Here is a 144,179-nt window from a genome sequence, read left to right on the forward strand (position 1 = left end):
ACATACCACACAGTTACATGTCTGTACACACGCTATAAGTGCATACATACCACCCAGTTACATGTCTGTACACACGCTATAAGTACATACATAACACACAGTTACATGTACGTACACACGCTATAAGTACATACATACCACACAGTTACATGTCTGTACACACCCTATAAGTACATACATACCACACAGTTACATGTCTGTACACACGCTATAAGTGCATACATACCACCCAGTTACATGTCTGTACACACGCTATAAGTACATACATACCACACAGTTACATGTACGTACACACGCTATAAGTACATACATACCACACAGTTACATGTACATACACACGCTATAAGTACATACATACCACACAGTTACATGTCTGTACACACGCTATAAGTACATACATACCACACAGTTACATGTACGTACACATGCTATAAGTACATACATACCACACAGTTACATGTCTGTACACACCCTATAAGTACATACATACCACACAGTTACATGTACGTACACACGCTATAAGTACATACATACCACACAGTTACATGTCTGTACACACGCTATAAGTACATACATACCACACAGTTACATGTACGTACACACGCTATAAGTACATACATACCACACAGTTACATGTCTGTACACACGCTATAAGTACATACATACCACACAGTTACATGTACGTACACACGCTATAAGTACATACATACCACACAGTTACATGTACGTACACACGCTATAAGTACATACATACCACACAGTTACATGTACGTACACATGCTATAAGTACATACATACCACACAGTTACATGTACGTACACACGCTATTAGTACATACATACCACACAGTTACATGTACGTACACACGCTATAAGTACATACATACCACACAGTTATATGTACGTACACACGCTATAAGTACATACATACCACACAGTTACATGTCTGTACACACGCTATAAGTACATACATACCACACAGTTACATGTCTGTACACACGCTATAAGTACATACATACCACACAGATATATGTACGTACACATGCTATAAGTACATACATACCACACAGTTACATGTCTGTACACAAGCTATAAGTACATACATACCACACAGTTACATGTCTGTACACACGCTATAAGTACATACACACCACACAGTTACATGTACATACACACGCTATAAGTACATATACACCACACAGTTACATGTACATACACACGCTATAAGTACATACATACCAGACAGTTATATGTCTGTACACACGCTATAAGTACATACATACCACACAGTTACATGTCTGTACACACGCTATAAGTACATACATATTACACAGTTACATGTCTGTACACACGCTATAAGTACATACACACCACACAGTTACATGTACATACACACGCTATAAGTACATATACACCACACATTTACATGTCTGTACACACGCTATAAGTACATACATACCACACAGTTACATGTATGTACACACGCTATAAGTACATACATACCACACAGTTACATGTCTGTACACACCCTATAAGTACATATATACCACACAGTTACATGTACATACACACGCTATAAGTACATACATACCACACAGTTATGTGTCTGTACATACGCTATTAGTACATACATACCACACAGTTACATGTCTGTACACACGCTATAAGTACATACATACCACACAGTTACATGTACATACACACACGCTATAAGTACATACATACCACACAGTTACATGTACGTACACATGCTATAAGTACATACATACCACACAGTTACATGTCTGTACACACGCTATAAGTACATACATACCACACAGTTACATGTCTGTACACACGCTATAAGTACATACATACCACACAGTTACATGTACGTACACACGCTATAAGTACATACATACCACACAGTTACATGTATGTACACACGCTATAAGTACATACATACCACACAGTTACATGTACGTACACACGCTATAAGTACATACACACCACACAGTTACATGTATGTACACACTCTATAAGTACATACATACCACACAGTTACATGTCTGTACACACGCTATAAGTACATACATACCACACAGTTACATGTACGTACACACGCTATAAGTACATACATACCACACAGTTACATGTCTGTACACACGCTATAAGTACATACACACCACACAGTTACATGTCTGTACACACCCTATAAGTACATACATACCACACAGTTACATGTCTGTACACACGCTATAAGTACATACACACCACACAGTTACATGTACGTACACACGCTATAAGTACATACATACCACACAGTTACATGTCTGTACACACCCTATAAGTACATACATACCACACAGTTACATGTCTGTACACACGCTATAAGTGCATACATACCACCCAGTTACATGTCTGTACACACGCTATAAGTACATACATACCACACAGTTACATGTACGTACACATGCTATAAGTACATACATACCACACAGTTACATGTCTGTACACACCCTATAAGTACATACATACCACACAGTTACATGTACGTACACACGCTATAAGTACATACATACCACACAGTTACATGTACGTACACCCGCTATAAGTACATACATACCACACAGTTACATGTCTGTACACACGCTATAAGTACATACATACCACACAGTTACATGTCTGTACACACGCTATAAGTACATACACACCACACAGTTACATGTACGTACGCATGCTATAAGTACATACACACCACACAGTTACATGTCTGTACACACGCTATAAGTACATACATACCACACAGTTACATGTCTGTACACACGCTATAAGTACATACACACCACACAGTTACATGTACATACACACGCTATAAGTACATACACACCACACAGTTACATGTCTGTACACACGCTATAAGTACATACATACCACCCAGTTACATGTACGTACACACGCTATAAGTACATATATACCACACAGTTACATGTCTGTACACACGCTATAAGTACATACATACCACACAGTTACATGTCTGTACACACCCTATAAGTACATATATACCACACAGTTACATGTACATACACACGCTATAAGTACATACATACCACACAGTTACATGTACGTACACACGCTATAAGTGCATACATACCACACAGTTACATGTACGTACACACCCTATAAGTACATACATACCACACAGTTACATGTCTGTACACACGCTATAAGTACATACATACCACACAGTTACATGTACGTACACATGCTATATGTACATACACACCACACAGTTACATGTCTGTACACACGCTATAAGTACATACATACCACACAGTTACATGTATGTACACACGCTATAAGTACATACATACCACACAGTTACATGTACGTACACACCCTATAAGTACATACATACCACACAGTTACATGTCTGTACACACGCTATAAGTACATACATACCACACAGTTACATGTCTGTACACACGCTATAAGTACATACATACCACACAGTTACATGTCTGTACACACGCTATAAGTACATACATACCACACAGTTACATGTACGTACACACGCTATAAGTACATACATACCACACAGTTACATGTACGTACACACGCTATAATTACATACATACCACACAGTTACATGTACGTACACACGCTATAAGTACATACATACCACACAGTTACATGTCTGTACACACGCTATAAGCACATACATACCACACAGTTACATGTCTGTACACACGCTATAAGTACATACATACCACACAGTTACATGTCTGTACACACGCTATAAGTACATACATACCACACAGTTACATGTCTGTACACACGCTATAAGTACATACATACCACACAGTTACATGTCTGTACACACCCTATAAGTACATACATACCACACAGTTACTTGTCTGTACACACGCTATAAGTACATACATACCACACAGTTACATGTCTGTACACACGCTATAAGTACATACATACCACACAGTTACATGTATGTACACACGCTATAAGTACATACATACCACACAGATATATGTACTTACACATGCTATAAGTACATACATACCACACAGTTACATGTACGTACACACGCTATAAGTACATACATACCACACAGTTACATGTCTGTACACACGCTATAAGTACTTACATACCACACAGTTACATGTCTGTACACACGCTATAAGTACATACATACCACACAGTTATATGTACGTACACACGCTATAAGTACATACATACCACACAGTTACTTGTCTGTACACACGCTATAAGTACATACATACCACACAGTTACATGTACGTACACACACTATAAGTACATACATACCACACAGTTACATGTACGTACACACGCTATAAGTACATACATACCACACAGTTACTTGTCTGTACACACGCTATAAGTACATACATACCACACAGTTACATGTCTGTACACACGCTATAAGTACATACATACCACACAGTTACATGTATGTACACATGCTATAAGTACATACATACCACACAGTTACATGTACGTACACACGCTATAAGTACATACATTCCACACAGTTACATGTACGTACACACGCTATAAGTACATACATACCACACAGTTACATGTACGTACACACCCTATAAGTACATACATTCCACACAGTTACATGTACGTACACACGCTATAAGTACATACATACCACACAGTTACATGTACGTACACACCCTATAAGTACATACATACCACACAGTTACATGTACGTACACACGCTATAAGTACATACATACCACACAGTTACATGTCTGTACACACGCTATAAGTACATACATACCACACAGTTACATGTCTGTACACACGCTATAAGTACATACACACCACACAGTTACATGTCTGTACACACGCTATAAGTACATACACACCACACAGTTACATGTCTGTACACACGCTATAAGTACATACATACCACACAGTTATATGTACGTACACACCCTATAAGTACATATATACCACACAGATATATGTACGTACACATGCTATAAGTACATACATACCACACAGTTACATGTCTGTACACACGCTATAAGTACATACACACCACACAGTTACATGTCTGTACACACGCTATAAGTACATACACACCACACAGTTACATGTCTGTACACACGCTATAAGTACATACATACCACACAGTTATATGTACGTACACACCCTATAAGTACATACATACCACACAGATATATGTCTGTACACACGCTATAAGTACATACATACCACACAGTTACATGTATGTACACACGCTATAAGTACATACATACCACACAGATATATGTACGTACACATGCTATAAGTACATACATACCACACAGTTACATGTACGTACACACGCTATAAGTACATACATACCACACAGTTACATGTACGTACACACGCTATAAGTACATACATACCACACAGTTACATGTACGTACACACCCTATAAGTACATACATACCAAACAGTTACATGTCTGTACACACGCTATAAGTACATACATACCACACAGTTACATGTCTGTACACACGCTATAAGTACATACACACCACACAGTTACATGTCTGTACACACGCTATAAGTACATACATACCACACAGTTACATGTACGTACACATGCTATAAGTACATACATACCACACAGATATATGTACGTACACATGCTATAAGTACATACATACCACACAGTTACATGTACGTACACACGCTATAAGTACATACATACCACACAGTTACATGTACGTACACATGCTATAAGTACATACATACCACACAGTTATATGTACGTACACACGCTATAAGTACATACATACCACACAGTTACATGTACGTACACACGCTATAAGTACATACATACCACACAGTTACATGTCTGTACACACGCTATAAGTACATACATACCACACAGTTACATGTACATACACACACGCTATAAGTACATACACACCACACAGTTACATGTCTGTACACACGCTATAAGTACATACATACCACACAGTTACATGTCTGTACACACGCTATAAGTACATACATACCACACAGTTACATGTACATACACACACGCTATAAGTACATACACACCACACAGTTACATGTACGTACACACACGCTATAAGTACATACATACCACACAGTTACATGTACGTACACACGCTATAAGTACATACATACCACACAGTTACATGTCTGTACACACGCTATAAGTACATACACACCACACAGTTACATGTACATACACACACGCTATAAGTACATACATACCACACAGTTACATGTACGTACACACGCTATAAGTACATACATACCACACAGTTACATGTCTGTACACACGCTATAAGTACATACATACCACACAGTTACATGTACGTACACACGCTATAAGTACATACATACCACACAGTTACATGTACGTACACACGCTATAAGTACATACATACCACACAGTTACATGTCTGTACACACGCCTATAAGTACATACATACCACACAGTTATATGTACGTACACACGCTATAAGTACATACATACCACACAGTTATATGTACGTACACACGCTATAAGTGCATACACACCACACAGTTACATGTATGTACACACGCTATAAGTACATACATACCACACAGTTACATGTACGTACACACGCTATAAGTACATACATACCACACAGTTACATGTCTGTACACACGCCTATAAGTACATACATACCACACAGTTATATGTACGTACACACGCTATAAGTACATACATACCACACAGTTATATGTACGTACACACGCTATAAGTGCATACACACCACACAGTTACATGTACGTACACACGCTATAAGTACATACATATCACACAGTTACATGTACGTACACACGCTATAAGTACATACATACCACACAGTTACATGTATGTACACACGCTATAAGTACATACATACCACACAGATATATGTACTTACACATGCTATAAGTACATACATACCACACAGTTACATGTACGTACACACGCTATAAGTACATACATACCACACAGTTACATGTCTGTACACACGCTATAAGTACTTACATACCACACAGTTACATGTCTGTACACACGCTATAAGTACATACATACCACACAGTTATATGTACGTACACACGCTATAAGTACATACATACCACACAGTTACTTGTCTGTACACACGCTATAAGTACATACATACCACACAGTTACATGTACGTACACACACTATAAGTACATACATACCACACAGTTACATGTACGTACACACGCTATAAGTACATACATACCACACAGTTACTTGTCTGTACACACGCTATAAGTACATACATACCACACAGTTACATGTCTGTACACACGCTATAAGTACATACATACCACACAGTTACATGTATGTACACATGCTATAAGTACATACATACCACACAGTTACATGTACGTACACACGCTATAAGTACATACATTCCACACAGTTACATGTACGTACACACGCTATAAGTACATACATACCACACAGTTACATGTACGTACACACCCTATAAGTACATACATTCCACACAGTTACATGTACGTACACACGCTATAAGTACATACATACCACACAGTTACATGTACGTACACACCCTATAAGTACATACATACCACACAGTTACATGTACGTACACACGCTATAAGTACATACATACCACACAGTTACATGTCTGTACACACGCTATAAGTACATACATACCACACAGTTACATGTCTGTACACACGCTATAAGTACATACACACCACACAGTTACATGTCTGTACACACGCTATAAGTACATACACACCACACAGTTACATGTCTGTACACACGCTATAAGTACATACATACCACACAGTTATATGTACGTACACACCCTATAAGTACATATATACCACACAGATATATGTACGTACACATGCTATAAGTACATACATACCACACAGTTACATGTCTGTACACACGCTATAAGTACATACACACCACACAGTTACATGTCTGTACACACGCTATAAGTACATACACACCACACAGTTACATGTCTGTACACACGCTATAAGTACATACATACCACACAGTTATATGTACGTACACACCCTATAAGTACATACATACCACACAGATATATGTCTGTACACACGCTATAAGTACATACATACCACACAGTTACATGTATGTACACACGCTATAAGTACATACATACCACACAGATATATGTACGTACACATGCTATAAGTACATACATACCACACAGTTACATGTACGTACACACGCTATAAGTACATACATACCACACAGTTACATGTACGTACACACGCTATAAGTACATACATACCACACAGTTACATGTACGTACACACCCTATAAGTACATACATACCAAACAGTTACATGTCTGTACACACGCTATAAGTACATACATACCACACAGTTACATGTCTGTACACACGCTATAAGTACATACACACCACACAGTTACATGTCTGTACACACGCTATAAGTACATACATACCACACAGTTACATGTACGTACACATGCTATAAGTACATACATACCACACAGATATATGTACGTACACATGCTATAAGTACATACATACCACACAGTTACATGTACGTACACACGCTATAAGTACATACATACCACACAGTTACATGTACGTACACATGCTATAAGTACATACATACCACACAGTTATATGTACGTACACACGCTATAAGTACATACATACCACACAGTTACATGTACGTACACACGCTATAAGTACATACATACCACACAGTTACATGTCTGTACACACGCTATAAGTACATACATACCACACAGTTACATGTACATACACACACGCTATAAGTACATACACACCACACAGTTACATGTCTGTACACACGCTATAAGTACATACATACCACACAGTTACATGTCTGTACACACGCTATAAGTACATACATACCACACAGTTACATGTACATACACACACGCTATAAGTACATACACACCACACAGTTACATGTACGTACACACACGCTATAAGTACATACATACCACACAGTTACATGTACGTACACACGCTATAAGTACATACATACCACACAGTTACATGTCTGTACACACGCTATAAGTACATACACACCACACAGTTACATGTACATACACACACGCTATAAGTACATACATACCACACAGTTACATGTACGTACACACGCTATAAGTACATACATACCACACAGTTACATGTCTGTACACACGCTATAAGTACATACATACCACACAGTTACATGTACGTACACACGCTATAAGTACATACATACCACACAGTTACATGTACGTACACACGCTATAAGTACATACATACCACACAGTTACATGTCTGTACACACGCCTATAAGTACATACATACCACACAGTTATATGTACGTACACACGCTATAAGTACATACATACCACACAGTTATATGTACGTACACACGCTATAAGTGCATACACACCACACAGTTACATGTATGTACACACGCTATAAGTACATACATACCACACAGTTACATGTACGTACACACGCTATAAGTACATACATACCACACAGTTACATGTCTGTACACACGCCTATAAGTACATACATACCACACAGTTATATGTACGTACACACGCTATAAGTACATACATACCACACAGTTATATGTACGTACACACGCTATAAGTGCATACACACCACACAGTTACATGTACGTACACACGCTATAAGTACATACATATCACACAGTTACATGTACGTACACACGCTATAAGTACATACATACCACACAGTTACATGTACGTACACACGCTATAAGTACATACATACCACACAGTTACATGTACGTACACACGCTATAAGTACATACATACCACACAGTTACATGTCTGTACACACGCTATAAGTACATACATACCACACAGTTACATGTCTGTACACACGCTATAAGTACATACATACCACACAGTTACATGTATGTACACACGCTATAAGTACATACATACCACACAGTTATATGTACGTACACACGCTATAAGTACATACATACCACACAGTTACATGTCTGTACACACGCTATAAGTACATACATACCACACAGTTACATGTCTGTACACACGCTATAAGTACATACATACCACACAGTTACATGTACGTACACACGCTATAAGTGCATACATACCACACAGTTACATGTACATACACACGCTATAAGTACATACATACCACACAGTTACATGTACGTACACACGCTATAAGTACATACATACCACACAGTTATATGTACGTACACACGCTATAAGTGCATACATACCACACAGTTACATGTACGTACACACGCTATAAGTACATACATACCACACAGTTATATGTACGTACACACGCTATAAGTACATACATACCACACAGTTACATGTCTGTACACACGCTATAAGTACATACATACCACACAGTTACATGTATGTACACACGCTATAAGTACATACATACCACACAGTTATATGTCTGTACACACGCTATAAGTACATACATACCACACAGTTACATGTCTGTACACACGCTATAAGTACATACATACCACACAGTTACATGTCTGTACACACGCTATAAGTACATACATACCACACAGTTACATGTACGTACACACGCTATAAGTACATACATACCACACAGTTATATGTCTGTACACACGCTATAAGTACATACATACCACACAGTTACATGTATGTACACACGCTATAAGTACATACATACCACACAGTTATATGTCTGTACACACGCTATAAGTACATACATACCACACAGTTACATGTCTGTACACACGCTATAAGTACATACATACCACACAGTTACATGTCTGTACACACGCTATAAGTACATACATACCACACAGTTACATGTACGTACACACGCTATAAGTGCATACATACCACACAGTTACATGTACATACACACGCTATAAGTACATACATACCACACAGTTACATGTACGTACACACGCTATAAGTGCATACATACCACACAGTTACATGTACGTACACACGCTATAAGTACATACATACCACACAGTTATATGTACGTACACACGCTATAAGTACATACATACCACACAGTTACATGTCTGTACACACGCTATAAGTACATACATACCACACAGTTACATGTACGTACACACGCTATAAGTACATACATACCACACAGTTATATGTACGTACACACGCTATAAGTGCATACATACCACACAGTTACATGTACGTACACACGCTATAAGTACATACATACCACACAGTTATATGTACGTACACACGCTATAAGTACATACATACCACACAGTTACATGTCTGTACACACGCTATAAGTACATACATACCACACAGTTACATGTCTGTACACACGCTATAAGTACATACATACCACACAGTTACATGTACGTACACACGCTATAAGTACATACATACCACACAGTTACATGTACGTACACACCCTATAAGTACATACATACCACACAGTTACATGTACGTACACACGCTATAAGTACATACATACCACACAGTTACATGTACGTACACACCCTATAAGTACATACATACCACACAGTTACATGTACGTACACACGCTATAAGTACATACATACCACACAGTTACATGTACGTACACACCCTATAAGTACATACATACCACACAGTTACATGTCTGTACACATGCTATAAGTACATACATACCACACAGTTACATGTCTGTACACACGCTATAAGTACATACATACCACACAGTTATATGTCTGTACACACGCTATAAGTACATACATACCACACAGTTATATGTCTGTACACACGCTATAAGTACATACATACCACACAGTTATATGTACGTACACACGCTATAAGTGCATACATACCACACAGTTACATGTACGTACACACGCTATAAGTACATACATACCACACAGTTATATGTACGTACACACGCTATAAGTACATACATACCACACAGTTACATGTCTGTACACACGCTATAAGTACATACATACCACACAGTTACATGTCTGTACACATGCTATAAGTACATACACACCACACAGTTACATGTCTGTACACACGCTATAAGTACATACATACCACACAGTTACATGTACGTACACACGCTATAAGTACATACATACCACACAGTTACATGTCTGTACACACGCTATAAGTACATACATACCACACAGTTACATGTACGTACACACCCTATAAGTACATACATACCACACAGTTACATGTACGTACACACCCTATAAGTACATACATACCACACAGTTACATGTACGTACACACGCTATAAGTACATACATACCACACAGTTACATGTCTGTACACATGCTATAAGTACATACATACCACACAGTTACATGTACGTACACACCCTATAAGTACATACATACCACACAGTTATATGTACGTACACACGATATAAGTACATACATACCACACAGTTATATGTACGTACACACGCTATAAGTGCATACATACCACACAGTTACATGTCTGTACACACGCTATAAGTACATACATACCACACAGTTACATGTATGTACACACGCTCTAAGTACATACATACCACACAGTTACATGTACGTACACACGCTATAAGTACATACATACCACACAGTTATATGTACGTACACACGCTATAAGTGCATACATACCACACAGTTACATGTACGTACACACGCTATAAGTACATACATACCACACAGTTATATGTACGTACACACGCTATAAGTACATACATACCACACAGTTACATGTCTGTACACACGCTATAAGTACATACATACCACACAGTTACATGTCTGTACACACGCTATAAGTACATACATACCACAGTTACATGTACGTACACACCCTATAAGTACATACATACCACACAGTTACATGTACGTACACACGCTATAAGTACATACATACCACACAGTTACATGTCTGTACACATGCTATAAGTACATACATACCACACAGTTACATGTCTGTACACACGCTATAAGTACATACATACCACACAGTTATATGTCTGTACACACGCTATAAGTACATACATACCACACAGTTATATGTACGTACACACGCTATAAGTGCATACATACCACACAGTTACATGTACGTACACACGCTATAAGTACATACATACCACACAGTTATATGTACGTACACACGCTATAAGTACATACATACCACACAGTTACATGTCTGTACACACGCTATAAGTACATACATACCACACAGTTACATGTATGTACACACGCTCTAAGTACATACATACCACACAGTTACATGTACGTACACACGCTATAAGTACATACATACCACACAGTTATATGTACGTACACACGCTATAAGTGCATACATACCACACAGTTACATGTACGTACACACGCTATAAGTACATACATACCACACAGTTATATGTACGTACACACGCTATAAGTACATACATACCACACAGTTACATGTCTGTACACACGCTATAAGTACATACATACCACACAGTTACATGTCTGTACACACGCTATAAGTACATACATACCACAGTTACATGTACGTACACACCCTATAAGTACATACATACCACACAGTTACATGTACGTACACACGCTATAAGTACATACATACCACACAGTTACATGTCTGTACACATGCTATAAGTACATACATACCACACAGTTACATGTCTGTACACACGCTATAAGTACATACATACCACACAGTTATATGTCTGTACACACGCTATAAGTACATACATACCACACAGTTATATGTACGTACACACGCTATAAGTGCATACATACCACACAGTTACATGTACGTACACACGCTATAAGTACATACATACCACACAGTTATATGTACGTACACACGCTATAAGTGCATACATACCACACAGTTACATGTCTGTACACACGCTATAAGTACATACATACCACACAGTTACATGTATGTACACACGCTCTAAGTACATACATACCACACAGTTACATGTACGTACACACGCTATAAGTACATACATACCACACAGTTATATGTACGTACACACGCTATAAGTGCATACATACCACACAGTTACATGTACGTACACACGCTATAAGTACATACATACCACACAGTTATATGTACGTACACACGCTATAAGTACATACATACCACACAGTTACATGTCTGTACACACGCTATAAGTACATACATACCACACAGTTACATGTCTGTACACACGCTATAAGTACATACATACCACAGTTACATGTACGTACACACCCTATAAGTACATACATACCACACAGTTACATGTACGTACACACGCTATAAGTACATACATACCACACAGTTACATGTCTGTACACATGCTATAAGTACATACATACCACACAGTTACATGTCTGTACACACGCTATAAGTACATACATACCACACAGTTATATGTCTGTACACACGCTATAAGTACATACATACCACACAGTTATATGTACGTACACACGCTATAAGTGCATACATACCACACAGTTACATGTACGTACACACGCTATAAGTACATACATACCACACAGTTATATGTACGTACACACGCTATAAGTACATACATACCACACAGTTACATGTCTGTACACATGCTATAAGTACATACACACCACACAGTTACATGTCTGTACACACGCTATAAGTACATACATACCACACAGTTACATGTACGTACACACGCTATAAGTACATACATACCACACAGTTACATGTCTGTACACACGCTATAAGTACATACATACCACACAGTTACATGTACGTACACATGCTATAAGTACATACACACCACACAGTTACATGTACGTACACACCCTATAAGTACATACATACCACACAGTTACATGTACGTACACACCCTATAAGTACATACATACCACACAGTTACATGTACGTACACACGCTATAAGTACATACATACCACACAGTTATATGTCTGTACACACGCTATAAGTACATACATACCACACAGTTATATGTCTGTACACACGCTATAAGTACATACATACCACACAGTTACATGTACGTACACACCCTATAAGTACATACATACCACACAGTTACATGTACGTACACACCCTATAAGTACATACATACCACACAGTTACATGTATGTACACACGCTATAAGTACATACATACCACACAGTTATATGTCTGTACACACGCTATAAGTACATACATACCACACAGTTATATGTCTGTACACACGCTATAAGTACATACATACCACAGTTATATGTCTGTACACACGCTATAAGTACATACATACCACACAGTTATATGTCTGTACACACGCTATAAGTACATACATACCACACAGTTATATGTCTGTACACACGCTATAAGTACATACATACCACACAGTTACATGTACGTACACACGCTATAAGTACATACATACCACACAGTTATATGTACGTACACACGCTATAAGTACATACATACCACACAGTTACATGTCTGTACACACGCTATAAGTACATACATACCACACAGTTACATGTCTGTACACATGCTATAAGTACATACACACCACACAGTTACATGTCTGTACACACGCTATAAGTACATACATACCACACAGTTACATGTCTGTACACATGCTATAAGTACATACATACCACACAGTTACATGTACGTACACACGCTATAAGTACATACATACCACAGTTACATGTCTGTACACATGCTATAAGTACATACATACCACACAGTTACATGTCTGTACACACGCTATTAGTACATACATACCACACAGTTACATGTCTGTACACATGCTATAAGTACATACATACCACACAGTTACATGTACGTACACACGCTATAAGTACATACATACCACACAGTTACATGTCTGTACACACGCTATAAGTACATACATACCACACAGTTACATGTCTGTACACACGCTATAAGTACATACATACCACACAGTTACATGTACGTACACACCCTATAAGTACATACATACCACACAGTTACATGTCTGTACACATGCTATAAGTGCATACATACCACACAGTTACATGTACGTACACACGCTATAAGTACATACATACCACACAGTTACATGTCTGTACACACGCTATAAGTACATACATACCACACAGTTACATGTCTGTACACACGCTATAAGTACATACATACCACACAGTTATATGTCTGTACACACGCTATAAGTACATACATACCACACAGTTACATGTACGTACACACGCTATAAGTACATACATACCACACAGTTACATGTACGTACACACGCTATAAGTACATACATACCACACAGTTACTTGTCTGTACACACGCTATAAGTACATACATACCACACAGTTACATGTCTGTACACACGCTATAAGTACATACATACCACACAGTTACATGTCTGTACACACGCTATAAGTACATACATACCACACAGTTACATGTACGTACACACGCTATAAGTACATACATACCACACAGTTATATGTCTGTACACACGCTATAAGTACATACATACCACACAGTTACATGTACGTACACACGCTATAAGTACATACATACCACACAGTTATATGTCTGTACACACGCTATAAGTACATACATACCACACAGTTACATGTCTGTACACACGCTATAAGTACATACATACCACACAGTTACATGTCTGTACACACGCTATAAGTACATACATACCACACAGTTACATGTCTGTACACACGCTATAAGTACATACATACCACACAGTTACATGTACGTACACACCCTATAAGTACATACATACCACACAGTTACATGTCTGTACACACACTATAAGTACATACATACCACACAGTTACATGTCTGTACACACGCTATAAGTACATACATACCACACAGTTACATGTCTGTACACACCCTATAAGTACATACATACCACACAGTTACATGTACGTACACACACTATAAGTACATACATACCACACAGTTACATGTATGTACACACGCTATAAGTACATACATACCACACAGTTACATGTCTGTACACACGCTATAAGTACATACATACCACACAGTTACATGTACGTACACACGCTATAAGTACATACATACCACACAGTTACATGTACGTACACACGCTATAAGTACATACATACCACACAGTTACATGTCTGTACACACGCTATAAGTACATACATACCACACAGTTACATGTCTGTACACACCCTATAAGTACATACATACCACACAGTTACATGTCTGTACACACACTATAAGTACATACATACCACACAGTTACATGTATGTACACACGCTATAAGTACATACATACCACACAGTTACATGTCTGTACACACGCTATAAGTACATACATACCACACAGTTACATGTCTGTACACACGCTATAAGTACATACATACCACACAGTTACATGTCTGTACACACGCTATAAGTACATACATACCACACAGTTACATGTACGTACACACACTATAAGTACATACATACCACACAGTTACATGTATGTACACACGCTATAAGTACATACATACCACACAGTTACATGTCTGTACACACGCTATAAGTACATACATACCACACAGTTACATGTATGTACACACGCTATAAGTACATACATACCACACAGTTACATGTACGTACACACCCTATAAGTACATACATACCACACAGTTACATGTACGTACACACACTATAAGTACATACATACCACACAGTTACATGTATGTACACACGCTATAAGTACATACATACCCCACAGTTACATGTACGTACACACGCTATAAGTACATACATACCACACAGTTACATGTCTGTACACACGCTATAAGTACATACATACCACACAGTTACATGTCTGTACACACGCTATAAGTACATACATACCACACAGTTACATGTACGTACACACGCTATAAGTACATACATACCACACAGTTACATGTCTGTACACACGCTATAAGTACATACATACCACACAGTTACATGTCTGTACACACGCTATAAGTACATACATACCACACAGTTACATGTATGTACACACGCTATAAGTACATACATACCACACAGTTACATGTCTGTACACACGCTATAAGTACATACATACCACACAGTTACATGTCTGTACACACACTATAAGTACATACATACCACACAGTTACATGTACGTACACACGCTATAAGTACATACACACCACACAGTTACATGTACGTACAGACGCTATAAGTACATACATACCACACAGTTACATGTCTGTACACACGCTATAAGTACATACATACCACACAGTTACATGTACGTACACACGCTATAAGTACATACATACCACACAGTTACATGTCTGTACACACGCTATAAGTACATACATACCACACAGTTACATGTCTGTACACACGCTATAAGTACATACATACCACACAGTTACATGTCTGTACACACGCTATAAGTACATACATACCACACAGTTATATGTACGTACACACCCTATAAGTACATACATACCACACAGTTATATGTACGTACACACCCTATAAGTACATACATACCACACAGTTACATGTCTGTACACACGCTATAAGTACATACATACCACACAGTTACATGTCTGTACACACGCTATAAGTACATACATACCACACAGTTACATGTACGTACACACCCTATAAGTACATACATACCACACAGTTACATGTCTGTACACACGCTATAAGTGCATACACACCACACAGTTACATGTACGTACAGACGCTATAAGTACATACATACCACACAGTTACATGTCTGTACACACGCTATAAGTACATACATACCACACAGTTACATGTACGTACACACGCTATAAGTACATATGCACTTATAGGGTCCGCTCCAAATATGGACCTGTAAAAACCGTCATAAACCCTCCGCCGTATGATCCGCGGCGCGGCCTCTCATTATAAACAAAAAGAGGAGATTTGAGCGCAGATTCCGCACTGAAACCCACTCCCTTCAGGGTCCGCGGGGCGTTATTTACTAAGAGCGGCTTTTTATGCCAACACTCAACTGACAAAAATGGCGTAAAACGGAATGTGTGACTAAATGTCAAAAAAGAAGGTACTTGTAAAAAATTTTTATTAGGACTACAATAGTCGCAAGTCCCTTGACACCCAGCGTGTTCTGAGGAGTCAGCTGAGGGTCAGTCACCCTGTACTGGGCAAAGCTCAGCAATAAACAGCACCATTGCTGTCACTATTCAAAACGCCCAGTGTCCACTAGAGAGCGCTCTGACATACTGGCACCGCACATCTATGTCGCGCTACTTAACTCCGCCCCTAAGTCTCTGCCGGCCCCTTTATGTAAATATCAGAGTTCTCGGCCAGGCGCAACTCCCGCGATGTTTCCGTCTCGTTGCCGTGGTTACATCAAGCTTCCCCGCCGCACTGTGAGGGACGGTGCCGCCGGGTCCGGGGCTCAGGTGAGGGACGGTGCCGGGTCCGGGGCTCAGGTGAGGGACGGTGCCGGGTCCGGGGCTCAGGTGAGGGACGTTGCCGGGTCCGGGGCTCAGGTGAGGGACGGTGCCGGGTCCGGGGCTCAGGTGATGTACGGTGCCGGGTCCGGGGCTCAGGTGAGGGACGGTGCCGGGTCCGGGGCTCAGGTGATGGACGGTGCCGGGTCCGGGGCTCAGGTGAGGGACGGTGCCGGGTCCGGGGCTCAGGTGATGGACGGTGCCGGGTCCGGGGGTCAGGTGAGGGACGGTGCGGGGTCCGGGGCTCAGGTGAGGGACGGTGCGGGGTCCGGGGCTCAGGTGAGGGACGTTGCTGGGGCTCGGGTGAGGGACGTTGCCGGGTCCGGGGCTCGGGTGAGGGACGTTGCCGGGTCCGGGGCTCGGGTGAGGGACGGTGCCGAGTCCGGGGCTCGGGTGAGGGACGGTGCCGGGTCCGGGGCTCGGGTGAGGGACGGTGCGGGGTCCGGGGCTCGGGTGAGGGACGGTGCGGGGTCCGGGGCTCGGGTGAGGGACGGTGCGGGGTCCGGGGCTCGGGTGAGGGACGTTGCCGGGTCCGGGGCTCGGGTGAGGGACGGTGCGGGGTCCGGGGCTCAGGTGAGGGACGGTGCGGGGTCCGGGGCTCAGGTGCGGGGTCCGGGGCTCCGGTGAGGGACGGTGCGGGGTCAGGTGAGGGACGGTGCGGGGTCAGGTGAGGGACGGTGCTGGGTCCGGGGCTCGGGTGAGGGACGGTGCCGGGGCTCGGGTGAAGGACGGTGCCGGGTCCGGGGCTAAGGTGAGGGACGGTGCTGGGTCCGGGGCTCAGGTGAGGGACGGTGCGTGGTCAGGTGAGGGACGGTGCTGGGTCAGGTGAGGGACGGTGCTGGGTCCGGGGCTCGGGTGAGGGACGGTGCCGGGGCTCGGGTGAAGGACGGTGCCGGGTCCGGGGCTAAGGTGAGGGACGGTGCTGGGTCCGGGGCTCGGGTGAGGGACGGTGCCGGGTCCGGGGCTCAGGTGAGGGACGGTGCTGGGTCCGGGGCTAAGGTGAGGGACGGTGCTGGGTCCGGGGCTCAGGTGAGGGACGTTGCCGGGTCCGGGGCTCAGGTGAGGGACGGTGATGGGTCCGGGGCTCGGGTGAGGGACGGTGCCGGGGCTCGAGTGAAGGACGGTGCCGGGTCCGGGGCTAAGGTGAGGGACGGTGCCGAGTCCGGGGCTCAGGTGAGGGACAGTGCGGGGTCCGGGGCTCAGGTAAGGGACAGTGCGGGGTCCGGGGCTCAGATGAGGGGCGGTGCTGGGTCAGGTGAGGGGCGGTGCTTGTTCTCATCCCCCCCACCACCTGTGTTCTGTGGGGGGAGGTGGCCCACTAGTTCCAGTCATCTGTATGTCAGACCAAAAGTCCCATGACACAAATCTCTGTTCCTTCCTGTCTGTTGGGGCAACAGATATTTTCTCAAAATACTGTATGGGGCGGAGCCATAGCTGACAGGTGCATCTGCACTGGGCGGAGCCGTAGCTGACAGTGGCATCTGCACTGGGCGGAGCCGTAGCTGACAGTGGCATCTGCACTGGGCGGAGCCGTAGCTGACAGGGGCATCTGCACTGGGCGGAGCCGTAGCTGACAGGGGCATCTGCACTGGGCGGAGCCGTAGCTGACAGGGGCATCTGCACGGGGCGGAGCCGTAGCTGACAGGGGCATCTGCACTGGGCGGAGCCGTAGCTGACAGGGGCATCTGCACTGGGCGGAGCCGTAGCTGACAGGGGCATCTGCACTGGGCGGAGCCGTAGCTGACAGGGGCATCTGCACTGGGCGGAGCCGTAGCTGACAGGGGCATCTGCACTGGGCGGAGCCGTAGCTGACAGGGGCATCTGCACTGGGCGGAGCCGTAGCTGACAGGGGCATCTGCACTGGGCGGAGCCGTAGCTGACAGGGGCATCTGCACTGGGCGGAGCCGTAGCTGACAGGTGCATCTGCACTGGGCGGAGCCGTAGCTGACAGGGGCATCTGCACTGGGCGGAGCCGTAGCTGACAGGGGCATCTGCACTGGGCGGAGCCGTAGCTGACAGGGGCATCTGCACTGGGCGGAGCCGTAGCTGACAGGGGCATCTGCACTGGGCGGAGCCGTAGCTGACAGGGGCATCTGCACTGGGCGGAGCCGTAGCTGACAGGGGCATCTGCACTGGGCGGAGCCGTAGCTGACAGGGGCATCTGCACTGGGCGGAGCCGTAGCTGACAGGGGCATCTGCACTGGGCGGAGCCGTAGCTGACAGGTGCCTCTGCACTGGGCGGAGCTATAACTGAGAGGTGCATCTGCACTGGGCGGAGCCGTAGCTGACAGGTGCATCTGCACTGGGCGGAGCCGTAGCTGACAGGTGCATCTGCACTGGGCGGAGCTGTAGCTGACAGGTGCATCTGCACTGGGCGGAGCCGTAGCTGACAGGTGCATCTGCACTGGGCGGAGCCGTAGCTGACAGGTGCATCTGCACTGGGCGGAGCCGTAGCTGACAGGTGCATCTGCACTGTGCGGAGCCATAGCTGACAGGTGCATCTGCACTGGGCGGAGCCGTAGCTGACAGGTGCATCTGCACTGGGCGGAGCCATAGCTGACAGGTGCATCTGCACTGGGCGGAGCCGTAGCTGACAGGTGCATCTGCACTGGGCGGAGCCGTAGCTGACAGGTGCATCTGCACTGGGCGGAGCCATAGCTGACAGGTGCATCTGCACTGGGCGTAGCCGTAGCTGACAGGTGCATCTGCACTGGGCGGAGCCGTAGCTGACAGGTGCATCTGCACTGGGCGGAGCCGTAGCTGACAGGTGCATCTGCACTGGGCGGAGCCGTAACTGACAGGTGCATCTGCACTGGGCGGAGCCATAGCTGACAGGTGCATCTGCACTGGGCGGAGCTATAACTGAGAGGCTATTCTGCACTGGGCAGAGCTGTAACTGGGCAGTAAATCTTCCCTGGGTGGTGCTATAGTTGTAGTGAGCAGAGTGCACTGGGCAGAGCCACAGATGTAGCCCATAGGGCAGCAGGGGGCGGAGCTGTAGCTCTCGGGGTTAAACAAGGGGGAGCTAATGCTCATAGGAATGAACTGGATGGAACAGCTGAAGTAAACCCATTAAAATGCACTTTAGAGTAGAGGAGCCGCCACTCACAGGAAACGCACTGGGCGGAGCCAAGGATTGCAAGGAGTCTCTGGGGCGGAGCCAAGGATTACAAGGACTCGCTGGGCGGAGCTAAGGATTACAAGGACTCTCTGGGGCGGAGCCAAGGATTACAATGACTCTCTGGGCGGAGCATTTACAGGGTCTGATCAAAATGCTATGCACCAAGTCAGATCTGAGGTACATAGGGAAGCGATAGTGTTCCGGTGCCCGCAGTTCGGGGTTCGCACTTTCTCCGGTCGCCTTGTATCTTCATCCTAGAAGGACATCTTTATATTGATGAGGTTCTGGGTGAGGAGAGCGTCACTGTCACTGTACTTTGTGTCTTTATATTTCCAAGATGGTGGCAGATGACCGGTGACCCGCTCTGGTGTATATGAGGTGGCGCTATGGCTCTGGTCGGGGCGGTACATGTCGTTCCTAGCGGTAAGGTCTACAGACAGATCTTCGATGCAGAGGTGAGGAGAGTCCCAGCTGGTAACTACTACCCCCACTATAGCTTACATCACCGGTGACTCCCTGGCAGCTACATTTGGCACAGTGTGCATTAGAGGATTTGCTTGTTAACCCTTTGCCCTGATGATACAGGTGCAGCTCGTGCGGTCCCTTGGAGAGTCGCGGGCTCGGGGGGCCCCGCTTGTAGGAGGGTTGGAGAGCGGAAAGATCCCCTTTGTCCGTCATGAGGACACCCGCTCTGCTGGGCTGTTATCCCCTCGCCAGCGCCGGTGGGTGGACAGCATGCCCTACGACGGCTTCACCGAGAATCCGGCTGTGTACCGGTGAGTATGGTGTGCGGTGTGACCTGAGGGTGCGGCGGCTTCACCGAGAATCCGGCTGTGTACTGGTGAGTATGGTGTGCGGTGTGACCTGAGGGTGTCGCGGCTTCACCGAGAATCCGGCTGTGTACCGGTGAGTATGGTGTGCGGTGTGACCTGAGGGTGCGGCGGCTTCACCGAGAATCCGGCTGTGTACCGGTGAGTATGGTGTGCGGTGTGACCTGAGGGTGCGGCGGCTTCACCGAGAATCCGGCTGTGTACCGGTGAGTATGGTGTGCGGTGTGACCTGAGGGTGTCGCGGCTTCACCGAGAATCCGGCTGTGTACCGGTGAGTATGGTGTGCGGTGTGACCTGAGGGTTCGGCGGCTTCACCGAGAATCCGGCTGTGTACCGGTGAGTATGGTGTGCGGTGTGACCTGAGGGTGCGTCGGCTTCACCGAGAATCCGGCTGTGTACCGGTGAGTATGGTGTGCGGTGGGACCTGAGGGTGCGTCGACTTCACCGAGAATCCGGCTGTGTACCGGTGAGTATGGTGTGCGGTGGGACCTGAGGGTGCCGCGGCTTCACCGAGAATCCGGCTGTGTACAGGTGAGTATGGTGTGCGGTGGGACCTGAGGGTGCCGCGGCTTCACCGAGAATCGGGCTGTGTACCGGTGAGTATGGTGTGCGGTGGGACCTGAGGGTGCCGCGGCTTCACCGAGAATCCGGCTGTGTACCGGTGAGTATGGTGTGCGGTGTGACCTGAGGGTGCCGCGGCTTCACCGAGAATCCGGCTGTGTACCGGTGAGTATGGTGTGCGGTGTGTCCTGAGGGTGCCGCGGCTTCACCGAGAATCCGGCTGTGTACCGGTGAGTATGGTGTGCGGTGTGACCTGAGGGTGCCGCGGCTTCACCGAGAATCCGGCTGTGTACCGGTGAGTATGGTGTGCGGTGTGACCTGAGGGTGCCGCGGCTTCACCGAGAATCCGGCTGTGTACAGGTGAGTATGGTGTGCGGTGTGACCTGAGGGTGCCGCGGCTTTGGTGTAAGCTCCTCTTCTCTTCCTTCTCTTTCAGGAATAAAACAGCAGCAGCTCTGAAGAAAACGCAGGAAAGCGAAGAATTGGCCGCAGCTCGGGAAGTGCGCGGCCTGTGTGATGTCATCGGTGAGGGATGTAATAGATTTGTTCTTTCAGTCCGAGAGCCATAACTTCTTCATTTTCCACATTTTGTAAGGGGTTTGTTTTTATTAATTTTGTGCTTTTTTTGGGGGGGGGGGCTTTTTGGATTTGTGAACTTCTTTTTTTTATTTTACATTTTGGAGGACTTAACCCTGCCTCCTTCAAGTGGTTGATGTCCTATCCTCAGAACAGGTCATGGTATCTGATTGGTGGGGTCTGACTCTCTGCACCCCACCAAACTGCAGTGTGAAGAGGCTGCGGTGCTCCAGTGAGTGCTGCGGCCTAGGCATGTGATGGATAACCTCTGGCACCACAGCTGTGGTGAAACTACGACTCCCAGCATGCTCCATTAACTTCTATGGAGTTCTTAGAACAGCCAAGCAAGTGTGCATCATGGGAGTTGTAGTTTTACCACAGCTGGAGTGCGGCGGTTACCCATCACAGGCCTAGGCACAGCTCAGCCCCATTCAAGTGAATGGGCCTGGGCGGTAATACCAAGCACAGCCGCTATACAATGGACTGCACAATGATTGGTAAGCTCTGAGGAGGCCAAAACGGTCACAGGAGCGCTGCATCCCTTCTAAGCAGCTGATTGGTGGCGGTGCAGCGAGTCGGACCCCCGCAGATTTGATATTATTCTCATTAATTGATTCCATATTACATTGTCTCTGGCATATGCAGAGGGCAGACGTGGAGGCCTTCTTTAGGCCGCCAGATACCATGGGAACCCATCGTCACCCTTTTAGTCTTATTTAAGGGGTGACAGAAGGAACTAGCTACTGTATATGATGTGGTTGTGATTGATGGTGGCATTTCAGGGGTTAAATAGTGGGGCTCATTCATTGCAGCAGAATGCCAGCTGTGTACGGTGCTGGTCCAGCTCCTGTGCCTCCACCATCTCCATGCAGTGCATTTACAGGCATGTCACCAAGGGGTTCTAGAAATGGCTATAGCAGAATTCTGCTGCTCTGCCTGTGTAAGTCCTTGTGCACACGCCCATATAAGATTTACAATCCACAAATTCACTCTGTGCGCATCCCGTAATTTTCGCGAGACATCCGTGTGCTATCCGTCTTTTTATATTTTTTTGCAGACCCACAGAAATGAATGGGTCCACAAAATATGCAGGTCAGACACAGACCAAAGGAGGCCTAAGCGTTGGTCGTCTCTTCAGCTATGGCATCTGTATGGGTGTCTCGCTGATGGGGGGGTCTGTGGGGGCTACAGTTCCCTGACTGGAAGGGGGCACACCAACTGCTGAGATTCTTTGGTTGCGTTCTTCACCCTTATGTTCCAGACACATTACAGAAGATTTCTAGCCGCCTTCAGCCTTGTTGTAGACCCTTTTACCGTTGGGCTTCACACCAAGCTTGCAGCCATTAATTGTGCTCTGTTTAGGTTTATGTTTTCGGATATTTTTCAGTTCCCGAGAAGACGGACAGTGACATCCTGCAGCGGATCACCTCCCATAGGCAAGAGCGGCACGATGCAGCCATGGGCGCCCTGCAGAAGGAACTGGCAGACATTAGTAAGGTCAGGCAGAGGCCGCCGCTGGCTCTGGCTATGCCCCAGACAGTCCTGCTTTTTCATCATCTTTCATTTCTTTCCCATCAGGAAATGGAGACCTTGGTCATGGAGGCCGGAAAGAGTCTCCAGGGGAAGATCTGCGAGTCCGATAAAAAGACAGAACTGATATTCCAAAAGTATGAAGACAGGAACGCAGGCTTCACGCTGACCGTAAGTGTCTCACGTCATAGGTCTGATAGGTGATTCGGGGTGGATTAGTGTCCAAGTGATGCTTTAGATTGTCCCTAGTTTACGCTCATGCTGCAGTACAACTGTATATGTCTGATGTATCCAGGGCCCCCCAGAGACCACCTACACCATCGATCTGGTAAGTTGGTTTGCCTTCCATCTACTTGGTGGAACAGCGCAGTCTGCCGCATGATTAGACGCAGAGACATTTCTCAAGGTATACATTATTTAGCTTGATAGCCTATGGGTGACGTATACATTGTCACATGTCAGAAGTATGCATTATGATGTAGATCTCGCATATACACCGCCCATGAGTGAGTTGTACTGTCCAGGATAAATCGGGCATTCAGTCTGTACATAAAACGTAATCAATGTGTAATAGAACATTCTACAGCTTTCTGTTTACAATTTGCATGTATATTTCTCCCCATTTTCAATAGCTCTGTTTGCTGCCAATAGTCTTACATCCAGAGGCTGATAATCCATCCTGATCATTTACATCTGACATACAGTACAGACCAAAAGTTTGGACACACCTTCTCATTCAAAGAGTTTTCTTTATTTTCATGACTATGAAGGCATCAAAACTACGAATTAACATATGTGGAATTATATACATAACAAACAAGTGTGAAACAACTGAAAATATGTCATATTCTAGGTTCTTCAAAGTAGCCACCTTTTGCTTTGATTACTGCTTTGCACACTCTTGGCATTCTCTTGATGAGCTTCAAGAGGTAGTCCCCTGAAATGGTCTTCCAACAGTCTTGAAGGAGTTCCCAGAGATGCTTAGCACTTGTTGGCCCTTTTGCCTTCACTCTGCGGTCCAGCTCACCCCAAACCATCTCGATTGGGTTCAGGTCCAGTGACTGTGGAGGCCAGGTCATCTGGCGCAGCACCCCATCACTCTCCTTCATGGTCAAATAGCCCTTACTTTCAAAATTTTCCCAATTTTTCGGCTGACTGACTGACCTTCATTTCTTAAAGTAATGATGGCCACTCGTTTTTCTTTACTTAGCTGCTTTTTTCTTGCCATAATACAAATTCTAACAGTCTATTCAGTAGGACTATCAGCTGTGTATCCACCTGACTTCTCCTCAACGCCACTGATGGTCCCAACCCCATTTATAGGGCAAGAAATCCCACTTATTAAACCTGACAGGGCACACCTGTGAAGGGAAGACCATTTCAGGGGACTACCTCTTGAAGCTCATCAAGAGAATGCCAAGAGTGTGCAAAGCAGTAATCAAAGCAAAAGGTGGCTACTTTGAAGAACCTAGAATATGACATATTTTCAGTTGTTTCACACTTGTTTGTTATGTATATAATTCCACATGTGTTAATTCATAGTTTTGATGCCTTCATAGTCATGAAAATAAAGAAAACTCTTTGAATGAGAAGGTGTGTCCAAACTTTTGGTCTGTACTGTATGTACAAGGCTTGTTACAGTCAATAGAGTCTGAAGTTGTGTCCGTTGGACGTGATCAAGACGGTTTTGCATCCTCTTGATATTAGGCTACTTTCACACTCACGTTTTTGCTTTCAGTTTCCGAGATCCGTTCAGGGCTCAGCGGTCCAAAGGGATCAGTTCAGCCCCAGTGCATTCTGAATGGATAAGGATCCGTTCAGAATGCATCAGTTTGCCTCCGTTCCGTCTCCATTCCGCTCTGGAGGCCGCTCTCAGCGTTTTGGTGTCCGTCTGACGAAACTGAGCCAAACGTATCCGTTCTGACACACATTGTAAGTCAATGGTGACGTTTTCTAGGACATAATCTGGCACAATAGAAAACGGATCCGTCCTCCATTGACTTTCAATGGTGTTCAAGACGGATCCGTCTTGGCTATGTTAGAGATAATACAAACGGATCCGTTCTGAACAGATGCAGACGGTTGTATGATCTGAACGGATCCGTCTGTGCAGATCCATGACTGATCCGCACCAAACGCGAGTGTGAAAGTAGCCTTAGACGTTTACTGTTCTATTCACTGACAGCTAGCAGACCTATCAAAATAAGTAGTAGTAATCACTGAGAAGCACTTGGTGTTGCTCTGAATTCTTCTCCTCTGGATATAGACTTGTCTTTTTGTCTCTCTGTAGGCTCTGAATGAACTCTGGGCGCAGGTGGTGGAGGAGTCTGGTCACCGGAGACGGCACATAAGAGACACAGAAAGGACTTTGCTGGAAGTGGAGGAAAGACGAACTGATCGGGTAGGTTGAGATCCTTCAGGCCTTGGCAAGATAAGCCTGAAGACCTAAGGAGCCGCGTAGATTTCTCCAGTGACCAATCTGACATTAATAACTTTTACAGACGTGAAAAAGGAACGACCCAAAACTTCTGCCTGGATCATGGCATTTATTCCATTCTTATAGGCCCATACAGTAAGAGCATGTTGACTACCAAAGGGCCCTTTTACCGAGCCCACAAGATGAACAGAACACGATAGATAATAATAGTAAAAAATAAAAATGGTTCCTTTATTGTAGTCTTAGGCCTCTTTCACATGGGCGTCCCGGATTTGCGCCGCGTTCGCATTGCGGGAAACCCGCGCAGGTGCGCAGGCAATTTCAGTCAGTTTTGGCTGCGATTGCGTTGTTCAGTCTTTATCACGCGGGTGCAATGCGTTTTGCATGCACGTGATAAAAAACTGAATGTGGTACCCAGACCCCCGAACCTGGACTTCTTCACTAAAGTTCGGGTTTGGGTTCGGAGTTTTGTAGATTTTATTATTTTCCCTTATAACATGATTATAATAGAAAATAATAGCATTCGTAATACAGACTGCTTACTAAAATGTCGATTGAGGGGTAAAAAATAAAAAAAAATTGCTCTCCTCATCCACTTGATCGCGCAGCCGGCATCGTCTTCTTTCTTCTTCTTCTTCTTTCAGAACCTGCAAAAAGACCTTTGATGTAATCGCGCTCACCACGTGGTGACGTCAGCGCAGGTCCTGCTGAATGATGATAGAAGGATCTTCTTCTGTATTAAGAATGCTGTTATTTTCCCTTATAACCATGTTACAAGGGAAAATAATACAGTGAATTTACTTTAATGGGGTCCGGGGTTGCTCATCCCTATCATCTCCTAACAACCATGCGTGAAAATCGAACCGCATCCGCACTTGCTTGCGATTTTCACGCATCCCCATTCATTTCCACGGGGCCCGCGTTGCTTGAAAAATGCAGAATATAGAGCATGCTGCGATTTTCACGCAAAGCACAAACGATGCATGAAAATCGCCGCTCATCTGCACAGCCCCATTGAAGTGAATGGGGTCCGGATTCAGTGCTGGTGCAATGCGTTCACCTCACGCATTGCACCCGCGCGGAAAACTGGCCCGTGTCTTACAGTGACACATAAAACCAACACTTCAGCTGGAGTCCTAACTGCATCCAGAATAAAGTTACATAGTAAATCAAGTAAAACAAAATCAATCAGCTTAAAAATACCCTTCTAAGGCCGTGTAAATTCCGGCGAAGGAGTTTACCGTATCCGGCATAGCCACCACCGTATCCCTAATCACTTCAGTGGGATCCGGCAGGGATCGGGACACTTTTGGCCAGACAAGAAATGCTGCGTGTAGTATTATATTTTATTCTTTGTCCTGCCAAAAGTTGGCATGCTCGCCGGATACAGTGAATTCCGTCAGTCTTATCCGCCAGATGGGAACCCACACGTGTTCAAAACCACTTCTGTAAAAGTGCATTGTAGATTTGCATTGGAAAAGCTGTCAACCTATGCATCAAACGTATCCATAGGGCCCCGTTCAGGTGACGGTTGTCCTTTTAGTCTCTTTTAGGCCAGTAGATGTCAGTATACCTATTCTTTTCTGCTGTACAGAATATTATAGGCAAAGACCCTATTCTATACAGAGGCATCCTGTAAAAATGACACCCACCATGTGTTACGCAGTAAAGGCCCCTAATGCAGGCGTTTTGAATTGCCACCCACATTTCTGTACTGGTTGTGCCCCCACCCCATTAATGATGTCACTTCTTCTTCTTTGTAGATTGCAGAAGTGCTGAGGAAATTCGCTGTTCAGTTAACAGACATTTGCTTTCTCATGCCATCTGATGTCCATAGATTTATACATAAGGAAGCCATGGTAAGTCGTGCTGAAGCTTTGAGGGGATATTCACGCGCAGCAGATGTATTGCAAAATCTACTACAAAATCGGTTCCATACATGTAAATGGGGTATTTTGGAAGCAAGATCGATCGCAGGAATTTCGTTAACATAACTGTGCCATACCAAAAAAAAAACATACTCGCCCTTCACTGGTCCTCCAGTCCTAGCCCTGTAAATTTCCGGACGGACATGGTCACATGTTCCGCTGCAGCTAATGACAGGTTCTCAGCGGTAATGTATCTCCAAGTGGCTTTTCACTGCTGCGTCGTGTCACCTGAGGACACATAACTGCTGAGGCCAGTGATTGGCTGCAGCGGTGCATGTGACTCTGTCAATCTGGAAGTTTACAGGACGCGGTCCAATAGGTCGCTGAAAGGAACGATGGAATCTGGAACAGAGCGTCAGGGTACAGATTAGTATGATTAAATGCAAAGAGCTGGACAATCCCAGGAACAGCCCGGCCAATGAGGTCTCTAATCTTCTCCCACTTTACATGTTCTCATTCTATGCAGACATTGCTTACATTCACATACCTCACATTTAGCTAAGGCCGAATGCACACGGCCGTGTTCCACAGCCGTGAGCGGTCCGTGGTATCCTGGCCTGGATTCCTGCTGAGAGCAGGAGCGCACGGCGTCATTGGTTGCTATGACGCCGTGCGCTTCATGCCGCCGCTGCGCTACAGTAATACACTCGTATAGATCATACCAGTGTATTACTGTAGTGCAGCGGCGGCATGAAGCGCACGGCGTCATAGCAACCAATGACGCCGTGCGCTCCTGCTCTCAGCAGGAATCCAGACTGGGAAACCACGGACCGCTCACGGCGTGCATTCGGCCTAATAGTTAGGCTACTTGTCCACCCACCCTCCAGTAACTTCCATCACAGCGCATACAGTCCATACATGATTTGTATCCCGCTTCTCCTAGATGATAAATCAGGCCATATTAGCCAACCACCGAGCTGTCTCCAAACTTTCACTTAACCTCATGGAAGCTGAACTGAAAAGGGAAGGATTGCAGCGCCTCCGGTGGCAAGATCTGATAAAGGCCTGGAAAAACCATCAAAAGGAAATGATCGTTCAGGAATTCAGGTGAATTGTGTAGAAACATAGCGTGGAATACGGGCCCTTTATTCCAGATTCCAGGGTGTAACTTTGTATTTCACAGAGAGTTTGTAGAACGTGAAATAGATGACGTTCCAGGAAGAATGAAAACTGAAGCTGATCTTCTAATGGATCTCTGTAAACCGCTCAGTGAGAAGAGACTCCAGCTTCTCTGCTCAGTCAGGTACCAGAGGGGCAATAGCCTAACAGTGCTGGGATGTTGTAGCTTCTGATTGTACGATCATGAGAATAGGGTCCACTGCGCATGCATGACCACCGCTCCATTCACTTCTCAGAGCATGGTACTCAGTGAATGGAGCAGTGGTCACCCATGTGCGCTACCGTGCCATTCACACAGGGGACTCTGGGACCCACATTCATGAGATTGGTTGGCATCCCACTAGTCAGACCCCACAGTGAACATACTTTAATTTGTTTCTACCATCTATACATCAGCTACAGTCGCTGGAGTAGTTATTCTAAGCAAAAATTGATTTTCACAGTGACTTTGGCCCTCCAACTTGCACCAAGTCCGCCGTGACTGAATGGCACAATTCTCTCCTGGCTCTAAACAAGCAGATAGGTAAGTGGCATCATTGTATAATGCAATCGAATGCTCCGTTACATTCACTGACCTGCGATCCCTGTGATAATAATTTATGAAGTAGAAGCACTGTGCGCAGTGAGCCGGCTGCTGCTGCTTCATGAATTATTATCACAGGGATCGCAGGTCAGCGAATGTAACGGAGCATTAGATTGCATAGAAAGGGGGGATATAAATGTAATTTTAACTCCTAAGACTCCTGTGCCCAGCCTTCTGTCTCCCAGGGAAGCACAGCGTCTGCACAGCGCGTCTTTTCTAATCGGAGACGGATGGCCCTTAGCAACGCTCTTTTGAAGAGTGCTGCTAAGGGTCATTTCAGCCCCAGTTTTCTACCAAAAATAAACGTTTTTGCTAAATAAAGTATATTGCAAAATTGTTACCTATCACTTGCCCTACACTTTTTAGCAAAAAAAATAATAATATGTGACAGTTATCCTTTAAAGGTCAGGATTTTAATAAGGTTTATACTAAGGAAATGCATAAACTGCAAGTCTTTATTATCTAAGGGTCGGCTGACAACAGGACTATGTATCCTAAATTACAACACATTTTGTGTTAGATTTACAGAGATTTACCGTTACTGAGATTCACTTCTTTTTATGCAGCGTCATTGAATCCAGTATATTAGGCTACTTTCACAGTAGGGTTTTTGCTGGATCCGGCAGGGTTCAGCAAAAACGCTTCCGTTACTGATAATACAGCCATTTGCATCCGTTCAGAACGGATCCGGTTGTATTATCTTTAACATTGCCAAGACGGATCCGTTTGTATTATCTGTAACATAGCCAAGACGGATCCGTCATGAACTCCATTGAAAGTCAATGGGGGGACGGATCCGTTTTCTATTGTGTCAGAGAAAACTGTCCCCATTGACTTGCATTGTGGGTCATGACGGATTCGTCTTGCTCCGCATCCCAGGATGGAAAGCAAACCGCAGCACGCTGCTCTCCGGTATGAGAATGGAACGGAATGCATTTTGGAGCGCTCCGTTCTGTTCAGTTACGTTTTGTCCCCATTGACAATGAATGGAGACAAAACGGAAGCGTTTATTTCTGGTATTGAGACCCTATGACGGATCTCAATACCGTTAAATATTAACGCTAGTGTGAAAGTAGCCTTACGGCATTTTCTTTATGTGCATATGACAAGTTTACTGATGAATATACAGGACCGCACTGATCTGTATTTTCTTCCTCCATTGTGTTTTTGCAGACTGTTTAGGTTCACAATCCTTAGACAAACTCTGTGACCTTCAGTCAGATGTGATCCAGAGATGTGTAGCAAAGTCGGACATGAGCAAGGTAAGTGGTTCTGTGCGATTTCCGTTTGGATAAGCAGGTGGCAGGTACCTTATAACCCCTCCTCATTTTCCTGGCATAACTGTTAATAGTTATCAAAATGGAAATCTAATGGAGAGAATAGATACATTAAATAAAAAAGGGAAAAAAAAAACATAGTTTCTTTAAAAAATGGAAATCCATCTGCAGAGACATGAGCATAACAGAACGAACATGTATCGGACAGAATTTTCTCCTGAAAGTACTGTATGCGGTGCATCTAGGAGAAAACTTGGTCTAAAATATCTGAACTCCATAAGGAATAGTGAGCTTACTATTTGGACCTGAAATGAATGCCCGTCATTTTGCTTCTAGGTCTAGAATCCTATTATTAATTGCATAATGTATCTGTATAGGAAAGACTTATAAATGATATAATTCTGGTCGCCTGAAGCCACCATTAGAGGTGATTGACTTCATATGCATATTTTTTCACTTTTTATTTAATAACTTTTAGCACCCTTGTTCTGTTCACCCTAACAGAGATCTGTTAGGGTGAATGGGATTCTGACACGCTCCCTGCTGAGCTGTGCCTCATGCACAGTTTAGCAGGGAGGTTGCCGTGCCAGCCCTGAGAAGCCTCAGCAGGCCCCAGGCTGTCATGGTAACCGATCGGAGGCCTGCGATTTCACTGTGGTGGCTCCGATCAGAAGGCAGAGGGAGACGCATCCCTCTACCTTACCTCGCAAATGCTGCAATTGCTTTTGAACGTGTCATCTGAAGGGTGAAATGGTGGGTTTTGGCGCGATTACCGTTTCCCCGTCATTGCAGCCGGGTGACTGCTGCATTATACAGCCGGCACACGCCACATATGGAGCGGGGTCACCCCAGCAGCCCACTCCATCACATGCGCATAATGCCGTACATGTAAGGCGTTATACATTGAAGGGTTAAACCAATACATGAGACCATGTCGGTGAATATGTTTTGTGTTTTGTTCCAGGCTCAGTTAATAAAGATGAACATTTGCAGTAAGGAAGAGGCAGAGATTATTCTGGCCAAGGAACAAGCCCCATTTATTGAACAATTTGAGGTGGAATGTGAGAAAAAACATCAGCTATTCAATGTAAGTCGTCCGACTGTGTAACATCGATGGTTCTGCCTCCTGTTCACTGGTTTAATCATTTTACCAATTACCTTCTGTTTGAATTTCAGGAATCTCTAGGAGCTGCGTCAAAGAAAATGGCCGAACATATTAACAAATTATATAAAGTTGCAAAAAAACCTGTTCACTTGTGGGATGTCCTACAAATCGGACTCGCCCGACAGGAAGAGACGCTGCAAACAAACATGGACGTCTGCCGTCAGAAGCACGATGCAGAAAACCAGGTTCGGACCTCCCCTGTAACACTAGATGCCTCCAATCTGTGCATTTACATAGCAACTTTGCTGCTCTTTGGTTTTGAATTAACGTTTTATTTAGTAGGAAGATTAATTCTGTAATATGCATCAATGGCGTGGATTTTCTTTTTAGAGAAAAGCAGCTGATCTGGACATAATTCTGGACACGCTGCGGCAGGAGAGCACCGAGGATCAGCTACGGCTTCTTATGGGAAAGGCCCAGGCTGCTTTGCTTGATATCCGATCTGGGTAGGTACTGATGTAATGGTCAGTCTTCATGCATGAGAGCAATTAATCGGGGATAGAAACGCGTTGGTGTCCAGTAGGAGATCTGCACATGTGGGGTCTGGGACCTGCATGTATGAGAGCTGCCTGCAGGTTACATTCCAAAACCGAAATCCATGCCACCCAGAGAAGAGATATCTACTGCAGTGCCAATCTAGTATTACATGGAAGCCTTTCAGGTGAACGTTTGTCTTTGTCATGCATGGATCAGCCGTGCCCACCGAAATGGGAGCGAGTCTTGCAGCTATTATTTTTTATTTTTTTTATATTCTTTTTATAAAAATTTTCAATTATTATTCATTATTATTTGATTCATATTATTATTATTATTATTATTATTATTATTATTATTATTATTTTTTATTTTTATTTTTTTTTAATTTTTTTTTACAAGCCTTTTTGGGATGTTGTCTCTTGTTTCTTTGTTGAATACATACATATAAATTAAAGTTCTAACATATTTAAATGATAAAACAAAAATATATTTATAAATGTATAACATTATTTAATATTAAGACACAGAGGTATTAAATGTATTGTTACATTTTTTTTGTGTAATATGGGAATATCTATATTTTATAGAGGTTCTAAATATTTAGTTTCCGTAGGGTGCCTTTCTTGCAGGTCTTTACGTTCTGGTTTATAGAGAGGCGACTTTGCTTTGTTATGTCCATGTGCCCTAGTAGAGAACGTAGATAGCAGTTGTCTTTATGATTTCTCCTCTCTAAAAATTAGGGCTCGTTCACATGACCGTTGGTGTCCAGTTCCTGTGTTGCGGATCCGCAATACATGGGCACCATTCCGTTGTCATTCCTATTCATTTCAATGGGTCCGCAAATCCGGAGATGTGCAACGGAAGCTTGGAACGGAACACTACAGGAGTGCTTTCTAGAGTTCGGTTCCGTGCCTCCGCACTGCAAAAAGATAGAGCAAGTTCTATCTTTTTGCGGAACGGAGGGATGGCTGACCCATTCAAGTGAATGGGTCTGCGATCCCCATGAAAGGTGCCCATGCACTGCGGACCGCAATTTGCGGTTCACAGCACGGGCACGGGACTCCAACGGTCGTGTGAACGAGCTCTTAGTGAAAGATCCCAACAAAAGAAATTGACATATTGGCAGACTAATTATTACTGCCTTAAAGGCTATGTACACCTTCAGGGGCATTTTTTTTATTTTATTGCACGTTACTCATTTTGGGCTAAAAAATAATTTTTTTAATTGGTTTTGTTAAAAATGTTAAATGTTCAGCCATTTCTGAGCTACAAGGGTTAAAAATCAGTCTGTTTGCAAGCAGTGTTTTCTTTGAGTACCTCTTATCTCTGATCTTCTGACTTCTTTAACACGTATTCTTGCTCAATTCTTATCAAACTGATCAGAATATGGCTTAAAGGGGTTGTCTTGATTCAGAGCTGAACCCGGACATACCCTTTTTTTCACCCAGACAGCCCCCCTGAGGCTAGCATCAGAGCATCTCATGCACCGATGCGCTCCCGTGCCCTGCGCTAAATCGCGCAGGGCACTGGCTTTTTTGTTTTCAATAATAGACTGCCGGGCGGTAACTTCCGCCCGGCAGTGTGTTCGGTGACGTCACCGGCTCCGAGGGGCGGGCTTTAGCTCTGCCCTAGCCGTTTTACTGGCTAGGGCAGAGCTAAATCCCGCCCATCAGTGCCGGTGACATCACCGGGGTTCCTGTCAGGCCCATGGAGAGCCCCGGTTCGTCACCGGAACTCCTAAAAATGCCTTTTTTTAGGAGGGCAAAAGAGAGCATCGGAGCATGAACTGCTCCGATGCTCATGTCAGGGGGGCTGCCGGGGTGAAAATGGAGGGATGTCCAGGTTCAGCCCTTTAAATAACTGTTTATGAGGTCAGGAGATCAGAGCTACACACGAGCCGTCAGAAAAAGACCAATTAAACAAATTAGTTTAACCCAAAATGAGTAAAATGCAATCATAAAAAAATAGCCCCAAAGGTGTCAATAGCCTTTAAATGTCAGCTGTTTAAAACTAGACCAGACGGGCAGAAGGTGCACGAAATATCCGTGCGATAGATTGGGCACATCTTGCTAGATATGTTTATTTTATTTTTTTTATCTTTTTATTGTAGTTTTCAATTACAGTACATATAAATAAAAGGTATAAAATATATATTTCTATATAGTTTTTTGTTTTATGACTTGTATTTGCTAGATATGTGAAGACCCTTTTCAGCCACCTCTTGCCCGGCTTACTTAAAGGGGTTATTCGGGAAATAATATTGATGACCTGTCCACACAATAGGTCCTCAATATCACATCAGTGGGGGGGTCAACTTCCCGGGACCCCCTCCGATCAGCTGTTTCTGTAAACTGCGGCAGTCACCATACAGCACAGCCCATGAAATAGTGGCAGTGCTTGGTATTGCAGCTTAGCCCCATTGACTTGGCCGCGTGATCAATGTATTCACATTGACCTTTTTGGTTTATTGCACCTTTCATTACTTCACCTGTGTCAGCCCTGAGGTGGGTGGAGCTACATAGTATGATGTTATTTCTCTTTTGTTTTGTTACTCCTCCCTCTCTCTGTGTATAAAAGAGATGTGATAGGAGTTTATTGTATAGTCTGAAGAAAGCACGTGTTGTGCTGAAACGCGTCACTATATGTCCTTAATATGTGACTGAATAAACGCAACATTCATCATCATCGCGAGTGCCGGTCCTTCCTTCTTTATTGCAAGTATTGGGACGTCTCCCCACTGACTCGTGCACCGCGTCTATTCCAGCAGTGCCGACCCTTTTCTACATACGATGTATGGTGATGTCACGTGCCACCTTTTATCTAAGCCATCCCCCACCCTCCCTCTTTGATGCTGCCTGACACGAGGCAGACACAACAGTTTTTGGTGTAAATTCAACCAGAATTCGTGTGCATTAAGTTTAGTATTTTATATATAGTGCCTACACATCCCACAGAGATGTACATAAAATATAATCACTCACAGAAGCTGCGGAAATCCAATCACAACAGCCGTACCATTATATGTCCAGTATATCTATGTGTAACTTGTATGCTGTCGATAGGAAACCACATGAATCACATAGAAAACTATATTCCTGTTTACTTTACTGGACAGATACCAGAAATCTCATCACGATCAGGTGGGCATCATGGAGTCCTATCCTGCCCTGGTGCGGAGTGAATCCTTGGCTTACAGCACATCATTGAGCAAATTCTTTCGTGTAAAAGAAATCTATGGGCAGGTAAGGCCAAAATATATGAAAACGGTAAGACCTGATAACATGATATTGATTTGATCTTGAAAAGTATTTTATTTTCTTCACAAAGAACATGCCCCCAAATGCAGGAGCGCCTGAAGGTATTCTCGTCATAAGCCCAGTCCCCATGTCCAGTGACCTTGTAGCGACTCCAAAGGAAGGAGCCCCTGTAGAGTCCTCCCATCCCACAGATACTGCTGAGCTCTCCCGGGAGCGCAGTGCAGAGGGTGCAGGCGTCGGTGTTCTCCAGCCTCTTAAAATAGAGGCCACAGAGGACAGCCATGGGGCGAATCCAGTTGCTGAGCATGTTGAGGACTCGTCACAGCTGAGCCGTGAAAATACTGCAGATGAGACTCCAGTATCCGAGCCACCGCATCGGCAGGTTTCTGAAACGGCGACTGCACAGCACGAGGTAGGTCGTGGTTTCATCAATGGAATTTGATGATGTTGATCTTCACACGTCAATGTTCACTCTGTAAAATATCTTTCCTTCGTATTTATGAATAATGACTTGACACAAGATTTAAATTCATCACCTATACACAGGATAGGTGATAAGTGCCTGACCTCTGAGACCCCCCCCCCCCCGTCACCACAGTGGGGGTCCTGTGTCCACGATATGTGAGCATGCACACTGGTGCTCCATTCTGTAGGACTGCTGAAGAGGATTGTCTCCATCAGTCCCACAGTGATGAATGGAGTGGCAGTCTACACAGCGGACCTAGGACCCCCCGCAGTTGGATCTCCATTAATTAGACCATACATACCTATTCTGTAGATAGGTTTAAACGGGTTTTCCAGGCTTTTATTATTGATGACCTATCCTCAGGATAGGTCATCAATATCAGATTGGCAGGTGTCCCACACCCAGCACCCCCAGCGATCAGCTGTATGAAGAGAAAGGCGCGTGCCGTCTCCTGTCTCTCTTCCCTCTCGCTGCTGCTGTGTAGACAGCGGATCGGTGGAAGTGTCGGGTATCGGACCCCCGATCTGATATTGATAACATATCCTTAGGCTATGTCATCAATATCAAAAGCCTGGAAAACCCCTTAAATGTTTGGACACCCCCTTTAAGAGTCCATACAGCTAATGAACAAATAATTCTTTGTGCTTTTTAGCATAGTTCACCCACAGAGGAAACCCCTGTGATAAGTGAAACTTTCACAACCTCCAAACAGCACACCTACACGGTGCTGAAGAAGAAAGACCCGAAGGTCCAGTCATCCATGGAAGATCAGCCCAACAGTGTGTTCTTCACGGAGGCTGCTATAGAGGACCCTTTAAATCTGGACCACATTGTTTTACCAGATGAGATGATTGCAGAAATTAAAAGCAGGTTAGTGCAGGCTATTTCTTACATACCGGACCTTTTTTTTTATTACTCAAATTTTAGCTAACCTCCCACTTTCAGTCTCCGTCTGCGGTTCTATGAGCATCTGGAGGTTTGGTTTGATGAAACGGCGTCCAGTTCGCATAGTATCGTCCTTGCCAAGAAGGAAGAGCTGAAATCGGAGCTGGACCTACGCTGCCATCTGCATCAGCCTCGAAGTCGGCGCATAAAGATGGACATCCACAATGTTAGGGCAGGTACGACATGGCTCACCCTTCCCTGTTTAAAATTCAAAACGTCATCCAAATACGTCCCCCTTTTCTCTGCAGCCTCTGAAACTGCACTTCAGAAAAAGAAGGGTTATAGAATTTGCCCAATTTTACAAACATTAAAAAAAAAAATGCATCTAATATAAGAACAGTAAGAACATTTTCACATCGTTTTAACTATCTCCTAACATTTTGTGTAGACGGCTCATATCTGCTTAGTTGCAGACCCTGTGTGCGGTGGTCCGCTGACTTCCATGTCACAACTTGACCTCCTCGTTCAGTATCATCAGTTGCAAATTGTCATTACGACATGGCAATCTTTAATGTCACGCGGCCACGCAGTTTTAACAAGCAGCCCAATTGCTCCAATTAGACAGAAGAAAACCTCTGCATGGACTTTGTGTGTTCCCCTCTTTCCTCGTATAGCCAGACTCTGGCTTGTCGCCATCTTTCGACACACCAAAAAATGTGCTGATCAGTTAATTGGCCCCAGCGTATGTGTGTGTGACATAGGGAGGCCCACTGGGGACAGTGACGGATGTGTACCTGACGGCAGAACATAGGAAAGAGATGAGAATAATAAATGATGGTGTGGACATCTCCACCCTACTTTACCTTCAGGTCTGTCAATCTTGTATTTTAGCCGAGTTGCGCCTCCACTCAGACCGCGTTGACCGTCACTGCGAGGGAGTAAATGACGCGCTGGACAACCTAAAGCAAGAGAGCATTTTACTGATTGAGAAGATGAAAAAAGAGACCCAAAACTTCCGCAGCAAAATCAGCGGCATGGAAAATACGTTTCTGAATGGCAGGAAATCTGACAAGTGAGCCTTCTGTATTGTAAATGCTATAGAACTCTGCCCGAGGCTGCAAAACTGAGATTATTATAGATTATAATGGACCTTAAAGGGAACCTGTCATCAACTTTATGCCGATCTCACTGAGGGCAGCATAAAATAGGGACTGATGTCAGCGATGTGCCACTCATGAGCTAAAAGTAAGTGGTCGCCGAGAACCAGCATCATAATCCTTGCAGCACGGGCCTTGAAAAGAGTCAAATCTACTTGAGAAGAGTCCTGGTTATTATAATCTCCTGCTCTCCCGTCCATCTGCTGCTGATTGGCAGTTCTCTCCTAGAGAGACAGGGAGACAACTGGGTAGGAGACTGTCAGTCATCAGCAGGAATAACCAGGACTCTTCTCCGGAGGCCGTGACTCTTTCCCAGGCCCAGTCTGCAATGATTGTGATGTTGGTTCTCAGCAACCACTTACTTTTACCTTATAAATGACCGACCGCTGAAATCAACTCACTTGTCTGTCTCTACTTTATGCTGCCGTTAGTATGGGCAGCATAAAGGTGATGACGGGTTCCCTTTAAAGGGGATGAGTTCAGTGAAGAGGTTACCCCACAAATAGTTAACTATCTACAGTATAGATGACAAATGTTGTATTGCTGGGCCCCCAGCAATTCCGAGAATCCGTAAGTCCCCAAGTTTCCTGTCTGAAACCTCTTCATTCACGTCTGTGGGACTGACAGAGACGGCACTCTGTGAGTCCCATAGAAGTGAATGGCACAGTGGACTGACATGCAAACTACCACTCCATACAGACAAGGCACTTGGGGATCGGTGAAGGCCCCAGCAAAATCACCTATTGGAATAAGCCCTTTAAATTAACATTCTGTGGTCGATGGCCTCTGACTTTGCTCTGTGGGTGGAAATTCCCCAACAGAAACGCTCCTTGTATTGTCATTTAGACAAACAAGCGGACACGCCGTGACCCCATCCTGACTGCCTATGGCTGTGATGGCACTACAACTCCTAAGATGTACACTTGCTTGGCTGTTCTCAAAACTCCATGGAAATGAATGGAGCATGCTGGGAGTCGTAGTTTCCCCATAGCTGGAGTGTCGGAGGTTAGTCTTCACTGGCTTATGGGATTACACTTCTTTTGATCACATTGCTGCAGGTGTAATTCTTTTTGTAAGCTTCTGATTTTATGCCTTTATCTACATTTCATAACATGATACTTTAAAGCTGGCATGCTCAACCTGCGGCCCTCCAGCTGTTGTAAAACTACAACTCCCAAAATGCCCTGCTGTGGGCTGATAGCTGTAGGCTGGTCAGGCATGCTGGGAGTTGTAGTTTTGCAACAGCTGGAGGGCCGCAGGTTGAGCATGCCTGCTTTAAAGCGACTACCACTCTCATCTGATTGACACTTAACCTACCATCATCGGCCTAATACAGTTGTCCTTACAGACTCCTCTTCACTGTCCTGGTCCCATGTCTAGATCAGGATGACAGTGGCCGCCATCTGTCCACATTTACCTTTTAACCCTGTATTCTCCTGCAGCAGAGCTCTGCTCTGCACCATGATGTCATACAGTTCAAAAACAAATGGGATTTTTCTTCCATCTTGGTTTTCTGTTATTTATTTTTTTTAACACTTATTTTTTTCTTTCAGACTAGTCACCCTGTGCAACTCCCTCCCATCCATATTGGACAGTCACAATAGCGGCGTGCAGACCGCCATGAGGAACTATCGGCAACACGTGGAGGAGATGCTGGGAAAGTTGTGCGACACCAACTCTGATTTCATCAAGTCATTTCGGTAAATATTCTAACAAGTCTGACATAAAATGACAGTTGCAGGTCAGTTCTTGGGGTGTAAATCTTCCTTTAGGTTGTTTTCAGAAGGAGGAAACTTTTCTCCGGACGAGATTGAGATACTTCGCAAGAGATTGCACAAGGCATCGGCCACCATTGCATCCTTTGAGGGCTCCATCATGGTGGACTTGGAGGGACTGGAATCGCAATGCTTGGAGCAAGTAAGTCAGGATTTGTGTAACATTAGGGAACTCCCAACTTGTTTTATTTGATCTTGTATCAAGAACATGGCCACCATGTATAAAGTCCAGTCGGGACGGCATGGGAAGGAATCTCCTCATGAGGACAGTGGACTGATAACTAGGAGCCCGCTGTACACATTAATGCCATTGGGACTTCTAGTAGAGCTGGCCTGGCCTTGGACAGGGGAGCATAGTATGATTACAGATCCGCTTTAGGCGTTCTCTGTACCTATGCTGTCCTGCATGAATTGTAGTCAATGCAGATCCAGCAGCTTCTAGCATTATCCAGCTATATCAGACACTCTGGAAAGTTGTCCCTTTTCTGGATTTACCAATGCCACTGTGAACGTAACCTAACCTGGCGCCCTGATTTTCATTGTGTTGGTTGCAGATCTGCCAGTTCCCAGGCTCCTCTTCTGCCATCCAAGATGGCTACGCTGCTTCTCAGACTACCTGGCGCATACACTTCCTGTTTCCCTTCATGTGAGCAGCGCTGGCCAATTCAAGAGCAGGCCTCTGCAAGCAGGAACCTGTGCATTGGGTAGTCTAAGCAGCAGTGCGGCCATCTTGGATGAGAATTGGCAATCTGCAGCTGAAAAGGAGGATCACCAGGTAAGTCTTACGTTTGTTCTCTATTAAAGGGAATCTGTCATCAGGTTTGAGCACATTAAGCTGTTACCATTGCAATGTTCAATAAACTACCTTCTTTCCAGCAAGGGTCTTCTTTCTTTTTTTCATGTTGTCATTTAGATAAAAAAAAGCATTTTTTTTTGGTTATGCTAATGAACCTTCAAGGTGCCCAGAGGGGTGTTATTCCTCTCCTCTAGAGCCCAGTAACGCCCCCCCCCTGCAGTGCCCAGCCCGCCTTAATTTCAAGCCCAGCACGCCTCCTCATAAATACATTTCCTCCCACAGCTGAGCTGAACGGCGGCGCCCGCTCTGCTACGTCATTTATTATTATTATTATTCAACATACGAACCTTGCTTCAGTATCGCCGACTGCCTGCGCCTGTCCGTTCCTACGGCTCCTGAGGGCAACAGCCTCAATAGTGTCACTGGGCATGCTCCGAGCCCAGTGACGTAATCGGAGCGCTGTTGCCTCAGGAGCTGTAGGATCAGGCAGTCGGCGATACTGCGGCTGCGTGAGATTTCATGCGCAAGAAAGGATGAAGCAAGGTTCGTATGTTGAATACATTATATGACGTAGCAGAGGGGGCGCCGCCGTTCAGCTTGGCTGTGGGAGGAAATGTATTTATGAGGAGGCGTGCTGGGCTTGAAATTAAGGCGGACTGGGCACTGCAGGGGGGGGGGCGTTACTGGGCACTGCAGGGGGGGGGCGTTACTGGGCACTGCAGGGGGGGGGGGCGTTACTGGGCACTGCAGGGGGGGGGCGTTACTGGGCGCTGCAGGGGGGGGGGGCGTTACTGGGCACTGCAGGGGGGGGGCGTTACTGGGCACTGCAGGGGGGGGCGTTACTGGGCACTGCAGGGGGGGGGGCGTTACTGGGCACTGCAGGGGGGGGCGTTACTGGGCACTGCAGGGGGGGGGGCGTTACTGGGCTCTAGAGGAGAGGAATAACGCCCCTCTGGGCACCTTGAAGGTTCATTAGCATAACCGAAAAATCGCTTTTTTATCTAAATGACAACATGAAAAAAAGAAAAGACCCTTGCTGGAAAGAAGGTAGTTTATTGAACATTGCAATGGTAACGGCTTAATATGCTCAAACCTGATGACAGATTCCCTTCAAATGTGAATTTTGTTTTTTGAAATCTGATACAATCTAGTGCATTGTCCCTTGCTGCTTAGGCCACAGAAGTTGTGAAGAAGTTTGAAGACAAATTCCTTAGCATAACTACAGACATGATTTTCCTCGAAAACATACAAAAACTCCTGACAAACCTGCAGGTGAAGATTAAAGCTCTGGTAAGTGAGGGGTCATCCAGCCCACTGAACTTTATAAATCCTGCCATATTGAAGCGAGGCCCACATCACTAGTTTAATCTACAGTTAGATTAGGAGACTTTTACTCCTTGTCTTGATTGGTTTTTCTTCTTTCCATTGGGAGCTTCTCTTCACTCTTCTCATTATTTGTAGGTCGCGAACAGTAATTCTCAGTCTCAGCAGATCAACTCTTACCTAGAACAGCTGCGGCTGAAGACGGACGCCTGCGCACATCCAAACATTGACAAAGAGGTAGGTTGACTTCAGCTGAGCAGCCGGGTCTCTATGGTTTTATTATTAACCTGGTGCTTGATGGTGAATCCATTCATTCAACACACATGATGGCACAATCCATAGTCGCCTCCATTAGAGCTGACCTGTACTAATATCTAAAACGTACATGGAGTCCGAGTGCCGTTTTTACTCCAAAATAATGAGCAGTGTAGTGATAGTGTGGTGTCCTCATAGACTAATACTAGTGATTGTGATTCCATTTACTAAACAGTTCCCTCAAATTGTCTATTGGGGGCTGAAAAGAAAGCTCTTCCCAGTTCTGTGGCATGCTGCAGGAGGAATAAAGCCTTAACCCCTGCCCAATAGACTAGCTGGAGAAACTTCTAGAAAAAGCGTTCTAAGCCAGGCTCGATTATATTACCATATTTTTGGACTATAAGATGCACTTTTTCCCCTGTGGCAGTGTGTCTTATAGTCCGAATGCTAATGACCACTTCCATTATGGAAGACATCAGCAGCGTGTGGGAAGCGCTGCACTGGCTCTTCTCACCCTCCCTGGTCTTCTTCTGGGCCCCGCTCCGCACTGTGTCTTGATGGCGTACAGTGTCAGGACGTAGTGCACGTAGGTGCGCACTATGACCTGACGCTGTGCAACGGCCCTGAAGAAAGCCACGGAGTGCTATAATTTCCTCTGGGTTGGCCCAAGGAATTCCATTTTCCTCTGTCTTTTTCACAGTCTTTTTCTGCGGGTCCTTGGTCACCTGTGCAAGGAACTGTTCTGTAGCACCTCCAGGTTAGATGGAGACCCGAATGCCGTACACCCACCAATCTTGAAGCGATGGCATATGCTAATGATACGATCATCATTTTACAAAATGGGAATACCCCTTCAATGATGCATGTAGTAATTACCGGTGGCTTAACTTAATTCATATTATTCTGGTTACAGGTAGTAAGCAGTGACTATCTCTATGCATTCATGAAAACCGTAATGGAAGAAGTAACGCAGAGAAGCCGCTATCTGTCATGTCTCCTGGTGAGTGAACCGGTTATGTGGCTAAGATATTACCTTAGGACGTATCTCGCAGGTTACACCTAGTCTGCTGTTTACACTTCTGCCTAAGCTCTTTTTTAACAACTTGCAGGAACCCAACCCAGTTCTACAAGAATCTCCCTTGCAAGGTCCTATTGCCACGGCTTCACGTGGTGATGTCACTTCAAGACAAGAAGGGAAAGTGACGTCTGGGAGCCCCGACAGCCTGCTTAATCCAAGCAGGATTGGAAAACTGGCTCTGGATGATGCGGCAGTGGGTGTCATAAAGAACATCATGAAGTGAGCCTGTTCGCACAATTGCACTTGGCCTAGTAGGATGATACTCTTATTATAACTAGGGATGGGCGATATAAACAATATTATCGCCATAAATTCAGGCAAAGATATAGATTTTAGCTATGTCGCCATATTGCGATAGATGACCACGGAGCGGTAGTAAATTGAAGAAGATTCTCACTCAATGCTCCGTGGCCTCCCAAGTCCCGACTGCACCGCGCTGCAGGGCCTCGCATTCGCACATTGTCAGCGCGCTGGCTGGCGCTGTGTGTGACGTCGGGTACCTCCCAGTGCATGCTGGGAAGAAGACACGGTCCGTCTCCTGTGGACTCAATCAGCCAGTTGTGCACCCTGCAGGAAAGGTAAGTATATTAGCAGGGACCCGAATCTACCGGGGGGTGGGGTGGGGGGTTATTGGCTACGGCATGGGGCTGATGGCGCTGGCTGAGGGATATGATGATGGTGGCAACTGGCAATGGCATGGGGCTGATGGTGCTGGCTGGGGGACATGAATATTTTGGCAATTGCATAGGGGTTGATGGCGCTGGCTGGGGGACATGAATATTATGGCAATGGCATGGGGTTGATGGTGCTGGCTGGGGGACATGATGGTGGCAATGGCATGGGGCTGATGGTGCTGGCTGTGGGACATGATGATGGTGGCAATGGCATGGGGCTGATGGCGCTGGCTGGGGGACATGAATATTATAGCAATGGCATGGGGCTGATGGAGCTGGCTGGGGGACATGGATGATGATGGCAATGGCATGGGGCTGATAACGCTGGCTGTGGGACATGATGATGGTGGCAATGGCATGGGGCTGATGTCGCTGGCTGGGGGACATGGATGATGATGGCAATGGCATGGGGCTGATGGTGCTAGCTGGGGGACATGGATGATGATGGCAATGGCATGGGGCTGATGGCGCTGGCTGGGGGACATGGATGATGATGGCAATGGCATGGGTCTGATGGCGCTGGCTGGGGGACATGGATGATGATGGCAATGGCATGGGGCTGATGGTGCTGGCTGGGGGACATGGATGATGATGGCAATGGCATGGGTCTGATGGCGCTGGCTGGGGGACATGGATGATGATGGCAATGGCATGGGGCTGATGGCGCTGGCTGGGGGACATGGATGATGATGGCAATGGCATGGGGCTGATGGTGCTGGCTGGGGGACATGGATGATGATGGCAATGGCATGGGGCTGATGGTGCTGGCTGGGGGACATGGATGATGATGGCAATGGCATGGGGCTGATGGTGCTGGCTGGGGAACATGGATGATGATGGCAATGGCATGGGGCTGATGGTGCTGGCTGGGGGACATGGATGATGATGGCAATGGCATGGGGCTGATGGCGCTGGCTGGGGGACATGGATGATGATGGCAATGGCATGGGTCTGATGGCGCTAGCTGGGGGACATGGATGATTGCAAATAGCAATGGCATGGGGCTGACATACAGAAGAAAATATCAGATTGCGATATATATCGCACATGCTTCAAATTATATTGCGGTATAGATTTTAGGCCATATCGCCCAGCCCTTATAACCCCCAAATATATCCAGTCCTGCTCGTGAAATACGACTTGTAATGTCTATTCCACTATGTAAGATGTGGTATATGAATAGGAAATTTGAAAAGATATGGACGTCTTGGTTGGAGAGTGACATCGCTGCTGACTAACCTACTGTGATCTTTGGGTTGTCAGGAAAGCAGGATGCATCTGAGTGAATGTGACGTATGTGAGCGAATGGTTCTATATGTGTGTAATACTGAAGTGGCGGCGTGCCTTATGTGCTCCCTTGCTTCAAATTTATGATACAACATATAATAGTAAGATTTTTGTTGGGTTATGTATATTAAATTATACATGAAATCTTAAAAAAAAAAAATATTTCAGAAGGTTCACAGAATCGTGAAATGCACCTTTAACTGTTTTTCATTCTAAATTACAGGACTCAGAGAATATATGGCGAGGCACATCCGGAGCAGGATGAAGGGAATCCATCTCTGTCCTCTGTAGCAGGTATGGTCTATAGCAGTGATGGTGAACCTTCTACAGACCGAGTGCCCAAACTGCAACCCAAAACCCACTTATTTATCGCAATTTACCCTGAATATTACAGTCCTATAGTATATCTTCCATGTACTTTATCATTTAGCTATAATATCCTGCCTACATTCAGTGCGCTGCCTGCGCTGTTCATAGTGCGCCCTGCGCTGATGAATGGCAGGAGAAGTCTAAGGCATATTGGTACACCATAGACTTCTTCCAGGGCGCGGGTGCCCACAGAGAGGGCTCTGAGTGCCGCCTCTGGCATCTGTGCCATAGGGTCGCCACCACTGGTCTGTAGGGTATATTCCCACATGGCAGGAGAAAGCTGCATCACTGCCACAGTCCACTGGCAAAACCTAATATTACTGCAAGTCTTGTGTATCATGGTTTTTGCCACAACTAAGAGCCATTTTACTAAGCCAGAAAACTGGCTTAGTTGCCCATAGCAACCAAACCGATTCCACTTTTTTATTTTTCAGAGCTCTTTTGGAAAATGAAAGGGGGATTCTCATTGGTTGTCATGGGTAAATGTTCCTAAGGACGGAATCTCACAAACCAATGGAAAGGTGGTCTAAAGGCTATGTACACCTTTGGGGACATTTATTTTATGATGGCATTTCAGTCATTTTGGGCTAAAGTCATTTTTTTCAATTGGTCTTTATTAAAAATGTTCAGCCATTTCTGAGATACAAGGGTTAAAAAAAAATCTGTGCGTTTGCAAGCTGTGACTTTCTGTTTTCTTTGAATCCCATCAGCTGACGGCTCGGCTTGCAAACAGACTGATTTAAAAAAAAATTTAACCCTTGTATCTCCGAAACGGCTGAACATTTTTAATAAAGACCAATTGAAACAATGATTTATTTTATTTTATTTTTTGCCCAAATTGAGTAAAATGCAATGCCCCTGAAGGTGTACATAGCTTTTTAGAGGGTTGTCAGAGTTCAGTAAATATTCGGGCAGCCCCTATAAATGTGGTAAAATAACAAATGAACCTATACTTACCCCCTTTTGTCCAGCGCTGCTCTTCAGTCCTCAACTCCTCTGATGTTCTCTTCCAGGCTGCAGCCACAATGTGGCCAATTACTGGCTTCTGCAGTACATGAGAAGTCACTGCTGAGGTCATTGGCTGCAGTGGTGACCTGTGTTCACAGAACGTCACGGCTGCCGTCAGGAAAACAGTCGGCAGTGGGGAGGACCGGAGCACAGCTCTGGAAGCGGCAGTGGAGTTTTTTTTTGTTATTTTAACACCTGTTCGGGGGCTGCCTGAGTTTTTCATTGAACTCTGAGGAACCCCTTTAAATTCTAGAGATGATCTCTGGACCATGCAACATTTCTCTGTGTTCCATATTGTTCCAGTGTCACACCAGAGTCCGCCCCTAGCACCACATCCTCCACTACGACCCAGCAGTGGAAATAAAAAGAAGATTGGCTCAACTGAAGGTGAAAATGTCCCAGCCAAGTATACATCTCCCAGGTATCGTTTTTTTTAATATAATTGTGTATTTATTAAAGATTATCAAAAAGTACAAACTGATTGTGCTGGCACTTAACAGTAAGATTAGGTACCAGCTTTTACACCTAGCCTAAAACTCCCATCATTTCAGTACGTTTTTTTCTTTTGTAGTCTTCGTAAGCTGGTGAAACCAACAAGGTTCGACAAGAAATACCAGATTTTTGGAGAAAAGAAAGAGGAATCGGAGTAAGATGAAAGGAGAATATTCTGTTGCCATGATCTATGTCTATGTATTCTCTTTCGTTTTGTAGCTTCCCATTCAGTGCCCATATATTCAGCAGCGCTGTCCCAGGCTGGTTATCAATCAGTCTCTGTACAGCATGAGGCCCGCAATCGTAAAGGGTCGCTAACTTTCAAAAAACATTTGATATGTCATAGAGACATATGAAAAGTTTAGATTGGTCAGGGTCTGAGCGCCGAGACCCCCAATGATCTCTAGAATGAATAGAGAGAAGGGAGCTTATATCCTCACCGCTAAGGATAAGTTAGAGACGGGCCTATAGACTTCTATGGGTACGATACGAGCGCACTTCTTTCCCCTTGTTCTGTAGATCATGGGGGTCTCGGCGCTCAGACTCCCAAGTTTCTATGACGTATCAAACATTTTTTGAAAAGTTTGTGAACCTTTTAATTTTCTCATCCGTGTCATTGGGGCACACAGGCTTGACCATGGGTATAGCTGCTGCCACTAAGAGGTTAACACCAAGCACAAAGTGCTCCTCCCACCAGCTATACCCTTCCTACAGGGACTAAGTTAAAGTTAAGACTAAGTTAGCTGTGTCCGTAGGGGGCAGGCATCCCTGCTATGCAGGTCTACTGACTGCGCTACAGGCCTGTTTTTCCGACCGGTGAAGGGGAGACTAGTGGGTCCCCAAGTCCGCTGTTCGTTCTCTACCTCCAGAAGGAACAGAGGGTCTCTAATCCTCTGTTTCCTACCATCAATCGGGTCACCTTGACCGTCCCTTCAGGAAGCCACCCCCTGTACCGGAGTAACTACCCTCCCCAAGGGGTAGCACACCGAGGAGGGTGACACTGCTGGATTTTAGGACCTATTTTCTATCCTAGGCACACACATAAACTTATGACATTATTCTAGACAGTTTATCAGTATGTTGCTGTCACGGGACCTCCTGTGACAGAGGTTAGAAGATCTGAGAGCCTGACAGTCTCTTGATTCTCAGTGTTGTTGTTTGGTAATGACCACACCTCTTGTCAGGTGCAGCTTGTGGTCATTACTGCTTCCCTATTTAGATTGGTCTCACACTTCATACCATGCGGTTGATATTCTCTGCTTGGATTTTGAAGAGTTGGTGTGTGGACCTTTCCTGTGTTCCTGCTCATCCATTTTCTATAAGATAAGTTGTACTGCTCCTTGTATTTAGTTGTTTCCTTGTGCTTGTTGTTATTAGGCCTCGGGAGACGCCGGTTCGTTCACCTGGGAAGGAATCAGTTGTCTCATTCCCTGTCACTACCTCGAGGGCATTTCCGGGCTCCTAGGGTCTAGGTTCCAGCGTATGTATTTTCCCACCTTCAGGGTCTTTACATACTGACAGGAGTCAGGGCCAGGTCTTGGGGTTTCCTAGGAGGTGACCGTTCCCCTCTCCCTAGCCTTGAGGTCTAGTTCTTTGTCTTTCCCCTTCCTTTGTTATTCTGGTGTCCCTCTCCTCTCCCCATTATTCGTGACAGTTGCCTTGAATGTAAACTCTTTGTAATTTTTCTTGCAGTAATTTCAAAGGCATCCTGACCTCCATTTTGTGGGAGAGCAATGATCACCTGCTGTATTTGGCTGAGGTAAAGGAGTGAGTAGCATTATACTCCCCTGGTGCCCCTATGGGGGTGTTTCCAATGTCCACCCGCCTGCCTGGCATCCAGTATGATGTGTCAGCCCTATGCGACTGCTGCAGTCTGTACCCACTGGTGGCGGACCATGGATATGTCATGATGGGTGCGACAAGGGTTTGGATTTTTTTTCAGCACAAGGGGAAATTTGCAAAATCTGCAACAAATCAATGAACATTCTGTGACAGGAACTGATATGATTTGGATTTAAAAAATCTGTACCGTGGGTCAATTTCCATAGTCTTGTTAAAATCTCATCCACTTTGCTTTACTGTAATACGCTGCGATTCAAGATGGAACATCCTCAACAATTCCGGGAGGTGTGGGTGTTCTCGAAGGGTACTACATGGGGTGTAAATTACAAAGGAAAAAAATACATTGTGGATTTGCTACAGAATTGCAGCAAAATCTGCAAACCTTTTACACACAGATTTTGCTATGGGTTCTGTAACAGATTTGCCCCACCCTGTGCATTGCTATGCATTTACTTGACATTCTGAGAAAATTAAAGGGTAGCTGTCATTTTTTTAATTGTATTTTTTTATGTGTAGAGCATGTGATTATGATTATCTGTGCAATATGCTTTATTAGTTGATTTTGTACTTTTTATTACAAAACTGGCTCTGTAGTTGTCCCTGATCTGTCTTCAGGACATTGCAGCTACTTTGCTGCTACTGTAGTATCCGTGAGATGTTGGTAATGCCACATTTCCTCCGCTGTGTAAGAGAAATGTATGACCCCCGCAGTTTTTCCGGATCGGTATGAGTATGCGTTTTTGAGGGTGTGCATATCGTATCGATACCTCTAACTCCATAATAGTTTTGCAGATATCATGTTTATCTGCTTGTATAGACTGAAGGACATCAAAGGCGCTAGAATAAATAACTCCATTATTTTGCCCAACGCTGCTTTATTTTACTCTGCCCGATCTGTAGCTAATTTGCTTAATGTGTCACAGGAATTCTACAAGAAGAAGGAGCGCCGCCCTATAGCCCGGCCAGACTTACTGCAGGAAACATTTGAAGACTGTGCTGACACTTTAGTCATCAAGCTTCAGTCCTATGAGAATCAGGCCCTGGAGTATCACAATAACTGCGTCCTTGGTAAAGTCATGCCTGCGTTAATGGTAAGATTGTCTCCCGAGGCGAGGGCAATGAACGCAATTAATTCCTCCTGTAATTACAGAGTTCCGAGAGCAGTTGGAGCAACTTGAGAAGTTGATGAGTCTCATTACACCTCTTAAAATAAGAAGCCTGAGGGAGGAAAACATGAACTTCATGCAAAACTCGATTGCCAGCACCCGCCAGCCCTTTATGAAGGAGATCGAGCAGTGGAACCAGACAAAAGTAATTCTCTTTCGCTTCTGTAGTGTATTTTTGTTTCCACACATCTGGGTAGGGACATGCGCCCACGTGCGGCTAAAACTCCACCAATATTTTGTAGCCAATGGCCACACAATTTTGCAGGTAATTAAAATTGTGTGCCCCTTGGCCACTGCTTGTGTCCCTTTTCTTAATGTAATTTTGAGATTCTTTCAGAAAGTTGTGAGGACATCCCACAGACACAACCCCCCGTCATCATCAGCTAATGTTACGGGAAAAAGCTGCTGATGGCATTACATTCCCCATGCAGGGACTTGGAAGTTCCTACTAAAACCGTCATACACCTGCTGTGCACATGGGAAAGGGGTTGTCTGGTCAGATTGGCGCGGACACTTTGAGGAGGTGAATGGGGAAATAAGCATCGATAAATTGACACTTAGGCACCAAGAACAATGCCTAATGGGAAATCTGTTGCCCCTGTCTGCTGTGTGCTGGCAGGGACATGACCACTGCACAGAGCAATGGTTGCATGAAGTCAAGAACCCTGCCAGGCTGTATATATGCTGCATGATCAGTTAGTCTTATGTTGTCTTCCAGGAAGAAATGAAGACTCTGCTGAGACCGAGCCTGGGACATCCAGATAACGGGCACACTTTAGATCAGCTCTGCAAAGAAGAAGAAAGGAGGCAGAGAGAAGAGAGGGAGGGGATTGATCACAATGCCCAGTGCTTAAAGGTGGGAGATAAATGGAAATACAGCTATCGGTTTCCTATCCATTGTGCCTTTCATCATTGAGTGAGCACCGGCATAGTGCGTGTAGGCTGCTGCTACTAAAATGTGGATTCACACTGCAGTGCATTTAATGTATATGCTGGAAAAACTTCTGTCATATATGGTAAACATATTCATACATTGAATTCACCCGATTGAGGCCAAAAGGGTGTCCTTTTTACATACATCGAGCTGGTAAACCCTCATGTACTTTTTAATTTTGTTGGATAGATGTACCAAAAAATTATACACCGTATTTTTCGGACTATAAAGACGCACCAGACTGTAAGACACACCTAGGATTTAGAGGAGAAAAATAAGAAAAAATATATATTTTTCATTAGACCTCAGACCCCCATCATAACCCCATTCCTCCTCTAGTCCTCAGATCAGACTCCCAAACTCCAGCAGATCTCTGTATCAGACCCCCATTCCTCCTCAGATCAGACCCCCATTTCTCCCAAGACCTCAGGTCAGACCCCCAAAATCCATCAGACCTCTGTGTCAGATTCACATTCCTCCTCAGAACAGACCCCCATTGTATCCCCATTTCTCCCAAGACCTCAGGTCAGACCCCCAAACTCCATCAGACCTCTGTGTCAGACCCCCATTCCTCCTCAGGTCAGACCCCCAAACTCCATCAGACCTCTGTGTCAGATTCACATTCCTCCTCAGAACAGACCCCCAAACTCCATCAGACCTCTGTGTCAGACCACCATTCCTCCTCAGGTCAGACCCCCAAACTCCATCAGACCTCTGTATCAGACCCCCATTCCTCCTCAGATCAGACCCCCATTTCTCCCAAGACCTCAGGTCAGACCCCCAAAATCCATCAGACCTCTGTGTCAGATTCACATTCCTCCTCAGAACAGACCCCCATTGTATCCCCATTTCTCCCAAGACCTCAGGTCAGACCCCCAAACTCCATCAGACCTCTGTGTCAGATTCACATTCCTCCTCAGAACAGACCCCCAAACTCCATCAGACCTCTGTGTCAGACCACCATTTCTCCTCACATCAGACCCCCAAACTCCATCAGACCTCTGTGTCAGACCCCCATTCCTCCTCAGGTCAGACCCCCAAACTCCATCAGACCTCTGTGTCAGATTCACATTCCTCCTCAGAACAGACCCCCAAACTCCATCAGACCTCTGTGTCAGACCCCCATTCCTCCTCAGATCAGACCTCTGTGTCAGACCCCCATTCCTCCTCAGATCAGACCCCCAAACTCCATCAGACTTCTGTGTCAGACCCCCATTCCTCCTCAGATCAGACCCCCCAAACTCCATCAGACCTCTGTGTCAGACCACCATTCCTCCTCAGATCAGACCCCCCAAACTCCATCAGACCTCTGTGTCAGACCACCATTCCTCCTCAGGTCAGACCCCCAAACTCCATCAGACCTCTGTATCAGACCCCCATTCCTCCTCAGATCAGACCCCCATTTCTCCCAAGACCTCAGGTCAGACCCCCAAAATCCATCAGACCTCTGTGTCAGATTCACATTCCTCCTCAGAACAGACCCCCATTGTATCCCCATTTCTCCCAAGACCTCAGGTCAGACCCCCAAACTCCATCAGACCTCTGTGTCAGATTCACATTCCTCCTCAGAACAGACCCCCAAACTCCATCAGACCTCTGTGTCAGACCACCATTTCTCCTCACATCAGACCCCCAAACTCCATCAGACCTCTGTGTCAGACCCCCATTCCTCCTCAGGTCAGACCCCCAAACTCCATCAGACCTCTGTGTCAGATTCACATTCCTCCTCAGAACAGACCCCCAAACTCCATCAGACCTCTGTGTCAGACCCCCATTCCTCCTCAGATCAGACCTCTGTGTCAGACCCCCATTCCTCCTCAGATCAGACCCCCAAACTCCATCAGACTTCTGTGTCAGACCCCCATTCCTCCTCAGATCAGACCCCCCAAACTCCATCAGACCTCTGTGTCAGACCACCATTCCTCCTCAGATCAGACCCCCCAAACTCCATCAGACCTCTGTGTCAGACCCCAATTCCTCCTCAGATCAGACCCTAATTGTATCCCCATTTCTCCCAAGACCACCCAAGATCCCAAAAAATAAAATACCTTACTTACTGCTCTGGACCACGCTGACACTCACCGCTCATTGGTCTTCTACAGACCCGCGCTGCACTGTGACCTGACTTTGCACAGTGTCCGGTCATAGGGCTCACCTACATGCACTACGTCCTGATGCTGTGTGCAGTCAGGACACGTGCATTGAGATGCTCCGAAGAAGACCAGGGAGCAGTGAGTACAGCCAGCGCAGCGCTTTCCTCACAGCTCCCTGCGCCTCCTGCATGCTGATGACCGTGTCCATAATGAAAGCGGGCATTAGCATTCGCTCTGTAAGATGCACTGACGTTCACTCCCCCCACGTGTGTGAACACCCCCTAATATGTGTGAAAGATTTGCTTTAGCTTGCCTCTATTATGAGCTTCATTTACCATGGACCTGGCCCGAGTGATGACGTGTTCTTCGGTCACATGGCCTGGGAACAGCTCAGCCCCATAGAAGTGAATGGGGCTGAGAACATCACCAAGCACAGCCGCTATACAATGTACGACGCTGTGCTTGGCAAGTACGGAGCAGGCCGCGGCACTCACAGGACTGCTGATGCCTTCTCAAACCGCTGATCGCTGGGAGACCCGGCGTCGGACACCCAACGTTCACATAATGATGACCTATGCGGAGGATAGTTCCTCAGTATTAACATCTTGGAAAACCCTTTTAATGATGTTACCTTTCACAGGAACGTGTCTCGCAAAGTATGCAGCATTTTGTCGCATCTCTGGCGTCCCTCACCGAGCACATGCTGCTGGAACTGGATGAAGCACTTACCGTGGATGACGTGTTACCCGCCAGTAAGTGGAAGGGAATCATTGCGTCTTGAGGCCAATAAGTAAATCGATGGCATGTTTTTTCTCCAGACTGTCCAGTACGTCAGGCTGTAGTTTAGACAGAATGCAGGTCGGGCACAGCACTGGTGAAGTCACGCTCCAGATTTGGCACAGACATTTCTGCAACTGAGAATCTGTATGGATTTGTTTCCACACAAACCCCATTCAGATGACTGGGAAAGTCACAAAAGTTTCTGCAACAAATGTTCCGGAGAATATGTAGCGTATTGATATATTGCTATGCCCCCTCCTTAATGATGATGGTCTCAGTTTATCCATTTATCTTAACGTTACTATAAAAAATAAATGAACCGACAAACACATACTTCACACTATGAAACAAAACTGTACCCTCCAGCTGTTGTAAAACTACAACTCCTAGCATGCCCTAATAGCACTAGGCTGCCCAGGCATCCTGGGAGTTGTAGTATTGCAATGGCTGGAGGGCCATAGGTTGGGCATGTATGATTTTATAAAGTCATTTAATGACATGATGTCAGATTCGTAATATGTGGCTTATTCAGCCCAAATCTGTGGGGCTGTATATCCAGCCGGAGCCCCATATTGTTCCACAGTAGAGTTGACTGTGTCTCTAATGACATCTACAGAGAAGGAAGTTCCAAAGGAGAAGCTTTCAACACTGATCAGACGCACGCAAGCTGGCCGACCATTAGAGAACACAAAGTACCAGCCTCTGATCGAGCGCGGCTGCAGGTAACACGAGGGCACGTGGGGGCATAAGGGTAAGAGTTTCCCGCACAACAGATTTACACCTGTCTCATTTATCTGAATGGGGTTTGGAGAAATCCATGAGACTGCTGGCAAAACAACCCCCATTATGATGAACCTAACAAATATGCTACTTGTGAAGCCTCCTTCGAGATTCTGAAGCATCACATCGTACGTCTTATTCTTCTTCATGTCATGTTTCTACTCGCAGGGTGTGGCCCGGTATCTCCCTGTCCTCTGTCCTAACAGAGATTAGAGATGCTGCAGCAACTGCCTCAGTAACCACCGCCAAGACCACCCTAATTCACGTCTCCACAGTGGAAGCTCGGGATGCTGCTTATCTGGTAATATTCCTGTTATAATGTAGTCTTATGGAAATATCAGCGGATGTGACTCCGCCATGTCTGCACTGTCCACAGTCTTAGGGTCCATTCACACGTCCGCAATTTCGTTCCGCATTTTGCGGAACGGAATTGCGGACCCATTCATTTCTATGGGAAATCCGCACTTCCGTGTCCGCAATTCCGATCCCGAAAAAAATAGAACAGGTCCTATTCTTGTCCGCAATTGGAATAGGCATTTTCTATTAAGTGCCGGCAATGTGCGGTCCGCAAAAATGCGGAAACGCACATCGCCGATGTCCGTGTTTTGCGGATCCGTGGATCCGCAAAACACACACGGACGTGTGAATGGACCCTTACTATGCAAGCATCTGTGCATGCCTGAAAGCTCTGAACTTGTGCCGATGCTCATACCGCAAGAAGCCGTGGACAGTGCGGTTACATGAACATGCCACCTTATGTAATGTTAGCGGGTGCCCTGTAGTACATTTATTTTTCAGTCCAGAAGGTTCTAGTTCTCCATGGAGAGATCCAGCTGTTATAGAGAATTTTACAGGGAATCCCCCTGTATGGAAATAGACCTCAGATAAGGCCCAGTTTCTCAACTGCTGCCTATAGGTGACGGAGAGCTAGCGTACGTATCCGAGCCTTGGATTACCAATTAGTTCTCTACATATACTTAACTTTTTTACTTTCAACCGTTGTATCCAAACTGACCACAGCCAACCACAGGAAGCAAAACTTGATCGCACTGTAGAATAAATCAGGCAACTCTTATGACCTAATCCTACCATAATTGCATTGTTAGAAATTTGTACAAGATGTGGAGCTGGCGCTGACCACCATTGACGAGGAGAGGACACAGCAACATCTGGCGGCGCAGCGCTGGGAGGAATGGTGGCGCCAATCCGTCCTGAAGATAAAAGAGCTTTATTCTGCAAACTAAATCATGTCGGGATGTCATCTGCTTTCATCTGTCAGTCCTCAGGACACATGTCCTCTACAGGGACTGCTCCCATCGTGTATGATGAAATCTAAGTATAGTCTAATTCTAGAGGTGCGTTCCTTCACAAGAATAAAAAAGAAATTGGTTGTGATGTTGAACATAACGTTTAAATGTTGTTGTTTTTTTTTCTCTCCAAGAATCTGATATTGATGACCTGTCCTCATCAGTATCAGATCAGTGGGGGTCCAAATCCTGGCACCCCGGCCGATCAGCTGTTTGAAGAGGCCTCTTCCTAGGCCAGTGACCTAGGTGCAGCTGAGACCCATTGAAGTGAAAGGGACTGAGCTGCAATAGCCAGCACAACCACTGTCCAATGGATGGCTCTGTGCTTGGCAGGCCACCAGCACTCACTAGAACCCCGTGGCCTCCTCAAACAGCTGATCCGGAGGATAGGTCATCAATAATATCAGAATATTGGAAGACCCCTTTAAGGCTCACCTACTGCAGCAAGAGGATAAGGTGGTCAAACCAGCAGCAGTAAGTGGCCCTCATATCAAAAGGGTTGTCTGTGAGAAGATGGGCTTATAAAGGTTCTAATGAGACTTGTTGGGTTTTCTAAGTCCAAGCGATGGCAATGCTTTGCTACATTCAGTTAGACCCAGTGCTCCTCCATTATCCCCACATAAAAGAGTTACAGGACAATAGTTGGGCTGTTCCCCTTTTAGGTCCTGAAATTCCCACATGATGCCCCTAAGATGCTACAGGTGAAACTCGAAAAAATTGAATATCGTGCAAAGTTCATTTATTTCTGTAATGCAACTTAAAAGGTGAAACTAACATATGAGACTCATTACAGGCAGCGAGATATTTCAGGCCTTTATTTGGTATAATTTGGATGATTCTGGCTTACAGTTTATGAACACCCCAAAGTCTCAATCTCAGGTCCCCTTTGCTCAGGGGGTATGGATTAATTAGCTGACTAGAGGGTGACACTTTGAGCCTAGAATATTCAACCTTTTCACAATATTCTAATTTTAAGTTGCATTACTGAAATAAATGAACTTTTTCACGATATTCTAATTTTTGGAGTTTCACCTGTACAGCTTGAAGCCTGTGCTCATCACTGCGAGGAGGGATGAAATTCATCTGCCACTCCCGGAGTTTTGGGAGACGAGTCGTAAACCCCTTCACGTATCTCAGTATGACACTACATCAAATTTAGTGTTGTCCTAAACTGAGGGTGCGGAATTAAAAGTGAACGAAAACCATGGTGCAGTTTTCTCTGTAAACACAAGATGGCGATAATAAACAACTATGGGGCACTTTACAGCAAAAAGGCATAATAAGTAGTAATATTGTCCTGGAGTTTTGTCATGAGACACGTGATCATCAGACTTCTTAGCGGGACAACACTGGAGCCCTGGGAGGTGAGTAACCCCAATGGTCCCCTGGTTGAAGGGCTCTACCATTCAGCCTTTCATCAATGTAGACATTCAGATTTTCATTACTAGTGAACTGTTTTAGACATGCGTCTGTTAGCCCCTGGGTCATTTTGGGGTGAATTTCTCCTCTGTAGCGTGTTGCCCGCCCTCGCGCACCTTCGTAGTAGTCATTCACCTCTCACATTAATGGCACGTGGAGCTCCACTTTTCACGTCACTTATTCACAATGGCACCATTTGTCCACTCGCCATACACTTTTACCACAGCAGCACGTAAACAGTTCACAAACTGCGCAGGTTCAGAAATACCGCCACCCTTTTCCCAAAAGCCAATAATCCTCCCTTCCTGCAACTCTGATAAATCACTCCTTTAACACATGACGCTAACGAAGGATATGTGTGCAGACAGCCTATCGCACACCTTATATACCCACCGAGGGATATGTGTGCAGACAGCCTATCGCACACCTTATATACCCACCGAGGGATATGTGTGCAGACAGCCTATCGCACACCTTATATACCCACCGAGGGATATGTGTGCAGACAGCCTATCACACACCTTATATACCCACGAGGGATATGTGTGCAGACAGCCTATCGCACACCTTATATACCCACGAGGGATATGTGTGCAGACAGCCTATCGCACACCTTATATACCCACCGAGGGATATGTGTGCAGACAGCCTATCACACACCTTATATACCCACCAAGGGATATGTGTGCAGACAGCCTATCACACACCTTATATACCCACCAAGGGATATGTGTGCAGACAGCCTATCGCACACCTTATATACCCACTGAGGGATATGTGTGCAGACAGCCTATCGCACACCTTATATACCCACGAGGGATATGTGTGCAGACAGCCTATCACACACCTTATATACCCACCAAGGGATATGTGTGCAGACAGCCTATCGCACACCTTATATACCCACGAGGGATATGTGTGCAGACAGCCTATCGCACACCTTATATACCCACGAGGGATATGTGTGCAGACAGCCTATCACACACCTTATATACCCACCGAGGGATATGTGTGCAGACAGCCTATCGCACACCTTATATACCCACTGAGGGATATGTGTGCAGACAGCCTATCACACCCCTATATATCCACCGAGGGATATGTGTGCAGACAGCCTATCGCACACCTTATATACCCACTGAGGGATATGTGTGCAGACAGCCTATATATTTCCACCAAGCCAGCTCAGCACACAGGACTTCCTTCATGAGCTATGATAGTTTAGACCACCTCCATTTCAAGGCTGACGACATTCTGGTTCTTCCGGACCTCGATCACAGCCTTAGGCTACTTTCACATTAGCGTTTTCAATTCCGTTATTGAGATCCATCATAGGATCTCAATAGCGGAAGAAAACTCTTCAGTTTTGTCTCTATTCATTGCCAATGGGGACAAAACTGAACGAGACGGAATGCACCAAAATGCATTCCGTTCCGTTTGGTTGCGCCACCATCGCGGACAGAAAAACGCTGCAAGCAGCGTTTTTCTGTCTGCGACGTGGTGCGGAGCAAGATGGATCCGTCCTGACACACAATGTAAGTCAATAGGGACGGATCTGTCATGGCTATAGAAGACATAATACAACCGGATCCGTTCATGACGGATGCATGCGGTTGTATTATTGTAACAAGCGTTTTTACAGATCCATGACGGATCTGCAAAAAATGCTAATGTGAAAGTAGCCTTAGGCTGGGTTCAGACCTGAGCGTCTTTGATATGCGCGTTTTTGACGCGCGTTTTTTGCAATAGTAAACGCGCGTTTGTGTGATTGACTGCAGTGTCCTATGGCCACAAACGCGCTGTAAAACGCCCCAAAGAAGCTCAAGAACTTGTTTGAGCGTAGGGCGTTTTTCAGCGCGTTCAAACGCGCTGTAAAACGCTCAAGTGAGAACCAGGGCCATAGGGAAGCATTGGTTTTCATGTGTTGAGCGTTTTACAGCGCGTTTGAACGCGCTGTAAAACGCTCAAGTGTGAACCCAGCCTTAGTCTATGGAACATAATAAAGGATATCGCAGATCTTTTTCACTAGTATCAGAACCACATGGTATGGTAGAGAGAAAACATCCTACAAGAACCTTAAAGGGGTTGTCCGTTTATTTATTTTTTTATTTGGTCCCCAGCCAGTAGTACCTGTGGAGAAACCTATATCCACATGGTCCCCACTGCTCCATTCAGGTTCCCTGGCTTTCTTCACTGGACTTCCGGCCCCATCTGTTAACTCTCTCATGGATGGGGATCACGTGTGCTGCTGCAGCCAACGACCGGCCTCAGCAGTGATGTGAGCCAGCAATGATGCCCCACTTGAGGACCCCCCAGTTATTGGGTACAGCGGCTCATGCGACCTCATCCTTCCAGAAAACCAGTGGAGGGAGCCAGAATGGAGCAGGTGGGTTTGGATTTTTCCACAGGTGCTGCTGGCGGCAAATAAAAAAATAAAATAACATTCTGGACAACCTCTTTAGTAGTAGTCAAAGAGCAAGACAATTAAATAAAATGCCTGTGGTTGGAACTAGTTACTTGTATTTTATTGCTCCTTTTATGCTTTTTGTAGTATAGTCTTAACTATGTTACTTTAATTAGAGCAGATTTTTTGACACCTTTAACCCCTTCCCGACTGCCATACGGCTGCACATGCCCCGTGCAGATAACACCTGTATAAACGTTATAGCAGCTCTTTAATCCAAGCCCTACAAAGCGCGTGGATTAAAGCTTCTGCCACTGCACGGCCGCTGTCACGGACAGTGTAGAGTCCGGTAATGCTGGCAAGGGACCAATCAGAGTTGTCCCTTGCCGGCGATTGATCTGATTGTTTAGTCTGCACAGACTAACCAATCTGATCGCGGCAGTGTAAAAGTCCCGGTTTCAGGCTCTGATCTGCACTCTGAAATCAGGTAGTATGTTGTGTCCTATCTGTGCGCCCTGCCTGCAACCCTTAACTTTGCAGGCCATACGCTCTTCCTGCCGGCATATGTGCCAGTCTGCCCCCATAAACGCCCCTGCCCCTATCGGGGTCCCCTTGTCAGGTCCTCCTGCTGCCCTCCCCTGTGCCCCCTTGTGAGGTCTCCCTGCTGTATGTGATGGCGGCAGCTCCGTTCCTGAGCCGCCGCCATCAGCAGCGAGTGTCAGCTGTATGCTGACACTGCTGTAACCCCTTAGATGCCGCAGTCAGCGGCAACCAAGAGGTTAACAGAGGGAGGGGGCTCCCTCTCTTAACTATTGGCCTGCTGCGCTCCGATGGCAGCGGCCTGGTGGCTGCCATGGCAACCTTGCAAAGGCATCCAGTGTTGACACCGGGCCTGAGCCTTCGACAAGGCATTGTATGTCACAGATACATTTTTTTCACCGCACACATTACACTGCAGATGTGGCCCTGGTAATGTCACTGTCAGAAGCGGACACCATCTACGGATAAAGTACCCTGGATGTCAGATATTTTTTGGATGCGCACCCTTTACACTGGAGATGTGGCGCAGCTAATGTCACTGTCCGCAGCGGTCTAACTATTGCACGCTATTAAAAATGATATTGCTGCCACACACAACAGTCCTTAAAAGGACTTTTGGGTCTGTAAAGTTTTAGCTATTTAGCGCAGGTTGCGCTAAAAATATATATTGCTGCTGCCACACACAATAGTCTTTAAAAGGACTTTTGGGTCTCTGAAATGTTTTTATACTAAAAATATTCGTATATTACTCCCTACACTGTCTGTCCCTCCCTCAGCACAGCTCTCACTGACTAAGACTGAGCCAAACACGCATCATCAGGTGCTATATAGCGCCCGATGACGCGTTCCGGCCAGCCAATCAATGTAATGCTAGTAACCAACATGGCTATGGCATTACAGTGAGGGCAGTACTTACCTGCACGTTTATTGGCCAAGAAACGTGCGGGGAGGAGAATCGAGCATGGCGCTCGAGCGCATTCGGCCGAATACCGCCATGTGCCGAGCATAGAGATGCTGGAGCCGAACTGGTGTTCTGCCGAGCATTCTCGATCAACACTAGTTGTTACTAATTAAACTTCGTGGATTAAAGTGCTGCGATTTCCTAACTCTTTTTTTTCAACAATTTTTATTAAGTTTCATGGTAGATACATCATATCATCATATAAACGATAATGCAGTACCGGGTAAAGAAAACAACAGTGGCCAGTGAAGTACTCATTCAGTACGTCTATAACAGCCTTATAAATATAAGAAGTATACAAAGTTCTATATTGCAGTGCATTATTGAGATTTAAACCATGGGTCCCACAGTGTCAAGGACCTTCCAGGCGGATGGTGAAGGTAGGACAGCGTTCTCTAAAACCTAAATGTGGAGTTAATGTGATGCAGTATATTTCAGAAATTGAGGGGATGGCTATGCTTTTCCAGTTGATAGTGATTGCCAATTTTGTAGCCAAAACACCTCTATATCTGCTAGGTATGTTATCTATTTCCAGATATAGTAATGCCAAGGATGGAGAAGGGGCTATTGGGTATCCCACTAAGTCAGTGGCCATAGAAAAAACCTCTTGCCAAAAGCCAAGCCCGTAAAATATGCCATAAAGGGAGTTTCTGAGGCTGGAAATGGCCCCCCGTATGCCCGGCCCCTCATACTGATTCTACTTACCTGGCTCCCGGATCCTGGTCCTTGCACGGTCGCTTTTCCCCATGCGCGGATAAAAACATCCGATGTCGGGGGGAAGCAACCAATGGCAGGCGATGACGGGGACGAGCCTGCCTAGCATCACCATTGGCTGCTCCCCCATGACAGCGGATGTTCTCAACCGCGCACAGGCAGATGCTGCGGCAGTGCGGGGAGCCAGGTTAGTAGAATCAGTTTGAGGAGCCCGGGTGTATGGGGGGGGGGGGCATTTCCAGCCTCGGATAACCCCTTTAAGGTGTTTCTACCACCACAACTCCTCCAGCATTGATGAGAAACTCCCGGAAACATGTGGCATAAGATGTCAGGTGTATAATACCACCGAAGCCTGGTTTTCATGATTGATTCATAGTGGGTGGTGCATCTTAGAAGTTTAGCAGAGAAGCGTAACGCTGTCGTCCATTGGACATTTGAGAATGTTTTCCTAATTCCCCTTCCCAAGAGAGAAAAGGTGAGGATTTCTAACACTAAGGCCTCATGCACATGACTGTTGTTCTGGTCTGCATCCGAGCCAAAATTTTTGCGGCTCGGGTGTGGACTCACTCACTTCAATGGGGCCGCAAAAGATGCGGACAGCACACGGAGTGCTGTCCGCATCCGTTGCTCCGTTCCGTGGCCCCGCAAAAAAAATATAACATGTCCTATTGTTGTCCATTTTGCGGACAAGAATAGGCATTTCTACAATGGGCCGCCTGTTCCGTTCCGCAAATTGCGGAAGGCACACGTGAGGCTTCCGTGTTTTGCGGATCCACAATTTGCAGACCGCAAAAAACGGAACGGCTGTGTGCATGAGGCCTAATTCTGAGTTCTGATTCTCCAGTAGTAGTATTCTCTTGTAAAAATAAAATATATATATATATATATACCTGTATGCGTGTATATACAATATATATATATACTGCCTGGCCAAAAAAGGTCACCACCTGGATTTAGCTAAGCAGATGGGTAAGAACCTCCCATTAGTTAATTACTGCATGGGTCAGGCATGGCCAACCTGCGGCTTTCCAGCTGTTGTAAGACTACAACTTCCACCATCCCCTGCTGTAGGCTGATATATTTAGGCAGTCTGGGCATGCTGGTAGTTGTAGTTTTGCAACAGCAGGAGAGCCTCAGGTTGGCCATCCCTGGGATGGGCAATACAAGTGGGGAGCTTCTCATTTGTTAAAAACAACCATGTGGAAAGACAATGCATCCTGTAGTCACAGTAAAGATTCAAATCTATTTGAGGGCTCATGCAAACGGATGTATTTTCTTTCCGTGTCCGTTTAGTTTTTTATGCGGAACCATTCATTTCAATGGGTCAGCAAAAAAAACGAAAGTTACTCCATATGTCTGTTCTGCAAAGAAATAGAACATGTCCTATTGTCCGCATTACAGACAAGGATACGACTGTTCTATTAGGGGCCAGCTGTTCCACAAAATACGGAAAGCACACGGACGTAATCCGTATTTTTTGTGGATCCGTGTTTTCCGGACCACAAAATACATACGGTTGTGTGCATGAGCCTTCAGAAGGGTCAAATTATTGCCATGCCTCAAGCAGAGAAAACATCTAAGGAGGTTGCTGGAAGTACTAAAATTGGGCTAAGAACTGTCCAACGCATTAATAAAAAGTGGAAGGACAGTGGGGAAACATCATCTTCGAGGAAGGAATGTGGTCGAAAAATAAATCTTGAATGATCGTGATCGGCGATCACGTTTGGAGCAATGGAAGAAGGTGATGTGGTCTGAGGAGTCCAGATTTACCCTGTTCCAGAGTGATGGGCGCATCCGGGTAAGAAGAGAGGCAGATGAAGTGATGCCCCCATCATGCCTAGTGCCCACTGTACCAGCCTGTGGGGGCAGTGCTATGATCTGGGGTCCTGCAGTTGGTCAGGTCTAGGTTCAGCAACAGTATGTGCTCCAAGAATGAGGTCAGCGACCACCTGAACCTACTGAAGGACCAGGTTATTCCATCAATGGATCTGGTCTTCCCTGATGGTACGGGCATATTCCAAGATGACAATGCCAGGACTCATCGGGCTCAAATTGTGAAAGAGTGGTTCAGGGAGCAGGAGACGTCATTGTCACACATGGATTGGCCACCATAGAGTCGTCCAGACCTGAACCCCATCGAGAATCCTTGGGATGTGCTGGAGAAGACGTTGCACAGTTGTCCAAATCTTCCATCATCAATACAAGATCTTAGGGAAAAATTTATGCAACTCTGGACAGAAATAAATGTTGTGACATTGCAGAAGCTTGTGGAAATGATGCCACAGAGAATGCGTGCCGTAATCAAAGCTAAAGGCGGTCCAACGAAATATTACTGTGTGTGACCTTTTTTTGGCCAGGCAGTGGTGTGTAATATATATATATACACAGTATATGAGCAGTTATCCTAACATAAATACCAAACACCAAAAATTCCATTCGTCTGTCAGTTTTATAAGCATCTGGGAAACCAATAAACCAATATGACTGTCATCATAGCTCATGGAGGAATTTTTACCCAACTTTGTATATTTGATTTATTATACTCTAATAAAACCTCTCCATGTTTTATATCATTTGGGGTTTCGTGGTGCTGCATATCTGCCAACCCTCTATGATTGTCAAGGAGTTTCCCTAAAATGTTCTACCTGCCTGACCCACCAAAGGAAAACATCTCCAGCATCCATCAGGCTGGATGCATTACAGGACTATAATGCATTAGTTCATCTTCGTTAGGGCATCTTAATGAGAAGGGGTCAAAAAACTTCTCATTCTCATTAAAAGCAACCATTTTACTTAAAGGGGCTCTCCAAGACTGAGAACCCCTTTTTTATATTTAAAGGCAGGGTACAGGGCTTAAAAAAGGGACTCCTGGTCATGATGCTTTGGTTCCAGTGTAGACCTCCCTGCTCCTCTGCTGTCTACATGCAGGAGGGAGCTCAGCGCTGGTCCAGGAGGCAGTCCCTGCACCCTCCCTTTAAATATGAATAAAGGTTTCTTATCTCAGAGAACCGCTTTAACATCTTTGCTGTCGATTGTTCGCTATTGGGGACGATACTTCTCCCCCATTATATAGTCATTAGTCAACTTTTACGAGCAGGTTCTTCTCTCCTCAATGCCATTTCCACTGAATGTTGTGCTGCCGTCATCTCACCGTTTTCCTCTCCTCTTTACTTTCACTCTTATCACCCAAATCTTTTATTTTACACTGTTTGGAGCACATTTATTAAGACCAACATTTTAGACACCAGTCTTAATATGGCACTGTGCTGGTGGTGGATCCGCCGAAGTTATGTAGAGGCGTCAGCCTCTTCATAACTTCGGAGGATCCTCCGCTGCTTCTAAATGTAAGACCGCTTCAAGTTCCGAGCTGTCTTACATTTAGACCCTTTTGTACGCCTACTCCACACCATGACCCCTTTTTTAGGCCTGGCGTTAGCGAGGAGAAGTCACAGTTTGTGGCGCAAAGGACCTTTGCACCACAATCTGCGCCAGAAATACACCTATTTTATGGCTATTTCTGTTTAATAAATGACCCCCTTTATATTTGTCAAGATGTCTTTCCTACATATAATTTGCCACAAGGGAATTTCAAGCAAAAGATTAGATTACTGGTGCCACAGGTCACAAAACATCCAATAGATATCCCAAAACCCTTTATTGGATGGCAAATTGCTTCACTTTTGATAATAGCACGACAATCCTCTGGATAGGTCATCAGTATCTGATCGGTGGGGGTCCAAAACCCAAGACCCCCACCAATTCGCATGAACACTTGTTAGCCATCATCTTGCTGTGTAATACTGCAGATAGTGCTGTCTAATAACGATCCACTAGACAGTATGGGGACGAACGATGGCATAACAATCGCTCTTCCCCATGCTGAGGAGGAGATCTCTGCATGTAATAGCAGCTGTCTCCTCCGCTAGCTAGCAAGCGATTGCCGGCAGGGAACGCTTCCTTCCAGACAATCTCTTTTTGATGTTCCTGTGTAGTACAGACTTAAGTTATGATGAAAGATTAAAATAAATAACTTTATTTAGTCTTGAGAAGAGACAACTAAGGGGGAACATGTTTAACCTATACAAATATATAAATGAGCCGTACAGATAATATGGTTAAAAGCTGCTCCATGTAAAATCCCCTCAAAGGACAAGGAGGCACGCCTCAGGACGTGGTCACAGCAGGAACAGTGGACGGTTTTAATAAAAAAAAATTTAAAAAAAGGGCTTATATGAATTCTTAAAATTAACATCAATGTTTATGAAAATGTGTAGAAATCTGAATCTCAGTCCCCTTTTTCAAAAATTCACGTCCCCACCTATCCTTGGTTGAACTTGATGGACTTGTGTCTTTTTTTCAACTGTATTAACTATGTAACCCCATTCACTTCAATGAGCTGTGCCTAGGCCATGTGACCAATGAATGTGACGTCACATGGCCTAGACTAAGCTGAGAGAAGGCTGCAGCGCTGCTGTGAGCACCCATGCTTTCTCAAACAGCTCATTGGTGGGAGTCCCGAGTGTTAGACCTCCACCAGTCAGATACTGATGACCTATCTATAAGATTTCATGCGGCTAAAAAACATTGTTTTAAATCTAGTTTCTATGCTCCTCCCACATGCCACAGATTGGAGCTAGGTGCTTAGCAACACCTGCTACTTCCTCGATTTGCAGAACCTTACAGCTTGTTCTTCTTGGTGCTGCAATTTCAGTGTTGATGACTGTAGATGGAGATTTTTATGAATAACTTACTTCACCAGCCTTTTTACCCCATAGGTCATTTTGTTAAACGTTCTAACTTCTGAATTTTTGAAAATGCCCCAAATAATCATCAACTATGAAATTTTTGTCTTGCTCTTGGATAGTCGTACAAACTTCTTCTGTTCCGGATCGCATTGTGATCTTTTGGAACAGCAACAAATCTTCTCATAAGGAATTCTGGAACCCCAAAACTATTGTCCCATAGATATTCAGGAGACAGAATTTTAGTTGGCTTGTGATAAAGGAAATATTTGTTTAGGTAGCTCTCATCATGCCAGATGGCTTCGATATTGTTCGCCTGGTCCGTCGTCATCTCGTTATGGCAAAATTTGGTCAACTTGTAGACCTCTTCTACCTTTCCCCCAAAATACCCACCAGCATAATAAAAGTCTCCTTCATCAGAAGGAATGTAGGCGGTAGACTCTTTCCGCCGCTCATATGTGAAGTGCTCGCGGGCAGTGCCATAGAAGCTGGGATGTAAGGTGCCAAAAACATCACTGAGGATCTCCACCCCAACCTCATCGCTAAACTTCATGTCCACATCAACGCACACCAAGTAGTCCACTTCATTGATGAATCTTTGCCGGGAATAGTCTCGAATCATTTCCATGCGTCTCATGGACACATCCTGCCATCTTTTGTAGCTGGGTACCTCTAAGATCACCAGTTGCCTTCCCTCAGCAAGTGGGATATTCGGGATGTCTTTAGCGCGGTCTGTGAACACGTAATAGTTGACCATATGTCCCACCATAAAGAACTTTTCAGCAGTTTCAAGAAAAGTCTGCAGAAAAACTGTGTACCTGAAATGGTAAATGATAGCAGTCAGAGTTGGCAAATGCACTTGACTTTTGATGAGGGACTTTGCAAATTTTGCTTGCCCTAGTGGCCAGTGTGAGAACTGTAATATCGCTAATCATAATTAAATGACTCTGCTTGTTCTCTCCCAGTCTATTCTGCAATGCTGACAAAATGAGCTACAGAAAACAGGAAATATCAGCTTATTGAAACTACCCCAGTGGCCAGTGTGAGAAGTGTAATATGTCTAATCATATTGAAATGACTCTGCGTTTCCTCTACCAGTCTATACTACAAAGCTGACAAAATGAGCTACAGAAAACAGAAAATATCAGCTTATTGCATCTCCCCTAGTGGCCACTGTGAAAAGTGTAATATGTCAAGATTTGTGTATGTATTGTTAGATATGTTCTTGAGATATGTCGCTCTCATCTCTCACAAGGAATGGGAAAGGCAACCAAGCGCCACAAGGTAATGCTGAATGGGAGGATGAGGGATGTGGTGACATGAAGCCGCTCCAGGAGGTTGAGTCCAAATTAGATTACTGCTATGTGACCCTTATCTCTTGTCATATTTGTAAAAATTTACTTACTTTTTGATGGCAAACACCGTCACGCCTACGCGAACATGTCTCTTGTGAAATTGTGCATTCAGTATCTCGATATTGTAGGTGCCATTCCATACAATTGGCGCAAACCAAGGAGTCATCATCAGGTAATCGGTTCTCCTTTCAGCAAACAAAATAGAGGTAAGGCTACTTTCACACTAGCGCTGCCTTAACAGTGACCTCCACACTACCCTGCTGCCTTAACAGTGACCTCCACAGTACCCTGCTGCCTTAACAGTGACCTCCACACTACCCTGCTGCCTTAACAGTGACCTCCACAGTACCCTGCTGCCTTAACAGTGACCTCCACAGTACCCTGCTACCTTAACAGTGACCTCCACAGTACCCTGCTGCCTTAACAGTGACCTCCACAGTACCCTGCTGCCTTAACAGTGACCTCCACAGTACCCTGCTGCCTTAACAGTGACCTCCACAGTACCCTGCTACCTTAACAGTGACCTCCACAGTACCCTGCTGCCTTAACAGTGACCTCCACAGTACCTTGCTGCCTTAACAGTGACCTCCACAGTACCCTGCTGCCTTAACAGTGACCTCCACAGTACCCTGCTGCCTTAACATTGACCTCCACAGTACCCTGCTGCCTTAACAGTGACCTCCACAGTACCCTGCTGCCTTAACATTGACCTCCACAGTACCCTGCTGCCTTAGCAGTGACCTCCACAGTACCCTGCTGCCTTAACAGTTACCTCACAGTACCCCGCTGCCTTAACAGTGACCTCCACAGCAGTTGCCCATTTAATAGTGGCCCCTGCCCCCTTAACAGTGACCTCCACAGTGTCCGCCCCTTTAACAGTGACTTCCACAGCGGCCTGCCCCCTTAACAGTAACATCCACAGTGCCCGCCTGTTTAACAGTGACCTCCACAGCACCCTGACCCTTTAATGCTAGGGCTACGCGACGACATGTGTTGCGCGACATTTTGTCTCAACAATTTTGATAATGATAGTCTATGGTGTTGCACTGCGACATGTAACATGCTGCGACACGACAGTTGTAAAAAAAATCCACCCAAGATGGATTTTTCTGCGATTGTCGCAGCATGTCACATGTCGCAGTGCAACACCATAGACTATCATTATAAAAATTGTCATGCAACACATGTAGCAGTGTAGTTGTGCCCTATGTGTCCTGTAGCCCTAGCCTAAAACTGACCTACAGCAGTGAAGAAAAATGGCTGGGTTGTTATGGAAACCTGGAGTAAAACTGTGTGTATGTGGAGACTAAGGGCCTGCGAGCCTCAATTGGCTGTTAAGGGTCACGTGACCGTGTGTATGGCAGTTGGGATATGAAGAGAATGACTTGCAGGCTTGTATTGGCTAATTCAGGTCATTTTTTGGGAATATCTCAGGAACGGTACATCCTAGAGAGCTGAGACCCCCCCCCCCCCCCCCCCCCCCACAAGATTTCTTTCCAGATAGCAAGGGATGTGTATACCAAGTTTCGTTTAGCAATGGGCATATCTAACTGCAAATACCTATTTAATTTTTGAGCTAACCTACATGTACTTGGTATTGTCTTTCATGGGACACCTTAGACCTTTCTTTTGTGCCATTAGATGAAGGATTTAATATTTAGAAAAAAATAATACTGATGGAAAAAATTGTGAAAATTATGAAAAAATGTATATTTTTCCTTAAATTTTTTTTTCCCGATTTAAAAACAATTTAAAGCAGTTTTCTGAGATTTTAATACTGATGGCCTATCTAGTATCTGATCGGTGGGTGAAAGAATATTATCCTTCTCTCTATGCACCGTGATTTCATGTTTAACCCTTCAGTGGGGAAGGCACCAGTGCTCACAGTAGCGCTGTGGCGTTCTCGCAGGTTTCCATAGGCCATGTGATGTCACGTTCATCGGTCATGTGGCCTAAGCACAGCTCAGCCCCATTGAAGTGAATGGGGCTGAACTGCGATACCAAGCACAACCACTATACAATGGTCGGCGCTGTGCTTGGTGAGCAGAGAGAAGACTGTGGTGCTACTGATAGCACCGATGCTTTCCCAGGTGTCGGACCCCTACCAATCAGATACTGATCAACTATCCAGAGGATTGGTCATCAGTAGTAAAGTCTCAGAAAACCCTTTTAAAGACAAAATATTTCTACTATATTTGTACTGTGAAAATGGAAGTTACTTGAGCAGTTTATCTACTGGCTGAGCCAACCGCAAGACTCCAAAGGACTGGAGCGCATTTTGGATTTTTGGGTGCGTATTTTCTACTGCTGGTTCTATGGCACCATACTGCCAGAACAGATGTTATACTGTGCTAAAACATTAGAAACACCTTCCAACTGACTATTTTTGTGTGTGTGCATATATATGTGTATTTTACACACTGTTAGAACTAATAAATATATTTTTATTTTATTTTATTTTTTTATGAAAGAAAAAGGGGAAAAATGTGTGTGCACATAGTCTGGTATACTATTGCTAAAACCAATAAATAAATATATATATATATTTTTTTTTGAAACTTTTTTTTTTCCTTTTTTTTTCTGGAAATTTTTTTATTAACCCCTTTGTGGCACAGTCATGGCAGGAAAGGGTTAGTTCACAGATAGCGAGATCACAGTTAGCTTTACAACCAGCAGGGGTTACTCTCCCATCAGGGATCTTAGCTGAACGCACAGCTTGTCAGTGAGATCATATGCCTCCATGGTCTCCATGATCTTTGCTGTGACCACGGTTGTCTAATGACAGAGCAGTTACAGCAATCTTCGTCACCGGCATATTGTAATGTAACTCGCCACTTTAATACTGGTTTAGGCAGCATGAACCCGATGACAAAACAGGAGCAAGGTTATAAATGTATTATGCATCAGCTTGCTGGATAACAGGCTGAAGTAGATGGACAGATGTCTTTTTTCATCCTTATAAACTATGTTACTGTCTGAGTTACAGTTTTGACATTTTCCAAGCTTACGCTTCCCATAATCCCTTGCGCGTTCAGTTTCTGCACATAAATTGCTGGTGCTTTGCATCATCTGATGTAGAATAAAATAATTGCCCCCTTGAATACTGACTGTAGAATTGTGAATGTATCTCTATCTATTACAGGCTGTAATAGGCTGATCAGCACAATAAACACACTTACGGGGGCTTCTTGAAATTCGGCTTTTCATACAGCATTCTGGGGGACAAAAAGGTAGGAAAATATAAGTATATAAGCAATTATGGTGGAAAACAAATAATGAATAGGAGGTTGTTCCTTGAAACTATCCCAGACTCCTAGTATGAATAGTAATTTCCACTAGGGGGAGCTAATTGCATAGATATACTGTGCATTGTTCCCAATGGGTAGTGAGCTCCCCCTAGTGGTGGCTTCAGGCAGATAGTTTTTTTTATTCTTTTGAATTTTATGACTGCATGAAAGGTTACCTTTCAAGAGAAACGTCTTGTAGGAGGTCCAAGTTCGAGGCATTGACAAGCATTTTGGATCCAGTCCTGTGTGCAGAAATGAGAGTATTAGAGATGGGACCACAAGGGGTGTTTAACTTGTGGCACTTCAGCTGCTGGGAGTTATAGCTTCAAACCAGATGGAGAATGCAGACCCACTACCCCCAGCCTAAACCTCTTTCCATATGATAGGGTGATGGTGTTTAAATCCAGTAGAGATGGGTAGAGAGGGGTCTTTATTAGATGTTAGTACATTTGAAAGTGGGTGCAGAACCATTAGCCATGTACTCACTGAGGATCACAGATGATGGTCACTTCTGAATGCCACCTATGTACCCTCACATTAAACCTGGAATAAAACGAAAATGGAAGAACACTACAGTCAGTCAGAAATGCAGATTACAGCAATAGACTATATTCTCCTGTCCTACAGTCATCCTCTCCCCTGAAATGGCTGATAACAGGGGGCAATAGACTGTATTCTCCTGTCCTACAGTCATCCTCTCCCCTGAAATGGCTGATAACAGGGGGCAATAGACTGTATTCCCCTGTCCTACAGTCATCCTCTCCTCTGAAATGGCTGATAACAGGGGGCAATAGACTGTATTCTCCTGTCCTACAGTCATCCTCTCCCCTGAAATGGCTGATAACAGGGGGCAATAGATTGTATTCTCCTGTCCTACAGTCATCCTCCCCCCTGAAATGGCTGATAACAGGGCAATAGATTGTATTCTCCTGTCCTACAGTCATCCTCTCCCCTGAAATGGCTGATAACAGGGGGCAATAGACTGTATTCTCCTGTCCTACAGTCATCCTCTCCCCTGAAATGGCTGATAACAGGGAGCAATAGACTGTATTCTCCTGTCCTACAGTCATCCTCTCCCCTGAAATGGCTGATAACAGGGGGTAATAGATTGTATTCTCCTGTCCTACAGTCATCCTCTCCACTGAAATGGCTGATAACAGGTGGCAATAGACTGTATTCTCCTGTCCTACAGTCATCCTCTCCCCTGAAATGGCTGATAACAGGGGCAATAGACTGTATTCTCCTGTCCTACAGTCATCCTCTCCCCTGAAATGGCTGATAACAGGGAGCAATAGACTGTATTCTCCTGTCCTACAGTCATCATCTCCTCTGAAATGGCTGATAACAGGGGGCAATAGACTGTATTCTCCTGTCCTACAGTCATCCTCTTCCTGAAATGGCTGATAACAGGGGGCAATAGATTGTATTCTCCTGTCCTACAGTCATCCTCTCCCCTGAAATGGCTGATAACAGGAGGCAATAGACTGTATTCTCCTGTCCTACAGTCATCCTCTCCTCTGAAATGGCCGATAACAGGCGGCAATAGACTGTATTCTCCTGTCCTACAGTCATCCTCTCCCCTGAAATGGCTGATAACAGGGAGCAATAGACTGTATTCTCCTGTCCTACAGTCATCCTCTCCCCTGAAATGGCTGATAACAGGGGGTAATAGACTGTATTCTCCTGTCCTACAGTCATCCTCTCCACTGAAATGGCTGATAACAGGTGGCAATAGACTGTATTCTCCTGTCCTACAGTCATCCTCTCCCCTGAAATGGCTGATAACAGGGGCAATAGACTGTATTCTCCTGTCCTACAGTCATCCTCTCCCCTGAAATGGCTGATAACAGGGAGCAATAGACTGTATTCTCCTGTCCTACAGTCATCCTCTCCTGAAATGGCTGATAACAGGGGGCAATAGACTGTATTCTCCTGTCCTACAGTCATCCTCTCCCCTGAAATGGCTGATAACAGGGAGCAATAGACTGTATTCTCCTGTCCTACAGTCATCCTCTCCCCTGAAATGGCTGATAACAGGGAGCAATAGACTGTATTCTCCTGTCCTACAGTCATCCTCTCCCCTGAAATGGCTGATAACAGGGGGCAATAGACTGTATTCTCCTGTCCTACAGTCATCCTCTCCCCTGAAATGGCTGATAACAGGGGGCAATAGACTGTATTCTCCTGTCCTACAGTCATCCTCTCCCCTGAAATGGCTGATAACAGGGGGCAATAGACTGTATTCTCCTGTCCTACAGTCATCCTCTCCCCTGAAATGGCTGATAACAGAGGGCAATAGACTGTGTTCTCCTGTCCTACAGTCATCCTCTCCCCTGAAATGGCTGATAACAGGGGGCAATAGACTGTATTCTCCTGTCCTACAGTCATCCTCTCCTCTGAAATGGCTGATAACAGGGAGCAATAGATTGTATTCTCCTGTCCTACAGTCATCCTCTCCCCTGAAATGGCTGATAACAGGGGGCAATAGACTGTATTCTCCTGTCCTACAGTCATCCTCTCCCCTGAAATGTCTGATAACAGGGAGCAATAGACTGTATTCTCCTGTCCTACAGTCATCCTCTCCCCTGAAATGGCTGATAACAGGGGGCAATAGACTGTATTCTCCTGTCCTACAGTCATCCTCTCCCCTGAAATGGCTGATAACAGGGAGCAATAGACTGTATTCTCCTGTCCTACAGTCATCCTCCCCCTGAAATGGCTGATAACAGGGTGCAATAGACTGTATTCTCCTGTCCTACAGTCATCCTCTCCCCTGAAATGGCTGATAACAGGGGGCAATAGACTGTATTCTCCTGTCCTACAGTCATCCTCTCCCCTGAAATGTCTGATAACAGGGGGCAATAGACTGTATTCTCCTGTCCTACAGTCATCCTCTCCCCTGAAATGGCTGATAACAGGGGGCAATAGACTGTATTCTCCTGTCCTACAGTCATCCTCTCCCCTGAAATGGCTGATAACAGGGGGCAATAGACTGTATTCTCCTGTCCTACAGTCATCCTCTCCTCTGAAATGGCCGATAACAGGGAGCAATAGACTGTATTCTCCTGTCCTACAGTCATCCTCTCCCCTGAAATGGCTGATAACAGGGAGCAATAGACTGTATTCTCCTGTCCTACAGTCATCCTCTCCCCTGAAATGGCTGATAACAGGGGGTAATAGACTGTATTCTCCTGTCCTACAGTCATCCTCTCCCCTGAAATGGCTGATAACAGGGAGCAATAGACTGTATTCTCCTGTCCTACAGTCATCCTCTCCCCTGAAATGGCTGATAACAGGGAGCAATAGACTGTATTCTCCTGTCCTACAGTCATCCTCTCCCCTGAAATGGCTGATAACAGGGAGCAATAGACTGTATTCTCCTGTCCTACAGTCATCCTCTCCCCTGAAATGGCTGATAACAGGGAGCAATAGACTGTATTCTCCTGTCCTACAGTCATCCTCTCCCTGAAATGGCTGATAACAGGAGGCAATAGACTGTATTCTCCTGTCCTACAGTCATCCTCTCCTCTGAAATGGCTGATAACAGGGAGCAATAGACTGTATTCTCCTGTCCTACAGTCATCCTCTCCCCTGAAATGGCTGATAACAGGGAGCAATAGACTGTATTCTCCTGTCCTACAGTCATCCTCTCCCCTGAAATGGCTGATAACAGGGGACAATAGACTGTATTCTCCTGTCCTACAGTCATCCTCTCCTCTGAAATGTCTGATAACAGGGTGCAATAGACTGTATTCTCCTGTCCTACAGTCATCCTCTCCCCTGAAATGGCTGATAACAGGGGGCAATAGACTGTATTCTCCTGTCCTACAGTCATCCTCTCCCCTGAAATGGCTGATAACAGGGGCAATAGACTGTATTCTCCTGTCCTACAGTCATCCTCTCCCCTGAAATGGCTGATAACAGGGAGCAATAGACTGTATTCTCCTGTCCTACAGTCATCCTCTCCCCTGAAATGGCTGATAACAGGGGGCAATAGACTGTATTCTCCTGTCCTACAGTCATCCTCCCCCTGAAATGGCTGATAACAGGGAGCAATAGACTGTATTCTCCTGTCCTACAGTCATCCTCTCCCCTGAAATGGCTGATAACAGGGGCAATAGACTGTATTCTCCTGTCCTACAGTCATCCTCTCCCCTGAAATGGCTGATAACAGGGGGCAATAGACTGTATTCTCCTGTCCTACAGTCATCCTCTCCCCTGAAATGGCTGATAACAGGGAGCAATAGACTGTATTCTCCTGTCCTACAGTCATCCTCTCCGCTGAAATGGCTGATAACAGGGGACAATAGACTGTATTCTCCTGTCCTACAGTCATCCTCTCCCCTGAAATGGCTGATAACAGGGTGCAATAGACTGTATTCTCCTGTCCTACAGTCATCCTCTCCCCTGAAATGGCTGATAACAGGGGGCAATAGACTGTATTCTCCTGTCCTACAGTCATCCTCTCCCCTGAAATGGCTGATAACAGGGGGCAATAGACTGTATTCTCCTGTCCTACAGTCATCCTCTCCCCTGAAATGGCTGATAACAGGGAGCAATAGACTGTATTCTCCTGTCCTACAGTCATCCTCTCCCCTGAAATGGCTGATAACAGGGTGCAATAGACTGTATTCTCCTGTCCTACAGTCATCCTCTCCCCTGAAATGGCTGATAACAGGGTGCAATAGACTGTATTCTCCTGTCCTACAGTCATCCTCTCCCCTGAAATGGCTGATAACAGGAGGCAATAGACTGTATTCTCCTGTCCTACAGTCATCCTCTCCCCTGAAATGGCTGATAACAGGGGGCAATAGACTGTATTCTCCTGTCCTACAGTCATCCTCTCCCCTGAAATGGCTGATAACAGGGAGCAATAGACTGTATTCTCCTGTCCTACAGTCATCCTCTCCCCTGAAATGGCTGATAACAGGGGGCAATAGATTGTATTCTCCTGTCCTACAGTCATCCTCTCCCCTGAAATGGCTGATAACAGGGGGCAATAGACTGTATTCTCCTGTCCTACAGTCATCCTCTCCCCTGAAATGGCTGATAACAGGGAGCAATAGACTGTATTCTCCTGTCCTACAGTCATCCTCTCCCCTGAAATGGCTGATAACAGGGAGCAATAGACTGTATTCTCCTGTCCTACAGTCATCCTCTCCCCTGAAATGGCTGATAACAGGGGGCAATAGACTGTATTCTCCTGTCCTACAGTCATCCTCTCCCCTGAAATGGCTGATAACAGGGGCAATAGACTGTATTCTCCTGTCCTACAGTCATCCTCTCCCCTGAAATGGCTGATAACAGGGGGCAATAGACTGTATTCTCCTGTCCTACAGTCATCCTCTCCCCTGAAATGGCTGATAACAGGGAGCAATAGACTGTATTCTCCTGTCCTACAGTCATCCTCTCCCCTGAAATGGCTGATAACAGGGGGCAATAGACTGTATTCTCCTGTCCTACAGTCATCCTCTCCCCTGAAATGGCTGATAACAGGGGGCAATAGACTGTATTCTCCTGTCCTACAGTCATCCTCTCCTCTGAAATGGCTGATAACAGGAGCAATAGACTGTATTCTCCTGTCCTACAGTCATCCTCTCCCCTGAAATGGCTGATAACAGGGGGCAATAGACTGTATTCTCCTGTCCTACAGTCATCCTCTCCCCTGAAATGGCTGATAACAGGGGGCAATAGACTGTATTCTCCTGTCCTACAGTCATCCTCTCCCCTGAAATGGCTGATAACAGGGAGCAATAGACTGTATTCTCCTGTCCTACAGTCATCCTCTCCCCTGAAATGGCTGATAACAGGGAGCAATAGTCTGTATTCTCCTGTCCTACAGTCATCCTCTCCCCTGAAATGGCTGATAACAGGGAGCAATAGACTGTATTCTCCTGTCCTACAGTCATCCTCTCCCCTGAAATGGCTGATAACAGGGGGCAATAGATTGTATTCTCCTGTCCTACAGTCATCCTCTCCCTCTCAGTTGTGTCTGGAGCGTTCCTTTAAGGAAATTACTTTCTAGCTATCACAGATCCTCTGTCCCAGGAACTCACCAGCAGACGGACACCAGACACAGAAACACCATATAGATGAGAATATAAAAACACTTCCTGCTGCTTTTTTCATCTGGAAGGAAACAAAAAGACAAGTGAAGATGATGGGAGTAGTGGATAACACCTTCCACCATGTTAACTGCTGCCTATTTTCAAAGGTGTAGTCCGTGAGATTATCATCACTGCCTGGCGCTGTCAATTAAAGCTGGGAAGTGGGGCTGGCCATAATAAGAAGCTGAGTTTTTGGTGCGAAGAGGTACCGTTGTAATGCCCCCGTTGCACCTGGTGACAAGGGAAACACCATGGTTTCTCAGTCAGTCATTTAGTATTTTTATCTTAAAGAAATTAGCAAAGATTTAATTTCTCTTTTAACATGTATTCCAATGTGTTGTGTTCCTGATAGAGGATTGAATCTTCCAGGTAATCCATTGAAACATGTCCTCTGACGGGAGTAGCCATGAGATCATGGAGTCTAAGTGGCGGATTAAGAATCTACTTTATTAGACGCAGAGTCCAACACCCTCTCACCCCCCAGCAATACATTTTACACTGGTCAAAGTACAACTGATATATTGCTTTATCTGAATTTTTGAGACTCGTAATTGTAGGCTTAAGTATGTACACCCTTTACAATGTCCACTGTTTGCTCAGATGACTGTGCAACATGTTTCAGCCTCGATGGCCTTGCCGTTATCACTTCTTGTAGATCTGAGTCAAATAGAAGTATCGACCAATATTAAGATATTATTTAAAGGGGATGTTTTTCATGTATGTCGAATGTGCCAATACATCTTATGGTCTGTTTTATCATATTTATCCTTTATTCCACAAGGACCCAATAAATCTCATCTGTTGGTATTTAGCTGCCGATGGTAGGCCTTTTGAGTGGTTTCCTAGGGTAACACCTTTCTCAGAACTATCTATACCAGGGATGGCCAATCTGCGGCTCTCCAGCTGTTGTAAAACTACAACTCTCACCATGGCCTGCTGTAGGCTGATAGCTGTAGGCAGTGTGGGCATGCTGGGAGTTGTAGTTTTGCATCAGCTGGAGAGCCTTAGGTTGGCCATCCCTGATCTATACCTACTGTCCTGCTCAAAATCGCTGTAATCAGAGCAATGCCTCCAGACCCAGAAGCATTGGCCCACCAGAATTCCCTGTTTTAACGGGTCGCCGTATATTTTAGTTTGAATATTTCTGTACTCGTCAATCCAAATGGTTCAGTCAGGCAAGTTAATTTGGGGCGAAAACTGTCCCCATCGCGGTTCCCCATGAACTGGGAAGTCCTAGAATCTATCGTCCAAACAAGATCCATTTATATAAATGTATGAGTAGAGTGATAACACAGTATAGCCATTTAGGCAGCACAATTGCAGGATTTTACTAAGTTATGACGTAAAGTCATGATTTTATTAAAGACACAGAGGCGAGTATTGCTTTAACCTTCTTTACTGAATCTACCATAGCAGCAAAGAAAAAAAGGTATAACAAGTGGAAACCATGGTAACAACTCCTCCCCTTATCCCAGTATATCAGTCCTTGTCTGCCTGGGATCCTCCTCTTTCTTTGCGCCTCAACCAACGCATATCAAAACCGGAATGCAACGAAAAACCTTTGGAACCTGTCGACTTGGACCGCAACATCCGGACATCCGACTGATCCAGAACTGTGTAACTCAAGTGCCTGAAGACCTTAGTCTCTCAACCTAAGAAAAAAGGATAAAAGAAAACATTCTATGACCATAATCCAGTGCATCAGAAAAGGTAGGATCTACATGTAGAGGATACTACTAATCTCAATAACGTAATCATAGAGCATCAGACATAAAATACTCACCCAGGCCCTAACAAGGGTGGGTCCAGGGAGGGCAATACTCGCCTCCGTGTCTTTAATAAAATCATGACTTTACGTCATAACTTAGTAAAATCCTGCAATTTTATAACAAGACACGGAGGCTCATATTGCTTGTTTAAAGCTGAGCCACTAAAGTATCAAAAGCGTGTGTTGCCGGTCTGAAGTAAAACTCGCGGAATGTGGAAGTCCTGGACCAATCCGCCAATTTCATAACATCTTCCAAGCGTGCCCCTGATGTAGTCATTGAAGTAGCAGCCGCACTGCGAACTGAATGCGCTGTGAAAACAGTCGTATCAATCCCGGAAAGGGAGAGAATCCACTTAACCCAGCGAGATAAGGTAACGCTGGTGACCGGAGCATAAGGACTGCGAAAAGAAATAAATAACTGAGGAAGAGAAGGCGACCGCAAGGGGCGGGTTCTATCTTCATATTCCTGCAAACAAACCACAGGACAAAGTTGTGGAGACGCCGGGAAACGGGGGTAAGAGACCGAATGAATATTGGTCTTAGTGCGTCGAGAAATATTGAAGTGAACCCCCTCCGGGGTGAAGGACCTAGCGTCCCAATCCAAAGCACGCACGTCCGACACTCTTTTACAAGAGATTAGACAGAATAAAGTGACCAATTTGGCCGATAATTGACGTAAGGATAATTGAGCATTAGATGGCCAGTTGATCAAAAAGGTTAGGACACCAGAAACATCCCAGGTTGACGAGAACCGCGGCCGAGGCGGTCGGGCCAACCGTGAACCTTTGAGCAAGCGACAGACCAGGGGATGTTGTCCCGCCGGACGGCCATCGAAACCGTTATGTCTGGAGGAAATTGCTGACCTAAAGACATTGATGGTACGGTAGGCCTTCCCCGCCTCAAATAGTGAAGTCAAAAAGGCTAAGACGGAATTTACAGGAGCCTCAACGGGATCCAAAGACCGGTCGACGCACCAGCGAGACCAAGAGCCCCAGGCGGCTATAAGCTCGTCTCGTACCGGGTGCCCAAGCGCAGTCCAATAGGAATCTAGTTGTCCCTGAAAGGACAGTGCCTTCTCCGGGACTCCCGAGATCTTGCAGGCCAGGAGACGCAAGGATCCGTTCTGCAGAAGTGGATGAAATTCTCCTGCTGGCCCTAGAAGCAGCGACAACTGATTGGGAAGAAGGAGCGGAAAATCCACCAGAAGTTCCAGGATCTGGGGGAACCAGGACTGAGTCCTCCAAAAAGGCACAATCAGAATCAGGTTCGCCAACTGCTGGCGGACTTGAAGGAGTACCCTCGGGATGAGCGCAAAGGGAGGAAACGCGTACATCAGCGCGCCTCCCCAGTGTTGAAGCAGGGCGTCTACCGCTTCCGCCAAAGGATCCGGCCTCCAGCTGAAAAACCTGGGCAGCTGGGTATTCAATCGGGAAGCGAACAGGTCGACTGAAAAAGGACCCCAAAGAGAAGAAATAGCAGAGAAAACCGTCTCGTCTAATCTCCAGTCGCTGGAGTCCGAAATGTAGCGGGAGCTCCAATCCGCTAGGGTATTGTGAAGGCCCGGAAGGTACTCTGCCACCACAGAAATGTTCCTGTCGAGACAGAACTCCCAAAAGTCCTTCGCCAAATAGGTCAGAACAACTGACCGTGTTCCCCCCATGCAGTTGACGTACCTGACCGCAGAGATGTTGTCCATGCGGAGTCTGATGGCCGTACTGACAATCCCATTGGCAAAACTGCGAATGGCAAACGACCCTGCAAGAAGCTCCAGGGCGTTGATGTGAAGACGAGATTCTTCCCGCGACCAAGGACCGCCCGTGGAAACGCCACTGCAATGTGCTCCCCATCCGTGCAGGCTCGCATCGGATTCTATGATGAGATCCGGTTGGGGACCCACAATAGCTCTGCCATTCCAGGACGACAGGTTGTGGATCCACCACCTCAGTTCGTCTTTCGTTTCTGCGTCCAACGTGACCAAATCGGCGTAAGAGGCCCCTGTCCGCAGGTGAGCGATTTTGAGTCGCTGCAACGCCCGATAATGAAGGGGGGCTGGAAAGATAGCTTGGATCGAGGCGGACAGAAGTCCGATTACCCTCGCCAAATGCCGCAACGACATCCGGGGCAGTTGAAGAACATGTCGCAGCTCTTTGCGAATGGCCTTGATTTTGGAGAGAGGAAGACTGAGGGATAGCTCCAATGAATCCACTTGGAATCCCAGGAACTCCATTGACCTGGCAGGGGTCAGACAAGACTTTTCCTGGTTGATGATGAACCCTAAATTGGAAAGGAGGGACACCGCCAGGTGAATATGCTTCAACAGGAGAGATTGAGACTGGGCCATGATCAAGATATCGTCTAAGTAGACGATTAGGCGGACACCTCTGCCGCGGAGCCACGCCACCACTGGGCGCATGATTTTGGTAAAGCACCAGGGGGCGGAGGAGAGGCCAAACGGGAGGCAGGTGAAACGCCAAGTCTGACCGTTCCACAGAAATCGGAGCAGGTCTCTTGAAGAGGGGGACACCGGGACTGTCAGGTATGCGTCTTTGAGATCTACCTTTGCCATCCAGTCGCCTGGAAGGAGCAGATCTCTCAACAGATGGATGCCCTCCATCTTGAAGTGCCGATACTGTACGAAGGCGTTTAAGGCTTTCAAATTGATCACGGGGCGCATCTGGCCCCCTTTCTTTTGCACCAGAAAAATACTGCTGACCACACCCCATCGAGTCACTGGTGCACGCTCGATCGCGCCTTTCTGTAGTAAATCCGACAGCTCCCTCTGAAAGAGGGACCGAGCCGAATTGGACAGGGGTATTGAATGGGGCACCGGGATAAAACTCGGATCGGCAATCAGATCTATTGTGAACCCTTGTACAGTGGAAAGAACCCATTGGTCGGAGGTTATGCCTGGCCACACATGGGAAAAGAAACGGAGTCTGCCTCCAACACATTGGTCTAAAAAAGGTAGAGGACGAAGAACGGGACTTACCAAACGGTCGCCGGGAGTTCGGATTCCCTCTGTAACCGCGTGACCGGAAGGGAGCACCTCGCGATGGGAAAAAGGATGGCTGGTGTCTCTGATCCTGGAGGGATGCTCGGTAGGAAAAGGAGCCTCTGCCGGAACCCCGGGCATGAAAACTGGAACGGCCGGACAGTCGGCCCCTAGAACTGCCGGCCCTGTTGGAAAAACGCCCTTGGAAGACTCGACGCATTGACGTCTGGGCCTTATCAAGCGCCGTAAATGCTCCTACATACTTTCCCAACTCTTTAATAAAAGAGTCGCCGAAGAGCAATCCCTGGGCATCTTTGCCCGCTTCAGTCAAAGCCAGATTGGACAACTTTGGCTCGATTTTCATCAATATGGCCTTACGCCTTTCAATGGCCAGTGAGGCATTGACATTACCAGCCACACAAATGGCTCTCTGGGCCCAACCTCTCAGTTCTTCAGGGTCCACCTGGCTACCAGCCGCCCTAGCGGACTCAGCCATGTCAAAAATTTTGGCTAAGGGACCCGTAATATCCAGTAACTTATCCTGGACTGCTTTTAAAGCAGAGTCCAGCCCTTTGCGGGGATTAAAACCCGTCTTCGCCAAGAATTGGACCATTTTCGGATCCACTGAGGGGGTTTCACACACTTTGTGTGGTATCAAAGGGCGAGGGCATTCGGCCCGTAATTTATTTCGCGATTCCTTGCTAAGAGGATTGCGTATGCGAGCTTCCAAGTATTGTGCCACATGTGTGGCGGGCATCCATTCCGCAGAGCGGGGATGGTGCAGCTCGTCGGGGTTAAACAATGGTACTCCAGCCGGATCCTTTAACAGATCCTCTGCTGACCCCTGAAGTTGTAAAGTGGGCTCCGGACATACGTTAAGTGCCGGGTCCACGGCGACGTCCGCCAAATCATCCTCCATATCAAAAAGTAAATCATCCTCATTATCATGAGCCTCCTCCTCCGACTCTCTATCAGAGTCTGACACTGGCTCAGGTAGAGACCTGGCAGTCTTCCATGCCCGCGTTTTTTCTGCCTGGCGGGTGCAAGCTCTTTTACGCGAGCGAAGCGCGTTATCCTGGGATGGGGATGGCCCATCAATCTGAATTGTTCTGGAGGCAGTAGGTAATGGTTCTGGAGGTGGGACCGTGCTCTGAACAACGGTGCTAGGGCGAGCCATGAGGGCCTGAGAAATAGTCTGGGTTAATGCAGAGGACATTGAACCCATGGCGGCTATAATGGCATTAGAAATGGACTGTTGAAGTGCCAAATCATGAGCATCCGGGTGCAGCACCTCGGACCTTCTATCCTGCGTAGGGGAAACCTGTCCTGCAGGGGGGGGGGGGGGTCATTAGGGGCCACAGAAGCAACAGAATTTTTTCGAACGGACATTGTAGCAGCGAGTGGCAGGAGTTAGTCACCCCAGCCAGGAAGCAGCAGAAAGCACTAGAAGAGAAGAAAGGGACAGTAATGTAACACCATTCAAGAAAATAAGTAGAGGAATGAACAGGAAAACGGTAGTACTCACAGGTCACTGATGGGCACAAGAAACTGCACAGGGCACAGATAATCGCAAGGGATTGCAACGGGTACAAATAGATACTGGGACACGTCCGACAAGCCGAGCGGTACTGTCCGGTGCGTGCAGTAAGTGGAACACACAGGGACACCGAAGTCTCGCGAGATCTCGGTGTCCGCAATAGGCTGAATAGCCGAAGTCCCGCTATCGCGAGACTACGGCCGGAGCAGAGGGGAAAATGGCGCCCGAAATCTCGAATCGCGAGACTTCGAGCGGGAAGGCAAAGAAGACAGCCGGGACGCGCGCGAAATGGCGGCCGCAACCTAAGGTAACAAGGGGAAAACGAAAGTACCGCGAAAGAGCGCGGTACACGCCGGAAGGCAGCGGAGCCGCAAGGGCCCCCAAAGGGGGGAGAAATAACCTTAGGGAGGCAAAGGGGAATAAGACCTGTAAGGAAAAATACATATGACACGAAAAAAAACACCCCACAGGTTAGCAGACCGCAATAAGACAACAAGATGCCATAAGACACCCTTAAAACCCCGAAGGGTTAACTCAATACCGCTAAAATAGAATGTACCAGACCCTGAGCAGAGCTACAGAGCTGGAGTGTACTTATCTGCCTGGTAGCAGCAAAGAAAGAGGAGGATCCCAGGCAGACAAGGACTGATATACTGGGATAAGGGGAGGAGTTGTTACCATGGTTTCCACTTGTTATACCTTTTTTTCTTTGCTGCTATGGTAGATTCAGTAAAGAAGGTTAAAGCAATATGAGCCTCCGTGTCTTGTTATAAAATCCTTGTTTTAATTCACAACAGATAACCCATACACATTTTTCTTATTTTTAGTGGGCAGAAATAAAATAGGATTTTAATAGTCTGATAGTAAAAGGTTGGGTCAATAGAGGGGTCTACCCCCCTCCAACCACACCTTTAAATGTAGATCCCTGGATAAAGTGTTTATAAAAGAGAGATAGGAGGCAGCGCCTCATGTGTGGTGTAGTATAATAATTGGTAAAAAAGGTAAGAGAAAACTCTTACCAGACGATGTTGTGAAGAGTCACAACACCTATATGAAGCTTGTGCTGATTTTCCCGATCAGCGTGCGGGGTGCCTGCGCTGCTGCCTAGGTTCCAGCCCCGTGCCTTGGAAGCATTCGTCGGGGAGAAGTATCGTTGCGGAAGAAGAAAGAAAATGAACCTTTTGGATGGCGCTGTCAGCAGGAGTCAGAAGCAGGTAAATATTGATAACACAATACTTTTTATTTACAGTCAACGCGTTTCAGGGGCAGAGAGTCCCCTTCATCAGGACAATATACCAATATACGTATATTGTCCCGATGAAGGGGGCTCTCCGCCCCTGAAACGCGTTGACTGTAAATAAAAAGTATTGTGTTATCAATACTTACCTGCTTCTGACTCCTGCTGACAGCGCCATCCTAAAGGTTCATTTTCTTTCTTCTTCTGCATAGATAAAGTGCTTACCACTAGCAAGAGACCTGACAAGTCACTGCGAGCATTAGTATATGATGGCAAAGCACGCTCCCCCTCAGAGACCTTGCCACAGCTCTGCTACCCCACTCCCAGGTTCCAGTGGTTCGGACCTACCGGCCTCTCTCTTCTTCTCACCCACCAGAGTAGCTCTGCTTGTTTCCTCCACGAAAGCCGTGGCCTGCTTCTTGCTGGCCTTGCCTCTCACTGCCTGTAGGACGTGTGCGCTCCTTCTTGTTCTTAAAGGGCCAGTACACGTACACTCTAATCTTCCCAAGCCAATGGCTGACTACCCTGGGGTACTTAAGGCACCTTTCCTTTGTGGGAAGGTGCCTGAGCAGGATGTTCTAGTTCATTAGGCTCTACATTAATCTGCCTGTGTACCAACTTCTGCCTGTTTCCTGGATCTGACCTTTCACTGCCTGACCTGATCTCTGCCATTGTGATATCAGCTGATATAGGTGTTGTGACTGTTGTACTGGACAGGTCTGTCTACATCATAGAATTCTGTCAGATCAGGATCACTATTGGGGGGCGCAGCCGAGAGAACGCACGTTGCTCTGAGCTCCGGCTACCTCAGCCAACTACCGCTCTGTAAAACTACCCTTCGTCTCCAAAATTCACCCAGACCACCCCATCAGCCCTCTTACCAGCCCAGGAGAACGGGAGACTACGAGAACAAAGAAAACACCAGGTCCTCCGACCAAACTCACCTTCTTTCTTCACGGCGGCACCGATCCAAGATGGCGCCCGCTCTCCTCATGAAGCAACACAAGACATGCCGAGCTCCTACTCCAAGCGCGCCACAAGGCAGCAAAACCTCACAGGAGCAGCAGGACAAACAACCCCGGCAAGTGCATCAAGTAATTCAAGCGGGGGGGTCAGCACAAAGTTCTCCTTTGGGAGCAAATTCTGTCAGTACTGCAAGACCTGAGCGGGAGGATATCATTACTTTGACCGCTATGCAGGACTTAATGGCAGATTTAAAAAGCTCCATCCAACTAGATATACAGTCAGCCCTAAATACCATAAGAGCTGATATTATAGCTATTGGGGAGCGCACTGCTCATTTTGAAGATAAAATGGAAGAATTTAAGGAGGCACACAACTTTATGGTAGACTCTACTAATGAAACACAGGGTGATGTAGCTGCTATGAAGCTGAAATTAGCAGATCTTGAAGATCTCTCTAGGAGAAACAACATTAGACTCAGGAATATCCCTGAAAGCGTCTCAAATGACTCTGTCCAAGAGTTCCTGATAGACCTCTTCGCGTCAGTTCTTCCAGACACCCCTGAAAGGGATCTCCTCGTAGATAGAGCACACCGGGTTCCTAAGCCAAGATCTATGCCTGAAAGCATGCCGAGAGACGTGTTAGTACGCTTACACTTTTTTCATTTTAAAAACAACCTGCTTAGAGAAGCTTGGCGCAAGAAAGACATACCCGAAAGGTTCCAACAGATCTCATCCTATGCTGACCTCTCTCCCGCAACTCTGGAGAATTCGCTAACTACACTGATATATTGAGAGGAAATAATATCCCCTATCGCTGGGGGTTTCCAATGAAATTAATTGTTAGCAGGAATGGCACTAACTCTGTTTTACTGTCCCCACCACAAGCTGCGGAAATGGTCCCTTCATCCACCACAAGAGGGAGAAAGATCCCCGGGAAAGCAGAAACCGCCAACCTTGACGCAAAAATGGACTTCAGTGAAAGCTACAAAAGATATGGACTCTATATCAGTAATGTGAAGTACTCTTTTCTAGTCCTCCTACTCAGGGACGCTTGCTTATTCTCACTATTTTTTACTAGGTTTTTTCATACTTTTTTATAATCCGATTTACGGGTTATTCTAACCATTTTATTTGAAGCTATGGCTGTTGGTTAGCCGGAGCTAGCCAAGTTGAAAATACCTCTTTATTTTTACGCTACTCCTCTCACTGATTTGAGGATTTGTTTTATATTTACCACTGAGGAAGGAATCCGTTTGGACTCCGAAACGCGTATGGTGAAATACCACCGCTAGTAAAGGGCACTATACATCAATAGGAAGCGCTTCCCTACAACTATACCAGCCCGCATATCCACGACAGCCTATCCCAATATGTATTATTGCACTGTGGACATATAAAAAGTACACCACTATAATTATACTTTCAGTGGATTATCCTTGTCTGCACAGCCAAACAACTGATCAGCTCACAATTTCAATATCTATAGACTATAGTGGCTGACAACTAACCCAAGGACAACCATCCTACTGATGAACTGAGATTTTCAACTTTTAACTCCTGTAAATTACTGAGAAATAGTGACTTTACCCTAGGAGGGACGATTTTGAACACGGTATTACCGTCAGTGATATAGCTTTTTACCTATATTTCCATTTTACATATCCTGGCGGATCACCAACATTTTTTAATTTTTTTATTTTTATTATTTTATCCTTTTTCATTTTTTATCTATACTTTTTTTTTGCACATTTTATTTGTATATTTTAACCATAAGAGGGAAAATAAATGTATCTTTATTAAATACATCCTGTCTGCTCCCTACTTGTTTCCAGATACAGTGTGCCAGTCTATCAACCACACCTTGTTTTATATTTAGTTACACTAGTATTGTTACCTTGATCACTTACCCCTTCCTCCAAAGTGATTCTCCCCCCCCCCCCCCCCAACCCTACACATGGCAGTTGTGATTGAGACTGGTGACTTTTTGGGATCTTTTAGACTCCTAAAATTTTTTGGTTTTTTTATGTTATTTACTTTACCTGTTACCTGCGATATGTCTGTTTTGAGTGCTGGAGGCATGATACACACAATATTTTCAGGTCTTATTCTTCGAAATATCGGACAATCTGGTTGAACATAAGCATTTCTCTAGGTCTCCACTTTGGCATTAAAAATATCATCTTTGAATGTTAAAAGGGTTAAATAGCCCATTTAAAAGATCTAGTTTACGGAGAGAGCCACTTAAACTAAAATGCATTATTATCTGCACACATCACATATCTGATGATAGCAATTAAAGATACGGTCTCTTTTAATCTTACCTCATCTTCTGCTGATTCCCAAGGTCGATATATTATCATAGTTTGTTCGATTGATAATCCGATTTACGCAATTGCATCAATATATAACCCCAATAAATCACAAATTCTCTTTTTACACCGATTCCTTACAACATTAATGCCTTTAAAACAATGTTTCCTGGTACTATGTGGTGATTATAATAAAATTGTATACTAAGGGAACGGTCAGCACTTCAACCTCACGAGACGCCCGCACGGGAAGGGAAGATCCTCAATGTAGCAAAGAAATCCCAGTGGCCGCTGATTCTTCAATTCATGTATCCTTTATTTCATCTTGGTAACAATGGACGCGTTTCGGCCCGTCCAGCCTTCGTCAGCTCAAATTAATACAATGGTTCACCATCTTAAATAGCAGTGGAATCAATCACCTGTGGTGACGTCAGACGCGGGCGGCATCCAAAGCAATGCTATCCAGTTCTCTTATACAATATAACTATAAACAAATCATTAAAACAATAAAACTGTGAGATAATGCTGACATAATTCAACTGTACTGTGCCCAGAGTATGGATCCAATAGGCTTCTCTCCGTAATAGTTGTGTCTTGATATCTCCCCCGTCTCCTGTGTCGTTTCACTTGCTCCAGCAGCTGGAATCTTTAATGATTATTGCTTTTCTTTACAGGCAGCAAATCAGAGATGAGACGCTGCAAGTTGAATTATGTCAGCATTATCTCACTGTTTTATTGTTTTAATGAATTGTTTGTAGTTATATTGTATAAGAGAACTGGATAGCATTGATTTGGATCCCGCCGGCGTCTGACGTCACCACAGGTGATTGATTCCACTGCTATTTAAGATGGTGAACCATTGTATTAATTTGAGCTGACGAAGGCTGGACGGGACGAAACGCGTCTATTGTTACATTGTTACCAAGATGAAATAAAGGGTACATGAATTGAAGAATCAGCGCCCGCTGGGATTTCTTTGCTATAATAAAATTGTAGACCGCACAATGGATAAAACACCACGAGACATTCGAGATAAAGATCTCTCTTTCAGAGACTTATTACGCCCAGGGCTGCTGAGCGGCAATGGAAGAAATCCCATTCTAAAGATCATTTCACCGCATACAAGCAATCCCTCCTCATATTTAAATACTCACTCGCTGATGCAAAACAGGCCTACTTCTCATCTCTCATATCTTCCCTGTCACACAGCCCTAAACAACTTTTTAGCACTTTTAACTCGCTTCCCCGTCCCCCAGCGCCCCCACCCTCTCCTCTCTTCTCAGCTGAGGACTTTGCCAAATACTTCAAACAAAAGATAGTCAACATCAGAGAAAGCTTCACCACACAGTCCCCACAGACCCTCTACACAACTGATCGGTCCTCTTCTCCCAAAACCTGCTTCTCCACCATTACAGAAGAAAAACTCTCCACTCTACTCTCCAAATCTTATCTGACCACCTGTGCACTTGACCCAATCCCATCCCACCTCATCCCTAACCTCACCACAGTGTTTATCCCAACCCTAACTCATCTCTTCAACCTATCACTCAACTCTGGTGTCTTCCCCTCTGCTTTTAAACATGCTACCATTACACCCATCCTCAAAAAGCCTTCACTTGACCCATCTTCCTTGTCCAGTTATCGCCCCATATCACTTCTTCCGTATGCCTCAAAGCTACTTGAACAACATGTCCATTCAGAACTGTCCTCCCACCTCTCCTCCTGCTCCCTCTTTGACCGCCTACAATCTGGCTTCCGACCCCACCACTCGACCGAGACTGCCCTTACCAAAGTCACCAATGACCTGCTGACAGCCAAAACCAAGAAACAATTCTCTGTCCTCCTTCTCCTTGACCTGTCCTCTGCCTTTGACACTGTTGACCACTCCATTCTGTTGCAAACTCTCATCTCTTGGCATCACCGACCTGGCCCTCTTCTGGATCACATCATACCTCACAGACCGGACGTTTAGCGTCTCCCACTCTCGCACCACCTCCTCGTCTCATTCCCTCTCTGTTGGTGTCCCGCAAGGCTCTGTCCTAGGACCCCTGCTCTTCTCTATCTACACCTTTGGCCTGGGACAGCTCATAGAGTCCCATGGCTTTCAGTATCACTCCTACGCTGACGACACACAAATCTACCTCTCTGGTCCAGACATCACCACCTTACTATCACGAATCCCACAATGTCTATCTTCTATATCATCCTTCTTCGCCTCTCGCTTTCTAAAACTTAACATGGATAAGACAGAATTTATAATCTTTCCCCCATCTTGTTCAACCCCCTCAGCAGACCTATCTATCATGATCAATGGCTGCACACTCTCCCCGGTCAACAAAGTCCGCTGCCTTGGAGTGACCTTTGATTCTGCACTTTCCTTCCGACCGCAAATCCAAGCTCTTTCCACCACCTGCCGCCTCCAACTCAAAAACATCTCCCGCATCCGTGCTTTCCTTAACTTTGACTCTGCGAAAATTCTTGTACATGCCCTCATTATCTCCCGCCTAGACTACTGCAACATTCTCCTCTGTGGCCTTCCATCTAGCACTCTCGCACCCCTCCAATCTATCCTCAACTCTGCTGCCCGACTAATCCACCTCTCACCCTATTACTCCTCTGCCTCTCCCCTCTGCCAATCCCTTCACTGGCTCCCCATTGCCCAGCGAATTCACTTCAAAGTACTAACAAATACATACAAGGCCGTCCATAACCTGTCCCCTCCCTACATCTCGGAGCTACTTTCCCGATACATCCCCACACGCACTCTCCGATCCTCACAAGACCTCCTTCTCTCCTCTCCTCTTATCGCCTCTTCCCACAATCGACTCCAAGATTTCTCCCGTGCATCCCCCATACTCTGGAACTCGCTACCCCAACACATCAGACTCTCACCTACATTGGAATCCTTCAAAAGAAACCTGAAAACCCACCTCTTCAGACAAGCCTACAACCAGTGACCCTGCTGCCTCTATACCGCCATGACCAGCTTCACCCGCACCTACTGTGTCCATCTCCCATACCATCTAGATTGTAAGCCTCGCGGGCAGGGCCCTCTCTCCTTCTGTACCAGTTTGTAACTCGTCTTGTTTATGATTAGTGCAATTGTCTGTATTATGTATGTGCACCGCTTATCACATGTACAGCGCTATGGAATGAATGGAGCTATAATAATAAATAATAATAATAAGGAAGGAATTTTCGATCCTTGGCGCTTCTGAAAAAGATTTTACTCCCCATAACTCCTACTCACGTATAGATATGATTTTTGTAGACAAAATACTGCTGCAAAATGTCACCTCAGTAGACATAGGTGTTACATCCTGGTCAGCTCATGCACCAACATCCATAATTATTTATTTATTTTTACATTTATAATCATCTTTAATCAAGCCAGAATTTATACATATAAAAACATTAAACATACATAAATATTTTATCAAAACACGAATTTCATACATACCTACTTTTATATTTAAATCCCCCAAAAAAAACATCCCCCACCCCAGCGAACAAGAAGGAAGAAATTTTTTTTTTTTTTAAATTCTCCTCTATTTACTATAAAGATCTTCCATTTGCTCCATAGTCTACTATGAATATACAACGTATTTAATTTAATATAGCCTGCTTTCTTAATGGACCTATGTAAAGTTCATCGTGTTTACCCCCTCATTGACAGTGGGCACTTCAGTTCTCATCCATTTTCTGGCAACTAATAAACGAGCCAAGAAGAGGGATTTATATACCATTAGTTCATTATCCTTTCTTAGATTATGCGGAGTGTCACCCGAAATACAAAATAAAATCGACAGAGGTAGTTTAAGTAAAAAAATATCACCAATCAATTGAATAAGGTTTTGCCAAAAAGGTTGTATTTTAGGGCAACGCCACCACATATTCCTAATATCCGCTTTCAGGTTTTCACATCTTGGGCATAAATTTGGAGTACCAAATGAGAATCTTTGAAGCCAGTTAGGAGTTACATACAATCGATGTAAAATCATAAATTGAGTAACTCTATTTGATGGATTCTGCAAATATTTACTCGCTCTCCAGAAACTCACCCGTTGTTCCTCAGCTAAGGGGCCTATATCCCTTTCCCATGCGTTCTTGCTATTACATCTCTCCCCATTATTTACAACTACACTTAATTTTTTATATAAAGTGGAAACCAATCTATAATTCCCCTTCCACCCTAAAATAAAATTCATCAATTCGTGTGAGCATAACAACATAGATTTCTTGTGCTTGACTCCATAAAAAAATGCAGATAATTGAATATACAGTACAGACCAAAGGTTTGGACACACCTTCTCATTCAAAGAGTTTTCTTTATTTTCATGACTATGAAAATTGTAGATTCACACTGAAGGCATCAAAACCATGAATTAACACATGTGGAATTATATTCATAACAAACAAGTGTGAAACAACTGAAAATATGTCATATTCTAGGTTCTTCAAAGTAGCCACCTTTTGCTTTGATTACTGCTTTGCACACTCTTGGCATTCTCTTGATGAGCTTCAAGAGGTAGTCCCCTGAAATGGTTTTCACTTCACAGGTGTGCCCTGTCAGGTTTAATAAGTGGGATTTCTTGCCTTATAAATGGGGTTGGGACCATCAGTTGCGTTGAGAAGTCAGGTGGATACACAGCTGATAGTCCTACTGAATAGACTGTTAGAATTTGTATTATGGCAAGAAAAAAGCAGCTAAGTAAAGAAAAACAAGTGGCCATCATTACTTTAAGAAATGAAGGTCAGTCAGTCACCTGAAAAATTGGGAAAACTTTGAAAGTAAGGGCTATTTGACCATGAAGGAGAGTGATGGGGTGCTGCGCCAGATGACCTGGCCTCCACAGTCACCGGACCTGAACCCAATCGAGATGGTTTGGGGTGAGCTGGACCGCAGAGTGAAGGCAAAAGGGCCAACAAGTGCTAAGCATCTCTGGGAACTCCTTCAAGACTGTTGGAAGACCATTTCAGGGGACTACCTCTTGAAGCTCATCAAGAGAACGCCACGAGTGTGCAAAGCAGTAATCAAAGCAAAAGGTGGCTACTTTGAAGAACCTAGAATATGACATATTTTCAGTTGTTTCACACTTGTTTGTTATGTATATAATTCCACATGTGTTAATTCATAGTTTTGATGCCTTCATAGTCATGAAAATAAAGAAAACTCTTTGAATGAGAAGGTGTGTCCAAACTTTTGGTCTGTACTGTATATAAAAAAAAACATTTATCATCTCCTACAATCCCAATTAACTCTTCCCTAGTTTCGAAATTCCCATCTTTAATGTATTGTGAAATATACCAAAGACCTTTAGATGTCCAATATTTAGATTCCCGTACAAAAGTAATGTCCCCCATTGTTCTATTATACCAAAAGGGAGTCATTTTCTCCAAACCTCAGTAACGCTTAACCATCACTCAAGTCTCCATTAATAATTTCACCACGGGGGTCTTATATGCTCCCTTATTATGTGATTGTTCTGCTTCGAGTAATGCGAACATATTTGGCAAGGAACCTTCACTGTTGTACACTAAATGTTGTAAAAAATCAACTTGTTCCCATTTCATTATCAATGCGATGTTGGCTGCTAAATAATACAGTCTCATATCCGGACCTTCCAGACCTCCTTGATCATATGCCCTGGTAAACCAGCTTCATTTTTTCCTAACCCTCTTCCCGGCCCATAATAATTCATTAAATACTTTCTCCACTTCCATGAAAATGGATTTCCCTAAGAAAATAGGGGAGTTTCTGATGACATATAATAATTGAGGTAACAGAGCCATTTTAATGAGAGCTATCCTATCTGCTTTATTTATGGAAAGTTTGTTCCAAATCTTAATCCTCTCTCTAATCTTCCGAAGCAATAGTATGAGATTCAGATCTTTAAATCCTTTGGTGGATCCTTTGCTATCTCTAATCCCAGGTATTTAAAACTTTCATAATGACCCAATATCCTTAAGTTCTTATCTATAACCTCGACCTCCTCACTTAACGGGAATAAAATTGATTTACTCCAGTTAATTACTATGCCCGATATCCTACCAAAATCATAACATAATTTAAATCCTTATTAGTATCACCAAGAAAATAAAGAAAATTATCCGCATAAAGTGATAGTTTGTCCTCTCGCCCCCAAACCCCTGGACACATTTATCCTGTCTGATCTTGATTGACAGAGGTTCAACAGCCAGGGCAAAGAGCAAGGGGGAGAGAAGACAACCCTGTCTCACGCCCCTTTTAATCTTAATATTTTCAGACAACTGGCCGTTAGCGAGTATACGTGCTATCGGGACCCTATAAATTATCTTCAGCCACTTTATAAATTCGGGGCCAATACCAAATTGACCCAGAATTTCCCAAAGAAATCCCCATTCCACACTATCAAAAGCTTTTGTCGCATCTAATGATAGAATGGAACGACGACCAGTGTCCTTCCCCAACCATTGAATGTTGGCGAAAATCCTGCATAGGTTTAAAGACGTAGATCTTCCAGGTATAAATCCATTTTGATCTGGATGTATCAAGCTAGTAATAACCCCATTCAACCTCTTCGCTAAAATCCTGGCAAGAATCTTACAATCATTATTCATTAATGATATTGGGCGGTATGAACCCGGATCTAAACTATCTTTGCCCTCTTTATAAATTAGGGTAATCATTGCTTCCCCCATTGAAGTAGGCAAGCGAGCCATTTGATTTAAATATAAAAAAAACCTCCATTAATTTACTCGCCCAAAACTCCCTATCCCTCTTATATAGTTCCACAGGTAGTCCATCTGGGCCTGCCACTTTCCCGGGTGTTGATTCAGCTATTGCTGCCAACACCTCATTTAATGAAATGGGTCGCTCTAAATCTTCCTGTTGGATAGTAGTAAGTTTTGGGATATCAATATCCCTCAAGGATTCTTTTAATCTACAATAGTCTGTTTTGAATTGTGTTGAATATAGATCTTTATAATATTCCTTAAACACTCTCACTATCATACCTGGTTCGTTAATATACCCTATCTCTCTTATAACGGATTGCGGCAATATTCAGTTTTATTAATTATCCTAGAGAGAATTTTACCTGGTCTACCCCCTTCCTAATATCTCCTAGTTCTAACAAATAAATCCAAATTCTGTGCTTTTTCCCTAAGATAATTGTCAAATGTATTAGATGCCAAAAGCCATTCTTTTCTCGTTTCCTCAGTTTTTGAGTAATCATCTTTACTTCCTTATTTTCCATATCAGTCTTTAAATCCTGTTCTTTTTTTTTATAGTCTTTTTTTTCCTCGAGAATTTTAAAATTTAGTAGCCCTCTCACCCAAGCGTTGGCAGCATCCCAGACCACATTATACCCAGCTGAGCCCTTATTTATTGCAAAGAAAAAAATTAACGTTCCCATCTCCACTCTTTGAACCCACCTTTATTAAAACTGGAGAGTGGTCTGAGAGGCACCTTGGCTCATACGAGATCATCACTTCATGCTGAAGTGTCGTCTGATTACTAAATACCAGATCTATCCTAGAAAGAGAGTCAAAAGTCTTACCATAGCAAGAGAACCGTCTTAATAATGGGTTATGAGTCCGCCATATATCAAACTCTTGAGCTAGCTTCTTTAAAGGTGTAAGTCCTGTTTTCTTGACTTTAGTTTTCTTTGTTAATCTATCCAAGTCTTCATCCATCGTACAGTTAAAGTCTTCAAACAGCAACAATGGGCAATTATATTTATCCTGAAACTCATTTAGTTGTAACAATACCACATGTCTATAGGGTGGAGGGATATAAATCCCTGCCGCCACCAGTCGACGTTCTCAAAATATCCATAAAGAAAGACAAATCGACCCTCTACATCGATCTTCTGAGAAATGATTGAACAGGCTATATCTTTATGAATAAGAATACTAACTACACCCAGTGTAAATAGAGTGAAACTGATAACTAATCCATTTTCTTTTGAAGAGACCCAATTTCTCCTGCAGCATGTGGGTCTCCGTTAAACACACTTTGCCTGGGAGATATCTTCTTATAACACTAAACACAGCAAAGTTCTTCACTTTCTCCCCCAGCCCCCTCACATTCCATGACAAGATTTTAATTATAGGCATCTTTTATATCAGAATACTTCCCAACAACGAGGAGAAAATGGAAGAAATAAAAGAGGAAAAAAGAAGAAAAAGAAAAAGTCCCCACAACCCCTCCTTCTTGGTGTTTCCTTCCCATATAACACCCTGCTATACTATCGCAAAGTCCACCTCCCTCCCCCATCCTTATCTACACCACTGAAAAAATATTGCCTTTTCCACGTAACATTATTTAAAACTTCTTAACCAAATGTTAATCATTCACAAATTTGTCTCTATTGGGAAAGAATTGATGTTAGTCCTCAGTCCACAATAATCAGAACGCACAATTCATTAGCAGGTCTTTAATATTTCACAGTTAAACATTCATTAATGGTGGAAAAGTTGATAATCATTCAAATGTAAGTTAGCACATATCCAATTTGTAGAAGTTATAAGGTTCCAGGATTCCAGGGTCAATTAGTCTTCATTAATGCCATGCAGATGACCCCTTAAATAACTCCAATCGGTTAGTAAGTAGGATAATTGACAGTTAGTAACATTATGGTATTGACATGCATCTTAATTAGTGCGTAACTTGTTCCACAGCAAATAATCCTGTTAAGTATTTCCAGGCAATTAGTAAATAGGATGATTATAGTTAATAACGTTATTGTGCAAATCATCCTTGTAAGCAGACAGGGTGTACTGTCTTCCTAAAATGTTTAAGCCGTTTTAAAGATTTCTTTGATCCAACATTAAACATTTTCCAGACTACGGTACCACTGTTTTCCACAGCTCCCGTACTACACAGAAGGGTGAATCACAAAAAGCCCATTCCTCCTTGCAGAACTGCTCCAGCTCCTTCAGGTCGGATGTTTGCGCTTGTGAACAGCAATCTTTAAGTCTGACCACAGATCTTCTATTGGATTGAGATCTGGGCTGTGACTCGGCCATTCCAACACATTTACATGTTTCCCCTTAAACCACTCAAGTGTTGCTTTAGCCGTGTGTTTGGGGTCATTGTCCTGCTGGAAGGTGAGCCTCCGTCCTAGCCTCAGATCACGCACAGAGTGGAGCAGGTTATGCTGAAGAATATCCCCGTATTTAGCCCCATCCATCTTTCCCTCAGCTCTGACCAGTTCCCCAGTCCCCCAGTATGATGCTGCCACCACCATGTCTCACTGTGGGGATGGTGTTCTTTGGATGATGTGATGTGATGGGTTTGCTCCAGACACAGCGTTTTCTTTGATGGCCGAAAAGTTTAATTTTAGTCTCCTCAGACCAGTGCACCTTCCTCCATACATTTTGGGAGTCTCCCACATGCCTTTTCACAAACTCACAACGCGCCTTTTTGTTTTTAGCTGAATGTAATGGCTTTCTTCCGGCCACTCTGCCATAAAGCCCAACTCTATGGAGCGTACGGCCTATTGTCGTCCTATGTACAGATACTCCAGTCTCTGCTGTGGAACTCTGCAGCTCCTCCAGGGTCACCTTAGGTCTCTGTGCTGCCTCTCTGATTAATGCCCTCCTTGCCCGGTCCGTGAGTTTTGGTGGGCGGCCGTCTCTTGGCAGGTTTGCTGTTGTGCCATGTTCTTTCTATTTGGTTATGATAGATTTTATGGTGCTCTTGGGTATCATTTTTTATAACCTAACCCTGACTTGTACTTCTCAACAACATTGTCCCTTACTTGTTTGGAGAGTTCCTCGGTCTTCATGGCAGTGATTGGTTAGTGATGCCTCTTGCTTAGGTGTTGCAGCCTCTGGTGTGTATATGTAATGGCAGATCATGTGACACTTAGATTGGACACAGGTGACATCATTTCACTAATTATGTGACTTCTGAAGGTAATTGGTTGCACCTCTGGTTTTTTATCAGCTATGTGTCACAGACGTTCCCGCAACAGGTGGCAAGAGATCAGTGAGACTGGCAATACATGGTTTGATCTGGCAGGTTTTCCTGTGGATCAATAGGTGTCTGTGTTGTTTCTGGTATGAACACACCTCTTGCCTCAGGTGTTGCTAATGTGGTCATTTAACCTTCCTTATTTATAGTTGCTTTTCCCACAATGCTGTTAACAGAGAGCACCAGAACTTCCCAGGTCATCACCGGTTTTTAAGACATATAGGGCAACCCACAAAATTGGCCTTTTTGCCGATGACACCATTTTGATCATGACACAGCCTTCTGTTTCGCTACCAGCGGTTATAAATATACTCAATCTTTTTAGCGAGGTTTCCTACTATAAGATTAATGTAAATAAATCTCAAATACTATAAACATGGGACGAGTTGAACACAGAACTTTGAAATCCAAGTTTCATTTCCAGTGGGTCAAAGTTAGTCTTCTATATCTAGGTATAATATTATCTTATCCCCCCTCCACACTATTCCAATTAAATTATTTTGGAAGAGATTAAAAGAAAATGTACTTCTTATAAAATGTTTGGTTTTTCATGGCTAGGTAGAATTGCTGTATCCAAGATGATTATTTTACCAAAAATTCTGTCCACCTTTAGGAATGTACCGATTTATGTCCCTCTTCTTACATCAGAACATTGCAGGCCATAATTATGAAGTTTATATGGAATGGAAGGAGAGCTAGCGTAAGGACGGACATCTTACTTTCTCATGTGTCTCGTGGTGGGGTGAATTGCCCTTCTTTATCATTATACTATAAATCAGTTGTTCTAGCTCATTTGAAATCATTCTGGATAAGAGATATCTCTAAGAGATAGGTACAAATCAAACTAGGAATGTTGAAAAATCATTTCAAATTTTTTGTATGCGCATCTCAATTTTGTACCATATAATAACTCTCTCATTCTAACCTCCACATACAAAGCCATGATACGATTGTGGCTAGACCTGTCGGTTCATGGACTTTTTAACCCAATTTACATACTAGATATACCCATTTCTACTTTTGAACTTTTTATCCCAGGTCTTTCTTTACTAAGTTGGACCAACAAAGGCCTCGTCTGTTTGAGAGATGTTGGAGATCCTGAGTTGTTTCATTTCTCTACCTTAGCTAAAAAATACGATTTCTCGAATCTGGACTACTTTTATATACCTGCAATTGAGACACATAATTAAATCAAGGGTCGTTGTCCATCCTCCTATTTCCCAACTCTCTATATTACCATTATGGTTGATAAACCCTAACTCCAACTCACACAACATTTCCTTCTGTTATAGGAATCTGTTGATGGGGGAGGGAGATGACTATGAAAAATCATTGGCACAGAGATCTAAACCAGATCTTTTCAGATGACCAATGGCAGGTTGCTCTCTCATCTACTTCTAAAGTTTCTAAGTGTTCCTCTCACCTTGAGACACATCGAAAGATCTTATATTGATGGTATTTTACTCCGAGTCGCCTCTCCCAAATATTTCCAGGCACTTCAAGTATGTGCTGGAGATGTGGCAGAGTGGAAGGTACCTATATTCATATGTGGTGGGATTGTAATCATATAAAGAGAATTTGGATCCAGACGTTCTTGATATTATCCAAACTATGTAAATTTCCCCTTAATCTAGATCCAGATTTAGCTCTCCTTTCGTTGGGCATCGATAGGTTTTCTTTTTTACATAGTATCATTATCTCTCACATGTGTAAAGCAATTTGCAGCTCACTGGAAACAGAATGTACCCCTACATATTTCCAACATTATGCAATCTATGAACGAGCAATGCTGGTATGAGAAGATGTCCACCTCGACCTTTAACTAGCTCTATAAACATTGCTCTAGGTGGGACCTATGGACTGCATCCATTTTCTATAAACCGGTGGATTAGTGTATATTTGTTCTTATTTTGAACAAATTAATATCCGAACAAGATCTGTACTGTTACCTCTACCTGTATGACTCCGAAATACAATATGACAACTGCCACAATGTAGATTGTACTTCGCATTCAACTGATGTGATCTACCCCTCTTGTTGTTCAACAGTTATTATTTTTCTCGTTTTCCTTTACGTTATTATATATAACAATGTAAACTAATACCATGTCAATGTCATTTACTGAATTGCTTTCTGTAACTTAAAATGGTACACCAATAAAAACTGTGTTTAAAAAAAATTAAATTAAAAAAGGATTACTATTAAAAGCTACCCAGGGATCAATTATAAGAATTACGTTGATGTATTTTTTCTGTGTTCAGGTACAGAAGAGGAAGCCAGATCACTTGTAGATGCATCAAACAGTAAAAATTGGGGTGTACATTTTACCGTAAACGTCTTGTGTACGTCTATTGAGTTTTTAGATCTTGTCATTTTTAAACAGTGTAACAACTAGCTTTCTACCAAAACACACTTCAAAGTCAGAAGATGCAAACAGCTATCTGCGTTTTACAGCGGTCACCGCCCGAGTGGCTTCAAACGAACCCTTCAGGAGAGATTCAGTGAGATGGAATTATTTGGGCTCATAAGAGGCATAAAATCCCCCCGTCTGTGCTTTTGACGAGCGGTGCCGGTGACGAGCGGTGGTCCCTATCCACCTAAACTCCCCTTTCTGGGCAAACCCTTATAGCCCACCTAACCCTGCATACCTTCTGGGTCCCATGGCACTAACTTTCGTCTATTTGGCGGGTCTGTAGAGGTAAATTTTCCCTAGCTTCACAACACTCATCCATGACATCCTTCTTATACCACCCCCTGCTCCCTGACAGTCTCACAGCGGCTCCTACTAGGACATGGTGTTTTTCAATTTGCGGATGTGGTTTATCCATTTACGAGAAAGTTGCTGTCCTTCTTCGCACTTCACTCTAAGTACGATCTCCCTTCCTCGTCACATTACTTTTATACCCAGCTGACGCATTTTGCTCAGGCTATTTTTTCCGTTCTGACAGTCTGTCTCCCAACGATGTTTGAATGCATTTGCAGGAGGAGCCATCTACCAAGGGGCTGATATCAGACATTTATAACATACTTTTGAACCCGGACCCTAATAGGATCCCTAGACACCCATATATGGTTAGGTGGGAGGAATTTTTGGGAAGGACACACCCTAATGGCGCCTGGCGTCTCATATAGTCCGTTCTCCTTAAAGAGAACCAATACAAGATTCTTATGTATTGGTATCATACTGACCTCCTTCATGGGATGCATCTAGTGGTCTCGGAGATGTGTTGGAAGTGTGGGACCTCTGATATTTTTTGTGACTGCCCCCTTATTCGTCCTTTTTGGGGCGCTGTTAGCTTTCTCCTCCAGGACCTGCTGGGGTGCAATATACCCCCTGACCCCTTACCATACCTGCTAAACATAATGCCTACCCCGGTTAGGAAACACTTGTTTAAATTATTGTCTCAGGTTCTCACAGCAACTTGTCGTCTTATTGCCCGGTTTTGGAAACGTCCTGATCCCCCGACTACCTTAGACCTATACGTCCGGGTTGCGGATGTCAGAACTATGGAATATATGACCGCCCTATTGCAAGATACACTGGACCTCTATGACTTTATCTGGGATGTATGGTCGTGATCGTGGAGTTTGGTGGGTTATCCTCCTTCTTTGCGCTTCCCTTTCTCTACTCTTAGAATCGCATTTCATTGTATGTAGCAGACGCAATGACAGAAACAACTAGTGCCTCCCATCCCCCGTCATTTAACCCCTTAGATGCCACACTCAACGCCGATCGCAGCATGTGAGAGTCACATTTAGCCTATCAGGGGGTTAATCAGGCGTTAAAACCCAAAAACGCTCACCTCATCCATTTAATTCCGGAGAGGCCGTTGCGGAAATCTTGATGATGTCACCGTGCCTGCCCAGCTTGATGACGTCACGCGCCAGCGCACGAGAATTGACGTGTTTTATTCAATCAAGATGGGCACGACAACCTCTTTGCGCTCAAATGGATTTGTCTACCAGTCACGTGACCTAACAGCTGAGCACTGCCTTCTAGTAACAAGAAACCAGCAGAATACTGAATGCAGCTTTGGATGTGAGTGGAGAAGAAAATGGCCTGTAACTCTACAAAGGAATAGAATACCGGCGCCCGATGGATCCCATTCATTGTTGAGGGCTCTGCCAGGTTTCCAGCATGAAAACCGGCATTCTGCCCGACAACATACCGCTGCATAGTGTCATATCTGACCTGGGCTTGCTTCTGGGACGACAGCATAAAATCTGAAGATCTGATTTGATTTTATTAGTTATTTGATTTTCTCAACTATTGGAGGTAATTTACAGCATGTGGTCCGTTCCAGTTCTTCCCATTACATATCATATACAGAAGCTGTAATTAGATTAGCATAATAATGTTCTACGGTAGTAAATTCCTTGCTGCTATTAATTATTCACTTTTACTCCTTCTATGTTAATATTTTCTATATTCAAAACTTGCCACACAGACATACATCATTATACATTTTTTATTGTTTTATCTATATCTATATTTTTACAGTTATATTCTTTATAGATATTTATGTACACTTCTACGTACGCCTGCCTGCCCCGACAACTCTTATTCTGTGATATTGTCTTCTTTCCTGCTCCTCATCATATTTTTATCAATCGTGATATATTTTTCATTATTTTTGATGTGTTTCTATAAAGATTATTACTTTTTATGGTATATTGTAGCTTTAATATTTCGTAGGTTTAGCATATGATTTACCAGTTATTTTACGTACTTTGCAATACACATTGTTCATTTAGGGATATTTTGATATTTATGTATTTACCATTGCTGTTTGGTTCACACATTATATATTTTTATCCCTTTTTAGATCTATATTTTTTATATTTATATTTGTATGTTTTATGCTTTTTTTTTTTTTGATTTATATCTTTTATATTTATATTATTTATATTTGTATCCTTTTTTAGATCTATATTTTTTATATTTTTTTATTTTGTGAATTTTTATATATTTATAGTTTTAAAATCTATATGTTTATACTGTATTTATATTAGTATATTTTTATCCTTTTTTAGATCTATATTTATATTTATACTATTTATATTTATATATTTTTCTTTTTAGATAATTTTTTTTAGATTTATATTTTATATATTTATATACATTTATCGTTTATCTATATTTTAATATTTATATTTGTTTAACTTTTTAGATCTGTACTTTTTATATTGATATCTTTTTTATATTTGTATATTTTTCGCTTTTTTTTTTTAGATCTTTATATTAAGACTTATATTCTTTATATTGGACATTTGTTATTTTTATCCTTTTTTATGATATTTTTCATATTCCTTATATTTGGCATCAGGCAGACAACCGTGTCCATATTGTGGTCCGTAAACCACAGATCCGCAAAATTCGGATACCAATCCACATTTGTCTCCCTCCCATCACTAGAAATGACTATTCTCATCCACAATACGAACAAGAACAGGACATATTCTATCATTTGCGGAACTGACATACAGAGGCAGTTTTTTTTTTTTTTTTTGCAGACCCATAGAAATGAATGGGTTCGTAGGCAATCTGCAAAAAATGCGGATCACACACGGATGCAAAATACAGTCGTGTGCATGAAGTCTTTTGTATATTTTTTATATTTTTATCCTTTTTTTAGATCTATATTTTTATATATTTATATTTGTTGTATTTAAATAAAATATAGCCAAGATGAGTGACCTCATTATATTCTCCGTTCCATCTTATATACCCCCCTCCCTGTACAATTCATCATACAGTATATATACGTTGTAATGTCATTTAGAGGATAATTATACAATATGCCCCGGCTCAGAACATTAGATCTCTGATTTACAGATGTAGCAGAGCTGCACGGTGATAGTTCAGTATTAGTAGCATGTAGGGGTTTTCCTGCAATCCTAGGTAAAAAATTATAAGTGATATCACGATGAATTACACCAAACTCAGCTCTGCTACATTTGTAGACCCCCTATCCCCCAGTTACAGCTCTGTATAGATGTACTTACATTTCTCCTGCTGCATTCTGCCGGCCTGGGATGTTCATGGATCTGCTTAGGTGACTGCACTGGACTGAGAGGCTGCACAGGGACACATCAGGTGTGGGGCAGGCTCCGTCTCCAGTGTCATATGGGGAGTAACACTATACCTCCTCTGTAATGAGTAAGCCTCTATTCAGCTCTAATACAGATGGTCTTTGGAGCCGCACGCAATACTGATCAATGTCTCTTCTGCTTTTTTTTTTCCGAAACAGCGTCTTTTATTAGAACACGCTCAAAGTACGTTATCTATAAGTATATTAACATATGGAAGCCATCTGCTTCTCTTTAACCATTTCAGCCCCCCTACCTTAAACATCCTTAATGACCAGGCCACTTTTTACACTTCTGACCTACACTACTTTCACCGTTTATTGCTCGGTCATGCAACTTACCACCCAAATGAATTTTACCTCCTTTTCTTCTCACTAATAGAGCTTTCATTTGGTGGTATTTCATTGCTGCTGACATTTTTTCCTTTTTTGTTATTAATCGAAATGTAACAATTTTTTTGCAAAAAAATGTCATTTTTCACATTCAGTTGTAAAATTTTGCAAAAAAAACGACATCCATATATAAATTTTTCTCTAAATGTATTGTTCTACATGTCTTTGATAAAAAAAAATGTTTGGGTAAAAAAAAAAATGGTTTGGGTAAAAGTTATAGCGTTTACAAACTATGGTACAAAAATGTGAATTTCCGCTTTTTGAAGCAGCTCTGACTTTCTGAGCACCTGTCATGTTTCCTGAGGTTCTACAATGCCCAGACAGTACAAACACCCCACAAATGACCCCATTTCGGAAAGTAGACACCCTAAGGTATTCGTTGATGGGCATAGTGAGTTCATAGAACTTTTTATTTTTTGTCACAAGTTAGTGGAAAATGATGATTATTTTTTTATTTTCTTACAAAGTCTCATATTCCACTAACTTGTGACAAAAAATAAAAACTTCCATGAACTCACTATGCCCATCACGAAATAACTTGGGGTGTCTTCTTTCCAAAATGGGGTCACTTCTGGGGTAGTTATACTGCCCTGGCATTTTAGGGGCCCAAATGCGTGCGAAGTAGTTTGAAATCAAAATCTGTAAAAAATGACCTGTGAAATCCTAAAGGTGCTCTTTGGAATGTGGGCCCCTTTGCCCACCTAGGCTGCAAAAAAGTGTCACACATGTGGTATTGCCGTACTCAGGAGAAGTTGGGCAATGTTTTTTGGGGTGTCATTTTACATATACCCATGCTGGGTGAGAGAAATATCTTGGCAAAAGACAACTTTTCCCATTTTTTTTATACAAAGTTGGCATTTGACCAAGATATTTATCTCACCCAGCATGGGTATATGTAAAATGACACCCCAAAACACATTGCCCAACTTCTCCTGAGTACGGCAATACCACATGTGTGACACTTTTTTGCAGCCTAGGTGGGCAAAGGGGCCCACATTCCAAAGAGCACCTTTAGGATTTCACAGGTCATTTTTTACAGATTTTGATTTCAAACTACTTACCACACATTCGGGCCCCTAGAATGCCAGGGCAGTATAACTACCCCACAAGTGACCCCATTTTGGAAAAAAGACACCCCAAGGTATTCCGTGAGGGGCATGGCGAGTTCCTAGAATTTTTTATTTTTTGTCACAAGTTAGCGGAAAATGATGATTTTTTTCTTTTTTCTTTTTTTCTTACAAAGTCTCATATTCCACTAACTTGTGACAAAAAATAAAAACTTCCATGAACTCACTATGCCCATCACGAAATACCTTGGGGTGTCTTCTTTCCAAAATAGGGTCACTTGTGGGGTAGTTATACTGCCCTGGCATTTTAGGGGCCCGAATGCGTGAGAAGTAGTTTGAAATCAAAATCTGTAAAAAATGGCCGGTGAAATCCAAAAGATGCTCTTTGGAATGTGGGCCCCTTTGCCCACCTAGGCTGCAAAAAAAGTGTCACAAATCTGGTATTGCCGTACTCAGGAGATGTTGGGCAATGTGTTTTGGGGTGTCATTTTACATATACCCATGCTGGGTGATATAAATATCTCGGTCAAATGCCAACTTTGTATAAAAAAATGGGAAAAGTTGTCTTTTGCCAAAATATTTCTCTCACCCAGCATGGGTATATGTAAAAAGACACCCCAAAACACATTGCCCAACTTCTCCTGAGTACGGGGATACCAGATGTGTGACACTTTTTTGCAACCTAGGTGGGCAAAGGGGCCCACATTCCAAAGAGCACCTTTCGGATTTCACTGGCCATTTTTTACAGATTTTGATTTCAAACCACTTCTCACGCATTCGGCCCCTAAAAGGCCAGGGCAGTATAACTACCCCACAAGTGACCCCATTTTGGAAAGAAGACACCCCAAGGTATTCGCTGATGGGCATAGTGAGTTCATGGAAGTTTTTATTTTTTGTCACAAGTTAGTGGAATATGAGACTTTGTAAGAAAAAAAAAAAAATCATCATTTTCCGCTAACTTGTGACAAAAAATAAAAAGTTCTATGAACTCACTATGCCCATCAGCGAATACCTTAGGGTGTCTACTTTCCGAAATGGGGTCATTTGTGGGGTGTTTGTACTGTCTGGCCATTGTAGAACCTCAGGAAACATGACAGGTGCTCAGAAAGTCAGAGCTGCTTCAAAAAGCGGAAATTCACATTTTTGTACCATAGTTTGTAAACGCTATAACTTTTACCCAAACCATTTTTTTTTTTTACCCAAACATTTTTTTTTTATCAAAGACATGTAAAACAATAAATTTAGAGCAAAATTTATATATGGATCTCGTTTTTTTTGCAAAATTTTACAACTGAAAGTGAAAAATGTCATTTTTTTGCAAAAAAAATCGTTAAATTTAGATTAATAACAAAAAAAGTAAAAATGTCAGCAGCAATGAAATACCACCAAATGAAAGCTCTATTAGTGAGAAGAAAAGGAGGTAAAATTCATTTGGGTGGTAAGTTGCATGACCGAGCAATAAACGGTGAAAGTAGTGTAGGTCAGAAGTGTAAAAAGTGGCCTGGTCTTTCAGGGTGTTTAAGCCATAGGGGCTGAGGTGGTTAAATACCTCTTTAGACAGATTCAAGCGCCGTCGCAGGAGTCGGCACTCCGAGGCCTCCGATGCACTGCCAGCTTTAGATGGCTCCTCTGCGTCTGAGGGCTGCGGCGCTCGCGGCGCCATTTTGGAGATATCGCTGGTGTGCAGCTTCGCCTGCTTTTTGAGGTACTGCTCCATGTCTGGTTGCTTGGAGCGAGCAGGAGTCGGTTCTAGGTGGTCCCTGCTCCTATCTTTACCAACTTTCCCCATTAGTTGTGCAATTATAAAGCTGCTAAAAGGGTTAAATCACCGGTCTGTGAGAGGAGCTCAGGAAGCTGCTGCCATTCAGCTTCACAGTCAGGCTCCGCCCCCTAGTAGTTATATTCTTCCACATAGGAGCAGTATTATAGTAGTTATACTCTTGTACATAGGAGCAGTATTATAGTAGTTATATTCTTGTACATAGGAGCGGTATTATAGTAGTTATATTCTTGTACATAGGAGCGGTATTATAGTAGTTATATTCTTGTACATTGGAGCGGTATTATAGTAGTTATATTCTTGTACATAGGAGCAGTATTATAGTAGTTATATTCTTGTACATAGGAGCAGTATTATAGTAGTTATATTCTTGTACATAGGAGCAGTATTATAGTAGTTATATTCTTGTACATAGGAGCAGTATTATAGTAGTTATATTCTTGTACATAGGAGCAGTATTATAGTAGTTATATTCTTGTACATAGGAGCAGTATTATAGTAGTTATATTCTTGTACATAGGAGCAGTATTGTAGTAGTTATATTCTTGTACATAGGAGGCAGTATTATAGTAGTTATATTATTGTACATAGGAGCAGTATTATAGTAGTTATATTCTTGTACATAGGAGCAGTATTATAGTAGTTATATTCTTGTACATAGGAGGCAGTATTATAGTAGTTATATTTTTGTACATAGGAGCAGTATTATAGTAGTTATATTCTTGTACATGGGAACAGTATTATAGTAGTTATATTCTTGTACATAGGAGGCAGTATTATAGTAGTTATATTATTGTACATAGCAGCAGTATTATAGTAGTTATATTCTTGTACATGGTAGGCAGTATTATAGTAGCTATATTGTTGTACATATGAGCAGTATTATAGTAGTTATATTCTTGTACATAGGAGCAGTATTATAGTAGTTATATTCTTGTACATAGGAGCAGTATTATAGTAGTTATATTCTTGTACATAGAAGGCAGTATTATAGTAGTTATATTGTTGTACATAGGAGCAGTATTATAGTAGTTATATTCTTGTACATAGGAGCAGTATTATAGTAGTTATATTATTGTACATAGGAGCAGTATTATAGTAGTTATATACTTGTACATAGGAGCAGTATTATAGTAGTTATATTCTTGTACATAGGAGCAGTATTATAGTAGTTATATAATTGTACATAGGAGCAGTATTATAGTAGTTATATTCTTGTACATAGGAGGCAGTATTATAGTAGTTATATTCTTGTACATAGGAGCAGTATTATAGTAGTTATATTCTTGTACATAGGAGCAGTATTATAGTAGTTATATTCTTGTACATAGGAGGCAGTATTATAGTAGTTATATTCTTGTACATATGAGCAGTATTATAGTAGTTATATTCCTGTACATAGGAGCAGTATTATAGTAGTTATATTCTTGTACATAGGAGCATTATTATAGTAGTTATATTGTTGTACATAGGAGGCAGTATTATAGTAGTTATATTCTTGTACACAGGAGCAGTATTATAGCAGTTATATTCCTATACATAGGAGCAATATTATAGTAGTTATATTCTTGTACACAGGAGCAGTATTATAGTAGATATATTTTTGTACATAGGAGACAGTATTATTGTAGTTATATTCCTGTACATAGGAGCAGTATTATAGTAGTTATATTCTTGTACATAGGAGGCAGTATTATAGTAGTTATATTCTTAACCAAATTTATTTTTATTCAAAGTAAGTAAGGCATATCAATCGATCACAAACCATCGTAGCATCACTGGTAAGGCAAAGTCACAAATCGGTCATGGAAGTGACCACAGATGCATGTCATTGCAACACATGTTGTACAAAATGATACATCAAATGTGACAGACAATAAAAATATAACACAAATAAGAGGAAAAGAGAGGGAAAGGAAGGGAAAGGAAAGGGGGGGGGGGTAGGGGAGTTTTCCCCAACTCCGTCAGGGGAACTTCCTATATGTCTTCCAGGGCGACCAGATTTTCAGAAAGCGGGAACGCGTGCAAGATTCCCAGTGGGCCAGCTCTTCAAACCTGTAGATCTGATCCACCTTATCCCTCCACATCGAAACAGTGGGAGGTTCAGTATCCTTCCAAAGCAGCGTGATGAGCAGTCTCGCCGCCGTGATGAGCATAGTAGGAAGATCAGATCTACAGGGGGAAAGCGAGTCATTAGGGCACCAAAGCAGAATCAGTGTAGGATCCAGCTTAACCTGCTTATCACACACCTCATTTATCAGAGTTTCTATACTGGTCCAGAACGCTTTAATCTTTTCACAGTGCCACCAAATGTGTGACAGAGAGCCTACGTCTTTTCTACACCTCCAGCACTCACTTGGGAAATCTGCATTAAGCCTATGCAAGAACTCCGGGGACTTGTACCATCTCGTAAGCAGCTTATACGAGTTTTCTTGTACCTTAATACAGCGGCTAAAGCCGTGAGAGTGTGTAAGGACAAAAGCCCTTTCCGGGTCTGTAAGGTGGATGGACAATTCCCTTTCCCATGAAGAAAGGAAATGTAGCTCAGGGGGGGAGGCTGAGAGTAACTCCTTATATATGGTAGACAGCGGTTTAGGGATCCTACGGGCAACTGATAGTCTCTTAGACAGCCAAGAGGGGGTTCCAGAGGTGGTGGGGGGTGGTAGCTTAATCATCTTAATCTCCTTCTGCAGGGCAAAACTCTGTAGGAAGGAAACTTTTTTGACTTTAGGGTCATTCAAGACCGTGGACCAATCCAGGGACCCATCCGGGGACCTAATCTCACTTAAAGGGATCTCGGCCAAAATAGGCCAGATACCTGAGGGCTTCTCGGCTTCCGGATGGACATAAAACTGTAAAGAGGAAAGCGGAGTACCCGGTATGGGAAACTCAAGTGTTCTATCCTTAAACTGCTTGGCCCACTCAACAAACATACCCTTCCATAGGAGTGGCAAAGAGGAACTACCCGGAGAACAAGGGGACAGCCCCCAGAGAATCCGCTTCATTCTAGTGGAGAGCAGAGAGCGCTCAAGACACACATATGGAGCACTATAAGTGCTATTGAGGAGGGATAGACCTCTAAATAGTTGAAAGGCCACATAGTAGGAACGTATGTCGGGCAGACCAAAGCCGCCAAACCTCCTCTCTCTGGTCAGCACCGAATAAGCAATTCTGGAGGGTTTACTTCCCCACAAAAAGAGGGAAAAAACTCTGCGGATGTCTACAAAAAATGAGTGCGGCAGCCAGATAGGCAACACCTGCAGAAGGTACAAAAATTTAGGAGCTATAAAGGTCTTGAGGTAGTTCCTCTTGCCACACCAGGAAATAAACGGCAGTCTAATAGAGTGCAGCTGCTTCCTAACTGAGGACAATAAGGGGGCATAATTCAGAGCAAATAAGTCCTTCGCCTGAGCCGGGACGTGCACTCCCAAAAATACTATGTCTTTTGTAGCCCAGTGAAAGGGGGTAGTATTCTGAAGGGCCTCTTTAACCGATTCTGGACAAGTAACGTTTAGGGCCATTGACTTGCTATAGTTGATTTTAAAGTTTGACACATAGCCAAACTCCTCAAAAATAGACCAAAGCCTAGGGAAGGATGTTTCGGGATTGGAGGTCATGATAAGTAGGTCATCTGCAAATGCGGCTGTCAAGTGGGTCCGAGAATCAATGGTCAAGCCCCTAACCGCAGGATCCTGCCGGATCTTACACAGCAAAGTCTCCATCACTATGACAAAGAGATGGGGAGAGAGGACACCCCTGCCTCGTCCCATTGGATATGGAAAAGGAGGGAGAAAGCGTACCATTTATTTTGAGTTTGGCAGACGGAGCTGAGTACAGAGTGAAGATCGCAGATATAAACGAATCTGGGAAACCAAACCTCGACAGGGCCCGCGACATATAATGCCAACCGACCCTGTCGAAGGCCTTCTCCGCGTCCGTGCTCAGCAAAGCCTGTAAATAGGAGCAGTATTATAGTAGTTATATTCTTGTACATAGGAGCAGTATTATAGTAGTTATATTCTTGTACATAGGAGACAGTATTATAGTAGTTATATTCTTGTACATAGAAGGCAGTATTATAGTAGTTATATTCTTGTACATAGGAGCAGTATTATAGTAGTTATATTCTTGTACATAGGAGGCAGTATTATAGTAGTTATATTCTTGTACATAGGAGCAGTATTATAGTAGTTATATTCTTGTACATAGGAGCAGTATTATAGTAGTTATATTCTTGTACATAGGAGCAGTATTATAGTAGTTATATTCTTGTACATAGGAGCAGTATTATAGTAGTTATATTCTTGTACATAGGAGCAGTAATATAGTAGTTATATTCTTGTACATAGGAGCAGTATTATAGCAGTTATATTCTTGTACATAGGAGCAGTATTATAGTAGTTATATTCTTGTACATAGGAGCAGTATTATAGTAGTTATATTCTTGTACATAGGAGGCAGTATTATAGTAGTTATATTCTTGTACATAGGAGCAGTATTATAGTAGTTATATTCTTGTACATAGGAGGCAGTATTATAGTAGTTATATTCTTGTACATAGGAGCAGTATTATAGTAGTTATATTCTTGTACATAGGAGCAGTATTATAGTAGTTATATTCTTGTACATAGGAGGCAGTATTATTGTAGTTATATTCTTGTACACAGGAGCAGTATTATAGTAGTTATATTCTTGTACATAGGAGGCAGTATTATAGTAGTTATATTCTTGTACATAGGAGCAGTATTATAGTAGTTATATTCTTGTACATAGGAGCAGTATTATAGTAGTTATATTCTTGTACATAGGAGCAGTATTATAGTAGTTATATTCTTGTACATAGGAGGCAGTATTATAGTAGTTATATTCCTGTACATAGGAGCAGTATTATAGTAGTTATATTCTTGTACATAGGAGGCAGTATTATAGTAGTTATATTCTTGTACATAGGAGCAGTATTATAGTAGTTATATTCTTGTACATAGGAGCAGTATTATAGTAGTTATATTATTGTATATAGGAGCAGTATTATAGTAGTTATATTCTTGTACATAGGAGGCAGTATTATAGTAGCTATATTCCTGTACATAGGAGCAGTATTATAGTAGTTATATTCTTGTAAATAGGAGCAGTATTATAGTAGTTATATTCTTGTACATAGGAGCAGTATTATAGTAGTTATATTCTTGTACATAGGAGACAGTATTATAGTAGTTATATTCTTGTACATAGAAGGCAGTATTATAGTAGTTATATTCTTGTACATAGGAGCAGTATTATAGTAGTTATATTCTTGTACATAGGAGGCAGTATTATAGTAGTTATATTCTTGTACATAGGAGCAGTATTATAGTAGTTATATTCTTGTACATAGGAGCAGTATTATAGTAGTTATATTCTTGTACATAGGAGCAGTATTATAGTAGTTATATTCTTGTACATAGGAGCAGTATTATAGTAGTTATATTCTTGTACATAGGAGCAGTAATATAGTAGTTATATTCTTGTACATAGGAGCAGTATTATAGCAGTTATATTCTTGTACATAGGAGCAGTATTATAGTAGTTATATTCTTGTACATAGGAGCAGTATTATAGTAGTTATATTCTTGTACATAGGAGGCAGTATTATAGTAGTTATATTCTTGTACATAGGAGCAGTATTATAGTAGTTATATTCTTGTACATAGGAGGCAGTATTATAGTAGTTATATTCTTGTACATAGGAGCAGTATTATAGTAGTTATATTCTTGTACATAGGAGCAGTATTATAGTAGTTATATTCTTGTACATAGGAGGCAGTATTATTGTAGTTATATTCTTGTACACAGGAGCAGTATTATAGTAGTTATATTCTTGTACATAGGAGGCAGTATTATAGTAGTTATATTCTTGTACATAGGAGCAGTATTATAGTAGTTATATTCTTGTACACAGGAGCAGTATTATTGTAGTTATATTCTTGTACATAGGAGCAGTATTATAGTAGTTATATTCTTGTACATAGGAGCAGTATTATAGTAGTTATATTACTGTACATAGGAGGCAGTATTATAGTAGTTATAGTCTTGTACATAGGAGCAGTATTATAGTAGTTATATTCTTGTACAGAGGAGCAGTATTATAGTAGTTATATTCTTGTACATAGGAGGCAGTATTATAGTAGTTATATTCTTGTACATAGGAGGCAGTATTATAGTAGTTATATTCCTGTACATAGGAGCAGTATTATAGTAGTTATATTCTTGTACATAGGGGCAGTATTATAGTAGTTATATTCTTGTACGTAGGAGCGGTATTATAGTAGTTATATTCTTGTATATAGGAGCAGTATTATAGTAGTTATATTCTTGTACGTTGGAGCAGTATTATAGTAGTTATATTCTTGTACATAGGAGCAGTATTATAGTAGTTATATTCTTGTACATATGAGCAGTATTATAGTAGTTATATTCCTTTACATAGGAGCAGTATTATAGTAGTTATATTCTTGTACATAGGAGCAGTATTATAGTAGTTATATTCTTGTACATAGGAGCAGTATTATAGTAGTTATATTCTTGTACGTAGGAGCAGTATTATAGTAGTTATATTCTTGTACATAGGAGCAGTATTAGAGTAGTTATATTCTTGTACATAGGAGGCAGTAATATAGTAGTTATATTCTTGTACATAGGAGCAGTGTTATAGTAGTTATATTCTTGTACATAGGAGGCAGTATTATAGTAGTTATATTCTTGTACGTAGGAGCAGTATTATAGTAGTTATATTCTTGTACATAGGAGCAGTATTATAGTAGTTATATTCTTGTACGTTGGAGCAGTATTATAGTAGTTATATTCTTGTAAATAGGAGGCAGGAGAAGATGGACGGTCCTTAAAAAAGATTTTAGGAACTATGAGAGAAGCTGAGATCCAGGACCTCCAAGGTAGTGTTTTCTAAAATACTTGCAGCGCCATGAGCGTCACTAGAGAGACAGCGGGAGCCTTGGGAGTTAAATATGAGGGGTGTTCAATAAGTTACCTACCTGAATATAAGAAAAAACATTTTCTGATAAAATTGAACTTACTACTTCCAATGTAATCCCCCTTGACTTCTACACACTTCGTCCACTTCCCCACCAGTGATCGGATGCCCTCAGAAGGAGACTTCTTGCTGCTGCAGGAACCCCATTACCACCTCTGGCTGCATTATTATCAGGCAATTGTTGTCCACGCAGAAATTTCTTCAGGTTCTGAAAGAGAAAATAATCCCTGTGAGTCGGGATTGGACTGTAGGGTGGATGGTTAAGCTCTATGAAGAGATTTGTGAGCTGGCACAATGTCTTGAAGTAGCAACTCACCTGCTGACAACTTCACAAAATACTGCTGCCAAGATCTCTCCACTTGACTGCTGCACACCACTTTTCTTTGGAGTTGTTGACCCATCGCATGGACTCTTGTCTGGTCTCAGGATCTTGGTGGTGGACCCAGGTTTCATCACCCATAATAATTTGAGAATAGAATCCTCCTGGATTTTCTCAAAGCGTGTCTACATTCTCTTGGCTAAATTACTGGCTGAAAAAAGTTCACTGCCCGTATGGATACTAAGAAAACCCGTCATACTAATATATTGAGTCCTAGGAAACTCTAGTTTGTTTATAAGCAATCACTGAGAAAAAACAAATAGTCTAATCAATACCGTGAACTTTTAAAAAAAAAATTTGGGATACGGTATTGATTACACTATTTGTTTTTTCTCAATGATTGCTTGTAAATTACTGGCTACAAGTTTTTGGCTCAGGTGTCAACATTCGTGGCACCCACCGGGAACTAACCACTGACCTCACCAAAACATCATGAATGATCCTTGAAACTGTGCCAATGGAAATGCCCAAATGTACATGATTAGGAGTGCGTGCGGATTTTCTGCGTGGATTTGTGTGCGGAAAATCCGAACTTTAGGTCGTGTACATTGTTTTCTATGAGAATTAGAAATCCTCATATACACGGTGCAGATTTTTTCCGTGCTGATTTTGATTTGCTGTGCCGATTTTGACCTGCGCTGTGGATTTTTAAATCTACAACATGTCAATTTATTTTATTTTTCCTAACCAGATTTTCTCCATTCACTTCAAATGGTAAAGGAAAATCTGCATGTAAATCCGTACGAACTGATGAGGATTGTCTTTACGGATTTCCCTGTGAACACCTGCGTATTTCAGTGTGGATTGTCCGCACATAAATCCTGAATGTGTGCATTTACCCTGACACTGACTTTGACCCGACGATCTTCCAAAATCATGGCCTCCACGTCACGGCATATTTCCTCTGAAGACGCTTCCACATGTCGCCCTGAACAGGGGTCATCTTCAATTCATTCCTTACCCCATTTAACCCCTTCATGCATTTGGACGTAACTGTATGTCCAAATCGTATGAAACTTAGCACATTTCCACATACGTGTACAGTCACGTCCAAACTGCTTAACGGGGCTTTGACAATATAAAGTGTCACAACCCCGGAGTCTCCGCTCTTCCCGAGAGCAAAGACACCTGTAGGAAAGCGCAAGGGGCCGTCATTGACAGAAGATATGTGTCACCGAGGTTCGTGGCCTCGGTGAGGTAAGAGCCGGTAATTTTAGGTGTCAGCGGCAGCTAGTGCTGACTGACACTATTGATTATTTAGTGTGGCTGTAAAGCCGATCCGGGCCGGCTCTTACTGGGAGCAGCCAAAGTGCTGGGTGGGTGGCTGTTCCCCACGCTCCAGGCCGGGTTTTGGTTTGGGCTAAAAACCCAGCCAGCAGTCTCAGCTGTGAGTGAATTATCCTCCATCTGACAGTGGAGCTTTGTCAGTCTGGGTGTTGGAGCCTGAGAGTTTGGGCCGGGACTAAGGTCTGCTATACTGTTTGGGAAAAAGCACGTGGACTTCGGCTTCACCCAAGGACTTATGTTCTGCAGCCTGGTGTGAACAAACACCAGACACAAGGTGACTATTTTTCCTCGAAACTGCCTTTTTGTTGTCACTTTATTTATGTGTGAATAAAACACTGCACTGTTTAAGTTAAAGACGTTGTCATTGCCTCTGTACTGCGTCCGCTAACCTGCCTACCAGAGCAAATCCCCACACCGGAGAAGACGGCAAGGAACCAATTACAGTGCTCCCTTGCCGACAAGCGCTCCGATTAGTTAGTCTCTGAAGAGTGCGTCAGTTTTAAAATGCCATTTTCAGGCTCTGATCTCCACTCTGGAGATCAGAGCCTGAAACTGGGAACTGCCTCCAATCTCACACTAATGCCGCCTGATGCTCCCTGTGCCCCGATGCTCTGGTGCCGTCCCCCAGTATCTGATGACGTCAGCCAGTGTCAGTTGTAACATACAGCTGACACTCTGTTGGGACGGACGAGATAGATGCTAGCACCGATGACGGCCGTTTGACTCCTAAGATGCTGCGGCCAGTAGCCAACCACGTAGGGTTGCCACCTTTCCCACCAAAGGGGGGTGGTTGTTAAGGGTGTGGCTTAACACCCCCAGAATGCATAATGCCCCCCATTAGTACCCCCGATAATAGTAATGCCTCCATTAGTGGCCCCCAGAATTAATAATGCCCCCAGTAATAGTAATGCCCCCATAAATGCCCCCCAGAATTAATAATGCCCCAATTAGTGTCCCCCAGAATTATTAATGCCCCCATTAGCGCCCCCCAGAATTATTAATGCCTCCATTAGTGCCCCTTAGAATGAATAATGCCATTAGTGCCCCCCAATAATATTAATACCCCAATTGGTGCCCTCCAATAATATTAATGCCCCCATTAGCACCCCCCAGAATTAATACTGCCCCCATTAGAGTCCTACAGTAATATTAGTGTCCCCAGTAGTGCCCCCCAGTAATATTAATGCCCCCTTCTCTTCTCTGTGCAAAAAAAAAAGCACTCCCTCCTCCATTTGATGGCGCCACTGTGAACACTCGCTGCTCACGATGTACAGGACAGGACCTGCGCTCCAGCGTGATGATGTCTCATAGGTCTTGCTGCTTCCAGTCAATGGAGCGCAGGTCCTGTCCTGAGCTTCAGTCAGCAGCGAGTGTTCACCGCGGCGCCATCAAATGGAGGAGGTGAGTTATTTTTTTTTCCTTAACACAAATGGGGGAGAAGAAGCGGCAATTAATAACAGTCGTTATAGGAAAATACTGGCAATTATTATTGCCGGTAGAAAAAAAAATTCTGCCACTGACAAGGGCACTAAATTACCAGCTTGGCCAGTTAGATACCGACCAGATGGCAACCCTACGGCCGCAGCATCCATGGGGTTAATAGAGGGAGGGGGCTCCCTCTCTCGCCATCGGGCAGCTGCGCTGCGATGGCAGCGTCTCAATGGTTAACATTAGAGTTGAACGAACCTGTCTTGTCTGGGCTGTCTGGCAGGTTCTGGTTCGGGGTTTAAGTGAATTACGTAATGGATTTCGTTCTCACGGAAGATGAATGCTTATGAAAATGTGTAGAGATCTTGGACTCATTCCCCTTTTTTTTTTAAGTCACATCCCCACCTGTCTCTTGGTTGAACTTAAAGGGGTTCTCCGGGAATTAAGAAAATGAAAATACTTAAATATTACTGCATTAGAAATATATTCCCAAATAACTTACATTAGTTATAATTAGAGATGAGCGAATTTCTCAAAAATTATTTTCAGTCGGTTCACCGAATTTTCCAAAACGATTCGATCCGAAATAATTTGTGTTGAATCGTGTTAAAAAAAAACCCTGCTATTTCCTGGCTGGCGAGAGCCTTTATAGGGGTGTAGAACACTGTGCCTTGCAGTAACACGCATAGGGAGTCTGCTGTGGTAGTGAAATTATACTGTGAGTCCGTATGACATGCAGATGACAGGCGTCGCTCTTAGAATCACTGCACACTTCACTTATTTGGGCAGTCACGGGGCCAAAACAAAGTGTGAACTCAGCCTTACAGGTGGATGTTAGCGCAAAGAAGAAGCGCACTCCTTTTACACCCTCGTCAGCTGATTCCACATAGATGTCTACAGAACCTGTTCTATTAAACGCTAATACAAGTAGAGCCCCCCGACAGAGTGGAGAGGGTGTCAGCAGTAAGTTTGTGGACGTCACTGATTATTTTGCCCTTCCTCTGATCCGTCAGAAAAATAACCCCCAAAAAACGGATCCTGTCTGTGGAGCAGCCGCCTTCACTCAGTCAGCATTTGGTCAGTAATCCATCAGTATTGCTAATGCCCCCAAAAAAACAGGAGTGGATCCAAAACAGAGATGACACGTGAATGGAATAGTTGCATGTCTTCTGTGTTTTGTACCCACTCCTGCTTTTGGCTACCAAATCACAAGCCAATTCTTATGGGACCATACAGGCCTTACAGCTGCTACACAGACAGGATCCGTTGTGCGTCTCATTTTTCCTTCCTTCTGACAGATCAGAAGGGTCAAATAAATGATGATGTCAACCAGGCCGAATAGGCAAAAAAGTGGCCCCATCATGAAGTGGGGAGGGTGGGAACAGCATGAGAAGTCCACAGAGTGGCCCAATGACATAGTGTGGAGGTGGTGGCAGCATGAGGAGACCACAGAGTGGCCCAATGACATAGTGTGGAGGTGGCAGCAGCATCAGGAGATCACAGACCTCCTGATGCTGATGCCACCTCCACACTATGTCACCTTGCCACTCTGTGGTCTCCTGCTTCTTGAGGAGGCCACAGAGTGGCACAATGACAGAGTGTGGAGGTGGCAGCAGCAGCATAAGGAAGCAACAGAGTGGCAAGGTGACATAGTGTTGAGGTAGCAGCAGCATCGGGAGACCACAGAGTGGCCCAATGACATAGTGTGGAGGTGGCAGTGTAAGAAATTATTATATATAAATATATATTAAATATATACTGTATACAATACACACTATTACTGGGTCTGATTCGAGGTTGGATGCAATAAATGAGACACAAGAGTGAACGTGTAAAAAAATATATACTGTGTAGTGTGGAAAATTGATATTACAGTATTATTATTGATAAGCATGGAATTACAGTGGAACAAAAATAAATAAATATTGCATAGAGAGACCCTTAGGCTACTTTCACACTCACGTTTGGTGCGGATTCGTCATGGATCTGCACCGATAATACAACCGCATGCATCCGTTCAGAATGGATCCGTTTGTATTATCTTCAACATTGCCAAAACGGATCCGTCTTGAACACAATTGAAAGTCAATGGAAAGGGCGGATCCGTTTTCTATTGTGTCAGTGAAAACGGATCCGTCCCCATTGACTTACATTGTGTGTCAGGAGGGATCCGTTTGCCTCCGCATCGTCAGGCGGACACCAAAACGCTGCAAGCGGCCTCCAGAGCGGAACGGAGGCAAACTGATGCATTCTGAGCGGATCCTTATCCATTCAGAATGCAAAATCCACTTTGGACAGCTTGTGAGAGCCCTGACCGGATCTCACAAATGGAAACCAAAACGCCAGTGTGAAAGTAGCCTTATACACACAGAACAATAATTCCAATTACTTCACCAATCCAAGAGGACAAAACTTATACAACAGACAACTCTTAAACCTTACAGTACATATTTACCACACATGGCCTCTTTAGGTCTGTCCACCGGTCTCCTCGCCTGTCCCCTTCCAAGTTTCCCCCAGCCTCCTCTAGCTCCCCCCAATATACCCCGAAGCATGGATCTTTTATTCCTTGAAAGCTCTCAACCCCGATCCTCGCCAACGCCCCATATCGGCTATCTGAGAGTCTGTGAGCCTGCCCAGAAACTGAATCTCGGTCAGCCAGTTACTGTAGCATTTTATGACACTCTGCTCTTGTTCACACATTTTGGGTGCCTTTTGGATCCTCGCCAACGCCCCATATCGGCTATCTGAGAGTCTGTGAGCCTGCCCAGAAACTGAATCTCGGTCAGCCAGTTACTGTAGCATTTTATGACACTCTGCTCTTGTTCACACATTTTGGGTGCCTTTTGTAATCAGTATATGTAAGAGATACAGGATATTCCAGGACCTTTACCTGTGAGAATCAGAGTAAGACAAAAGGAGCTAGATACATGAATGTCCATGTCACCTTTGTCTCAACACTTCTATCAGCTCCACGTTTTACTTGCAAATTTTGTTTATTTATAATAATATATGCAAGCGAACAATATAAAAATAAATCATAGTATGATTGAGTTACATCACTCAAATTGAAATATAATAATACAAAGACACAAAAGACAGTTTATTAAAGAAAAAGAGCTCACTTTGAGAAAAGACCTTTTGGAGAGACCTTGTGAAATTTAGAGAACCCATAACGTAGTGTAAATGTGCCATATAATATTGTGGATGACGTTTCATATACTTGAATAACAAACTACTATGTAATTATAGCTCTTGTGTGAGCTACGGACAACCAGACAACGGACAGTGTATTTATTGAGACAGACCTTCCAAAACACACATAGACGACCAAACAACAAGTTACAATAAAAATACCAGATTGAATGTTGCTTCCTATACCATAATTTTTTTTATCATGGATGACTTTGCTCGTATTAAAGGGGTTCTCCGAGCTTTTAAAATTGATAACCTATCCTTAGGATAGGTCATCAATATCAGATCGGCGGGGGTCCGACACCCGGCCCCCCCGCCGATCAGCTGTTTGAAGAGGAGGCACGCGCCACAATCTGTTAAGATTTTTTTTTAACTAGCTGCCAGTGAGACGATTTCATAAATAATGTAAAAGATAAGTAAACTATTGCACCGTCAGAGTGTAAATGAGACTACGCCTTATTTACACCTGGCTACATTCCTAGAGAAGAGTGATTGTACCCAAATACAACCGTCTCCATCACATTTGTCTTACAATAGCAGCTACTTTCTTCCACTACAGTCCAGGCTTTGGGGAAAAAAATAAAACAGCAAAAAATCTATTTAGATTTTAACCCGCCTAACTGTGCATTACATTATCAAATTTAGAGGCTTCTCCATAAAAAAAGAAAACAACAAAAACAATACAGAAAGGTCCTCTAATATCTAGTTATTGCCTGAAAGGAAAAATACTGTTAAAACCTCACATCTCCGGGTTCTTCTGTGAATCTCTAAGTTTCCCTGAAAGACAAAACTAGTAAAATTTTAACAACAACAGAGAGAACCTCCTCAAGAGAGGTTCAAATTGGGAGGCCCCTCTTCTGCTCTCTTAACACAATTTGGTGATTTTAAACCTTCATTTTCTGCAATTTAAGTTGCCTTATTTCACTCTCTAGTTTTTATTTTGGGTCCTGACCGCATGAAATGGAACCCAGTGAGAAGGACTTTGGAGGCCATATTGCCATTGTCTATACTTCCACCATGAGGCAGTATTTTCTGGCTCTTTTTCCTCTATTTTAGGTTCACTCTCTTCACCTTTTGGGACCCTTGCTGCACGCTTTATAGTGTAGCAATTTCTTAAAATATGACCAGTCTTACCACAAGAATAACAAATTGTCAAGTTCCTTTCTTTTTGTGCTGGGCAATACCCACCTGTCCACATGCAAAGCACTTAACCTTATTGTCCTTTTTGTCACAGTCGTTACCTCTGACTGTGACCTTCCGTCCTTGCTCGTTCTGCGCTCCTCGCTGAGGTTTCGTTTCTGTGTGTTTTGTGGTTCTGTATGGGTTAACTCCCCTGTATTCCTATTAGGAGTTAATCCTCTGTCTGCTCCATGGGTGTGGTCTCTCTGCTGCACCCATGGAACCTGTATATAAGGCTGAGCTTTCCTCAGTTCTGGTCAGCTCTCCTGGTGTGTGTTGTCTTGTCCTGTCCTGTCCTGCTGCTGGTTTGTACTTTCTCTCCCATGCTGCTGACCCATGGGATCTGTGTCTGTCTGTCTGTCTGTGCTCTGTGAGTTTCCCTACTTGTTCATTTGCGTCCTTTTTCCTGTCTTTCTGTTCTGCCAGTTATGTTTTAGTTACTTTGTGTTTATTCTGATGTCTGTGTTCTGCAAGCCTTTGCAGCAGAGTGGCATGACAAGGCCATGCAGATTTCTACTGGTGGAGCAAGTCCTTCTCTGCTCATTGCCACTCCTGCTCCCTTGCATGAACTCCTGCTTGTGTTATTATTTGCCCTGTTTTGTATTTACCTGTCTGTTATGTTTGCCTATGTGCCGTCGGTACCTTCTGGTACCTGTTGTCCATTCGCTCCTGCTGTCACTGTCTAGGTCACGCTCCAGAGTGGACCCTGGCAACTTTCTGCGGCTAAGTCTAACCCTACCATCTAGGGCTCTAGTGAAAACCAGGAGTTGCTTAGTTACGCCCCTCTGGAGTATTACTAGACAGTGGCGCAGTGGGGTTTTCTCCCACTGTGCTGACGGTACATAGAGCTCAAGTTTTGTCTGTGCTGCCTTCCCTGTTTTGTTTGTGCAATAAACTCTCTTATGTGTCTGTACCTGATTTCCATCCGTTTATTGCATGACGACGCGGTGGTCTCTCCGGGGACCTCCAACTCGTGACACTTTTCCTGTGACTCCCTAACAGAAAACCGACAATACTTCACAATATGACCCAGCCGACCACAAGAAAAGCATTTTACCGGCTTATACTGAACATAAGGCATAAATCCACCATTTGTATCAAGAGTTCTGACAGAAGACACTCGGACCCTGTTCTTCTGTGTCTCACACCTTTCTCTTTAGATTGATCAGCCTGATTTGTGCTGGAGGAAGCAGTCGGCCCAACAACATGGCTTCCTGCTGCCTTCAGCCTCTCGGTAAGCTCCTCTTTCACCTTTTATATACTTGTTCTCTGCTACCATTAGCTGATTACTAACAGACATAGCAGCAGCACTTTTAGCAGAAACTTTTATGGCTTCAATATCTCAGCGCGGGAAGACAGGAGCGAGGGTGGCCAGGTTTAAATACCCCGGCCGTGCGGCGCTCAGGAGGGCAGAATCGCGGTCAACACCCCCACAGAAGAGCTCAGGCAGCACTCAGAGGAGACCGCCCCCCCAGCCCCCATGGAAGGAGAGCGCAAACGTGTTATTGTGTTAATAAATATACTTTATTATTCATAATACAGTGTATAGTGTTTTTGGTAGACGCCGTAGTAATAGTATTCTGCCGCATGTAGTTCTGGAAAAGTGTAAGGGCAACACAGAGTTAGTTTCATTTAAGGTATAAATAGGCGGAGTCATCAACAGACGACTCACGCCTATTTATGAATATTAATTATTGACATTAACCAAAATATCAATAATTAATATGCTCCTTTACATTGGCGAGCCAGGCCCACTGCTAAGAATTTGTTTTCTGTGTTTGGTTTTGGTGAGGAAAATCGCTTACGCTGTGAACTATACCCCAATTATCTGTGTATATGTATATATACTTATAAAATGTGGCCAATATCCCCCCAGTCACGGGTGCCCCCCCTCTGGTATGTACCTGCAGGAGGGAGAGGCGAACAACTGGACAATTATGTCTAGTTTCGGCCACTTCAAAGGACAGAGGATCAATAAAGATCCTCTGCCCTTTGATAACATCTCCGGCAGCGCCGGAGATGTTTTGCATAACAGGGACAGGGGAACAAAGAGCTTCCCTGCCCCTGTATGCCGCGCACCTTAATTACAGCACCAGAGGTATGCGATATCTTCACAGGCGGGTGGATCAAAGGATCCCCCCGCCTGGAAGAGTGCGCCAGGACGTGCAGGCTGGTGCGGTGACGTCATAACACTGCGCCAGCCCACTTGGACTTGGCTGCAGTTGTGCCTGCGTGTAGCTGGCCAGCTAAGACCTGTCCTAGGTTGCTAATATAGCTTATACAGCTAGACTGGCCAATAACCTCAATACCGTTCCTATGTTTGTGTGTTAAAGACAAAAGCAGAGTTATTTACAGTGACTTTATGTTTGGATGTCATATAACTGTTATATTTTGTGTTGACAGAAGCAGAAAAGATAGTATGCCTTTAAGATTCATTATATAATGTAAGGTAAGCTCAATGACACAGCAGAAACAATAGAAAGCATAGAGTTAAACTGTTGTTGCTGGGCAGGAGTCTTGACCAATCACAGCCAGCCTCACACACAGCAAGAGTTTTGACCAATCACAGCCAGCCTCACACACAGCCTGTGTGGGAAATTCCCCTAGTGGGAGCTGCTAGAATCATTGCACCAGAGAGAGAAGCTGAACAGACATTCACTCCACTAGGAGCTATGTTTTATGGAAGCAGAGAGGCCAAAATAGGTATTTAAAACAGTTATATAATGTTCTTAATGTTAATATAGTGATTAAAACTGTATACTGACCCAGTTATATGTGTGTTTACTTACAGTTCCACCAATTGCAAACTACAAAGTTCACAATCCAAGTTCAAATTTCATATTGAAATCCAAATTGCATACAACCATACCAGATCATACTCAACCAATCTGCAAATAGTTACTGCTAACTGCAAATTGCGACCAAATTCAGCAAGTGACCTATTAATTAGACCTCAGATATACCTCTCAGAGAGATCATAAAGTGCTTAAATAACTTAAAGTGAGAGTACAGATACTGAAGAGAGAAATATATCCACCATTTTATGTTGAATGACAAGATTGAACAGTTGAACCACCATCTCATGCATACCACCATTTTGTGATATCTTTTCAACGCGTGTTATATACATGGACTATGTGCTGCGGAGACGGCAGTGTTATATATGAAAGTTGAAGTTAATAAAGAAGTTATTTCAAGCATTTGGTGTGCTCTTTAAACCTACTGTTTCCATAGAATGGCGCTAGAGAAATTACAGAGTAACAAACAGTCTGGTTAGACTAAAAGTCAGAGATATCAAAATTCTTCTAATTAAAAGCAGAGTGTACTTGGCGTTGGGGTTAAAAGCAGAGTGTACTTGGCTTGCATGCTGACCTGCATTCCCTGGACTTTATGTGGCTGTCATGGCCCATAAACAGGTAGGAACAAGAGTTAGGGACCACTCAAAATGAGACGACCTTGACGCGGTGAGTGGCTTAATACGCTTTGGCCAAAATGTACACCAATGTCTCATCCAGCATGGAGGGCAGAGTGCTGGATGTAGTGTGCGATCACATTTGCATTTTCCGTTTGTATATGTATTTCGCCATAGTGATCTGCACCTACAGGCGGTTGTGCGGGCTCAACCCCCCACATTTTTTCTTTGTAGAGATATCAAAATTCTTCTAATGCCACAGCGCAAAAGACACTTCATAGTGCTGCGCCTGCCACAGTGGATCTATTACCCTCAGAGCGCGAAGCGATAGCGCTCCTCAACTTGCACAGAAAAGAGCGCATTAGAGCAGTGGAGCGCCAGCATATACAGACGCACAGCAACTGTTCCCTGAGTGAGCAAGCAAAGACATCTCAGCAGAGCTATCATAGAGGCCATAGAACATGTGCATTAGTCAAACTGCAGCCTACACTTTAAGTGGCAGAACAGCAAAGGCAAAATAGTTAAAGAAAGAGCGGCAACCCTCCTGCGATCCCTAGAGAGAGAAAGAGACGCATGGTGGGAGGCCAAAGTCCAGAGCTAGAGTGCCCGCACCACTATCCACGGAGAGACCACGTACTGTAGCCATTTAGTTTCCCGCCACTAGGCCCAAAGCCTGCAGCAGGGTATCCAAGCCAGCGCATCGCAAGTCTGCACAGAGCATCGCAAGTCATCACAGAGCATCGCAAGTCATCGCAGAGCATCGCATCATCAAGAAAAGACACGTCTCCTTTAAGACAGACATTTGTTCCTGCTCTTTAGAATAAGGTCAGAGCTTTCCTTATTACTTATCATTGCACATAGATTTTGGTACAGTCCTGTTCAAAAGTTTAAGACCACTTGAAAAATGGCAAAAAATCATATTTTACATTGTTGGATCTTAACAAGGTTCCAAGTAGAGCTTCAACATGCAACAAGAAGAAATGGGAGTGAGACAAAACATTTTTTGAGCATTCAATTAATTGAAAATAACGATTAAACTGAAACAGGCTGTTTTTCAGCTGATCCAAAGTTTGGACATTTTTCAAGTGGTCTTAAACTTTTGATCAGGACTGTATAAAGTGAAATTTTCGTGTTCAGGAATAATAGAAAAAGGACAGTTTGTAATACACAGACTCTATTGCATTTAAAGTGAAAGTAATTTATTTCTACATTTGTCAGTATTGCATTTAAAGTGAAAGGCATCTTATTATTATTATTGATTGTTATAGCATTTAAAGTAAAAATGTCTGAGCCTAGTATTACCATGCCATTGTTAGAGGATACAAAGATAGATAGGATAGAAGGTGAAGAGCAAGGGAACCTGTCTGAGTTAGAAGAGTCTAATGCAGCATTAGTCTTGCCTCAAACAAATATAGCCCAAGCAGATGAACTAAGACGTTCATCAAGTGCCAGAAAACCAATCTCAAAGATGCTGGGAAATTTGGAGCAAGAAGCAGCATTAAAAGAGAAAAGGTTTGCCCGGATGTATGATAGGTGGAAATCATACATTAAAGACATTCGTAGAAAGCTAAAGCAAGAAAGTATAAAAAGGAACTTGAGTGATATGTTAGAGACGGTAGAAGAATCTGAATCAGAGCTTATGGCAGCATATGTCAACCTGCGGTCATTTATAACACCTTCCCAGGATATTGTAAGGAACATGGACACATGTACTGCGGTCACTAAAGATTTAGTAAAGCTTATGAGAGAACTATCATCTGCAGAAAACTATGATAAAGTTAAAGCAAGAACGAGAATGAACAAGCTCTTTATGAGAGACTATGCTAGGTCCTTAGGTGGAACCACAATTACAAGTGGGACTTCCTTCGCTAGTGGAAGTGCCGCCCCCGTATCAGAGTCCTCAAGTACTTCAGCCAAAAGAAAGGAATTAGCTGAACAACTTGCTGTCAAGAGACAAAAATTGAGATGGAAGCTGTCATCGAGGCGCAGCGCCAACTGATGGCTGAAAAGGAAGCTGAAAAGGATGCACAACGCCATCAGATGGAAGCTGAAATGGAAGCACAGCACCAACAGATGAAAAATTTGGAAAGGCAGAAAGAATTTAAGATCATAGAAGCCAGACTCAGAGTACACGAAGAGTATATGAATCAGAGTAGTCAATTTCAAATCTGTACTAAGTGGAGAGGCAGACTTCTACTTTCCTACATACTCCCAGGAGAATGGAAGGAAATCTTCAGCACTTAGTGAGGAAATAATTGATTATCCTTCCATCCCTGCTCAGAAAGACAAAGAGAGGCCTAGTCCAGTATTAGGAAAAGGGTGTATGGATTTACCCTTTATCTCTACTAGAAAAGATAAAGAAATGGACTCACCTAATTCAGAACTAAGTGAGAAAATAGAACAGGATGTTTCTATTCCTAGATGTCACGGCAATGCTCAGGAGAATGTCACAACCATTGTCCCAGCAAGACCACAGAGAACCGCTAGACTTCCCGTTCCGGAACCTACTGTATTTTCAGGAAACGTACTGAAGTTCATAGAGTGGAAAGCAAGTTTTGAAATGATCATTGAGCATCACTGCTTCAGTCCAGTTGACAAGTTATTCTACCTTCAGAGATATGTTGGTGGAGAAGCCAAGGAAGTTCTTGAAGGTAACTTCTATAGTAAAGACAAAGAAGCCTACAAGCAAGCTTGGGAAAAATTGAATGCAAGATATGGTCATCCTTTCTTAGTACAAAGAGCCTTTAGAGAGAAACGGAATAACTGGCCTAAAATAGATCCTAAAGAACACTTCAGACTCCAAAAGTATGGTGACTTCCTGCAAGCATGCAGCAATGCCATCCCACATGTTCAAGGACTGGAAGTACTGAACGACTGTTAGCGGTTTTTCTCAGGCAGGTTTATGATGGTTATATGATGAGGCATCAGACCTCCAACCCGTGAATATTTCCCTGTGCAACGAATATCCCATTTGCTCTGATCAGGAGATAAATATCAGCCCAGACTGAACTCAGGTTGTAAATATCTGAAATCTTTATTTCCCAGCACATACTTATAGGGCTTTTTGGGGGTGGGCGCATATTGTCTCTCAAGATCCAATTGGAACAATCCTGGTATTCTTAGGAGGCCTTGGGGAACATGTTTGTCAAGATACAGCTGAAACTTTTTTAAACAATACTGGTATCTGCTATATACAATACATAAAAAGGGTTATTTTACATATTGAACAGGTTTACTCTACATGCTAATAAGTTGAATGACTTATCATAGTTTGCTGTCATTGTATATGAGGTGTGATGTTAAATAGCCTTTTGTTAAGGGAGGCTGCTATTGTGTCCAGCAACTGGCAAAGGGTGTGAGATGTGCTAATTCGGGGTACTGTATTCCACAAGAGATGAGGTTTGTGTAATCTATGTCTAATCTGTGATGTATCAAAAGTAAGATTATGAAAAATCCCTTTCACCCCAACCATTGATCCCAACTTTTATATACAGTATATATAAAAATGACTAGAAAACCACAGGATCCTAACTAAGCTACCTGAAGAAGTGGCTTCTAGATGGAATCGCTATGTGACTAAAAAGTTAGATCTAGGTAAGAACTTCCCAAGTTTTAAAGAGTTCTCTGAGTTCGTCAATGAGGAAGCATGGATAGCATGTATTCTCTTGCAGGGTGAGAGAAGGAGAAAGCAACGGCACATCAATGGTTGTACCAGTGTGCATTTCAAATCCTAAAAGGAGGAACAAGAAGGTATACGCCTATGCGCTACTGGATGCCCAGAGTAATGTCACCTTCATTGATCAAGAAATCTGCAAGAAATTACAAGTGGCTACAGAACCAGTGAAGCTCAAACCCACCACAATGACGGGGAGAGACACATTAGTGAACAGTCAAAGGTTGGAGGACTTCATTCAAACTTCACTAGATCTACCTCCAGCTTATACAAAAGATGATATACCTCTAGATCAAGATTGCATACCTACCTGTGAAACAGCCAATGAATGGGAGCACCTATCTGTCATATCTCATGAAATGTCCCCGCTGAAGGAGTTTGGTGTTTGACTGTTGGTAAGGCTACAATTGTCCCGAAGCCTTGGTACCACAAAAGGTAGTCACAGGAGTAAAGGGTGAACCCTACACTGTTCAAACTGATCTAGGATGGGGTGTTGTTGGAGGAAAACAGCAGATCGCAAACTCAAGGCAGGTGACAGGATTGTGTCATCGAATATCTGTCCAAGAGTTACCAAATGTAAGTCCAGCAAAAGTAATCAAGATCCTTGAATCCAACTTTGCATACATAAGTTCTAAAGAAAAGAGTGTATCCCAAGAAGACAAAGTTCGTACACACTCTAGAAGGTCATCTTGAAATGCCCTTACCTTTTAGAGAACGACTTTGTCTTCCAAATAACAGAAATCTTGCCCTAGCAAGATTGAAATGTTTGAAGAAAAGGTTGGGAAGAGATCCCAAACTCAAGAATGATTATTTGAAATTCATGGAAGGCATCCTTGAAGAAGGACATGCAGAGAAAGTTAATAACCAACCTAAAGAAGGAGAAGTGTGGTACATTCCACATCAAGGTGTCTACCACTTAAAGAAACCAGATAAGATTAGAGTAGTATTTGATTGCCCAGCAAAGTACGATTGTGTTGCCTTGAATGATAATCTACTAAAAGGACCAGACCTTACAAACACTCTGCCTGGAGTACTCTGTAGATTCAGAAAGTATCCCGTAGCGGTCATGTGTGATGTTGAAAAGATGTTCCACCAGTTTCATGTGAAAATGAATATAGAGACTTCCTGAGGTTTCTATGGTGGGAGGACGGAGATACAGATACAGAGCCAGCAGAATATAGAATGAAAGAACACTTGTTTGGAGCAGCATCGTCTCCAGGTTGCGCCAAGTATTGTATGAAGTACCTGGCCAATCTGAATGAAAAGGATTGCCCATCAGCAGCACATTTTCTGAAGAAAAACTTTTATGTAGATGATGGTCTCATGAGTCTAGAGTCCACAGAATCTGCAATCAAACTAGTGAAAGAAAGCCAAGAGTTATGTGCAAGAGGAAACCTGCGCCTTCACAAATTTATCTCAAACAACAGAGAGGTACTGGAATCCATCAGTGACTCTGAACGTGCAGCAACAATGAAGAATGTAGATCTCAATTATGTTTATCTTCCAGTTCAAAACGTACTTGGATTGGGATGGAATGTAGAGAATGACAAGTTCTTCTTTGAAGTATCTATTGAAGAGAAAGTTGCAACTAGATGTACCATTCTGTTCGCAGTGGCTTCTATATATGATCAATTGGGATTCTTGGCTCCAGTAATCCTCAGAGTAAGATAAATATTGCAAGAATTATGCAGACAGAAGTTGGGATGGGACGAGCCTATACCTGAAAATTTGAGGCCAAGGTGGGAGATTTGGATAGGAGACTCAAAACTTGACAAAAAAGGAAAACGTCTCACTACTCCACTCAAGTTGGAACGTGCTATACAGAAGTTAGTTGTTCTACCTGAGAGTGATAAAAGACACTTGGAAGTTGAGAACCTGATGGAAAATTCCTCAAATTCATGTTCAAGTCCTACCACTAAGAACATAGAATTGTAGGTAATTTTGGTGGGAGTGTAGCTGGCCAGCTAAGACCTGTCCTAGGTTGCTAATATAGCTTATATGTTTATACAGCTAGACCTGCCAATAACCTTGATACAGTTCCTATGTTTGTGTGTTAAAGACATGTTTGGATGTCATATAACTGTTATATATATATTGTGTTCACAGAAGCAGAAAAGATAGTATGCCTTTAAGATTCATTATATAATGTAAGGTAAGCTCAATGCAGAAACAACAAAAAGCATAAAGTTAAACTGTTGTTGCTGGGCAGGAGTCTTGACCAATCACAGCCAGCCTCACACACAGCCTGTGTGGGAAATTCCCCTAGCAGGAGCTGCTACAATCATTATTCACCAGAGAGAGAAGCTGAACAGACACACACTCCACTAAGAGCTGTGTTTTGTGGAAGCAGAGAGGCCAAAATAGGTATTTAAAACAGTTATATAATGTTCTTACTGTTAATATAGTGATTAGAACTGTATACTGAACCAGTTATATGTGTGTTTACTTACAGTTCTACCAATTGCAAACTACAAAGTTCACAATCCAAGTTCAAATTCCATATTGCAGTCCAAATTGCATACAACCATACCAGATCATACTCAACCAATCTGCAAATAGTTACTGGTAACTGCATATTGCAAATTGCGACCAAATTCAGCAAGTGAACTATTAGTTAGACCTCTCAGAGAGATCATAAAGTGCTTAAATAACTTAAAGTGAGAGTACAGATACTGAAGAGAGAAATATATCCACCATTTTATGTTGAATGACAAGACTGAACAATTGAACCACCATCTTATTGTAGGGGTTAGCTCTTCTCCAGGGGGTCATTCACACAAATATCTTTGCCAGACACCAACTTTAAGGTTCAAACTAAACTTTTATTTGGCACCTTAGCAAAACAAACATAATACAAAACAAATACCTGCCCGGCTGGGCTCTAACTAAACATAGGGTAGAATCCCTGACTCACCTATAGAGTGCTGTTCAGACACGGTTATAACGCAGCTTTCTCAGCTAGCCCAGCAGCCTCCAGGCTGTAGCAAATGCAAGTCCCTTTAGGGGATTGTGGTCGAGCAGTCCTCCCGACTCTGACCTTGTGGCCCTTGTACCGTAGGCGTCACTGTGTCCCCCAAATTCCAGGCTGTCACTTAGCCTCGTGGTCCCTCAGCCTAGCCCAGCTGAGACCACACAGACAGAGCCTCCAGGCCTCTGTCTACAGGTAACACTCCCCCCTTTCTGACACTCTGGGAGGTGCCTTATGCCAGCCTGATTACCTCCAGCTTGTTTCACCTGTGGTGGAACAGGGGTGTGGACCGCGCTATCCACCCCTTCCTTGCCTCTAACCTGAGTGAGACCTGTCACTGTCTCACATATCCCCCCCCCCCTTTGTTCAAGCCCGTGAGGGTGAACACCTGCATAACCACAGGAGGCTGGTGAGAGGGTATCGACCTGGCCTGGATGTGGGGAACAGCCACCCACCCTGCTCTTTGGCTGCTCCCAATAAGAACCGGCCAAGAGCACTAGCTGCCGCTGACACAGAAAATTACCAGTTCTTATTTCACCGAGGCCAGGAACCTCGGTGACACGTACCTTCCCTTTGTTCTGCCAGACCCACGCCAGCAGAGCTTGGCTTATCACCAAAACCAACATCTTGCCTAACCGAAACTGCCTAAAGGCCTCATGTGCCCATCTCATGGCCAGATATTCTTTTCCTACTCTTTCCCGAGTGATAATGAGCGCTGTCGTATATTTTGATCTCTCTCTCTTTTTAGATCCTCTGGCTCCTGTACATGCGCCTCACGTCCTTTCTTGGACTGCTGCAGCTCTTGCCTGAACTGTTCCCAGTCATGGTCATATCCCGACACTTTCTCCTTTGCTTTGCAGGGCTCCTTCAGCAGAGCATGCTTGCCCCTACTCGCTTCTTTTATGTGCATCTGGGTCACTTCTTCCTTCTTTCCAGCAGTAGTTACACCAGCTACTATGGCAGTTTTGGAGACCTCTGCTTCTTTAGCGGCTTTTTCCACTTCGGCCGCGGCTCCCTTTGGCTTAACTTTGGTCTCTGTAGCACCTGGGGACTTCAAGTCAACCAACACATCGGCCTTAACTTTTTCAGTCTTTGTCTTCTTGAAGTCTCCAGTCTCTTGGACCACCTTCTCATTCTTCTCGGACATGGCACCATACACTTGCCATGTTAACCCACCCCCCTCTTTCTCATCGAGGCAGGAGGCACCAGGGTCTTCAGCAGACTCCTCGTCTTCTGTCATTTTCTCCAGAGGCTCACCCAGGACACTGTTCTCCATTTGTGGAGGAGTCAGGAGATACAGCCCATCGCAATAGCCCGGATCCGAAAACTGATCGTTCACCTCCTCGTACTTCTTCCCCAGCAGCCTGCTGGCTATTTGGAAGGCCCTGTATGCAGAGGGGACGTCTTCCAGGCCTAGGTTACACGCTACCATGGGTCTGTGGTCTTCGGCATCCACATCAGCCTCATCAACTGGTTTAGCAGAAGCATCTTCCATCTTCTCTGCCACAGCCAGTACCACAGTGCCACCCTCTCCAGTCCCATTTTTAACAGGCTCTGGCTTCTTGACGTCTTCCAGAGAACTCTCCTCTTCAGGTTTCTCACCTTCCACCTGCTGCTCGAGAGCACACTTAGGATTTCTCCAACTCATCATTTAAGCTCATGAGATTTTCAGTCTCTGCCCTGAGTTGCTTGTTCAGCCTCTCCAATTCAGCATGCTCCTCAAGCGCTTCTTCCAGGGCTCTAGCCAAGGAGAGGGCCTTGGTCTCGTTTTCCCAAGCATCAGTCTCTGTTTGGTCACGTTTTTCACCATATCGAGCCGAGATGTATTTCTCTTCAGTTAGGAGCCAGTCACACTTCTCCTGTTTCCCCAGGCGCTGAACCACCAACTCCATGTTTTTCAGCAGTTTCTTTTCAGCTTTCTGCACAAGCTTGTGGGAAGTGCTCCGCTTTTGGGCCTCCGGTTCCAGCTGCTCCTTGCTCGGCTCTGCTGCAGCAGATGTAGGAGTATCACCATTCTCTTTCTTTGCCCTTTCTGAAACTTTCTTCAGTTGCTCTGTGAAGACAGCTAGTCCCGTCTCTAACGTTTCTATGGAGCGTGAGGAGAGAGAGAGATCATCCTCCTGTTTGCAGCTGTACTGTCGTGTCAGGTCACCTACAACTGTCTGGATATGGGCTTCAGACCCTAGGCTGATGTCACCCGACTTAATTCTCATCTCGTCAGATATAACTGTCTGGTCGCTACTAGTAACCACCTTTGTTTCGCAGGACATTGACATGGTAGCTTCATTCTCTGGGTTGCTATCGGTCACCGCACATACGGCACCTATACCGGTTGTGTCATTATTAATTCTGACCTCTAGGGGCACCGATGAGCTAATCCGCACCTGGGACACTTCCTTAGTAACCAACCAACATTGTGGAGACTGCATTTCCACCTCTGATACGTGCGGTACACCCTCTAACCCGATCATATTTTCCTGCACCTTCAAACACTGAGCTGGAGCTGGGCTTTGCTCCACACTAGTTATATGCATGTCTTCCGACCTTTTGATTAAGTCATATCGCGCTTCATGAAACATAGCAGATGCAGAAAATAAAGTTTCATCATCATTTACATTTTTACCACCAGGGGGCGCTTCTCCCCTGACCACAACCTGCAACGGAAAAGATATATCACTGTCACCACATATTTCATATGACATCACATTTTCCGCACTTTTGTCACCATCACTTTGCACTTGACGAGCACCATTGTTTCCAATGGTCAATATTCTTTCCCCATGCAGGCCAAAGTGCAGCTCCCTTAGATCCTCACTTAAAGAGACAGGTACAGGTTCTGCAGGAGTTTCGTCACTATCTGCAGAAGTGTCTACCTTACCCCACAGCAACAAACCGATATCACGGCCCAACACTCCCTCATGCATGAGCGTATCTGTAACATCAAAGTCATAAGTCTCTGTTCTCATTGGAGTCTCACGCTCAGTGAAAATCAGCGGATCGTCCTTATCCGCACGACTGTCCAGCACCTTTAAGGCTACTTTCACACTAGCGTTCGGGGCTCCGCTTGTGACTTCCGTTCAAAGGCTCTCACAAGCGGCCCCGAACGGATCCGTACTGCCCCAATGCATTCTGAGTGGATAAGGATCCGCTCAGAATGCATCAGTCTGGCAGCGTTCAGCCTCCGTTCCGCTCAGCAGGCGGACACCCGAACGCAGCTTGCAGCGTTTTGATGTCCGCCTGGCCGTGCGGAGGCGTGCGGATCCGTTCAGACTTACAATGGAAGTCCTGGCTCCGCTTTGACACGGATCCGTTAGAAACCGTTCACGTCTCTGCGCATGCCCAGTAACTTCCTGTCCCTCCCCCTCATCGTCGGCCATTTTGGATTATCGACTTGGTGAGACTGGTAAGTATGAAGTTTTGTCTGTTTGTCTATCTTTCTTTTTTTACTATCTATCTATCTATCTATTTCTAGGGTGGGGGGGCTGCTGGCACTTGGGAAGGGGTGTGTGTCTGGAACTGTGGGAGCCGCTGGCACTGGTGGTGTGGGCTGCCTTTATGGGGGGCTTCTGGCACTGGGGGGGGCGTGTGTGGCTGGAACTGGGGGGGGGTCTGCTGGCAATGGTATGATGTTTGTGGCTGAAGCTGTGGTTGCTGCTGGCACTGCGGGGGTGTTTGTGGCTGGAACTGCGCGGTGCTTCTGGCACTGCAGGGGTTTTTGTGGCTGGAACTGTGGGGGCTGCTGGCATTGGGGGGGCTGAGGGCACTGCGGGAAGGTTGTTTGGAACTGGGGGCCTGATGTCATTGTGGGGGGCTGCTGGCACTATGCGGGGCTGCTGTCTCTGGGGGTGTTTATGGCAGTTGGGGGGGGGGGGATTATGGCTCCTGTCGCATTCATTTTTTTAATCATTTTATTATTAGGGTCGTTCCCAAAAAAAGAAAATAGAAAATATCTGCGATGGGCAAGCCCAGATCTATATTTTAAAAAGTAAGTATTGAAAAAAAAAATATTGTTGATATATGAGGAAATAGTGCTCTACAAGTTCCTTAAGGCTACTTTCACACTAGCGTTGTTTTAATCCGGCGTTCAATTCCGACACCGGAACTGCCCGCCGGATCCGGAAAAACGTGTGAAAACGGATTACATTTGAATCCTGATCAGGATTTTGATCACAATGAAAAAATGCATTGGAAAAAACGGATCCGCCATTTATGGACTTTAACTTTTTTTTCACATTTTTCGGGCTTAACATGCAAAAGCCGGATCCGTTTTGACTGAACACACAGTGCCAGATCCGGCGTTAATGCAAGTCAATGGGAAAAAGGCCTGATCAGGCGTTCAGTCAAAGTGTTCAGGCTTTTTGGCCGGAGGTAAAAATACTGCATGCTACGTTTTTCTGAAAAGCCTGATCAGTCAAAAAGACTGAACTGAAGACATCCTGATGCATCCTGAAGGACTGACTCTCCATTCAGAATGCATGGGGATAAAACTGATCAGTTCTTTTCCGGATTTGAGCCCCTAGGACGGAACTCAGCGCCGGAAAAGAAAAACGCTAGTGTGAAAGTAGCCTTAACGTTATCTGCATTTTGTCTGGTATTCTGTTGCGTACAGATGTCCTCAAAGAAGACAACCATTGACTGGAGTAACCCACCCAGAAGGCGCCGCCGTATTCAGTGGCCGGTAAGTATAAAATCAACACTTGGAGTTTTTACTGTTTGATTCGTTGCATTAATCAGTATGTGCTCTTATTATAGATTTCGTCTTCATCATCTGCGGAGGGCTCTCCAGCTATGGCCAGCTCACCTGCCCAATCGCCAGCGTCCAGGGGAGGTGGACCAAGCCGGGACCGGGGCTGTCAAGAAGTAAGTATATATATATATATATCGTAATTTTTTTATTTATTTAAGTACAGTCTTCTAAAAAAAAAATATTTGTTTTTAGCAATCTGCACCTAGAGCCGCCAGCGAGGATCCCCCAGTCGCCTCCAGAGTCCGCGGGAATGAGCGTGGCAGTCGTAGACGTGTAAGTATTGAATTAAGTAGTTTTAATTAGCATTTTGTATTAGGATTTACATTAAATTTTGTATTTCCTTTTTTTTCAGGGTTCCGTAGGCTCCACCAGGGAAGATGAGGAGTTCGGGGTTCCGAGCATAGATACCCTGCTCCTCATCCAACTGGTGGAGGCGCGTCCAGCACTATGGGACCACTCCGACCGCCACCACGCCGATCATAGTCGTACCCAGCGGCTCTGGAGGGACATCTGTGCTGAAGTTTTTGAGACCTGGGGGGGATCTAGATGCGGCGGCTCAGGAGAAATATGGTAAGTAAAACAATATGTATTTTAATACTTAAAAATATTGTTCTTTTCCTTTCATCATGCTGATTTTAGTTTTTATTGTTTTTTTCGATAGTCAAACTGGTTACAACGCGTTGGCGATCTATCCGGGACCGCTTCAGGAGGGATTACAACAAGGAGGTTCAGGCCCCCGAGTGGCTCCAGAGGAACCTCAGGGGCCACCTACATCCATACGGCGGCCCTGGGGTTCCTACGAAAGGCAATGGCACCAAAAAGGTAAATATTTATAACCACTGTTCAAAAAATAAATTGTAAAGTGGCTGTCTGAGACAGGGTAGCGTTTGGCTCCCCTGTTTTGGCCAGCCCCCTACAGTCAGATGGACAACTGTTCTCTCCGTCTGAATTTAAGGGGCTGTCTGAGACAGCGAGGCGTTTGGCTTCCCTGTTTTGGCCAGCCCCCCACAGTCAGATGGACAACTGTTCTCTCCGTCTGACTGTAAGGGGCTGTCTGAGACAGCGGAGTGTTTGGCTCCCATGTTTTGGCCAGCCCCCCACAGTCAGATGGACAACTGTTCTCTCCGTCTGAGTTTAAGGGGCTGTCTGAGACAGCGGAGTGTTTGGCTCCCCTGTTTTGGCCAGCCCCCTATGGTATACGGTAGACATAGCATAGAACATGGATGTTTTATTTAAAGAACAATTCCTAACTTTCCTTTTTTTTTTTTTCTACAGAAGTGCCAGCAGCACTCGGGAGCCTGACCAACCTCCTGAGGCGGAACCGGAACAGATCGCCAGCGCCAGCCCTCCTGTCCCTCATGCATCGGCTCAGGATAATCCGAGTCCCCTACCGGGTCCCTCCGCTCAACAGAGGCTCTTAGGTTTTCGTCAAAATTTGAGAGCCCTGGTGAGCAGACAGACCCGGTAGGCCAAATCGTACTGATTATGCGAACCTTGTAGAGGTCGTTTCCGACGCTCTAGAAGGTTTTGCCCAACATCAGATGGAGTTTGGTGCTGACTTGATTCGCCGCTGGGAGGGGGCGGAGTCGGCGTTTCAACGCAGCCCAAACTACCTAAGCATGATCAGTTTGATGGACTCAATGACGCCCGAGCAGTTGCATGAGTTTAAGATCATGCTAGAGAACGGGTCATGGGAAATCATGCACCGCCCCCAACCCCCACCCCCACCCCCATCCCCATCCCACACCTACCCCCCATCCCACACGAGTGGCCAGTACCGCCAACCTTTCCCTTCCCACCCCCCCAAGCATGTGTTTCCTTCTGCTTCTTTTTCTTCTCCTGCCCCGTATTTTCCTCCTACTTCTTTTCAACCTCCCTCCACCTCTACACGTGCTCGGGTCCCCTCCTCCTCAGACCCTTACTTTCTCCACACCCCGCAATTACGCCCTGCATCCTTTCCTGTGGCCCGTAGTTTTACCTCAGTGGATCGCCAGGACAGGGGGGCTACCATTGCCAGCCCCAGACCATCAACCCCACGACAGTCCACCTCCCCACAACATTTTGAACAATTATAAATATAATTTTTGTTTATTTATTTTATTTATTTTCTGTATAAAAAATAAAAAAATGTTTATACTTTACTGCACTGTGTCTGTGTTTTATTGTCCTGTACAGGGAACCTTGGCACTATAGCTGTGTTTAAATTAAAACTACCCTAGTCTCACTACTGTGCGTTTATTATAACACCCTTATTAGTTTTTATATCAAAACAGCATTAGTGCCAATGTCGTAAGATCCATTAAAACCTGACCATCAATATTGAGCTATCTTTTGGCTCTTTATTGATCGTAGACCCTATGATTGGCACAGCAAATGCTTGTTCATTGTTCAATCTTGTGCCCTTTCATATGAGCCCTTGTGGGAGTCACGGTCCATCAGCATCATCAGGAATTCATTAATAAATTGTGATTTTAACGTTTAATGATTTCCCGATGACGCTCTAATATAACTAGTGTGATTACCACAAGGGACACGCAAGGGACATACAGTTTTTAAAGGGGTATTCACATAGACAATGGGGGGATTTCACTTGAATATGTCCCCATTGTCCGATAGGTGTGGGTAAACATTGGTAGGACCCGCACCTATATCGAGAACGGAGCGGGGAGCACTGTTGCTGTAGGACACATTTCCCATGGTATGTCCACCACCAAGCGCTAATCCCCGCCTCTCACATAGAAGTGAATGGAGGGCGGCAGCACAGTGCGACCTCATCTACTTTCTTGGCTTCGTTCTCAATATATGTGAGGGTACTAGCCGTGGGACCCGCACCTATAAGACAATGCACAGGGGAAATAAAGAGGGTCGTTTTTTCATCGCATTCTGGAGTGCTGCCTCTTCTTTGAAATACCTATAAGACAATGTAGGTATATCTTAAAGTGGTATGCCCCCATTGTATGAGATGAGAAAACCCCTTTAAGGCCTCTTGCACACGACTGTATGCCCCAAGAGACATACGGTCCGTGAGCGGGCCATATGTCCCGTAGTGGCATTGATCGTGCGCACGAGAGCACACAGCATCATAGTGTACAATGATTCTGTGCAAGTTGAGCTGCCCGCGGGGATATAGTCTTGCCCTGATAGATCATATGAGTGCGGGACAATAGCCCAGTTTGCGGCACAACATGGTCAGCATCATGATGCTCTGTACTCCCGTACGCACGATCAATGACGATCAGGGACATATGGCCCGCTAACGAACACTATACATCTTTAAGTGCATGTAGTCGTTTACAAGAGTCCGAAAGGTGTGGTCCATTATCAAAGCCGGACCAGCTTTGGAACTTCAACAAGATAGCCCTGGAGAAATATAGGAGCATTACAACCCTATAGATCTGAATACATGAAGATGGAACCTAGAGATGCTTTTCCTTCCAAAACGGATCCGCTAAACGGATGACAAAACGGAAACAAACGTGACAAACGGATCCGTAAAACAGACGGATCCGCACAAACGGATCCGTCTGAATGGCTTCCGTTTGGCTCCGTTTAGTCAGTTTATTTACGGATCCGTTTGAAATGCCCTTCAAACGGATCCGTGAAACGCTAGTGTGAAAGTAGCCTAATATTTTACCAGTCTCAGGTTTCAATATTGTGCTACCTCTTACCCGGGCTAGCCTGGGATCCCGGATCCTTGTCATCCCAAAACTAGCTTTGGTCATGGGCAACTGAGGTAACCCAGAAACCTTCTCCTCTGTAGATTTCTGCGAGGGAGCGATCACAGCAGGCTTATCCGCCTGTTCAGACACTGCTTTTTTCACATTGTCACATATTTTTGTAGCAGTTTCTCGACTGGGTGTCTTACCCCATACCGGCCCAGCAGGTAGCAACTGTAATGGGGTCTGCCACACAATCAACAAAAACGTTCTTACCCCCTGATGCCACGGGTTTGGCAGTCTTGGGAGCCGAGGACATTCCAGGGACATCTCTCCCGAGATCATCATCCTTCTTCCGGACTTTGGAAGACTGCCCCTGGTTCCTGGTGCCACGATCCCCTGCAGACTCGTGATGCAACCGTTGCTACTGGAAACGCCCTGGCCTTGAATCCAGACTTTTCCTGGACGGTCATTCCAGCCGCACCCTTTAGAATCTTGTGCACAGTCGCAGAGAAGATATGTACTCCTGAGAACGGCACCGCTCTCCACCTCTTTGTCTTCCCAACGGTTGCCCTTGGCAACGGCATATCTTTGCTTTTTATCAGGAACTCCGCTCCACAACTGCCCAAACAATGGAAAGTCCTTGCCCAGTACAAATTCCACTTCCGGTGTCTCACATTTTAACAGCTCCCATTGCACAGAGCCATAGTCCGTCACAAAGGTCAGT

General features: G+C 44.2%; 2 protein-coding genes across 3 annotated transcripts; one reads left to right on the top strand and one right to left on the bottom strand.

Moving 5' to 3' along the window:
• Positions 1 to 19,418: 19,418 nt before the first annotated feature.
• Positions 19,419 to 58,977, top strand: CCDC180 (coiled-coil domain containing 180). 2 transcript variants are annotated; one of them, XM_040405875.1, is made up of 37 exons: positions 19,419 to 19,494; positions 23,004 to 23,121; positions 23,252 to 23,442; positions 24,494 to 24,582; positions 26,021 to 26,130; positions 26,212 to 26,334; positions 28,454 to 28,564; positions 30,364 to 30,459; positions 31,412 to 31,575; positions 31,652 to 31,771; positions 32,091 to 32,170; positions 33,404 to 33,492; positions 34,472 to 34,594; positions 34,684 to 34,857; positions 35,003 to 35,118; positions 38,265 to 38,391; positions 38,477 to 38,818; positions 39,525 to 39,742; positions 39,818 to 39,993; positions 40,649 to 40,829; positions 42,468 to 42,614; positions 42,687 to 42,831; positions 44,659 to 44,775; positions 44,947 to 45,045; positions 45,977 to 46,063; positions 46,173 to 46,360; positions 48,326 to 48,396; positions 49,783 to 49,900; positions 50,051 to 50,125; positions 51,664 to 51,730; positions 52,737 to 52,881; positions 52,964 to 53,124; positions 53,698 to 53,835; positions 56,647 to 56,758; positions 57,403 to 57,508; positions 57,735 to 57,867; positions 58,673 to 58,977. In XM_040405875.1, the coding sequence occupies exons 2-37, from the start codon at positions 23,053 to 23,055 to the stop codon at positions 58,808 to 58,810; spliced, it is 4,746 nt and encodes a 1,581-aa protein (XP_040261809.1). In that variant the 5' UTR covers positions 19,419 to 19,494; positions 23,004 to 23,052; the 3' UTR covers positions 58,811 to 58,977. The 2 variants fall into 2 exon arrangements, 1 of the variants encoding a protein (XP_040261809.1); XR_005773958.1 differs by lacking the exon at positions 57,403 to 57,508 and having other exon boundaries at positions 58,673 to 58,800.
• A 10,310-nt stretch (positions 58,978 to 69,287) lies between these two features.
• LOC120977397 (histo-blood group ABO system transferase-like) lies at positions 69,288 to 107,288 on the bottom strand. The gene is made up of 7 exons (XM_040405340.1): positions 107,179 to 107,288; positions 80,352 to 80,424; positions 74,782 to 74,838; positions 74,472 to 74,537; positions 74,188 to 74,223; positions 71,059 to 71,193; positions 69,288 to 70,471 (listed from the first exon to the last, which is right to left on the bottom strand). Exons 1-7 carry the CDS (start codon positions 107,192 to 107,194, stop codon positions 69,742 to 69,744), a joined length of 1,113 nt encoding a protein of 370 aa, XP_040261274.1. The 5' UTR covers positions 107,195 to 107,288; the 3' UTR covers positions 69,288 to 69,741.
• Positions 107,289 to 144,179: the final 36,891 nt, after the last annotated feature.

Source organism: Bufo bufo, chromosome 8, assembly GCF_905171765.1.
Source record: "Bufo bufo chromosome 8, aBufBuf1.1, whole genome shotgun sequence".
In the NCBI taxonomy this organism is placed as follows: domain Eukaryota; kingdom Metazoa; phylum Chordata; class Amphibia; order Anura; family Bufonidae; genus Bufo; species Bufo bufo.

What these genes read in the sequence shown, in the direction of transcription:
- LOC120977397 (XM_040405340.1), bottom strand. An exon ending in ACCATCATCTGTGATCCTCA is followed by an intron (nt 74,538 to 74,781) that starts GTGAGTACATGG and finishes TTCTGCACACAG; the next exon opens with GACTGGATCCAAAATGCTTG. An exon ending in ACGGTGTTTGCCATCAAAAA is followed by an intron (nt 70,472 to 71,058) that starts GTAAGTAAATTT and finishes TTACCATTTCAG; the next exon opens with GTACACAGTTTTTCTGCAGA.
- CCDC180 (XM_040405875.1), top strand. Translation starts at nt 23,053, where the DNA reads ATGGCTCTGGTCGGGGCGGTACATGTCGTTCCTAGCGGTAAGGTCTAC. An exon ending in GATTTCATCAAGTCATTTCG is followed by an intron (nt 42,615 to 42,686) that starts GTAAATATTCTA and finishes ATCTTCCTTTAG; the next exon opens with GTTGTTTTCAGAAGGAGGAA. An exon ending in GTCATAAAGAACATCATGAA is followed by an intron (nt 46,361 to 48,325) that starts GTGAGCCTGTTC and finishes TCTAAATTACAG; the next exon opens with GACTCAGAGAATATATGGCG.